This window comes from Marmota monax, unplaced genomic scaffold (genome assembly GCF_021218885.2).
Source record: "Marmota monax isolate L192 unplaced genomic scaffold, Marmota_monax_Labrador192_F-V1.1 WCK01_AAM20220418_F8-fsc00061, whole genome shotgun sequence".
NCBI lineage: Eukaryota > Metazoa > Chordata > Mammalia > Rodentia > Sciuridae > Marmota > Marmota monax.
In genome coordinates, this window is record NW_026695230.1 from 20,233,264 (window position 1) to 20,377,442 (window position 144,179).

Below are 144,179 nucleotides of genomic sequence, written 5' to 3' on the forward strand. Positions count from 1 at the left end.
GATATATATTAAATTGTATTCCTCATCCTATTTGAAGCCCTGTTGTGTCAATCTTCATATTTTTTCCTGGGGCCAGTGTAGTTTTCTATAGAATGCAGGCATTTGAATTAGTGGGTGGCTAAATGAGAACAAATGTTTTTAACTCTTTAGAGTTCTCATCCCAATCATGCTCTGAAAGTGATTGTGACTGATTGATTGGTGGTGATTGATTGATATTTCCTGGTAATCATTTACATTAATAACCAAGTCCCTTTTGGGATAGTAATTGAGGGCTTCATATACAGTATTTTATGAGTCGTTTGAGAATGCTTTCCAACTTAGCTGATCTGGGTTGACCCAAATTTTCTTGGAGGACTTATAAAGTAATTTATCATTCTAATGATGTTGCCTTTCATCAAAATAATATATTTAATCTCCATTTTCTGTTTTGAAACTCCCAAGACAGAGCCCAATCAAAACACAATACTTTTCAAGCATTCTTCCCTTCACTTGTTCATCTGCCAGCTCCTAACTCATGCTTTTCTAGATTATGCTCCATACTTGTTGGTATATATATATTTTAAAGTAGCCTTTTCCACATAGAAAACTTAACACTAATGTCTTTGTTTGACAAACTGAGCCCATTCTACCAGTCTCAGTTTAGATTCTACTTACTCCACAGTGCCTTATTTTATTCACCCCAATGGAATTGATCTGGCCATCTTGAGTCATGAGTACATGTTCATCTCTCAGATATTAGATTGTAAACTTCTCTGAAACTGGTCAAGGAAACACCCACAGAGAATTAAAATTCCATCTTTTCAATTTATCGAATTCCTAATACAGCGCTTTACATATTGTTATATTTGTTGAATAAAAGTTAATAAAACATCACAGTTTGTTCCTTGTTTTCTTTGAAAATGGCTCAGAGAACCAAGTCATTAATATATTCTCCAAAACACTTAACAAAAAGCTGCATATAACTCACAGTTCAATGCAAACTTGAATACCATAAAATCTAAGGGTTCTTATTTTGGCACTATACATATATATTTTTTTCTACTTGGGATAGAAGCCAGAAGTAATTTACCACTATCTACATGACCAGTTTTTTTTTTTTTAATTTTAAGTTAGAGTCTCACTAAGTTGCTGAGGTTGGCCTCCAACTTGGCCATGACTCAGTCTCCTGAGTCACTGGAATTACAGATGTGTGCCACTGCACCTGCTAAATCTGCTTGCCTTGGAATGAGACTGATTTATTTAAACCCCTGAGCACATCAGTTTGGCCATTTATAAGATGTGTGACTTTTGACTCACAGATCTCAATCTGAGTTAGAATTCTCATTTAAGAAGGATGATAACTCCTCTATTATTAAGCAGTTTTTCTTGATTTTTCAATGTGCTATATGAACTAATGTATGAAGAGTTTCTCAACTAGAGTCTAAAACATGCTTCTAAATTATAAGTAGGAACCCACTTTATTATTTTCCTCTGTACATTTGCTTCTCTAATGTTTTCAAAGAAATGTATGTTCATTATCATATACCCCTCTGTATTGAGATCAGAAAGATACATGTGTTTGAAGTCTGTAGGTCAAACCAGAAGCAAAGTACAGTTCAGGCATGTATCGAGAAAGGAGACTCAAGGGAGACCCTAAGTGTGAAGAGTTGTTCTTCAATTTTTACTCCAGATGATAAGGGTTCATAAATTATAAGTTTTTGTCATTTTACCTGATGAGATTTGCTATTAACAAGGGTGATATGGTTACACTAAGACCTTTGGTTCAAGAATGATGAGGTTCAGAGGAGAGTGGTAGAGCTCCAAACCTCTACTTGAGAACCAGATTGTCCAACCTGGGGGAATGGAGGCCCTAAGGGAGCAATGCTGCAGGGATGTCAATCTGATGTCTAAAACTAGCGGAGCTAGCCTAGAGCTGAGCTAGTGGAGGCAGGATCACGATTAGTCTGACATCAGTGCTCACATGTAGACATTTGAGAAAAGGGTGAATTTACTTCTTTAATGAGAGAATTTGTCATAATAAGAGTCTGCTTCTCCACCTGGAGTTGTGCAAATGGAACCATATGTAGATGTGCTCATCTGTAAGAAGTGACATTTGGCCTATGTTTAGGGAAAACATGGCAAAATTAGTGATGCAGGTTGCTGGAAGGTCAAGGAAACACCTCAGAAAATCAAAATTCCAATTGGTGTTTAGTTGGATCCTTCACCTCTTCACTAAGTGTTCTTTCACAGCCAATCCTACTCCTGCCTTGGAAAGTTCATTCCCTTGTCTTACATCTTTCTTCCCAGAGAGGGACGAACATTTGGGATAGCAACCACCAAAGGAGCAAAGTGAGAGGTGACAGATAAAGTGAACTCAGATTTTTGTCTCATCACTACTCAGTTTTTTTCCTATAGCTCTTTCTGATTCTCTGAGAAAATGTGCAAAATGTCGTGAGATTAGAGGTGGAGCAGAGGATTGAAATGCTGGTGACAGAAGGCTGATAGAAGAGCTAAGGGATTTAATAGTTGTGTTCAAAGGAGTAAAGAACAAGGAGAATGATCTCGTTGTGTCTAAGACTCTAATAACAGAGAACATGTAACACTCAGACAAAGTAAGACAAAAGGGTTAGAAAAAAATCAGGGAAATATTTTCTGATTGAGGTAAGAATATGTGTAATGTAACAGGAGTGTGATAAAATACATTATATACTAATGCAGCTGAAATACTGTAAGGAAACAATGAAACTTAAGTCTAATATAATTTTTTTTATCCATAGAACTTCCCTGAGACCACCGAAGGACAGAGTGGAATGATCTAAATTGATTTTACTCATATTGTTCTGGAAGAAGCTTTGGGGGGGCATTTGAGGGGTTAGAATAGCAGCAAATGATCACTCTAGGAGGATATGAAAGGACATGTACATCAACAGATGTAATTTTGTCTATTTTATGTCACTCACACATAGCCCTTCCCTCTTACCATCTCTGGTGTTATTTTTAAGTACACGCCTGTTTTTATTCTTTTTTTTGGGATGAACTATTTTTAACTCTGTCTTATTTCCTCTTTTGGTTTATTATAATTTGTTGTTTTTGAAGTTTTATTTGTTGCTTGAGGGTTTACAGAATATGTCATTATCACAGAATACCTTCAAGTGATAGGTTATTTCCTACATAGTGCAACAAACTTACCGAGCAACTGTTATACATTGCTATGCATTATTCACAAAGGAGGATTATGCAGTCATAAAGAAGAATGATTTTATGACATTGCCAGTAAATGGGTGGATCTGGAAGCTATCATGATAAGTGAAATAATCCAGTCCCCCAAATCCAAAGGTCTAATGTTTTCTCTGACAGTTGGAAGCTAACCCACAACAAAGGGTGGGGGTGGTAAGGCTAGGAATAGAAGTGTAGTAGATCAGACAATGGAGAATGGAAGGGAAGGAAGGGGAATAAGCAAAGGAAATACAGTGGAATGAATCTGACATAGTTTTCCCATGAACATATATGAAAACAACACACTGAATACCACCACTATGTATAGCCATATTTTCTAACTTTTGCTGTGATTTCTTATTTGATATATGGTTACTGAGATGTGCTTTTTTCCCCAAGTATTTAGGGCTTTTCATTGACATCATGTTGTTATTGGTTTTCAAATTCTATGTTGGCAAGATAATATATTCTGTACTCTTTTATTATTTTAAAATTTATTGGTATATTTGATGACTCAATACACAAAAAGTAACATCCAGTGGCTCTCCAACTCCCATGTAACATTATCAGCTGGCACTAAGTTCCCTTGCCCAAAGCTACCTGTATCAATTATGTTTCTTTTAAGTAAAATGACATCAGTGTTAGGATAAAGGGTGTTTTCTTAAAAAGTGGTCTTCTCAGCTGCTTTGAAGAGACCTTGCTGCTACCCAGGAGTCCAGTGATTTGGAGCTCACTGTCAAACTTAGAGGGTTTGAAGATGCTCTAAAACTGAGCAAAACTTGGGACTTTCCATTTCCATTCCAGACAGGGTTGCAGGAAAGATATCATAATCAGAGCTGTCATTTATCTTATTCTGAAATCACTCAGAAAAAAGGAGTAGACAACTGTGGGCACCAGGAGAAAAAAAAATATAACATGTGTGTGTGTCAAGGAGCAGGGCCTCTTCGTGATCCAGCTATCCAGATACATCCCAACAGAAAGTGCAGCCAAATGCTGTGGGCTGTTCTTGGCATGAGGGTAGTAGGACTAGAAGGACTCTTCATTGTAGAATGGCCTCTATCCATATAATCTATACAACCATGAGTTCTAGGCTGTGCCTGTGTCAGGAACCTCTGAAGAAAGTAACTAGAATAGATTCAGATCAATCCTTTAACATAGAACACCCTGAGCACTCGCTGGCGGATCTGCTGAGTCTTCACCCCATAGACGAGAGGATTGAGGGCAGGTGGCACAAGGAGGTACAGGGTGGCCAGAAGAACATGGACATGATGGGGTACATGGTGGCCAAAGCGGTGAGTGAGGAAGGAGAATATTCCAGGGACATAGAAGACCAAGATGACACAAACATGAGCCCCACATGTGCTAAAGGCCTTGAGTCGAGCCTCACTCCCTGGTACTTTCAGCACTGCCTGGAGGATGAGGGCATAGGAGACACCAATGGCCAGGACATCTAGCCCAACCACCAGAAGTGCCACTGCCAGCCCATAGGCTCTGTTCACTGTGGTTTCTGAACAGGCAAGTTTTACCACAGCCATATGTTCACAATAGGCATGGCCTATGACTGTGGTCTGGCAGAAGATAAGACTCTGAAGCAGGATGGGGAAGGGGATGAGGAGGATCAATCCACGCACCAGCACTGCCATCCCAATGCGCCCTATGGTCCCTGGATGCAGGATGGTGGAATGGTGCAAAGGATGGCAAATGGCCACATAGCGATCCAGAGCCATGGCCACCAGTACACCTGACTCCATGGAAGAGAAAGCATGAATGAAGAACATCTGGGTCAGGCAGACCACGTACCCAATCTCATGAGCATGGACCAGGAGCACAGCAAGGGCTTTGGGTGCAGTGGAGGAGGCCAGAACAAGGTCAATGGCAGCTAGCATGGCCAAGAAGAGGTACATGGGTTGGTGCAAGGATTGCTCAGCCCAGATGATGAAGATAATGGTAACATTGCCCACTAGAGCAAGGAAGTAAAGGACACCCAAGGGGAAAGCTATCCAGTGCTGACTCTCCTCTAGACCTGGAATACCTACCAGGAAAAAGGAAGGCTGGGGTAGCCTCCAGCTGGAATTGCTAAGGGCCATCATAAAGGGCTTAGAGAGGGAAAAGGAACCAACGTCATGATTTTTTCACTCCTGATATGTTACCACATAGTCCAGCTCTGGCTGCCCTCTGCACCAGAAGAACGAAGTACCTTGAGCTGCAACACAAGGGAATACAGTTAGAGACAAGGAAAAAAATCTCCTTTCCTGGAGATACTCTCCTTATGGGTGAGACTTGCACATGTCTGAATTAGGATAAATCTAGTTTTACTCAGAGATAAGAATAAACACATGCTGCCTTTGGGAGAGATGCTTACACTTTACCATTCAATTATTTGTATTTCAGAACTGTGCATTTGAAAGATCTCTCCTCATTCATTCTCTGGATGTTAATAAGTCCATCTTTTACTTTTGAAACTAGTCTCCTTCAGGTTCCACAACATGGCACTCTACAGTTGTTCCTCCTCTGACCCCAGGCCAACCATCTTCTCCACCTCATTAGAGATTGATTCCAGGGTTCCATCCCCTCTTTCTTTCACAATATTATACATTATCTCTGAATTGAGTTCACCCATTCACATGCTTTTAACATTTAAATACTTCCATTTCTGCCAAACTTATGTTTTTAAGTCAAATATCTTTCTGAAACAAATGATATTTTTGTGTTTGCTTTACTACAGACTATGCAGTAAACATATCCAAGACTGGACAAAGTTGCCTATCCTTCCCAAATTTTCTCTAAGTCTTGTTAATATTTTTGTGAGTTATGCCACTATCTACTTTCCCAAGTTCATCCAGAAAGTTGGAAAGTCTCCTTACTCATTTTTTCCTTCATCTCTTTTGCCCCTTCACCAATTACTATTGACTTATTTATTTATTTTTCATTTTGCATCTCTTATAGCCTCTCCTTTTCCCCGACCCTGAAATGCCAGCTTTAGCTCACACTCCCAACTTCTTTCATCTGGACTTCGTCATTAGGTGTTTCTGCCTTAGCTTTGGGTCGCTCCCCAATCTACTTTTAATCCTGCAGTTAAAGGGTTTTTCCTAAAATGCAGATGTCATCATGTTACTCCAATGATCAAAATTGTTCATGAATTCCCTGTATGAATAGTCATATTTTTAGGACAAGCACATGAAGTTTTGAAGATGGTCTTTGTGTATTTGTGTCTTACATTCAACATGTTCCCATATGTTAAATGTTTTGTTTTAGACATTCTAAAACTCCTGGGATTACCACTGGATCACTCTATTTTGTATATTCCCTTCGTGTATTCTTTTATTTTTCTCCTTTATCTGAATTGATACTTCTCATCCATCAAAGTTGAGTCCACTCTTTCCCACCCCTCAGGAAGATTCATTGACTGTATTAGGTAAATGCCTATTATATTAGTAACTCTTAATAGGATCATCCTCTGTTCATCCACAATTTCTGAATTATCACTACTATAAAATCCCTTTCAATATCTTAATAGTTTGTTTCAACAGGAAGGATCATAGTTCATTAAGCTTGGTAATTACATGTTAGCATGGTAGACAATTCACAATGTGGTAAGATAAACACAAGCATTAGGGACTAAAGGATTCAGGTGCAAGCTGTGTCCATTTCATATTCTAGGAATGAATTGTTGGCAGTCTACTTAAACTCTCAAAGGCTTTATCTTAGGATAAATAAGATCAAATCACAGATTTATAATAAATATTAATGAAATACTTCTTTAAAGTCGTGATACATAAGTAATTCTATAAATGATAGTTATTAACAGTAATAATAAGCGATGACTTAGTATGAGATCACAGATTTCTTTTTTCTTTATCTACATGAATCTCTTTCTGTGTTTCAGATTGTTGTTGTGTCTCTCATCATGATGCTATAATAACTCAGTCTCTGTCACCCTCCATGTAAACATCAAGTGCCAAATAACTAGGGTTCTACTTAACCACTTTTTAACCCCTCAAGCACCAACACAAAAATATGAATCTGTAAGTTTGTGTCTACATGTTGGTTTTAAAAGACAGATGGCACTCTGAAATAATTTTTTTCTGTGTTGAGGGTTTACACATGTAAATGTAAATATACTCAAGAAAGCCTCAGTTTTTGTGGAGTGAGCACCCATAGATCATTCCGTGTGCCTTTTCCTAAATCAATAATGCTTAAATACTGCCACAAAACTCTAAAATCATCAGCAATAAAATATGAACTGCCTGGCGGGTATGTATCTCCATGTCTTTGTTTTTCATCCAGAATCAGCTTAGAAAAGCAGTGATATTACTATTGAGATCTCCAAGGGAATCTCATAATTATACAAAAATTCACCTTTCAGGACTTAACATTTCACCCAGTGAGACAGTTGATTGCTTTCTTAGCTACCCTCTTCTGCCACGAGATTAAGGCCATTTCCCGTCATTTAGCTGAGAAGTGAAAGAGCAGCTACACATGTGCAGGGCACCCTGGCCTTAACACAGGCAGCATCCAAGGAGCACTGAGGCTGAAGCCCACCTGTGGGTACAGGAGAGATGAGAGAAGCTTGTGCTGAGTATAACCTGCCTCCTCTTTGTCCTGGGTGACTCCTGAGCCACAGTAAAAGCCTAGAACTGCTTGTTAAATATTAGCTGTTAAAGTAACAAGAATTGTCTCTGTGCTCCTTAGAGGAAAAGCAGAAGAGACTTTATTCCCAGGAACCTGAAGGGGAAGATGCAGTTAACTCTCGACCAGGAAGCAAAGCGATCGATGAGCAAAGCACTGATGTTGCTCAGCTCCTACTTGTTTTTGTAAATCTAGTGCAAGCAGCCTCTCTTCCATGAGGCTGTCCTCCAGTGCTGCGAGGCAGCAGGACGTGGCTCCTGCACTTTCCCATCAGTCTCCTCACTGCTTTGTCAGTGCACTGATTACTCCACACTGTAAAACCTGTCAGTGTCAGTCCTTGAGGAGTCGGGATCATGCCTTCCTTACTGGAGCAGCCCCAGCACAAACTTCAGAAGGGCCTAGAATCTAGTTGGTACTCAGGAATGTTGGTGAAATAAACACCCACATGACTAAAGTACAGAATAAATGAGTAAGAACATGAGTGTCTTAAAGGAACTGAGAATTGTGGGAACCTGGCAAGTCAGAGGCTCAACTTAAGGGATAAGGATGATGGAATAGACAGTGGAGCGTTGCTTGAGCAGGGAGGGGGCTAAGCCTCAATGTTCTTCACCCTGCTTTGTGACAGAACTGGCCTTGCTGAACCTCTCTGACCTGAGAGGAGAGAGTGGAATCCCAGATGTGTGTCAGATATGAGGGAATTCCTATGATCACGAGGGATTGCTACTGTCACTAAGCAGAAAGTCTCTTCTTTGATGTGACCTGACCTTTCTCCTTAATTCTCTTCTTAACACTGGCCTGGACTCTATGAGAGTGAGAAAGAGGGAGAGACAAGAGCACACATAGCTATTGGAGGAGGACACAGAAGCAGAGTGTCCATGATATTGGCCTAATAAGAAAGAGGTAGAGCTCCAGAGAATAGACCTGAGACACAGATAATTGATTCATTTTTCCTGACAGCACTGTTCCCTGGTCTCTTGAAAATGCACAGTTTAGTCTTAAGTCAGCCTTGAGAGAGACTCAGCAACACAGAGAGAACTGAGAAAAAGACAAAATGCCTGGACTCGGAAATCTTCCACTACATCCTTACCTGCTTAGCTCCAGGGATTCCTAGACTCCCAAGAAGTCCTTCTGCAGTAGCTAGGAACTAATAATGATGTTTGGGTATTTTGTTCAGAAGTCTTCCCTGTAGTGTCTGACACTCAAGGGAAACAAAAGACATCACTCAAGGTCTGTGCAGTTAAAGTTTCCCAAGGACTAGCACAGATTATGTCCTCCTGCACTATATGTGCTAGTGAGAATGCCGACCCAAGACCATGCTGAATGCCCTGTGACTGCCTCAGGTTAACCCCAAAGTTTTGATGACATCTATAGTTATCTGTTAACCCATAGGTTGGCTTGCAGCAATGTGTCCTGCTGTTATCTCTCTTTTTGTTCTTGACTCTCCCTGTCAGTGCCCAGGTCAGACCTGGGGAAAACAATTGTTCTGTCTCAGCAGGAAATAAAACTAAGAGATGCTAAACCAGAGGCACTGGGAGACTCAGCACCACACTAACCAGGCCAAGAAATCACCCCATCACAAGGGCTCTGAGAAATACAAAATTTCTCAATAGTCTGCCCCTGAAATAATAAGCCCCAAATCTGACCTCATTTTCCCCACCTGAAATCCCATGGACTGTCTCATGGCTGGTTCTCTCACTTTTACCTTGAGCGTCCATTCTTGATGTTTACCCAAGGCAGGGACAGTGACTGTGGACAGAGCACTGGGAAGGTAGGGTGTTATTACCAATCGCAGGTCCCAGAGGGCTCCAGACACGCCTGGACAAAACCAAAGCTGGTGTGAAGATTGGCAGGAGGTGCGTGGAGCTAAAGATACTGCCCTCAGGGATGGGTTGTGAGGCAGAGAGGCAGAGCAGGTAGTTGAACCCACGCCTAAACAGGGGTTCACCTCTGTCCACTGTGAATTATGACCGCTGCATCATCCTGCACATCCTGAGGGCTGGGCTAGGAAACCTCCTTTCGGTGACTTGGGAAATCCCAAAGTGCTCTGGAGTTCAGACTTCTCATTGTCACAGAACAATCCAGGACCCCAGTAAAATCTTTAATGGATACTGTGTTTCAATGCACCTGTTCTCCAGGACTTAGGAGTGTTGACTGCTGGAAACTCACAACTGAGTTACTATTTAAAAACTGTTTTTATTTTTTCTAATTAGTTATACATGACAGTAGAATGCTTTTTGACACATCATACATAAATTGAGTATAACTTCTCATCTTCTGGTTGTACATTATGTAGAATATCACTGGTCGTGTAATCATATACTCTCATAGGGTAATAATGTTCGATTAATTCTACTATCCTTTCCGCCCCCATACCCCCTCCCCTCCATTCTGTTTAATTCAGAGTACCTCTATTCTTCTCTAGCCCTCCCTCCCTTTATGGTGATTCAGCATTCACATATCACAGAAAACATTCAGCCTTTGGGTCTTTGGGATTGTCTTATTTCGCTTAATGTGATATTCTCCAGTTCCATCCATTTACCTGCAAATAACATAATTTTTCTTTTTTAAGGCTGAGTAATAGTCTATTGTGTATGTATACCACAGTTTCTTTATCCATTTACCTGTTAAAGGACACCTAAGTTGGTTCTATAGTTTGGCTATTGTGAATGGAACTGCTACAATGATTGATGTGGCTGTGTCACTATGGTATACTATTTTTAAGTTCTTTGGGTATAAACCTAGGAGTCAGACAACTGGGTCGAATGGTGGTTGCAATCCAAGTTTTCAAAGGAATCTCCATACAGCTTTCCATAGTAATTGCACTAATTTTCAGTCTCACCAGCATGGGATTAACCAGTTTTTCATTCAGTGTTTTATTATTCATTTGTTGGTAACCTTAGAAATAACAACTTATCTCATTGACATATTATAGTCTAATTCAATATATGTAAGTTAAAGGAATGTTCAAGATTGTGTAAAATTATTTTCCTAAAGTGATATAGTTATCCCTGTGTAAGACATTTATAGAAGGTAGTAAAAATTAATCATAAAGAAAATGATCACATATTAACCATTTAAAAATTTTTTAAAGAATGCAGCGTTTACATGTTAGATGAGGTATGTTTTGTAAGTCTACTGTAATTTATCTTCTTAAAGGTTCTCTTAGATATATCCTCCATGTTCCTGGGTGATATGCCTTCCCATTGTAAACAGTTTATGTAACTCTCAGTCACCTCCAGGGAGACTATAAGTTGATTACTTTTCTTACTCCACTTGAATATAAATGCAGAAATCTCCCTTTTCATCTTGGAAATGTCTGTGTATCTACAGGGACACAAGAGACCATGGGAGCCCAAAGACCAATGCTTTGTCTTTCTGGTCACAGGAGAATGGCTTTATCCAGATTACATTTTCATAAATGGATCCAGAGGCCAAAGCCACAAGCATAGGGTTTAGCAAGAAGTTGGGGAGCCACACCTTACCTGAAAAGCATTGGATGGTCAAAAGTGCTGTGTAGAGAAGACTTTCTCTGTTAAGTATTTTTTGGGAACAGTACATTGGAAAACAAAGCATGAGTGACACTTTGTGTTTGTTCTTTGACTTTCTTCATTATGTATTTCAGAGAATGTTATTGTACTCTGTACAGATCAGTGATATTAGAGAAACATGAGCGTGTGAGGATGTAGGTCAGCTTAGCTTATGCTCTATCACTAACAGGGAGGATAACACCACAGAAGGTTTTTTTCTTTGATTATTAGAGGCATAATGCAAGCATCTGAATTTGTGCCAACTGCCAGAAGGGAAAAGGAAGAAAGCCTTGTCCTTGACCTTAATGAGCTTTGATCCTCCTAGTAGAGATGGTTAAGTGACAAAACCAGTTAGAGAGACAAAACTATGAAAAAGAAATTTATAGTATTCTCAGAGAATCCATGGGAGGAAGACAGCTTTCAAATCAGAAAGCCAGAATCGTACTGTAAGAACAGAAGGTCATGGGGAGGCGGCCAATTTGATATCTGAAGCTGAACAGAGCTGTGGCTGAGGCTCTATGAACTGAGACAGACGGCTTGGATTAAGGTTAACCTAAATGAGAAGTTAGGTTATTCCTGAAGTCCTATTCCTGAAAAGCAGTATCAGCTTTACCTAGGAATTAGTTAGAATGCCATATCATCCTACATCTACAGAAATAGGCTGTGCCCAGAAATCTGTGTTTTTAACAAGTTCTTTGGTGATTCTGATGCATACTCTCCTTTGAGAACCAATGGTCTAGATGAAAAGAAAATTCTGAAGAGATGCCCACACTATATATTGAGAAAAAAATAAGAGCTTCAAACTTTGGGAAATATTTTGCATCTTACATCCTAGGTGCCCATAACAACATACCCTCCAGATCCAACTATAAGCAAAGATGTTCTCCCTGGTTCTGAGGAGAACACAGAAGAACTTGAAAACCACTTCACCAGTCAGTTCCTGGCTAGTTAAGGAGATTTATAGAGAAAAGGGCTCCAGTTTGTGGAGCATCATGTCTAGGGTATGGTTAGGTATTCCTTCAGTTTCTCTTTGTCTGATAAACTTCATTTCCTAATTTCCTCCTTTCTCTGAAAACAAAGCTTTTTTTTTGATACTTACAAAATTCACACTCAAAAAAGCTATGCCACAAGTATATTTAGTATTTATTTTTCTCATCTTTAACTTGCTTGGAGTTTTTGTGGGGGAAGGGTAGTTGGGATTGAATGTAAGGAAAATAATAAGAGATACAAAGACAAGATGCAGAGTCAGGAAAGATGGCAGAGTGGCAGAATGGCCAAGTTTCCAGCTTTATTTATGTTAATAAGTTACTTTTAGATCATTGGCATCAGTAGTACATTATTGTTCATTGTATTATAGGCAGGTTACAGACTGGTAACATTATGCAGCTTATTTCTCAGTTACATACTAAATTGCAATGTGCAATGTTAGGAGCTTTGTGTAGCTCTCAAGAAAGTCCATTGTATAAAGTTACTGTTATGTGGTCAGGTTTAGGCTCAGTGAAACATTGTAGTTATCTAAAAAGAGAGTTCCTTTATTCCAAAGAACAGTGTGCCTGAGATCAAAGTGGAGTCTGATAAGACTCTATCTACCACTGAGCCACATTCCAAGCCCAAGACAACTGTCATTTTTTGGGGGTGGGGGGGTGGGGGGTGGGTATCAGGGATTGAACTCATGGACACTTGACCACTGAGCCGCATTCCCAGCCTTATTTTGCATTTTATTTAGAGATAGGGTCTCACTGAGTTGCTTAGCTCCTCGATTTTGCTGAGGCTGGCATTGAACTTGCTCCTCCTGCCTCAGCCACCCCAGGCTCCTGGATTATAAGCATGTGCCATCATTCCCAGCTGTGTTTTGATTTTTTTATCACTGCTAAATTGTTTCTTTTCTGCATCATTCAAACTTTTTATGAGTGCTAAGCAATGGTTATAGGCAAGCAAGATACAGAGGTTCTAAATAATACAGAATAATTTTTAAGGGCATTATGGTGCTTTCAATAACCAGTATCATATGTCTGAAATATCCTTATTTAATGTCTATTATGTTACTAAATGCCTAGTATGTTTCTCTATTATGATTAAAAAAATAAAATTCCATTTATGGGCTTTTTGGAAAAGAGGAAACATCCATGAGTGTAGTCAAGGTTTTTTAGTGCTTTACTAGCTACATTCTTGGAGTATTTGAGGATCATACAAAGAGGAACATTGAAAAGGAAAGGCATTGAAGATGAGTAATAAGAAAAACATTCTAGGAAGTACAATCTTGGTGAAGATAAGAATAGGACAAGCAGATGTTACTTTTTTGAGGGCAAAATATTGGATTCCAGAGGGACATGATATGCACAAAACAACAGTGTTTACAAAATGTAAACCATGTCCTATGGGTGTGGCTAATCTAAATGTGTGTCAATGAATTGTGGAATCTGTCTGGGACATAGTCATGTGAAGGGATTTATTATTTACTCATAAAGTATTGAGTACTTGGGAAAACAATTTAAACAATATAGTCTATTTTAAACTTAATGGATACTATTATTCAGTAGAATTGTGGATAAAACTGAAAGCCTAGAAGAGAGGCACACAGATCAGTTAGGAGTTTATTAATAATTGCTGACTCTTTTCTTTCAGCCATTTCCAGCCCCACCTGATGGTCATGGTATTATCCTCCAACAACACAGGGACACAGGTGATTGAATTCCTGATGATCTGCTTTCCAGGCATGCAGCACTGGCTCTCTATCCTATTGGCTCCTCTCCTGGTTTTGGCCCTGGGGGCCAACTTTGTTTTATTAATGACCATCTGGCAGGAAGCATCTCTGCATGAGCCCATGTACTACCTGCTTGCCATCCTCTCTGTGCTGGATGTCATCCTCTGCCTCACAGTCATCCCTAAGGTCAGACCCTCCTTAAACTTTCTTCCAGGCAGTCAACTTCCTTCCTTCCTTCCTTCCTTCCTTCTTTCCCTCCTTCCTGTTCTAATTTGTTATACATGATAGCAGAATACATTTTGATTTATAGTATATAAATGGAGCACAATATTTTATTTCTTTTGTATACAAAGTAGATTCACACCATTAGTGTCTTTATACGTGTACCTACGGTAATGGTGTCCATCTCATTCCACCATCTTTCCTACCCCCATGAACTCTCCCTTTTCCTTCCTCCTCTTTTCTTTATCCAAAGTTCTTCTATTCCTCCCAGGTTCCCCTCTCATTATGGATCAGCATCCACTAATCACATTTGGCCTTGGTTTTTTGGGTTGGCTTACTTCACTTAGCATGATATTCTCCAACTCCATCCATTTACCTGATAATGCCATGATTTATTCTCTTTTTTGCTGAGTAATAATATTCCATTGTGTATATATACCACAGTTTCTTTATCCATTCACCTATTGAAGGGCATCTAGGTTGGTTCCACAGTTTAGCTCTTGTCAATTGAGCTGCTATAAACATTGATGTGGCTGCATCACTGTAGTATGCTGTTTTTAAGTCCTTTGGATATAAACCAAGGAGTGGATAGCTGGGTAAATCGTGGTTCCATCCCAAATTTTCTAAGGAATCTACATACTGTTTTCCAGAGTGCAACCTTCTTTCTTTACACAGTATGTTGTTTTACTTCTATAAATCCTCCCATCCCTGAAGGAAAACCACTACCCCAGATCCCACACAGATATGCCCTCTTATTCTTTATGTTCATGTCTTTTTAGGTTTTCATTATTTCCAGTGGACAGATCGTTTCTCAATATCTAAGTGATATTTAAACTTTAAATTTTCTTCTTACCTATCATAATATCTGCATTATTCTATTCCCACAGTCCAGGGCTCTAGAATTTCCTTTCTAAATGTAATTGGATATACATTTGTATCTTGTACTGTGATAGGAAACATTGTTGTAAAAGGTTTCTTATGTGTATGGAGGCACTTCTTGAAAATTCCTCTGATGGGCAGATAAGCCTACTGGAGTTTGGGTAAGAACCATAGAGATCAGGAGAGGACAGGGCTACAAATTAGCATTTTTTTTTAAGCCACAGGTTGGTCTCTAGAATTAGGAAAGGGTATAAGTTAGACTTTGGAGATTGAAATGGGTTTAGAAAGGATTTGAAATGAGGATACTGTCCAGGGGGTTTGTGGGGCTGTGGTTTGAGGGTGGGTTGGTTTTAACAAACCTTCTGAGTGTTTTCATAAGAGTTAGGTGCTCTAAGATGATAATGAATATACAGTGTTTTTGAGAACAATGATTCTGGAAGGTCCTGCTCATCTTCTGGTTCAACATGAAGACTGTCAGCTTTTCAGGTTGCTTCCTGCAGATGTTCATCATGAATACCTTCCTCCCCATGGAATCTTCCACCTTTCTGGTCATGGCCTATGATCGCTATGTGGCCATCTGCCACCCACTTCGGTACTCCTCCATCATCACAGAGCAGTTTGTAATCAACGTAGCCATCTTCATTGTCTTCCGCAGTCTGCTAGCCACACTGCCTACTCCAGTCCTGGCTGCTAGGCTCAACTACTGTGCCAGCAATGTGGTGGAGAACTGTATAAGTGCCTACATTTCTGTAGCCAAGCTCTCCTGTGGCGATATTCACCTCTATAAGCTCTATCAATTCGTGAGTGTTGGTGCCTTCTAGGTTCTGACCTGGTGCTCATCTTGCTGTCTTACTGCTTCATTCTGAGGGCTGTTACAAGCTTGCAGTCGGGGGGTACAACCACCAAGGCTTTGAGTACTTGTGGTTCACATCTTATTCTTATACTTTTCTTCTATACACTGCTGCTAGTCTTCATCTTCACAAACAAGGCAGCAAAGAAGATACCCTCAGAGGTACCTATTCTTCTCAATGTCCTGCATCACCTCATACCACCAGCCCTCAACCCCATTGTTTATGGAGTTCGTACCCAGGAAATTAAGCAGGAGATCATCAAATTATTCAAATTCTGGTCTTGAGAGATATGAATCCAAGATCAGGGACTGTAGAAATCTGGACATGTCTTGACTTCATCTGAATATCTCAAGGGATATCATATGGCATCCATGTGTCTATCTTCATCTTCATCCCAAACTTTCTAAACTACTTTCAAAATACTCATCCTCCTTCTCTCTTTAGAAATATGTGCTAAACCCACATTTAGGTATCCATTACATTCTTCATTTTACTTTATACCACCACAATCTCTCAATTAGTCATTAAATAAGTTTTTAATACTTTCTATGTTCTTTTCAGTATTTACATTCTGAGTAAGTCTCATTTAATTTATAGGCAACAATAAGGAAGCACTTTCAACGGAACATGGTTGGTTATGAACAGGATTGGGGAAAACAATAAAGCTTTTGTTTCAATAATTTGGGTTAAAAATGATAATGACTTAGGTTCAGGTGGTGAGTGAATATTGAAGTTATGGGTCCACCGTATTTACAGAGAGTCTATATGAAGAGCGTAAAAGCTGGAAAGGATTAAAGGAGGACACCCCGGCTTTTAGCAAGAGCAATTGAAATACTGAAATTGCCATTAACTGAGAAGCTACCTTGGTCCATAATATCAGAAGATCAGCTTTTGAGGAACTTCATTTCTGTACCAATTCTTTTCAAGTATAGTCTCATTCCGAAAGACAGTACTGCTTATCGATGACATTTCATATAGGTGTTTTAGCAAACATATTAAAACATATGTTATTTTATAATATCAAAAGTATTAATTAGTGTAATGTAGCAGAGAAATGGACTTTCTATATTTAAAATGGAAGATATGCTTCTAAAGCAAGCTTTAAAGAGACACAAACAACAATGTGATATTACATACTCATTCCACAGAAAGAAATTAAGAAGACTCCCTGAATATGTACCCCATCCCACCCCCTGCTTTCCATCCAAGAATTCCTCATAAAATATGTTGGATGGGTGATTGTTTTAGGTCCTTTTTAGTTATAGTCATCAGCCAGTTGTAATAATTTTCTACCATTTGTTTGAGATCTTTCTTTAGATGCATCCAGTCAAGGAGTAATAAGGATGGAATAATTGAGGTGTATGCTTTAGAGTTGAGCACCATAATAATTAAACTTATCCAAGATATAATGTGTCTGGGTTATAGTATTCCTTCTCTAGTACCAATATACCAATAGGAATACAGATTTTAAGGCCTAGTCTCTTCCTTTATATGGGCTCTGGTTCATAGGAAGAGCTCTCTGCTTCTGACCCATATTCTCATTCTAACATTCTGCATTGACTTTCAGTCATCTGCCAGGTCTGGGATTTGAAAGTCACCTTCTCATGATCAGGGCTACTTTGTTTAGAGAAAGAGGTCCTTCTACCTGTAGTCAGAATTCCTCAGGTTCCACTGACCTGTCTTCTGCCTTTCGCTTCCCATGACTGTAGCCTCTCATCCTGCTGGGATGTCCACTACTCCTTGGACTTCCACTTATTCTAGGCTTAGACTTTGTATTTACTGTCCTATATGACTGACACAGATTTACTCTTTATATGCAATTGAAAAACATTCAATATGCATAATTTTAGTTTAAAAATAATTTTCACAGAGATCACATTATTTTAAATATTTTTTGTTTTATTTATACATGACAGTAGAATGTATTTTGAAAAAAAAACCCTATATATATATGTATATATATCTATATATCTATCTATCTATCTATCTATCTATATATATATATATATATATATATGGCATACAACTTCCCATTCTTCTGGTTATATATGATGTAGAATTACATTGATTGTGTATTCATATATAAACATATATAAACCTAGGAGAGTAATTTCTGATTGATTCTACTAACTTTCTTACTCTCAATTTTGCTTTCTCTCCTTCATTTCCTTTGTCTAATCCAAAGTACTTCTATTCCCCCCCTCCCATTGTGTGTTAGCATCTGCACATTAGGGAGAACTTTTGGCTTTTGGTTTTTGGGAATTGGCTTACTCACTGAGTATGATAGTCTCAGTTCCATCCATTTACTGGCAAATGCCTTAATTTCATTTTTTCTTTGTGGCTGAGTAATATTCCATTGTGTATATACAACACATTTTCTTTATCCATTCATCTGTTGAAGTGCATCTAGGTTGGTTTCATAGTTTAGCTATTGTAAATTGAGCTGCTATAAGCATTCATCACATCAATAGATTTATAGACAACAATCTCATGACTATCTCAGTAGATGCAGAAAAAACACTTAAGAAAATATAGCACCCATTCATGTTCAAAACACTAGAAAAACTAGGAATAGTAGGAACAGACATCAACATTGTAAAAGCTGTTAATGGTACACCCAAGGACAGTATCATTCTAAATAGAGAAAAATCGAAAACATTGCCTCTAAAAACTGGAACAAGACAAGAATGCCCTCTTTCCTCTCTTCTATTCAACCGCATCCTTGAAACTAGTCAGAGCAATTAGTCACGAAAAAGAAATTAAAGGGATATGAATGTGAAAAGAAGAACTCAAACTATCACTATTTGCCAATGACATGATTCTATATTTAGAAGACCCAAAAAACTCCATCAGAAAACTTCTACAACTGATAAATTCAGAAAAGTAGCAGTGTATAAAATTAACATTCATAAATCAAATGCTTTCCTATACATCAGTGATCAATCAACTGAAAGAGAAATTAGGCAAAGACCTTAGAAGATGAAAAGATCTCCCATGCTCTTGGATAAGCAGAATTAATATTATCTAAGTGGCCACACTATCAAAAGCACTATACAGACTTAATGCAATTCCCATTAAAATTCCAATAATGTTCTTCAGAGAAATACAAAAAGCACTCATGAAATTCATTTGGAAAATTAAGAGACCCAGAATAGCCGAAGCAATCCTTAGCGAAAAAAATTGAAGTAGGAAGCATCACAATACCAGACATTAAATTATACTACAGAGCTATAGTAACACAAATGCCATGGTATTGGCACCAAATCAGAAATGCAGATGGGTGGTGCAGAATAGAAGACACAGAGACAAACCCATATAAATAATTATCTTGTAGTAGACAGAGATCACATTCTTAATAATCACATGAAAAGTGGCCTTTTTAAAATTAGCTGTACATAATTGTGGGGTTCATTTTGACATAATCACACATGCATAGATTATAATTTGTTCCATTTAACTCTCCAGTACCTCTTCACTCTCTTTCCTTCTCCCTCTGCATCTCCACTTCTTATTCCCATAGTCTCAGCCCAGCACAAATTTATTGTTTTTATAAGTTAATACTTATAGGTGTAAATAAAGGTGGAATTCACCATGGTACATTCACACATTCAAACAGCATTATTTGGTGAACTTAATTCCACAGCTCCTCCCTATTTCCACCCCTTTCCTTATCGACACCACTGAATTTCCCTTCCATTTTCTTGCATCTTCCTTGCCCACTTCCCCTCCTTATTTTCTCAGCCTTACACATATGAGAGAAAATATTCAAACGTTAACTTTCTGAGTTTGGCTTATTTCTCTTAGTGTGATGTTCTCCAGTACCTTCTATTTACTGGCAAGATGGAAGTCACCAGATGAATGAATAAAAAAATGTGGCATATCTACACAATGGAGTTTTACTCAGTTATGAAGAAGATTGAAATTCCCGCAAAGTGTCTTTCTTCTGACTTTTCTGATGGAAAGAGATATTACAACATCTTTTTTTTTGTTATAGCATGTACTACTTTCTGAAGTAATTTTAAAATTTGTTTCTTTACTTAATGTCTTAAATTTCCCTTCAGAATATACATATATCTTGTCTTGTTCATGAACCTGTACTCAGCACATAGAATGTGTGCCACTTATCAGGTATTGAATATGTATTGGACAAAGAAATAGCTGGTCCCCAAATTTGGCCTTCAGGTCTACTGCTGTGCTGTGGACACTTTGCAATTTTGATCAATATTTCATTGATCACTCTCTAGTGAAATATTTCCTTAGATATCTTTCAGATGCACATAGAAGAGTGGCTAATTCCTGGCAATGTTAAAGTTACTGACAAATCAGGGCTGGGGCTGGGGCTCAGCACTACAGTGCATGCTTTGCATGTGTGAGGAGGTACTGGGTTTGATTCTCAGCACCATATAAAAATAAATAAATAAAATAAAGTTACATAGAAAAGTTACTGACAAATTCTTCATTTTAACATTATCTATGTGTTCCATTGTTCAAAGGATGAGATTTTCTATATCTGTTCCTTACTGAATGCTAGGTTATGAAGTATTCCATATATCTTATGCCTTCTCTAAAATTTTTTATTACAATTAAAATTAGCCAGTTTCTGATATTGATATATAGAATTGTGAAAATCTGTTAAAGGCAAGATTTAACTTAAGACATAAAAATTAGGATGCAATTATTTCTTTAACTCCTAACTTATACAATTAATGCTTATTATAATGCTATTATTTTTTATTATTCATTGATAAAAGTAATTACAATGTACATTTTCCTGGATTTAAATGTAGTTCATTGTGAGCCTGTTTAACATACAGGAAGCTAGTAAGAAAGTCTTCTGCCATTTTAAAAATTAGTTTTCAGCATTTATGTGACAGATGAGGATCCTGAAGTTGAGTGATACTCCTGGGTTCCTCTTAGCCACAGAAGTCACCTATGGTTGTTCAAGCACCACAATGTAGAACATGGAACTCACCGTCTCACATCTCAGGTTTTCTCTTATTTGAGTCATTCCCTGAATGTGTATGAACATACTTTTTATTTCTCTTAATTTTGATGAACTGTTTTGCTCTTGAACTTGCCGTCCTCCTTCCTTGTCCTCCCACGTATCTGGGATAACAGGTGTGCACCGCTGTGTCTGGATTTGTACCCCGTTTTTTCGTGTCTTTTTATGTAGGAGAAAATATTTTTTAATAATCATAGGTCCCAGCTTGTTTTATATTTTTGTCTAAATACCAGATGAGTTTCTCAATGATTGTCAATTGTTCTATGTGTCTTTATACTTACCAAGTTCTCTAACCAAGTTCCAGGAAGAAAAAAGTTGCTTTAGGAAACTTGTGCCTCATTGGTAATAGACCCTAGTATATTTAAGTGTCCTTTCTAGGGTGCTTTCTGATATTGTAACATATGAGAATGCTGCAGCAGAGTCCTGTCCACAGATCACAAGTGGCTCACTGTGAATCCTGCATGTGAACTTTAAGCACAGACAGTGGCACAAAGACATTAAGGAGAAGGCTCTCTATGGTAATTCCTTCTAGCCCAGGAAAAACTCATTACTCCATGGGTCCTTAATTTTTATAGGAGCTTTATTCCTTTGAGGATTCTGCCAACAGAAAAGGGTCTTTGCTTGAAAAAGAGGAGGGGGAGAAAAAGGTATTGGTCTGGTTAGAGGAAAATGAAAGAGATTATGGATTCTAACCACTGTCAATGCTGACATTTAAACTATCATGGTCTTCCCAATTGCATTATGCAGATGGGATAACAATAGTAATCTTTATAATAACAATTTATTATCAAGGCCACTGATATCCACAGTTTTATTTTTTTAAACATTAAATGTTTAAAGATGTAAGTTTAGTGTTAACTGGGAGTTATTTCTCTAGTATTCATCTTCTTGAGTTCCTATATTTTAGACAAAATAGAATCATAAATATTAGGGAATCATTGAACTGTCACAAAGATGTTGGAAATTTTTTTTCTTTTTTTTGCGTGTGTGTTTTGGAAGAGTTATTGGGTTTAAAGAGTAAGGAGTCAGGAACTTATTTCAGAACTAGAACTTACCTTTATTTTAAAAATCTTGTCTCTAAGTTATGGGTCTCAGCCCAATTTTCCATCAACTTTTTATCAAGTCATCCTACATTAGGAAAGCAGAGAGTCAGTTGCCCTTGTTACCACCCTTTCTTCAGTAATCTCTGGATTCCTTGCTTGATCTCCTGGGTTCTCACCCCATAAACAATGGGGTTTAGGGCTGCAGGGATAACATGGTGAAGGACATTGAGCAAAATTGGCACATCAGGAGAGACCTTTCTCTTGGCCACATGTGTGAGGACAAAGACCAGAAGAATTGTGCTGAAGAAGAGGATGAGGATGAAGTGGGAACCACAAGTGCTGAGGGCTTTGGCCACAGCACCCTCAGCCTTGAGTTTTAGCACAGCTCGCAGTATGAGGATGTAAGAGAGGAAAATGAGGATAAGGTCAGATCCCAGTAGAGTCCAGCCTCCAGCAAACTGGTAAAGGCGATTGAGGGTGACATCATCACAAGAGAGCCTGGAGACAGACATATTGGCACAGATACAGTTCTCAATGACATTTCTCCCACAGTAATAGAGTCGTGCTGAGAGAATGGGGATGGGCATACATAAGAAGACATTCCTGGCCACAATGAAAATGACAGCCTTGACTACAAATTGGTCAGTGATGATGGATGGGTATCTCAGTGGGTGGCAGATGGCTATATAGCGATCAAAGGCCATTACCATGAATGTACAGGATTCCATGCCTAGAAAGCTATTCATGATATACATCTGAAGGAAGCAGGCAGAGAAGCTGATGAGCCTGAGGTCAAACCAGAAGATGGCCAGGACCTTGGGGATGACAGTGAGGCAGAGCACAATATCCAGCAGGGAGAGGAGGCTGAGCAGATAGTACATGGGCTCATGCAGGGAGGCCTCCAGCCGGATGGTGATCAGAAGGACAGCATTGGCCCCCATGGCCAGGAGGAAGAGGAGACTGAGGGGCAGGGACAGCCAGAGTTGCCAGCCAGGAGATGTGACAAAACAATTCAGAAGGAAGTCTGAAATTTCACTGGGGTCGGAGTCATTTTGTTGTGACGCCATATTTAGTCATGAATTTTTACAACTTTCTTTTAGTGATCTGTAAAATGAGGATAAAAATCATCTAATGACTCTAAGTACATGGAGATAAAAAAACATTCATTACATGATCACAACTTGTGGCAGTATATCCAGGCCATTGTTATTTGTCTGTTTATCCATAATGCCATGCAGTTTGGGTTACTCCTATTACATTAAACAGTGCAGAGGACTGAGATAATATGATTTATTATGGGCTTGATTTACTCAACTTATGTTTTCGATAGAATTCTTGGGTACTTTCAGAAACTTAAGAGGAAAAAATTACTTAGGAAACACTTTGGGGACAAATGAGATTCTCAATTTGTATCTATAAATTTTTCCTGTTTTCTTTTCCATAGTCACATAAACTATCGTATCTGCAATTTAACTCTCACAGTATGCCTAGTAGAGCCTGACATAAAAGGGGCACAGATAAATGTCCCTAGTTCCCATGCAATTTGCATTATGTGATTTTAGTTGAATTTATTTTTGATTTAATTATAGATTTTTATTCATCATATACTAAAAATAAAGTTAACTTACACTTTTCTAAGAGGTCACTTTTATTTGGTAAAATGGACCCTACAACATAATTGCCCCCCATCTACTTCTTAGATAGATCGTCATATTTGGACAATAGCTAAATTCTGGAAGAAACAAGTTTAAAGTGAATGAGCAATTTCAGGTAGTCACAAGGGAGTAATAAGTGTCATTGAACAAGTGGAAATCTTGTGATTGCAATGGTGCAGGGATGCTAGAGCACACCTTTCCAGCCTTCCATCCCTTTTTCATGCTCCTTTTCTATCTTGAATATAATGATCCATGTACATGTTTCTCACGCTCCAGACAGTAGTTCAATATTGCCACTATTTTCTTTTTATTTAGTCTTTCCCCTGGCATTCCATTAGGTGCCAGGGCCACAGATTAAATAAGAAACACTTTTACTGTGAAGGAGTGAAACTAAAATAACTCTTGAGGCTGATGGGTAATAATGAGAACAACCAATATGAACAATGATAATTATATGTGCAAGAGCGATGGCTAACTCTGACCTGAGGGATAGGCTTGAGAAAAAGAATTGTACATAAATTTGTTAAGGAGATCCCAAAGAGTGTTGTAGCTTAGCAAAAGTATTAGTCAGGCCTTACAAATCACATAGTCCTTTGTACTTAAATATGTTTACTGGGACAGAAATCTCTATTAAGTTGTTATTTTGTGGATTTAGAAGCTCTTTTTCATTGAGAATTTAAGAACTGTCCTGTTTCTTTTTCATTAGGCTCACCAATATAACATAAAATTATATAATTATTTTTGGAACCCTTACTATTTCCTGCGAAGTGTGTTCAAATATTCTAGAACTTTATAACATTTAATCATCAATATCTAGTAAAATATATCTTATTATCAAATATATCTTATAAATAAGGAACTGAGAGCTCAAGATCCAGATTGGTAGGCAACCATGCTGTACTGCTCTAATCCTAAGCCCACTTTACACAGAAGGTTAGATACAATTAATTTCTAGAACCCATTTAGGCCTCGCAAATAATTCCATGAAAATGTGCTTGCCCATCAATCTTATAAAAAATGAAATGTACTTTACTCGTGATGTAACTAACCATTTAGAAAATGGAATATTTTAAAGAAGGAATAGTTTGGGGTGGAGGTAGGGTGACAAAGAAGTTGTAATTATACCATAGACCCCAAACTGTGTGATATTGAAACATTGATAGAGGCATACCTTTTTCAAGAGATTCAAATAGTACATTTGTCCAGTTATGTATTTCTTTTTCCCCAAATGCCATTCCAATCCTGTCAGCTGGATCATCTCAGATTCTTCTTATTTGGGAGACTTTTAGTGATACTGGCTGCTCTACATGGAGGGAGGATGGGCATTCCTTCCCTGGTCTCCCCATTTCACCTCTGCTTCCCCAAGCAAGTCTGACAGATGTGGCTCTCCAGCCTGATTACATAGAAAATACTTAGAAAATCTCCCAAATCTTTTTCTCTTGCTAATAATAGAGTATATTAGCAATGACTTTGGCAAGTCCAAAATCAATTTTAAATAAATTGTTTCATTTGTGACTCACAATTCTCTGAAGTAGGTCAGGTAAGTTGACTACTTTAGCCCTCTGTCTTTCACTGTGCAAGTTCAGATTCAGTGATATTATGCCTTTTATATGGTTTAACTGATAGGATTCAAATGTGTAAGAAATAGAAGTCCAAGTCAAATGGAAGGATTGGCAATTCAACCATATTTGTGGAGAAGCCTATGGGAAGAAATATGTGGGTTTTTTTTGTCCGTTAATTATTTTTACCCTAGCATGGCATTTCTGAGGGTAATATAAGAACTATAATATTATTTTGTCTCCCATTCATTTTCTTCTCCTTTCTCTGAATATTTCTGCATGTTCTTCACTCATAAATCATCTAAAAAGCTCTGAATGACTTACTTAGCCCTAGAAGAAAAGCACTTGTCCTTTTGCCTCCCCTCCTCTTTTAATCTTGGTTTGCAATCTGTATTGGTAGGCAACCTTGCTGTACTATTCTAATCCTAATCCCACTTTACACAGAAGGTTGGATACAATTAATTTCCAGAACCCCTTTAGGCCTTGCAAATAATTCCATGAAAATATGCTTGCCCATGAATCTTATAAAAATGAAATATACTTTACCCGGGATGTCACTAATCATTTGCGAGAGGCCGAACTGATGATAAGGACTAAGAGCTTGTGTTTTCTGTTTCCAGCCAGAGACAGCATGAGGAATCCAAGGAAGCTGATAGTCTAAAATCAAATCAAAGTACTTGAAGCCCAAGCCCTTCCCCAGGCTGCATGACAGGCCCACAGCATGGCACAGGGAAGCCTTATTTTAAGAAGTGGAAAGGTTGTTGGAGGGATCACCTAGTTGGATAAAACTCAGGCATGAAAGACCTCTACACATGTAGTTCCAGATACGATTGCGTGCAGATAGTGATAGGTAGCTCCTTGCTTTTCTGGGTACAATTTTCTGAATTTGGGAGCAAAGCTTTTACCAATTGATTGGGTTGTGCTGAAATTTGCTCAACTACTACTTTCTTACTGCCACCCAGCTGTGGTCTTTGTCCCCTGCCTCTGAAGTTGCATAGACCAAATGTAATTTCTACCCAATGATCAAAGATTTTTAGAGGCAGATTCTTTGTCTTACAACCCCTAAATTTCTATATTTGTAGCTGAAATCTCCCAATTTTCTTAGCTGTGTTCCAGATGATGCACTTCCTGGTTCTTCTACCTGCTATTAATCTCCTTTGGATAAACTCCAGCTTTTATATTTCTGGTGCTACAAAGTGCCCAGAGGAGGACAAGGAGAGAAGTTCCAAAAGCATAGACCCCACTTGTGCCCCCTTACCTGATGAGGAGATGGTCTGTATTTCTCACTTTTCAGACTACTTTAGCAGTACTGACTCAGGAAAGAAAAACAGATTGAGATAGATAGGTGTCTTATCTTCTGGTTAAACTCAGTACAGCATCCTGTGCTAATATTCACTTACAGAAGAGATGAAGCATGGGGTCAGGTTCACAGGAATTGAGGCTCTGGTTGGTTCCAGAGGTATCTGCAGATAATTATACTCTAGATGCTCAGGGACACTACCTTTTTTGAACTTCTCAATTTGCCTTCCCCTGGGCCTAAAAGGTCCTCCTAGGTTAGGCAGGTGGATGAAAAAATAAAGTGATTTTCTTTCTTTTTAATGCTCTCATGGTAATTTAGCCCAATACTGTGCAACAGGTGGTCTCCTGGGTACAAAGTTTACTTACTCATCTATGGATGTTCATGCTCATTTACATATGCACATTCAACATCTTTTGCATATTCCAAAAACTCATTCAGAAGTTCTGTGGGCTTCTGGCACATGCTTATTAGATAGGTACAGCCTATTCAATTGAATGAATGAAAGTTAACTCTTCATGGCATTTATCATGAACTTTAAAAATGCCATAAAAATTATAATGTATGCTGCAATTCATTCAGCAGGAATCTTTCAATTTAATGAAGCAAATCCAACTTTTTTTCTTTATGCAGTAATAATCTACCCTTGATGACATCAATCTACTTTTTCATCTTTGGCAGTTTACCTTGTCTTCTTAATGTCTTCTATGACTCTACTTAATATTTTTGAATATATGGGATTCAGTTTTAATGATTGAATGTTTTTGTTTTCTAATTTGCTAATTTTGATCAATTAATTTCCTTCCTCAACCTATTTGTGGTTGTATTTTCTACTTATGTTCATTTCTAGACACTTTTTATTGTATATCACACATTTTGAATTTTGCTTAGATACTATATTTAATTTAGTTTTAATTCTGCAAATATTCTTAGTCTTTTCTCTGAATGCATGTTACTTGGAAACAATTTGACCTTTTTGGGCTCTGTTAGCATAACCAGAACAAATTTTGGTCTAGAACTAGTTTTGATTTACAAGTGAAGAAAGATTCCTTTGAGTATTCTGACTGAAGCCTCATGAATTATGTTTTTGTTTTCCTTTTCTGGCTGGTAGAATGGCTATTCTTTAGGCCCATGTGAGAGCTGGATACTCTCTTTCTTAATCCTTAGGGTACTGTAGTTTCTCCCCCTACCTCATATAGCTTCCTCATTTGTTACACTCATCACTGGATGATCCTTTGAAGATTGTTACCATTCTCTCTGTGTGCAGTTCTTTCTTCCCCAGAACTCTGCCCTGTTAACTGTAGCTTTATTCTTCTTTATATACTTCCAACTAGACCTCTTCAGTTCAGGGACTCCACTGAATTACACCTGGGGTCCATCCCTCCTCCCTCATGGTAGCCTGGGAACTGGGTCAAGGCAGCAAACTGGAGCAGCTGCCTCACTTGTTTCCCATGTTGCAGGGGTCCCTGTTCTCACTTGCATGATGTCTGGTGTATTAGAACCATTACTTAATATATCTCACTCAGTTTTGATTGCTCTTTTTTTTCCCAGTTATTAATGTGAATTCAGTTCCTTTTACTCCATCTTGGCCAGAAGCTGAAGTCTATGGGAATTTTAAACTTTATCTTTTATCACCACTTGTTCTGGCTTATCTAAAAAGATGATCTCACAAAGTAGCAAGCCTGTCAGGATGCCATATCTTGTGTGATTTCATTATCTTGAATCTGGAAACGGGTTCATTGAAACTGGTTCAGTGAGTGGAATCCCTGCTCTGACACCAGCCTTCTGCTCCGTACATATTCTTCCAAGGCAATCTGGTTCCATACCATTGAGCCTCCTTCAGAGAAACATGGACTATAGTTTGGGCATCCAAAGATCCTCCTTCCTTCTGCTTCTGCTGTTTCTGGTGTGAGGTGGGGATCAGGAGCTTAGAGTGAACATCTATTCCATTTCATCCTCATGTCCTTTCCTCTCCATCTTTTGCCTTTTTTGATCCTCTTTATCCTAGTTGCTTAATTTCTCCCAGTCACATTCTTTCACCTTCTTCTGTTTCTTCAGTTTTCCCACATTTTTTAAAAACAAGGTGTTAGGGAGAGTCTGAGTTGATCACCTTGCACCATGTAACCATGAGTTACATTCTAGGACCCCAGGGCATCTACTGTAGATGGAGTGCCCAATATGGCTTCATTACTTATAGCTCTGGCTCCTGGGTTGGAATGGCTCAAACACAGCAGAATGGCTAGGCATAGTCCTTTCTCTGAGCCTTCACCATATTGCTAACTTGGCCTCCCTCATAGCAGAGCTGCCTCAGGGTAGTTGGACAATTTTCTGGCCATGGGCTCTTCTCTACTTGCTTTCAAACCTGATCCTCAGCCTTCAACCACAAAGCTTTCCAAGTTGCAAGCCCAGCTCTCATCACACCACAGCCCCAGTTCTAGGCAGGTGTCTAACATCATAGTGGTGACTTGATGCCTTCATATCCCCATTTGCCAGACTCTGTCAGGCAAAAATGTTCCTGAATCTGACTCAATATTCTTAACTTATCATAATTTACTCCATTACTTCCTGCAGGTAAAATATATGGCTGAACTTGTGGTAATGATTTCTTTTTTCTGACTAGTCCCCTTCCTTGTAATCAAGGATTCAAGGCTAGTATTTGGGCAGGACAGAATTTTGCTTCCATGTCTGCCACTTGAGAAGTTATATAAATTATTAAAATATTATATTTCTAATTTGTTTATTTATGGAAGAAATAAATGTGAGCATGTTTGTAAAGCCCTTAGAGGTTCTCGTTGGTGGTTCAATGCTGTTGTGTTATTATTATTATTACTAAACCCTAAAAATAGGCTTCTCAGTATGTTTTTGGGGAAAATGCTAATGAGCAATAAGTAAATGTTTGCTGCTACTCAACTTGGAGCCCATTATTCAAAATTGTCCATGAATCTTAATCTCAAATCAGTGCCCAGTCTTTGGAGTACATGTATTATAATTGCTGGTTTTGTGTTAATTTTATAAAAAAAATAATTTCCTTGGCTCAGAGCATCTTAAAAAATTGTTGCCTATGGGCCTCTATAGCCTAGGCTCATTTTCTGTGGACTATTGTCTAGATCTTGAAATCATCCTCTAATTCCCCTCAAAGTCAACTCTGCACATATTGGGTAGCTAACTTTTAAAGTCAGACATTCCACAGTCTGTCCGGCTCTTTTCATTTGCTTTTGAAATAAGGATAAACTTAATTTTAAACAATTTGCATACAAATCAAAATCACAATGAAATATTATCCCACTCCAGTTAGAATGACTTATAAAAAATAAAAAGTAAAAAGTCAGTCAAGAATGCAGAGAAGGAAAATCTGATAACTCATTTGATGGGACCATACATTAGTAGAGCCATTATAGGAAACAGTATGGAAGTTCCTCAGAAAATTACCGCAGGATACAGCAATTTCAACACTGGGTACATATCCAAAGGTGAGGAAGTCTGTATGTTGAAGAGATATTTGCACTCATATGTTTATTGCAGTAGTATTCACAATATCCAAGGTATGAATAAACCGAAATGTTCATTGGTGAATGGATGGACAGAGCAAAGGTGGTATAAATACACAAAGGAATGTTATTCAGCCATTAAAATCATGACATCCTGTCATTGGCACCAATTTGAGGACATTCATTAAATGAAATAAACCAGGTGCAGAAGACAAATACCGTATACTCTTCCTTAAATGCAAAGATAAAATCATTGACCTAATAGAAACAGAGAGTAGAATAGTGGTTAGCAGAGTCTGGGAAGGGTGGAGGATAGGGGGAGATAGAGGATAGTTTACAATTGGACACCTGTACCTTTTAATTAAAAGGTAGAAAATATAATGTCTAATGATCTCTAGCACAGTAAGTAACTATGGCTAACAACATTTAATAGTATATTTCAAAATAGCTAGTAGAGAAAGTATTGAATGTTTCCAACACAAAGAAATGATAAATAAGATTTTGGATATATCAGTGTGATCTGATCATTAGAAAATCTACACATGTGTTGAAATATCACACTGCACTCCAAAAATATCTTTAATTGTAAGGTGATAGTGAATTAAAAAGCTAATTAAAATGTATGCAAGCAAATTGATGTCAAATTTATAATTTTATCTATTTTTATATGTGGGGTTAATCTATGTATCTGTTTCTCTTGAAAAACTTCTCTGTATTTACGTTCTTCTGTTTTTTTTTTCTTGTTTATTTTCTGATTTTGCCATAAGGATAATGTTAATTTTTGAAATGGAATTTGCAAGTTTTTGAATTTTTTAGTTCTGTTAATATAGTATAGGAAACTCAATAATGTATGAATATTCCATGATGAAACCCACTATTCACTTGTTGATTGATTGTATGTCCTCCTCTGAGAAGTGTCTGTTCAGTTCCTTGGCCCATTGGTTGATTGGGTTATTTGTTATGTTATTGTTTAGTTTTTTGAGTTCTTTGTCTATTCTGGCAAGGATGTGGGGAAAATCGTACACTTCTACATTGCTGGTGGGACTGCAAATTGGTGTGGCCAATTTGGAAAAAAAGTATGGAGATTCCTGGGAAAGCTGGGAATGGAACCACCATTTGACCCAGCTATTCCCCTTCTCGGATTATTCCCTGAGGACCTTAAAAGAGCGTACTATAGGGATACTGCCAAATCAATGATCATAGCAGCACAATTCACAATAGCTAGACTGTGGAACCAACCTAGATGCCCTTCAATAGATGAATGGATAAAAAAATGTGGCATTTATACACAATGGCGTATTACTCAGCACTAAAAAATGACAAAATCATGGAATTTCCAGGGAAATGGATGGCATTAGAGCAGATTATGCTAAGTGAAGCTAGCCAATCCTTAAAAAACAAATGCCAAATGTCTTCTTTGATATAAGGAGAGCAACTAAGAACAGAGCAGGGAGGAAGATCATGAGGAAAAGATTAACATTAAACAGAGATGAGTGGTGGGAGGGAAAGGGAGAGAGAAGGGAAAATGTATGGAAATGGAAGGAGACCCTCATTGTTATACAAAATTACATATAAGAGGTTGTGAGGGGAAAGGGGGGAAACAAGGGAGAGAACTGAACAACAGCAGATGAGGTAGAGAGGGAAGATGAAAGGGGAGGGGACGGGGGATAGTAGGGGATAGGAAAGGTAGAAGAATACAACAGTCACTAATATGGTATTATGTAAAAATGTGAGTGTGTAACCGATGTGATTCTGCAATTTGTTTTTTTTTTTAAATTTTTTATTGTTGGTTATTCAAAACATTACATAGTTCTTGATATATCATATTTCACCCTTTGATTCAAGTGGGTTATGAACTCCCATTTTTACCTCATATACAGATTGCAGAACCACATCAGTTACACATCCATTGATTTACATATTGCCATACTAGTGTCTGTTGTGTTCTGCTGCCTTTCCTATCCTCTACTATCCCCCCTCCCCTCCCCTCCCCTCCCCTCTTCTCTCTCTGCCCCCTCTACTGTCATTCATTTGTCCCCCTTGTATTATTTTTCCCTTTCCCCTCACTTCCTCTTGTATGTACTTTTGTATAACCCTGAGGGTCTCCTTCCATTTCCATGCAATTTCCCTTCTCTCTCCCTTTCCCCACCCCACCTCTCATCCCTGTTTAATGTTAATCTTCTTCTCATGCTCTTCGACCCTACTCTGTTCTTAGTTACTCTCCTTATATCAAAGAAGATATTTGGCATTTGGTTTTTAGGGATTGGCTAGCTTCACTTAGCATAATCTGCTCTAATGCCATCCATTTCCCTGCAAATTCTATGATTTTGTCATTTTTTAATGCAGAGTAATACTCCATTGTGTATACATGCCACATTTTTTTTATCCATTCGTCTATTGAAGGGCATCTAGGTTTGTTCCACAGTCTTGCTATTGTGAATTGTGCTGCTATGAACATCAATGTAGCAGTGTCCCTGTAGCATGCTCTTTTTAGGTCTTTAGGGAATAGACCGAGAAGGGGAATAGCTGGGTCAAACGGTGGCTCCATTCCCATCTTTCCAAGAAATCTCCATACTGCTTTCCAAATTGGCTGCACCAATTTGCAGTCCCACCAGCAATGTACAAGTGTACCCTTTTCCCCACATCCTCGCCAGCACTTGTTGTTGTTTGACTTCATAATGGCTGCCAATCTTACTGGAGTGAGATGGTATCTTAGGGTGGTTTTGATTTGCATTTCTCTGACTGCTAGAGATGGTGAGCATTTTTTCATGTACTTGTTGATTGATTGTATGTCCTCCTCTGAGAAGTGTCTGTTCAGGTCCTTGGCCCATTTGTTGATTGGGTTGTTTGTTCTCTTATTGTCTAATTTTTTGAGTTCTTTGTATACTCTGGATATTAGGGCTCTATCTGAAGTGTGAGGAATAAAGATTAGTTCCCAGGATGTAGGCTCCCTATTTACCTCTCTTATTGTTTCTTTTGCTGAGAAAAAACTTTTTAGTTTGAGTGAGTCCCATTTGTTGATTCTAGTTATTAACTTTTGTGCTATGGGTGTCCTATTGAGGAATTTGGAGCCCGACCCCACAGTATGTAGATCGTAGACAACTTTTTCTTCTATCAGACGGCGTGTCTCTGATTTGATATCAAGCTCCTTGATCCATTTTGAATTAACTTTTGTGCATGGTGAGAGAAAGGGATTCAGTTTCATTTTGTTGCATATGGATTTCCAGTTTTCCCAGCACCATTTGTTGAAGATGCTATCCTTCCTCCATTGCATGCTTTTAGCCCCTTTATCAAATATAAAGTAGTTGTAGTTTTGTGGATTGGTTTCTGTGTCCACTATTCTGTACCATTGGTCCACCTGCCTGTTTTGGTACCAGTACCATGCTGTTTTTGTTACTATTGCTCTGTAGTATAGTTTGAAGTCTGGTATCGCTATACCGCCTGATTCACACTTCCTGCTTAGCATTGTTTTTGCTATTCTGGGTCTTGTATTTTTCCATATGAATTTCATGATTGCTTTCTCTATTTCTACAAGAAATGCCGTTGGGATTTTGATTGGCATTGCATTAAACCTATAGAGAACTTTTGGTAATATCGCCATTTTGATGATGTTAGTTCTGCCTATCCATGAACAGGGTATATTTTTCCATCTTCTAAGATCTTTTTCTATTTCTCTCTTTAGGGTTCTGTAGTTTTCATTGTATAAATCTTTCACCTCTTTTGTTAGGTTGATTCCCAAGTATTTTATTTTTTTTAAGATATTGTGAATGGAGTGGTTGTCCTCATTTCCATTTCAGAGGATTTGTCGCTGATATACAGGAATGCCTTTGATTTATGCGTGTTGATTTTATATCCTGCCACTTTGCTGAATTCATTTATTAGCTCTAATAGTTTCTTTGTAGACCCTTTTGGGTCTGCTAGGTATAAAATCATGTCATCAGCAAATAGTGATAATTTAAGTTCTTCTTTTCCTATTTTTATGCCTTTAATTTCTTTCGTCTGTCTAATTGCTCTGGCCAGTGTTTCGAGAACTCTGTTGAACAGAAGTGGTGAGAGAGGGCATCCCTGTCTTGTTCCATATTTTAGAGGGAATGCCTTCAATTTTTCTCCATTCAGAATGATGCTAGCCTGAGGCTTAGCATAGATTGCTTTTACAATATTGAGGTATGTTCCTGTTATCCCTAGTTTTTCTAGAGTTTAGAACATAAAGGGATGCTGTACTTTGTCGAATGCTTTTTCCGCATCTATCGAGATGATCATATGGTTCTTATTTTTAAGTCTATTGATGTGGTGAATAACATTTATTGATTTCCGTATATTGAACCAGCCTTGCATCCCATGGATGAATCCTACTTGATCATGGTTCACAATTTTTTTGATATGTTTTTGTATCCGATTCGCCAGAATTTTATTGAAGATTTTTGCATCTAGGTTCATTAGAGATATTGGTCTGTAGTTTTCTTTCTTTGAAGTGTCTTTGTCTGGTTTAGGTATCAGGGTGATGTTGGCCTCGTAGAATGAATTTGGAAGTTCTCCCTCTTTTTCTATTTCCTGAAGTAGCTTGAAAAGTATTGGTATTAGTTCCTCTTTAAAGGTTTTGTAAAACTCTGCTGTATACCCATCCGGTCCTGGGCTTTTCTTAGTTGGTAGTCTTTTGATGGTTTCTTCTATTTCCTCAATTGATATTGGTCTGTTTAGGTTGTCTATATCTTCCTGACTCAATCTGGGCAGATCATATGACTTAAGAAATTTATCTATGCCTTCACTATCTTCTAATTTATTGGAGTATAAGGATTCAAAATAATTTTTGATTATCTTCTGTATTTCTGAAGTGTCTGTTGTGATATTGCCTTTTTCATCCTGCATGCTAGTAATTTGAGTTCTCTCTCTTCTTCTCTTTGCTAGCATGGCTACGGGTCTGTCGATTTTGTTTATTTTTTCAAAGAACCAACTTTTAGTTTTGTCAATTTTTTCAATTGTTTCTTTTGTTTCGATTTCATTAATTTCAGCTCTGACTTTAGTTATTTCTTGCCTTCTACTTCTTTTGCTGTTGTTTTGCTCTTCTTTTTATAGGATTTTGAGATGAAGTATGAGATCATTTATTTGTTGGTTTTTTTCTTTTTTTAAGGAATGAACTCCACGCAATGAATTTTCCTCTTAGAACTGCTTTCAATGTGTCCCATAGATTCCGATATGTTGTGTCTGTGTTTTCATTTATCTCTAAGAATTTTTTAATTTCCTCTTTGATGTCTTGTATAAACCATTGATCATTCAGTAACCTATTGTTCATTCTCCAAGTGATGTATGCTTTTTCCTTCCTTCTTTTATCATTTATTTTCAGTTTCATTCCATTATGATCAGATAAGATGCATGGTATTATCTCTACTCCTTTATATTGTCTAAGAGTTGCCCTGTGACATAATATGTGATCTATTTTTGAGAAGGATCCATGTGCTGCTGAGAAAAAAGTGTAACTGCTTGATGTTGGGTGGTATATTCTATATATGTCAATTAAGTCTAGGTTATTAATTGTGTTATTGAGTTCTATAGTTTCCTTATTCAACTTTTGTTTGGAAGATCTGTCCATTGGTGAGAGAGGTGTGTTGAAGTCTCCCATGATTATTGTATGGTGGTCTATTAGACTTTTGAACTTGAGAAGAGTTTGTTTGATGAACATAGCTGCACCATTGTTAGGGGCATATATATTTATGATTGTTATGTCTTGTTGGTGTATGGTTCCCTTGAGCAGTATGTAGTGTCCCTCTTTATCCCTTTTGATTAACTTTGGCTTGAAATCTATTTTATTTGATATGAGTATGGATACTCCTGCTTGTTTCCGAAGTCCATATGAGTGATATGATTTTTCCCAACCTTTCACCTTCAGCCTATGTATGTCTTTTCCTATCAAATGCGTCTCCTGTAGGCAGCATATTGTTGGGTCTTGTTTTGTGATCCATTCTACTAGCCTGTGTCTCTTAATTGGTGAGTTTAAGCCATTAACATTTAGGGTTATTATTGAGATATGGGTTGTTCTTCCAGCCATATTTGTTTATTTATGTTACTAAACATGATTTGTTTTCCTCTTTGATTATTTTCCCCCCTTTACTGTCCTACCTCCCACTGTTGGTTTTCATTGTTATTTTCCATTTCCTCCTCCTGTAATGTTTTGCCGAGGATGTTTTGAAGAGATGGTTTTCTAGCTGCAAATTCTTTTAACTTTTGTTTATCGTGGAAGGTTTTAATTTCATCTTCCATCCTGAAGCTTAATTTTGCTGGATACACAATTCTTGGTTGGAACCCATTTTCTTTCAGTGTTTGAAATATGTTATTCCAGGATCTTCTAGCTTTCAGAGTCTGTGTTGAAAGATCAGCTGTTATCCTGATTGGTTTACCCCTAAATGTAATCTGCTTCCTTTCTCTTATAGCTTATAAACTACAGAAGATAGAACATCAGACAGTGAAGATAAAGTATTTCAACTGGAAAAGAACATAGACAGCTCAGCAAGACTGTTAAGAAACCATGAGCAGAACATCCATGAAATATGGGATAACATCAAGAGACCAAATTTAAGAGTCATTGGGATACAGGAAGGGACAGAGTTTCAAACCAAAGGAATGAGCAATCTATTCAATGAAATAATACGAGAAAACTTCCCAGACTTGAAGAATGAGACAGAATCCCAAATCCTAGAAGCCTACAGGACGCCGAATGTGCAAAATCATAAGAGATCCACACATAGACACATTATAATGAAGATGCCCAACATACAGAATTTGAGTTCTCTCTCTTCTTCTCTTTGCCAGCATGGCTACGGGTCTGTCGAGCTGAAATTAATGAAATCGAAACAAAAGAAACAATTGAAAAAATTGACAAAACTAAAAGTTGGTTCTTTGAAAAAATAAACAAAATTGACAGACCCGTAGCCATGCTAGCAAAGAGAAGAAGAGAGAGAACTCAAATTCTGTATGTTGGGCATCTTCATTATAATGTGTCTATGTGTGGATCTCTTATGATTTTGCACATTCGGCGTCCTGTAGGCTTCTAGGATTTGGGATTCTGTCTCATTCTTCAAGTCTGGGAAGTTTTCTCGTATTATTTCATTGAATAGATTGCTCATTCCTTTGGTTTGAAACTCTGTCCCTTCCTGTATCCCAATGACTCTTAAATTTGGTCTCTTGATGTTATCCCATATTTCTTGGATGTTCTGCTCATGGTTTCTTAACAGTCTTGCTGAGCTGTCTATGTTCTTTTCCAGTTGAAATACTTTATCTTCACTGTCTGATGTTCTATCTTCTAAGTGTTCTACTCTGCTGGTAGTATTCTCCATTGAGTTTTTAAGTTGGTTTATTGCTTCCTGCATTTCTAGGATTTCTGTTTGTTTGTTTTTTATAACCTCTATCTCCCTGTATAGTTGATCTTTTGCTTCTTGGATTTGTTTATGTAATTCATTGTTGAAGTGATCTTTCATTGTCTGATTTTGCTGTCTGATGTCTTCCTTGAGACTCCAGATCTTCTGAAGCATGTATATCCTGAATTCTTTATCTGACATTCCCTCTGCTGTAGCTATTACCTCTTCTAACGTTGAGTTGACCTGCATTGCTTGTGGTCCTTTCTTTCCTTGTCTCTTCATACTGCTTGCGTTTCTTTCTGCTTGGTGAAACTTTTTGCTATTGAATTTTCCCCCTATATATTTATATTGGTCTTGTATAGTTGCAAAGTCTCCCTTGCAGGCGTGGGCGGTGGCTCTGCCCCTCCTCCAATTGGGGCAATGTGCCTACCACGCTGGCAGGCCGCTGGGCCTGTTCTGCCGGTCGGTAGCAGGTCCGCTTACCTTGCAGGCGCGGGCAGCGGCTCTGTCCCTCTGCGGGCCGCTAGGCTTGTTCTGTCGGTGGTCGCAGTTCTGCCTACTTTGCAGGCGCAGGCAGCGGCACTGCCCCTCTGCAGGCCTCTGGGGCTGTACTGCCGGTGGGTCGCAGGTCCGCCTACCTTGCAGGCACGGGGGGGGTTTCTACCCTTCCGCAGGCCACTGGGCCTGTTCTGTTTGTCGGTTGCAGGTCTGGCCTGTTATGTTGGTGGTCACAGTTCCGCCTACCTTGCAGGCATGGGGGGGGGGCGGCTCTGCCTCTCAGCAGGCCGCTGCTCCTGTTCTGCCAGTGGGTCGCAGGCCTGCCTACCTTGCAGGAGTGGTTGGCAGCTCTGCCCCTCCGCGGGCCACTGGGCCTTTTTTGTCGGTGGTCACAGTTCAGCCTACCTGGCAGGTGCGGGGGGTGGGGGGTGGCTCTGCCCCTCAGCAGGCCGCTGGGCCTGTTCTGTGGGTGGTCACAGTTCTCTCTACCTTGCAGGCACGGGGGGAGGGGGCGGCTCTGCCTCTCAGCAGGCCGCTGCTCTTGTTCTGCCGGTGGGTCGCAGGCCCGCCTACCTTGTAGGAGTGGTTGGCAGCTCTGCCCCTCCGCGTGCCACTGGGCCTTTTCTGCAATTTGAATTTGGGGTAAAAATGGGAGTTCATAACCCACTTGAATCTAATGTATGAAATATGATATGTCATGAGCTTTGTAATGTTTTGAACAACCAATAAAAAAAAGAAACCCACTATTCAGTGTAATTCATATGTAACAATAAAAGAATTTTTAAAAAAGCTATATTGGCTTGACATTTATTTGGAAGACAATCTGAAATGACTCTTTTGTCATCTTCATTTTTTGTTATGTTATCATTTTAGTCTTTTGAGCGCTTCTTTCTGGTATTTCAAACTTTCTATTTAGAAAATTAAGGGCTAAGGATCAGTGCTTGCCTGGTGTATGGGAAGTCCTGGGTTGGATCCCCAGCACTGGGGAAAAAAGACAGATTTCCTGACCATTTTTTTTCTTTGTGTCTTTGTTTCATTTCTTCAAATTTCACTTTCTCCTCTTTCAGTTTACATTACTATCACCTTAGCCCCATTCTCTGTGTATTTCTGCTCAATGCACCCTGAGTTTCAACCAGGGTCTTATTTCCAATTAGAAGTCAGTTTCATGTTTTTGCAGCTCCTAGAATACCCAACAAATCAATGCTCTTATTTAGCTTCCACACCCTAGTGAGAATAACTTTATGCTCTTCCAGTAGCTACCAGTGCAGTCTCTCCCAAAGCTCATCTCAAGGAGGACTGTGAAGCAAAGGTTTTCTCCAATCCCTCAAGCCCAGATAGAGCACTTTAAACTAGTCAGGTCTTTAGTCCTCCTGCCTGAGAGTGTCTCTGAAAGTAAGGGCTGAGAGGACCACAAAGAGAAACAATTTCAGGACTAGGGACTGTGCACTGAAACTACATTTAGTAAGCTAAATCTAGAAGCAATGCTAGAAGGCACAACAACATACCTTAGTATGTACTCTTTTTCCAAATCTTTTAATGTTTTACAAGCTGGAAGATTTTCACTACAGTATTTTCAAGTTCCTAGTACTGAATTAATATTATTTTATAACATTTTAAGGACAGGGATATTGATGTTCAAAGAGTTTTCACTGTAATTCTCTGGTCAAACTTCTAGATAAGTCCAGAACCTGAATGTGTATGTAAAATTTAAGACTGTCAGTTAATTTATCTGGCCACTGTATTCTGGTTGGTTTACAAGAAATCCCACATCATTTTTCTGCTCATAAATTTGACCTTGTGAATGTGAATGGAGAGAATCTCCAGGTGGGAGGAAGTTGTTCAAGGTACTTGTTGCTGCAACAAGTTTTTGCAAAACCTCTTACTCCCTTCAGGAATTTTGAGATACCAATAAGTTTAAACATGAACATTATTTTGTACTCTTCATGGATCATAGTAGAGAGATTGTTGGGGAGTCTCTATGATATGCCTTTCAATGGGTGTACTGGAGTTTTGGGCAATGGAGGGACACATAATGTGATTGGCTTGTGTGGGAATGTCAGAGGAGTTAAACAAAAATGTTCCTGCTTTTTATGATCTCATTATTGACTTACTGGGGAAGTTTAACACAAATATTTTCATTTTCTACTTCTGGTGTGATCTCATTATCTCCTTATTGGACTACTGTGGAAGATACTCCTGGGGATAAATGTCAATGGCTTTTAGGATAAAGCATCATTAGTACTCGATCTCGTATCTGTTTTGTCCTTACCCCATAGATAACAGGGTTAAGGGCAGGGGGAACAACCACATACAGATTTGCCAAAAGTATGTGGATATAGTGAGGGACATTGTGGCCAAAGCGATGTGTCATGAAGGAAAAGAGGGCTGGCAGGTAGAAGGCCAACATGACACAGACATGGGAGCCACAGGTGCTGAGTGCCTTCATCCGGGTATCCCAGGATGGGAGATGGAAGACTGCTTGGAGAATTTGAATATAGGAAAATCCAATCACTGAAAGGTCAATGAACCCCACTGAGAATGCAATGAAGCCATAAATAACATTGACCCTAATACTGGCACAAGCTAACTTTGCCAAACCCATGTGTTCACAGTAGGTATGGGGGATAATCCTGACACCACAGAAAGGCAATCTCAGGATAAGAAATATGAAAGGAGTCATAAACACCAAATTCCTAACTATGATGACTATGCCCAGAATGGCTATCACCTTGTTGGTGAGGATCATGGTGTATCTTAGGGGGTTGCAGATTGCAATATAGCGATCTATGGCCATGACTGTCAGCACCACAGATTCCAGGCCAGTGCATATGTGGATGGTGTACATCTGTGTGATGCAGGCACCAAACACAATCTCTCTGAGATTGAACCAGAAAATGCCTAGCATTTTGGGGATGGCTGCTGTGGACAAGCCCAGATCAGTGCAGGCCAACATGGCCAGAAAGTAAAACATTGGTTGATGGAGGCTGCGTTCAGTCTGAATCACAAACAGGATAATGATGTTCCCCAGCAGGGCTATCAGATATACTGCAAAGAAAGGAAAGCCGATCCACATGTGCACATCTTCCAACCCTGGGATACCTATCAGAAGAAAGGAGGAAGGGTGGAACTGTGTGCTGTTGATCTGAAGCATGTTGGTGGGAATTGGTTATAGGCACATTTCTGACAGGAGTTTTCTTGCTTCCAGTGACAGACCCTGACTTCTTTCATAGCATGTTGCCTATTTCTTGGAGAAATGTGACATCCATTCTTTAATTCCATAACACAGCAGAGGAGACCTAGAGAGGGAATATCAGGGACAGAAAGAATTGATACATTTGATACATTTGCTTTGAAATATTCACCTCATCTGTAGAAAATCCATGTGTAAAATTTGTAAATATAACAATAATCCTGAAGTTTCCATCTCTTTTGTCCTTCAGTCTCCAAGGAAGAAACTGCATATGGTATTAAATTAGCAAATACTCACTGTTGATTATAATTACTAATGAGGATGTAAAGAATAACTGAGATTTTTTTTTTGTGTGTGTGTGTAAAATATCAACAGATTGTGATACAGTGTTTGTGGGGGAGATGATGACCCAACCTGTCTGGTGGTTTGAGCAATGAGAAATACTTGTAACGTATTTCTGAGAAATTAAGAAGAGGCTTTCTGGGAAAAAATCCAGAAAAAGTGGAGGATTGGATAACTGATACTTAGATCTGAACTTGAGATGGAATTACAAAATTTAGATGCAACTGGAGGTTATTATATGATTTCAAGAATACAATATTCCTTCCTATAACTAAAAAATTTTGTCCTTCACCACATTACGTTCCTTAGCTGAACAGAAAACACTGGATTCACCCAGATAGTTTTCAGAGCGTTTTATAATTTATTCTTTTTCATGCCATGTTATGTAAATGGACAATCCTTTCATAATACCTGGGAAGTGGCAGTGGCAATGTCTCTGTCTTTTTAAAGTTAGATCAAGACCTCTACCTGAGAACAGTCTAGTTTATATTAATTTTGTAACTAGTTTCTGATATAGTGATGGGAAATAAAATGTCTAAGTTGGCTGCAGGCTAGTTTACTATAATAATTGAAGATGTATGGTGCCTTGTGTTCTACTTATGTTTTAATTTCCCCTATGACATGGAGGCAAGCTGTAAAATGATGTGGTGCTTAGGTGTGCATGAGTCCAGGTAGGACATTATTAGAAATTTGACAATGTATGTTTTGTGATTGGGTTATGGGTGGGATTCGGATAGAGACTGGGCTAGTTGTACCTAGAAAGTGACATATCTTTAGACATTCCACATATAGTTATTATGTCCCATTGGCTAAGTTTTGGAAAGTTCTATTTATATCCATGTTCAACTTTTTGTTTTTCTACCTATTTTCATTTTTATTGTTATGAAACATCTGACCATCTTTGTTCTTTTGAGCTATTTCCACATGGTCCTATGTGGTTTTTCAGTCTTCATACTTCCTTCAATCTAAGGCTTCTAGAAAGACCAACCACATGTTTAATTTCTCTATGCTAATTATAAAGATTAAATAAAAATAGAGGTTATGCATCCCAATAATATTAGTTATCTCAATGAAGAAGCTGCAGAAAGAACTTAGCAGAAAAAAACTTAAAGACTAAAGCTAAATAATTTTTCCTTATCTGAAAAATAAGAATGAATAAGGAATACCTAAAATTGGCTGCATCAGGAACACAATGGTAAAAACCAGCAAAAGCATCAACATTTAAATTTCATTTTATACTTTCACAGCTTTCTATGACTTTAAATTCATGTCCTCTTCTGTAATATGCTACATTCAATCAAATCGTTGTTCTTTTTAACCTTTAGGTTATACTTATTACAAGAACCATATTTTCTAAAGATATTAGCTTTGGAAAAAGGAAATTGAGATAGAGAATGCATAGTAGGGGTAAGGGAAAAAGAACGGAATGAATCTGACCTAACTTTCCAATATACCCATATGAATATATTACAGTGAATTTTACCATTATGCCACAAGATACTAATAAATAGAATGTAGATAAATGGAAAGATCAGTAGGGTAGAGGAAAGGGAACAGGGGAGGGTGGAGGCAGAGGGCAAGGGTAAGTACTGGCCACTGAATTGGAGCAAACTGTATTCCATGCATTTATAATTCTGTCAAAATAAATCCTAATGTTATGTATAAGTAGGAACCTATTAAATAACTAAAAAGAAAAAAATTAGCATTGGAAAATTATATTGTTTCCTTAATGTTTTAAACTAGCTTTGATGTTAGTATTTGCCCACTAACACTGTCACAGTGAATTAACTCCCAATAACCTCAGTAACATTTTCATAGTTAAACTCTGCAAATGAAAAATTTCTAGTAATTCTCTTATCAATGAAAAAAAATATTTCTAGGTTTAACATGTAAAGTAGCCTTTCTCCTCTGTTGGATGTTGAAATAGTTTTTTTTTTCTTTTTAAATCAAATTCATTACAGAAGCAAGTGAAATCTTCATCTTCTGGGGTTGCAAACTATGGCCCCGGGCTTCATCAGCTGCTTACAAAATAACTTCCACAGATGTAACATCTTATTTAATAAAGGTCATTTCAACTTGATCATCTCCTCTCTGAAACCATTCCTCTTCCTTTTTCCTCAACCTACACACACATTGTCCCATGAAAGAAACCCTGGAGACATCCTCAGTACTTTCCTCTTCTCTGCATTCCCTCACCCTTCAGTTCTAAACACTCATCAATTCTTCATTCAAGTGCACTTAAATACTAGATAGTCACTGGGTACACAGTATCAATGTTCAAGTAGACAGACTTGTCCTGCTCTTATGGGTCAAATAGGTTAGTGAGGAGGACCAACACTGATCAGATCATTTAAGTGGCAACTGGATTACAAAGAGGAGTTGCCGTACACTAGAGGCTTAACTAATCTGTTCATTACTTTTGGGTAATGATTTCTTGAGGAGCTTTGGCTAAATTGACAGCAGAAGGATGAGAATGAAGGGTGAGTTGGGGAGAAAAAAAAATTTAGTTTATGGAAAAGAATAGGAAAAGATTTGAGTGGTGAGGAATGACAAGGCAAAGATGAAGGAATGGAAGGTCAGCATGAACCTGGCTGAGAAAGAAGGCACAGAATTGATGAGATGAGAGTTGGTAGAAAACCAGAATGTAGGCTCTTGTGGTTAATCCAAGAAGTTTTATCTTGTCTTAGGAACAATGGAAAAGAATGTAAGCTTTAAGTTTCAGTGTAACATGATTCAACTGCAATTCAAAAACCATAATCTGCTTGCACTGAGAAAGTGTATTAAAGCAAGTATGAATACATGTAGCCAAATCAGTTACAAGTTTATCACTGACATTGGATTGGAGATGACATTATGTTGCACCCTGCTGCTAGTGATGGGGGTTGTCTGGAGCAGTTCAATTTAAAAATAATTTAGTAGGCTTAATCTTCAGAAACTACTATTCAATCAGTTTTTTTTTCTCTTACTGATACTGAGATAACAGGATATCTTTTACCACAACTCCCCCCTAATTCATTTCTTTTCACCAAAATTACTTCATATTTTTCATTTTTGAAAAGCATCTAATTGATCAACATATTAACCTTAATTATTAATGAGATTAATCATTGAGATTGGGAAGCAGTGATTCACATGCTATGAGAAGGGAGAAGGGAGCAGAACTCTGTGTGGGGCTAAGGGAAAGGGTTTGAGCATATGTATAGATACATCCTCAAAAATTTATATATGTATATATATCTTCTATATTTATATGTATATATATTTTATAAATCCCGTTGACTCCTTGTGACAGCACTTAGAATGAGTGGGTGGGGGTTGATGTTAATTTCACAGGTATTTATTTATTATGTTGTTTTTAATATGCAATACAGCTCATGTGTCAACCTCCTAAAACCTTATAAATTGTTACATGTTCTAGCTGCTTCTAGTCACTTAAGTCTCCCACCTTCTATATTCAGAATCATCTGCAAACTTAACCACTACTACCATTTTCTGACCCCATCAGGTATATTACAGAAGTTCCCATAAGAGAAACGTTTATAGCATGCTGTGGGAGGTGCTGCACCAAATGCAGATGTACACCAGCCATTTAATCAAAGTCTTCAAATTCATGGGGCTTAAATTCTAGCATTGCAATATTTTGCTTCCTGGTCTCAAACAAGATTTCTGTAGTCATTAGAATCCACTTATTTATTAATATTCTTTCTAAAATTTCTTTGATATTCTAAATATATGACAAATTCAGAATATTTAATAAGCTTAACAGCAGCAGAATAAAATAAAATAAAATAAAGTTCTACTATGTCACTACTTCTTTGCAAACTGCTGCCACCATTGTGCCCTCTACTAATGCAATAATTTTCACCTTTTATATACTTTGTACTTTTTTCTGTTTAATATGCACTTTCATGCATGTTGTCTAAGGTTTTCTCCACCATAACTTTCTGAGGCTCTCTCTTCCTTTCCCTTTCTGAACCTCTCTTCCCCTTTCAGATATTCAATTCCCCAGTTCAGCTATGTTGAACTCTTCCTAGTGACTGGCTTCCATCCTCAGAGGCAGAATATTTAATAACCTCTCTACCCAGGCTCAAAGGCTTCCCATCCCACAACCCATCTGTTCTCCATTTTTGAATATGCTATAAATCTTCTCCTCCTGGAATGACTGACTACTAAGAGCTTCTCTTCTGAGTGACAAAATGAAAGGATTTAGAGAAAGAAAAACATCAATCATGACAACTGGCAGATTACAATGAGTGTTCTCATATAACAGCATCTGTTCATATGTTTGTGTCTACACATATGCTCCTGCATTTGCTAAAACTGGATTGCTTGTTTGTCACTGTGCATATTTTGCTGTGTGCTTCTGTGTAGTGTCTGCCTTGTGGCAATTGATCCAGATTATTCTCAACATTACTCCTCTGTCTCTTCCTGCAAACCTTGGAAATGGCCCTCTACAGAAGCACTGGCTGATTCACTGGAGCTCTACCACCCCTGGGATCACTTTGGTTATTGTCACTGGAGCCCTCTTTCAACAAAACCAGGGGAGCTGACTCACCTACTTCTGCCCAGCATCTGAGAAGTCATTTCTCAAAGACTGGATGCCACAGACTGCAAACTAAATGTGACTGAGTTCTAACAAGCTAAGACCAAGAAATTTGACAGCCACTCTAGTCCCCTGGGAAAAGCCTTCTCAAGCAGGTGGTGTCTCTAGACCTGGGATAGAGGGTTTTCATATCCCCAAGGACAGAGCTCTGTTTTCTAGTCAGAGACTTCTGGTTCCCAGTCACTTGCTATCTGTGCAACCTCTAGTGAATATTCTCTCCTGAACAGGCCCCATATGTCTAGTCAGAAATGGTGTAATAGTGGCCTCACACCAACACTTTAAATCCCAATGTGTCACTCAATGAACAGTTACTTTTGGTAGAGAGGCAGCACAGGCAAAAAAAGAGCACTGTAGGAAAACCCAGAAGCTCCTCAAAGTCAACTCAGAAATATGGATAAGTAGCAGAGATATGATTCTAACTAGTTTCCAAACCTTGAATTATGTATATCTCAAGGTTTATAACTGAAGAATTATATTACGTGATTTCCGTGAGCATTTAGTGACTCTAACTCTCTATATGTTATTAATTTAGAGAAACATAAAAATAAATATATATTTATATAAAGGGAATAAGTTTAGAGAACAGATTAAAAACATAACTTCTGATCCACTAAATTTTTTCTACTATTTTGATCTACTTCATGTGACATTCTAAGTCCTAGTTTTGGTTTACTCACATGGAAAATGATAAAATATTGTGTCAACGTATAGGATTTCTGTAACGATATAATAATGTAATTCTTGCAAAGTTCTCAGAAACTATTAGGCATTTATTGATAAACAAACACTGGCAATTTTTACAATTTTTAACAACCTTATCTTTGAAGTTAACACTTGGAAGTCAGAGATAGTTTATGGTTACTTTAACTTTAGACCTATTTTCTGTAATTTGATAGTTGATAAAACATTTCTTAACCTCTCTGCAACTAATGCTTATCTGTAAAACACCTGGGAGTCATAAAATGACAATATACATAATTTTTCTAACAAGTGAAAGAATTTATGTGGCTAGAATAGCAGTGTGTTTGAAAACAGATACATACACTTATTGAAATGAACATCATTCTTATTACTTATTTTAAATAGAATTTATTGGTGTTCAAAACCAGATTAAATATCAGATGGACCAATAGCAGTTAATTTTTAGTTTACTAGATTGCTCATGTAAAGGACCCTCATTTATTTGTTCAAGAAATGCATTTAGTTTGACCACTAGATGTCAGTAATGCTCATATGCCAAACTGAAGCTCCTTGATTAATTGAGTCTACATTTGTTGAATTTCTGCTGAGACAGTATAATAATTAGATGTTAAATAAAATAAAATAAATAATAATAATAATAAATGGATAATAAATTAAAGCTAAATTAACATTTTTTTGTCTTTTGAGGAAAATGGATATATAATCATCAAATCAAGTACAGTTTTTAAACAAATAATGTGAATTTTTCTGTGAGCTATCATGCTAACTGCAAACTTTGAAGGTATTTTAGGCATATCTTTGCTTGCATATCTCCAAGGTTAAAACAATCTTATCCTGAAGAAGCACTTATTTCTTTTGCAATACAGTAATATGAAGCAGGAAAGAGGAAGTACTGGGGATTGCAATGGATTAAACTATATTATATGCTTTTATGAATCTGTCAAAACGCACACCACTACTTTGTATAACTATGATGAACAAACAAATATAAAGGACATAGGTAACTTTTCCTGATAATTTAGTTATTATTTATAAAGTTTGATAATCTCACCATACATTATTATGTTCATGTGTTTAAATTACACATTCATCAAAACTTTAGAAAGTGCAATGTTTTCTTCAATATCTGTGAATACTCTAATAGGAAAGGATACTCTTAACAGGTCAATAGTTTCTTCACACCACTTTGGACCTTGTATAATTAATTCTATAAAATTGTGTGAGAAACCTAGGAGTATAAGCAGGTAATATGTGTGGTGATTACAAGGTTTGTTCCATTTTTCCCATGTCAACTTCAGTGCAAACATACTAGATTTGAATTCAAAGTGTATTAGTGTAAATAATTTTTTAAATCAACATCATTTTAGTTACTCTTGGATTATCTAAAATAATGCAAAACTATTCTAACAACTCAGAACAAAAAGGGACACAGTATCTAGTATTAGAGATAAAAATCCTGAAATAAAGAGCAAAGAAGTAATTGAAAAGGGAATATGTAAAAACTCTGGTCTTCATGAAAGTCTGTTTTCCTTCAGCTCTTCATGTATTTGGGCCAGTGTGCTGTCTGTGACCTCCTTTGTCTCTCCAGGTAAACTCTGTACTCTGCTGAGGACTCAGGACTACGTACTTCAGTGATAGTTTCCTTTGATTGACGGCATCAGGTTGGGTTCAGAAAAGGGAACATGCCAACAGGAGGGCAGCGGGAGACTGTGGTTAAGAAATTTGTTCGGGTTCTGCCTGCTCCCTCACTGAAAATGTCCTTAGTGTTTCCACGGGCCTCACAATCAATCTCAATTCCTGATATTTAGGTTTTTCCAGAATGCTCTCTTGGGCTCTAGATTCCAGGAACCCCTGCCCCTCTTCCAGCGAGGAGCTGTAAATATCCTACAATTACTGTCCCTAATGTCTCTTGTGGTTTCCCTAAAATGCCCACATACTTGGGCAAGTTTAAAGGGCTCAACTTGAATTTGTCAACTTTTTTTCCTGGAGACTTGACTAATACTGACAAAGCAGTCTTAAACTTTTTCTGTAGATTCCTATATTTAAACTTAATCAATCAATTAATTAAATTTTAGTGCTAATTAAAGTGGTGCTTAACAATTGAGCCATATCTCTAGACCCTGTCTCATAATAAAAAATAACTTGGTTCGGGCATCAGTAAGTTGCTGAAGCTGGCTTTGAACTTGGGATCCTCCTGCCTCAGTTTCCCAAGCCACTAGGGTTACAGGCACATGCCACCATGCCTGGCTCAAAGTTTCTTTTAGTGCTTCATTGGTGTTGACTACAAATACCAGGCTTAACCATAGCAATCTTTTTTTTTTTTATTATTTATATATGACAGCGGAATGCATTATAATTCTTATTACACTTATACAGCACAATTTTTCATATCTCTGGTTGTATACATAGTATATTCACTACAATTCGTGTCTTCATACCTGTACTTTGAATAATAATGATCATCACGTTCCACCATCATTTCTAACCCCCTGCCCCCTCCCTTCCCCTCCCACCCCTCTGTCTTATCTAGAGTTTGTCTATTCCTCCCATGTTCCCTCTAAAATGTGAATGATCATTTTTACTGTTCATGTTAATTTTTTGTTAGGAACTTTATAGCATAACTGTAGAAAAATATCTTTCCACCACTTGGACTATTTAGATCCTGGTTTCTGCATTTCTAGGGGATCTGTTTTAATGTTGACCATAATGCTTTTGTTCACATAGTGCCACCAGCTGGAGTAGGGGGTGATGTGCTGTGCGGCAGGGTGGGATTAACAGTCTCATCCATACACAGAGGGTCAATCAGGACATAGATTGAAAGTACATGGTGGCATTGCAGCGTAATGATCTCAAAGACTTTGCAGTAGCATGGCATCCCTGGGTTCAATCCTTGGTACATAAAAAAAGGCTAATGCAGCCACTTCTGTGCAAATGACTGACAGGTTATGTGGAAACAGCTGTGGGGGTTGGAATGACCACTCTGCATCCTGGTGCCAGGGTTGTGGGTTGTGGGATGGTAATGTCTTCTGTTGTCTCTGACACCATGAGCATTAAAGATAGAAGGCAGTGATTGATTTTGGAAAAAGATGGGTTAGATACAACATACAGCCCTAATACATGGCTTGAGTCCAAGGTTCAACCATGAAACTTTGGTAAACCAGAGTCTTGAGTACATCTTGGGTCTGATCTAAGAATCACCCCATATTAGCACATCAACACCTTATGGTGGCCTCATCTTGTGTGATTCCATGAAAGAAAATTATACTATCAAGAGGGAATCTCATCTGGTCACCAAACCATTCTCTTGAAGCCAAGTCCCAGCCATGAGGCCCCAGGACAGCCCAATAGGCAGAAATCACAGAGCTTCTTGGGGAAAATGGGTAACTCCACAAGCTGGAGGTTATAGGAAGAAGATAGTAACAGAGTTCTCTGCAGAGGAGAATTGGACTTCTATGTTTGATTCAGGGTCAGGGCATACAACCCAGAGATCCTTGTTGTTATCATGCACCAGATGTGGACTTCTAAAATTTTGAGGAAGCTACTCCAAAGCACAAAAAGTTTTCCTGACAAGAAAACCCAGATCAGGGACTCTGCTTAGCCAGGTCTAAGCATTTTCTTTCTTTTTCCCCCTGGTGTACTAGGGATTGAATTCAATGCTTTGCTTATGCTAGACAGATTCTCTATCACTGTGCTATATCCCCAGGTGTAAATTTGGTATTGCAGTTTGATTATGAACCACTTCACAGCCAGCATTACTATGTGCTTCAATCCACACTGTATGCACTATTATGTTTAAGCTTTTCCCACTTCCATAAATACATTTAACTGGAAAATTGCCTTACACATGCTACATACTTCTTAATATCACTGAAAGAAGAAACACTTTTATTTAGCATGTTTGTGTGTGTTATAGATATTGATCAGGATGCTCACCACTCAGTACTGTGGACCACAGTGAGAAAGACAAGATCAAGTTCAGTCACTGTTTATTAGTGATCTATTGCTCCCACACAGAAATTCTTGAGTCTAGCTCTTCATTATCAACACCAACTCTAGGCTACTTTCTGTTTTCCATTTTTCTAGATATCTCTACCTGAGGGCCATGATGTGACCTCATATAGTTACATAGAATATTTTTACTTAAATCTTCTATAAGAGTTAAGAATTTCTGGATGAAATAATTTATCTGAATGATCTTCCCTGTCTTGTATGTGAAAACGATATTAAAGATGAGTGTGATATTATCTATTTTATGTACATTAGCGCCTGTGTTTCTTTCGACCTCAGCCTTTTTACTCATAAGATAATGGGATGGATAATGTTAAATGTATTTCCATCTTTAAAAATTGATGTTTCTATAAAATTTTAGAAATTTGAAGTGAAGGTAGTAAATCAGTAACAACACATCCAAAAGAAAACAACAACAACAGCAACCAAAACAAAACAAAACAAAACAAAAACAAAAACAAAAACAAAAAAAACACTCAAACCAAATTATAACCCATGCACAGAGACAGGAAATTTCACAAGGGCAGCAGGAATTGTATTTGCTGGGGTCAAATTTAATGCCAAGAGTTGCCCAGGTCCACAGGAACTGAATAGTGTTCCTCTTCTATCTTCTTGGTTATACCTGCCCTATTTCCTAATAATCTTTCCTGGTATGTTTTTGTGTATTTTACATATTGTCATGCAGTCATAGAAAATGTTTCCAAAGTACCGGACATGAAGGACACTTCTGAGTTTTAAACGAGAGTTCTATAGTCAGTCACAAATTTCAGTTCAGCACTCCTTTGAATATTTTAAAGCAAAGACACCATCCTCAGATCTAGAGTATGGAAATAGGACTGAATATTGGAAATCAGAGTAAGAATAAGACAGACAGAACATTAAAATATAAATAAATCAAAGATTTTAGAGATGAAGATAAAATTTGGTATCTCTGTAAAGGGTAGAAAATTGGAGCATTAGATGTTTTCATCCAGACATTGCCATTATCCCATGGTCTGAACCTTATTTCTTCATCTAAAATGTTATTAGATATGTTCTCCTCTAGGATCCAAGTTTACCGCATGAGAAGATATCTGGAGATGTCTTCTCCAGACTCCTACTTCAAGGCTACTGACACCTCCAGCATCTTCTCTATTAGTCTTTTTCTTTTGTCCAGATACGGGAAGGAGATAAGGAGAACAGGCAGCAAAAGAAGTTTTGTTGTCAATTCTAAACCACTTCCAATAAAAATGAAAGGTGTAAACCCTAAGCGGGTGGTATAAAATATTTAAATTGGAGCTAGATTATTATAACTTGAATTGCATATAGATATGTTTACCCAAACATTCAATAGAATTATTCTTTTTGTACAAATATCTTTACAACATGCTCTCGGATCTGCTTGGTCCTAACACCATAAATGACAGGGTTAAGGTCAGGTGGGATGACCACATATAGATTAGCCAAAAGAATATGGATGTACTGGGGAATGTTATGGCCAAAGTGATGAGTCATAAAAGAAAAAAAGGCTGGTGTGTAAAAGCACAGCATGACACACACATGGGAACCATAAGTATTGAGAGCCTTTAGTCGTGCGTCTTGAGAGGGAAGATGGAAGACAGCTCGAAGGATAAGCAGATAGGAAGAGGCAATTAGGATCACATCCACAATAATATTAGAAATCACCATAAGCCCATAGATTATGTTGACCTTGATGGGGGCACAGGCCAGTCGGGCATGTGCTCACAGTATGTATGAGGCATGATGTGATTCCCACAGAAGGGCAGTTGCAAAATGAGAAATACAAATGGGTTTACAAGAATTAAATTTCTTCCAATGACAACAGAGGCTAGAATGCTGATGGTTTTATTGGTGAGGATCACCGTGTAGTGGAGAGGATTGCAGATGACCACCAGCAAAACAGTCTCCATGCCAGTGAACATGTGGATGAAGAACATCTAAGCAAGGCAACCCCCAAAACTGATCTCTTGGAGACTGAACCAGAAAATGCCCAGCATTTTGGGGATAGTGGATGTAGACATACCCAGATCAATCATGGACAATATGGCCAGGAAGTAGAACATAGGCTGATGAAGACTGTGCTCAGTCTTGATCAAAAAGAGATTGGTGTTGTTCCCCACAAGGGAGGTCAGGTACACAATGCAGAAGGGGAAAGCAATCCAGATGTGTATAGTTTCCAGTCCTGGTATTCCTAGCAAGATAAATAAGGGAGGATGGAACTGGGTGTTATTGATGGTTGGCTTTATCATAGCAAGTGTCAATGAATTCCTATCAAGTACAAGCATCCTTGCTTTCATTAGAATCTTCTCTTTTCTAGGTCCCGGAGAGACAGGAAAACATCAATCATTGTGCTGGATGGAATGATATGTGTTAATTTACACACATTTGGAATTTGTTTGTTGCAAAATTAATAGAAAGTCACTCAACATAGGTTATTGTTCTGAGACCTATCCCAGGTAATATTGTCCATGGTTTTATTTTTTCCTAATTCATTAGTTTTTTGAGGAAATATTTTACAATGTAGTGTATGTTCACGTTTTATGGCATTCCCTTCTATCCATTACCTTGAGGAAATCACCATATCCAATGTTTCTTGAATTGTCTAGAAATAAAAAGTATAATCAGTAGAGTAGAGAAAATGACCAGGGGGAAGAATGAGCCAGAAAGAGACAGGGGTGGTACTGGGGAATAAAATGGACTAAATTATACAGTTATATTGGGTACACATACAAATAAGTAACAAAGAATCCCACTGTTACTAAAATTATAATGTACCAGTATAAGGAAAACAAAGAAAAATTTAAAAAAGTCTACAAGAGGTGAAAAATAAAAGAAAAATTTCTAAATTACAATAAGAATTGCTGCTGTATACTATTATCAGTGTTTTGATTTGATATAAATTTAAGGATTTGCCTCAAGTGTCTAATGTAATCACATGACAAAAGGAAGATCAATCAGATGTCTTAGAATTTTCTTCATTTAAAATGTGCTTCCCTGACTAGTCTGTTATTCTATGAGAGCATTGCTTCTTTTTTTAATTTTTAAATTTTTCCTCATCTTGTTGGATTGCTTAGTTTCCAATCCCATATCCATGGTCTCTTATTTTTTTCTACAGTAACCTATCAGACAAATTATGTTTTTCTTCTTTATAACATATAACATCAATGTATAATATCTAACATTATGATATGTCCTAAAATCATGCCTTCTTTCAGATATAAACAGACCAAATATCCTACAAGTTTTATTGATACTAAAATTAAATCATTGTTAAGGAATCTTCCCTGGTCCCTTAAATATAACAAAGAAAAGTATCTTCTTTTAATCCTTTGTAGCCCCAGGATACTGTGTAACTCTGAAGCAACTAACACAAGCTGATTCCATCATTCCTTGCCTACCGAATAGCTGCTACTCAGGTTAAAGAACAAGGAAATATTAATTTTAATATACCTAACATTGAAATAAAAGAATTTAGCTCCTAGTTTATATGTGTGTGTGTGTGTGTGTGTGTGTGTGTGTGTATGAGAGAGAGATACAGAGAGAGAGACAGAGAGACACAGAGAGAGAGATTGAGGAAGGTGAGTGGAGGAAGATATTATATCATGCATGTTGCATATAACAGTTGTCCTGTAACTTTGCCAGGTAGTTACCCCATAGTAGAAATGTCTAGGCAAGGGAGTTACTAATCCCCTGTTCTATATGAGAAGGAAAGGAGTGTTTTTTAACTCCAGAGAAACTGGAGAGTATTGTACATGTTTGAGGGGGGGCATAATATTTTCCAGTGTTGTGGGAAAGAAGCCAGGCTGAGAAATCAGAGAGAAACTGCTTGTACAACTTGGAATAGTCTGAGGAAATAGCTAGGGTGATAGGTCATGGAATTTCAGTCCAGAGTCAGTTCTATCTTCAGGGTGGAGATTTTCAGTATGACCCTTCAGTAGCAGAGGAAGAAGTTTCCAGGGGAGTGGCATAGGAGACCAGTCTTTCATGGTATATCCGGACACTTACCCTGTGGCAGTTTAGACCAGGGTGCTTGCCTCCTTCCTGATGCAGCTGTGAGCCACAAACAATGGCAGACAGTGTGATCCAGAAGATTATTTCTGGAAGGCAAAGTGACACATTCATCCTGTACAAAGATCCCAGCCCTACAGTCCATTTCAAAATCTAGATTTATAATAGTTGAAGATCTTACCCTTCTACTGTCCACCAATGCTAAGATCACTGAGTCCATGGTGTCTTTTTCTCTGCTGACTAGTGCATTTCTCTGACTCTAGTATGCTATTAAGAGTATTGGTACTTTGAACCCATTCAAACTTAAAATGGCTTAAATCTTGCTGTATCATTTGCTTTCTGGAAACTTTTAGGCAAATTTCTTTCACTTTCCAGATTCGTTTCTGTTCCCATAACATTGGAAACAATAAATAAATCTAAGTAACATTGTTCATTTTTTTAATGGCTGATAAGATCAATGTAAATCAAGGAACTAGCTCACAGAGTATTCCAAAATAGTATTTATATTATCAATGCCTCCCAATATTATATTTTCCTTTAGCCCCAATATTAACACAGTAAATCACGTGGTAGCAAAAATAACAGGCTTCTTTTTAAAAGGCCTTCATTCATAATTAAGTCATCTTTGACTCTCAGATGGTATGTATGAATGAGGTGGGAATGATGATTGTCACATATGAGACCAAAGAGAGAGTGTTGTTGGGCAAGGCATTTATACTCATTTTAAATCTTTATTAATATTAACATAACCCAACTTTGCTCACTTTGAGGGGAACTGTGTTCTTTCTTTCATCTCCTAAACTCTGTGGAACCAAGGCAGTTGATGAGTGTGGGTAATAATCTCTATTTAAGCATTTTTTCTTTTTTTGGTACTGGAGATTGAATCCAGGGGTGCTGAAACACTGAGCCAAATCCCCAGATCATTTTATATTTTATTTTGAGAAAGGATCTTGATAAGTTGCTTAGAGGTTCACTAAGTTGCTGTGGATGGCTTTTAACTTATGATCCTCCTGCCTCAGCCTCCTGAGCTGTTGAGATTACAGGTGTATAGTGCATGGTTTAATTCTGCATTTTCAAGACTGAGTCATGAAATAGGTTAGGGAGGCAGGCTCAGTTTGGCTGCTGTAGCAGTGGTATTTATTTATACAGATAAAGGCTTGGAATTGGTTTCATAAAGTTGATAAAACTTGAAGAACATAGTGCAGACCAAATATTTGTCATTCCATTTGGAAATTGACATTAATCACCATTCAACCCCCAACTCAAATATATGACAGTGTCTTATAGGGGTGTCTTTCTGTCTTATATAAACCAGAGTGAGTTTAGTTGCTGGCCTTTCCCTCTGTAATATGTAAATTTGCTAGTCTGAGCAATTTTCATTATTTTTGACAGTTGGTGTCAATATGATTATCTTTGTGGTATTTGTCTAGAGCAAGTGTACTGGGTATCTGAGTATTTGTGTGTGTGTTGGCCAGTGGGTGTTGTATAATAGAAAGAAAGAGAGGGAAAATAATATAAATGGATATAAAGGGCAAAAAGACAAAAATAAAAAAGAAATTCTGTATATGCGTATTACTCGTTGGTATGCTACAGTCCTCAGCTGTGGACGCTGTACAATCCTACATGCTCTAATGCATTTGTCTGTGATGTTAATGGCACTTGGGATAACTGTTTGGCAAAAGGGAGGCTCCTGTCCTTTTCTTTCATTTGTCCTTTCCTTTTCCTCTCTGTAGCATCTCACCTGCCCTGTTCAAGCATTCTTACCTCTCACATTTCTTTTCCCAGCTCTAACTTGGAGCATATTTGCAACATGACCCAGGTTCTTAAAGATGATGCTTGGAAGCCTCTTCAAATCTCTGGGCCGCAAGCCTACCTGGTCACAGAGAAAAAATCTTTATAGTGAATCTAAGGAATGTCCCAGAATCCCTGAGCTTAGTCTTCAGACTTCTCTGGGTATAAACATGGACAAGGGTTATTAAGTCTCTCTAACTCTTTCTCCCCACACTACTGCATCTGCAGAGAAACACTGTACCAGATATAACCCCTAAGTGCAGGGCAGGAGATGTGGCATGGAATGTGAGGAATGGAAATATTCTGATTTGGGGAGTCTGGGAGATGATGTTGAGTTAGCCTCTCTCAGGAACCCTGAAAATATTAAATTCATACTATAAAGTCTTCAAAGTGTGACATCTTAGGAAACTGCCCTTGGCAACTGTTCTGTTTTGTTTAATGGAAATTTATATATTCAGATTTAGTTTGTCTACTGTCACAATTGAGGATTCAAAGGATGAAGAAGGAGTAGAACTCTCAAACAGACCCTGTAGACTCTGTGGCAGCACATGAGACCCAATGGGGGCAGCTCTGTTTATTGGCAGAGGGCATGCCTTCAGATTATGGCTTCAGCTTCTTTCAAGCCAGCGAGTCTCCGGCCCAGTTTATAACTATGGTGAACATAAAGTCTCCGGAAAAACATATGTTTAGCTCTTTTTGTTGATGGTGAGAAAAAAATCTACATTTTCCTAAGAAAACCATGATATTGTCTTTTCAAGCCAGAGCACAGAAGTGTGTCCTGAGGGTGTCCCTCCTAGATGTGGTGAAGTGGACCTGATGGTGACACCAGGGCAGGCCATGGATTCTGATTTTCCCAACTAGAACATGAAAGAGACTGATGGACAATGGAATTATTCAGCTGTTTTTTTTTTCTTTTAAGTTTAGTCTTTTTTGAGTTGTTACCATAGAGATGGCAATATCTGTGGTCCAGAAGAGATTCCGGTTTAATCCACTACATTCTCTTGTTCATTTCATTCATTTTAATTAATGAGAAGATTATGTTCTATTTTCCTGCCCTCCCCTCATTGAGTCCATCTTCCCTAATGTGTCCCCATTTGTTTTCCCCTATTGAGCCTAACTCTATTCCGTCTATGCTTAAAATATCTTCCTATGACCTCTATTTTGTCCATGATATACAAGGGAAATTTTAGGATACAATAAGCACTGTTGTTGCCAAAGTCCTTTTCTCAGTACTCAATCAACGTTTTAAACTTTAGTTGTACTTCTTAACTTCATAATGCATATCCTTTTATTTGGTGACTGAAAGTCCTACATACAACATAACTACTACTTATTTCCACTTCCTCTCAACTGTTCCTCAATAACCAATGTTATTCTTCCATATCAGCCAAATGGATATGATCTCTGGATCTCTTGTATTTTCATATCAGTGTAAAACATTATCATAACATGGACATGTGTAATTGAATTTAATGTTTTCTATCTTTCCCATTATTTTAGTGGACTGTTATTACAGTGGTGTTTAACTCACCTTATCTAGCATAATACCTTAAATGTTAGAAGTGCTCAGGTATTATTGAATAACATTATTCTTGGAATATGAAAATTCCAGACCTGAGGGTAATAACACCATATGATTGTGTAAATCGTAATATAGTCCTATGCCAAAAATTATTTCACTATGACTTATGGAATCAAATTTTCATAAACAGCAGTATTATTTTTGCCTTAAACCATTTTGATGCTCTATTGATTTTACTTGTGAGACAGAAAGCTGGCTATTCCCTGAGGGCACTGCTTCTCTGAAAACTTTTTAGGGATTGGATGTTTTTCCACTATAACTCCTCACACTGAAAAGCCTTGGGGAAGACTTCTCCTCATTTATTCTCATTGATAGCACTGGAATAATATCCACTCCTTATCTCTAAAAATCAAATCTACTTTGATACTCATGACATAATACAGTCAATACTCCTACTTCCTTGAAGACTTTGAAGTCCAATGCACTGATGCTTTGTTGAATATTTTACCAATATAACTCTTGTTAGTTTCACTTTAAACTATGATGAAAATTTTGTGTTTCTTATGACTTCTTATATACATGAGTAAAATTAATATTATATTCCTAGAATTACATTATAAGTCAGCATGGTACCACATTTTTACTAAATATTGACAAATTACATCCTGGTTAATTTAACTCTTGCTGTACCCCATCTTGTAGGCAGCTATGTAGGCTTACTATGGTTTACACAAGGATGATAACTGTTTTCATCACTATCTCCATCTTACTTGTGTCCTGTATAGGAAACCTTCATATCTCCTTGGTTGGGTACCATCAGGGAGGATTATGTAATGTGATCAATGAACCAAATTTTTGCCTCATAGTGTTTGCATTTTGCATTCTGTTACATCATTTAACTTTAGTGACATAAAAAAAACAAATACAAAAACAAAAAACCAAACCAAACCAAACAAAAAACTTCTGTAAAGTTAGTTGCTTAAAAAGAGTAATTCTTTTTTAACACATTTTCTTTTCTTTTTTTTTTAATTTTTTATTGTTGGCTGTTCAAAACATTACATAGTTCTTGATATATCATATTTCACAATTTGATTGAAGTGGGTTATGTGCTCCCATTTTTACCCCATATACAGATTGCAGAATCACATCAGTTACACATCCATTGATTTACATATTGCCATACTAGTGTCTGTTGTATTCTGCTGCCTTTCCTATCACATTTTCTTTTTTTAAAAAAAACTATTTTTAATTTTTATTGGTGTATCATAATTTTATACATAATAGTGGGATACATTGTGACATATTCATAGTACACATAATATAATTTGTTCAATTTTATTTTCTAGTACATTCCTTCCCCTTTATCTTCTTTCCTCCTGATCCCCTTCTTCCATTTTCATGAGACTTCTTTTCTTCAGTCTTCCACATATGAGAAAAAAAGTACAACCCTTTTGGTTCAAAATTCTTAGGGTTGGATGAGAGATTATTTCCGAATAGGCTCTCTCACTCTATCTCTTCCAGCATTTGCTATAAGTCAAGTCATAGTTTGTCTGGATGGTGGAAGACAGTTTCATCTAACTTCCCCAGAAATTTGAGAGCTGAATGCTGGGCTCTTCCTCATTGCCCTTTGCAGTTCAGCAGGTAAACTAGGACTCACTCATGACAATTTTGGGGTTTCAAGTGGTACAGCAAGAAACTCCAATTCACAAGCTCTTTTAAGCCTTTGTTTGCATCACATTTACTGATTTCAAAAGAAGTTATATTCCTGCCCAAACTCAAGGGGTAGGGAAATAAGCTCATCTCTTGATGGGAAAATGTTAAACATCATGTTGAAAGGGAAGTGATTCAAGGGCAAGTCACTATCCTATGGATCTAAATTGGCTTCTCATTTGGCTCTGCCCTATCTATAAAAACACTATGCATTCTTGGGTATTCTGCAGTGCTGTCTGTCCTAAATCATGTCTGTATGTGGATGTGTTTGTTCTGTACTAAACTGTTACACCAGTTTGCCTGTTCTTGTACACATATCCCACAACTCTGGTTAGTGAAGCTATAGAATGGATTTGGGACTGTAATAGTATAAACCCTAAAAAGTTCTTTAGATGGTCTGGCTCTTATCTTTTGAATCTATGTTATAATTTGTAAATGAAAACAAATGGGCAAATAAACTCTCAGAAATATTTATTATATTCAATATATAACTCAAGAGGATTTAAAAATTATTGATTGTTCCACATTGTTTACCTGGTTTACCTTAAATTTATACTTTGAGTTGAAAAGTCCAAAACATCAGTTGTTGGACTTATCATGTTTCATAGTGCTATTGAAAAATATAGTAGAAAAATAAACTTCCAACTTGGATTTCTATACCCTGAAGAAGATATTTTCTTGGGCATAGAAATTTAGGTTGGCAGTTCATTTTTCCACTATAGTTTTGGAAATATTTTACCATTTTCTTTATTTCATAGTTTTTAAAAAAGATATTTGCTGTTAGTTTTCTTATTGCTTCGTTGAAGATATTCCCCTCAACCCCTTTGACTTTTTTGAAATTTTCTCTTTATCTATTTCCCAGTGGTTTTACTTTGACCCTCTTAGGTGAATTTTTTTTTTAATAAATCATGTTTTAAATTTTTGGCTTGATTTCTTTCATAAATTTTATAATCTTCATTTAAAAATATTGCTTCTAACCTATATTTTAACTCTTTTATGACCCACGTATATGTGTATATATATATAACTTGATTATTTTCTAAATCTATATTGTTTTTCATATTTTCTACCAAGTTATTTCTCTAGGAATTATTATAGATGTTATTTTGATAACTCTCAGTTCATTATCTCTTCATCTAGGTATGATATGCTGTTAGCTCACCTATTGAATATGTTTTTAAATTAATGCAATTTCAAAAAATAAAATTCTTAACTGGTTATTATTGCTTTCCAGTTTATGGCTGAAAAATTTCATCTTACCATCCAATTTATTGTGTATAATGATCATATTTCTTTTATAATCCCACTGATTTTCTTTTGAAAATTTTAATGTTGTCTTTTTATTTGATTTTTGGTTGGTAATTATTGTCCTTGATGGTTATAAAATCTTTTGGACACAGTATTTTTTACAATTACCTCAATATTAACTCTTCTCACTGAAATTGGATGATCCTCATTAATAACATTTTAAAAATATTTGTTTTATGTTAAGTTAATAGAAATCACTAGGATTGTCATAGAAGTGAGTGAAATGCTGTTAATAGTGACTTCCAAAGTCCAATTTGATCTTTTCTTTTCTTGAGCAATATTTTACTTACATTATTCATTCCTTTAAAATGCTCTTTATTGTAATTATCTTTTCTGTTGCCATTTTTGAAAGCCATGAACTTATTATTTATGTACTTTGTCCATTTTATATACCTTATTATATTAAACTTTCCATACTCCAAATTTTTTAGGATTATTTACAATTTGTTTTCTGTTACCATCCATTTTCCCAATTTTTTTGAAGTTCATGAATAGTGTTCTTTTTTTCTTAAACATTTTGATGTTAAAATTCATCCAGTTAAAAACCAGTACACAAATAAATATTCATTCTTGCTCTCTCTGTAATGTGTGATTAAACTCCCTCATATCTTCCTCTGTGTGAATTATCACTACCCAAATTCCAGTTCTCCTGTTAGTGAGTAAAATTTATATTATATTCCTAGAATTGCATTATAAGTCAGCACGGTATCATAATTTTAGTAAATATTGACAAATTACATCCTGGTTAATTTAACTCTTAACTTGACCTCTAATTAAATATCTCTATGAAGGAAATTTTGTTATTACCTTAAAGAAATCTATAGTCAGATAGTTCTAATAGTAAGTACTTCCCTCAATGAATTCAAGTTCTCCTCCTTGAAACTTACACTTAAATGGCATATTCTGTGTTAGGATTCAATAGAGAATATGTACTCACACACAAACACACATCTCCAATAAATGTGTTCAATATTTCATATATATGTATTTATGTATATCTAATATGTATATTCAATTGAAGGTCAAATTGACAAAATACATTTCTTTATTAATTTTTATCATAAATTTCAGTCTTTTACGTCTCAGGCTTCCATAACCTAAATAAGTTACTCTCATTCAATCTTTTGTAGTAAAGAGACTCTTCACCCGCTCCTGGATCTGCTTGGTTCTGATCCCACAAATGACTGGGTTGAGGGCAGGGGGGATGACTACATAGAGATTAGCCAGGAGGATATGGATATACTGGGGGATGTGATGACCAAAACGATGAGTGAGGAAGGAGAAAAGAGCTGGGCCAAAGAAGGCTAAGATGACACAGATATGGGAACTGCAGGTGTTGAGAGCCTTCAGGCGTGCATCTTGGGAAGGGAGGCGGAAGACAGTGCATACAATTTTAGCATAGGAGATGATGATTAGAAGCACAACCAGGAACAAGAAAGACATATTCCCTAGACCATAATAGACATTGGCACGGATGCTGGCACAAGCCAGACGTGCCACGCCCATGTGCTCACAGTAGGTATGAGGGATGATGCTATGCCCACAGTAAGGCAGCCTCAGGAGGAGAAAAACGATAGGTGCAATCGTGCACAAGCTTTGCAGAACCACGGCCACAGCAATCACCCCAATGATTCTGTTGGTGAGGACTGTGGTGTACCTGAGAGGGTTACCAATAGCCACATAACGATCGAAGCCCATAGCCAGAAGTACAATGCTCTCCATGACTGTGAAAAAACTTGAGCAACACAGCACCCAAAACACAGCTCCTGAAGGTTGAACCAGAAGATGCCCAGCATCTTGGGGATGGTAGTGGTAGAGAGACTCAGGTCGATCAGGGACAGCATGGCCAGAAAGTAGAACATGGGTTGGTGGAGTCTAGGATCAGTCCAGATCACAAACAGAATGACAAAGTTTCCCACAAGAGCAGTCAGGTACACGACACAAAAAGGAAAACCAAGCCAGACCTGTGCAGCCTCCAATCCTGGAATTCCCAAGAACATGAATGAGGAAGGGTGAGTCTCAGAGGCATTGGGAGAAGACATGCTCCTGCAGGCTGAGGGCAGTCATGGCTTTAAAGATTGCTGCCAGTTCCCATTGGGCAGTGCCTCCAGACTTCATTGAACTCTACAAAATTCAAAACAATAAAAGGCTATGAACAGAGGATTGATAATGGGAATATGTTTCTCTAAAGGCCTTTGATTATTTTTCTTTCCTTTGACTCTCCATAAATTATCCTAGTGACACTCCTTATTTGTACTGGAAGTGGGAGAGGATGAGCAGCTGATTAGAAGCTAACACCATACCTCTTGTGAAATTATGGGTTCAGATTAGAAAATGTACTTAGTTTCCTCTTATTCAAGAAAAGAATATTATAAAGGGTAAGAAAACTGATGATAATGATCACTACCACAATATATCAGCTATGATTAATTTGACATATGCTATTTTTCTTTGCATCTGATGTCATTTACAGGTATCATCTTGTTTAGTTCTCCCCATGATTCCCTGACACAAAATACTACCAAGATCTGCTTTTATGGAAGAGAAAGCTTTCAATAAATTTATTAAATTCCCGTTTGTTTGGAAGTTAATAAGCAGAAGAGTCCAAGATTTGGAAACAGTTTGAAACTAGGCTATGTGACATTGATTTGGATCTGACTGTGCAATACTTGCTAATGGAAGTAGTGTTAGAAAGATAAGGCCTGAGGAGAGTAAAAGGATCTAGAATAGACAAAACTTCCTCACAGGAGAGTAAGTCTGTAAGATTTGCACTACTGGGATTTGATACTTTCTATGAAACTGTGTTAGTGTACCTACTTCCAAAAAAAAAGTAGAAAAAGAAAGAGTGGAACAAAACAAAACATGCATTAGCACCCAAGTATTAGTAAATATTGCTGAGTGTGGTGGCTCATTCTGGTAATCCACAAAATTTAGGAGGCTGAGGCAGGAGGATCACATGTTGAAGGCCAACCTGAGCAACTTAGTGAAACCCTGTTTCAGAATCAAAATAAGAAAGGCTGGATTGTAGCTCAGTGGTAGAGCAATCCTGAGTTCAATCCCCAATGCTGTTGAGGAAGAGAGAGACATGGTAGGGGAGGAGGGTTAGTGGAGGAGGGCATTATATTATGCATGTTGTTGCATATATTGAAGTTAACTGATGCCACATGATCAAAAGCCTCCACCTCAAATCCTACTCTTGGTCTTCCTGGCATGGCCAGTCCCTATCCTAAGACTTGGTATTTCCAATCCCCACTTAAAAAATGACACTCCTACCAGGTGTGGTGTAGATTACAGCCCAGGAGCCAAGAGCAAAAGTCAGAACTCTCTTGGGGCAAAGCCAAATTCTTTAGTATACATTTGTTCATTTAGTTACAAAGCTATCATTTTTCACTGCTATATCTAATCATTTTACCTCATTCCTTATGTGGGGCCCCTGAACTCAGTCATAAATTCATATCTCCCAATAATCAATTTTGGTTTCAGTCTAATCTCTTTGAAGCATGAAGTGTGAAGTGATACCAGCAGCTGATCACCAGGTTGCACCCTTTTCTTTAGCAGGGTGTGTGTGCAGCCATCTAACTGCAAAGACTTCAAGTTCATCAATTTAGCCTTTGCTTACTATGGTTTTAAAAAAATCAATTTGTGTATTATACACTCTATGTCCATAAAGGCAATATGTGCAGAAAGAATGAGCAAAACAGGCTATTTATGTGTGGCACCAAGGAATGGGATAGAGTCTTGATTCCGTTCTTAGCCTTCTGACTTTAGATAAGTTACATCATCTTCTGAATTTTGGTTTCATATATAAGTTAGCATAGTACTATCCACCATAGTATTGGGTGGGGTAAATGAGGTCATGTATGTCTGAAATATTGTAGGTGCCCAGCAAGGATGTTTTCCCCTTACTGCTTCCCAACTTATTCTTCCTTCTCTCTTCCTAGATCACAAATATGTGACATTTCACTCCCTAACCCAGTATGCTCCACTCAACTTGTGTGAGTCCAAATTCCAAGTCTAAACATACACTGCAAACACTTACCAAGATTTCCTCCTCTGTCTCAGAGAGTCATGTAACAACTGTGCCTTCAGTTCGTGTATATATATGGTTGGAAAAAAATCATCAGTTACCTTCAAAGTGTTAGTAAAGTTGAGGTAGGGGGTTAGTAATGAAGTCTCTAGGTGCCAGAGAATCTCCTGTTCAAGTGAATAGTAATTCCCCCTTGTCATTACATCAGCTAAAGAGAACCTTTAGGGAAATCTCTGAAGATTCTGACTCTGACTCAGTCAGTTGTCAGTTCTTGTTATTGCACATAATATTTATGACAAGACCCATTTTATCTTTTGCTCTCCTTTCTGAACTTTCTGTCAGTTTATGAACTACTTGGAATAATCCTTTGGGAACTATTGGATATTTATATAATCAGTAACTGTTTTCTGTTTATTTTCACAAAAGGCATATGATATACAATTTACTATTTAAAAATTTACAAATCAGTGAATTTTTTTTGTTTTGCAATTATCACTGCTATTTAGTTTCAAATAGCTTTCATTACTCTAAGACTAAATGCTATATCCATTAAGCAGTCACTAACTTTCTTTCTTCCTTTCATCTCCTGAGAACCACTACTCTGAATTCTGTTTCTATAAATTTTCTGGTTTAGCTTATTGTGTATGGTTTATAAATGGAGTCATGCAATATGTAGTCTTTTGTGTGTGGCTTCTTTCACTTCGCCTAATAGTTTCAGAGTATATACATATTATAGCATGAAGCAATATCTCATCCCTTTTAATGACTAGGTAGTATTCCATTGTATGGATATATCATATTCTATTTATACATTTATCAGTGGATGTATATTTGTATCGTTTCCAAATTTTGGCTATAATAAATAGTGTTTCTGTAAACATTTTTTTGCACAAGTTTTTATATGAACAGCTGTTTCTAAATCTTTTGCATATATACACAAAAGTGGAATTTGGGGTCTTATAATTCTGCTTGGCTTTCTGAGGAAACACCACATTGTTTTCCATAATGACTGCAAAATTTACATTCTCACAATGTGTGAGTTTCCACTTCTCACAGCCTCTCTAAGATGTGTTATTTTTGAACTTTTAAAATCGCAGCAATCCTAATAGTTTCCTAGTGGTATCTCACCGTGTTTCAGATGTGCATTTCCCTAATGACTAATGATACTGGGTATCTTTTAAAGGGCACTTGGACATTTTTACATGTTCTTTAAATAAATGTGTATTGAAGACATTTGATCGTATTTGATTGTTTATTTTAGCATTGCTAAAGTTGTTTATTTTACATTCCTGAATTGTAAGAATTCTTTATATATTCTAGCTGTTAGATTTTATAATATATATATGACTTCTCAATAATTTAACTTATCCTATTGATTTTATTTTCACTCTTTTGATAGCATTTTCTGAATCACAAAAATGTTTGATCCTGATGAAATACAACTTATTTATTTAACTGCTTCATTTCTATAGTCCCACTTAAGAAGCCAAAGATGAGGTCATGAAGATTTATTCCTATAATTTGTCCTAAGAGTTTTATTATTATAGTTGTGTTTAGGTTTTGATCTAATTTAAATTAATTTTTGTATATAGTAGGGATATCCACTTGTGTTTCTATCATTTGTTGAAGAGATTATTATTTCTTCCAGGGAATGATTATGGAAGGTTGTCATAAATATGAGTTCATTTCTCAGTTTACAATTTTATTCCATTGATTTATGGAACTGTTTCTATACTGACACCACTCTTTTTAACTTAATTTTATTTTTTTATTTTTTTGTTATACAAAACGTTAGGATTCATTTTGACATTGTCATCAAAAAAATCATCATAAAAGCCTGGAATATAATTTGTGCTAATTCAGTCCCCAGTACTTTTCCTTTTTCCTCCCTTCCTCTTTCCCCTGTTCTCTTCCCTCTACTGATCTTACTGCTATTTACTTATATATATTTTTATTGGTTGTTCAAAACATTACAATGCTCTTGACATATCATATTTCATACATTTGATTCAAGTTGGTTATGAACTCCCATTTTTCCCTCGTGTACAGGTTGCAGGATCACATTGGTTACACATCCACGTTTATACCTACTGCCATACTAGTGTCTGTTGTATTCTGGTGCCTTTCCTATCCCCTACTATACCCCCTCCCCTCCCCTTTCCTCCCATCTTCTCTCTCTACCCCATCTACTGTAATTCATTTCTCTCCCTTGTTTTTTTTCCCTTTTCCCCTCACATCCTCTTATATGTAATTTTGCATAACAATGAGGGTCTCCTTCCATTTCCATGCAATTCCCCTTCTCTCTCCCTTTCCCTCCCACCTCTCTTCCCTGTTTAATGGTAATCTTCTTCTCATGCTCTTCGTCCCTACTCTGTTCTTAATTACTCTCCTTATATCAAAGAAGACATTCAGCATTTGTTTTTTAGGGATTGGCTAGCTTCACTTGCATAATCTGCTCTAATGCCATTCATTTCTCTGCAAATGCCATGATTTTGTTATTTTTTAGTGCTGAGTAATATTCCATTGTGTATAAATGCCACATTTTTTTATCCATTCATCTATTGAAGGGCATCTAGGTTGGTTCCACAGTCTAGCTATTGTGAATTGTGCTGCTATAAACATTGATGTAGCTGTATCCTTATAGTACACTCATTTTAGGTCTTTGGGGAATAGTCCAAGAAGGGGAATAGCTGGGTCAAGTGGTGGTTCCATTCCCAGCTTTCCAAGGAATCTCCAAACTGCTTTCCAGATTGGCTGCACCACTTTACAGTCCTACCAGCAATGTAGAAGCGCACCCTTTTCCCCACATCCTCGCCAGCACTTGTTGTTGTTTGACTTCATAATGGCTGCCAATTTTACTGGAGTGAGATGGTATCTTAGCGTGGTTTTAATTTGCATTTCTCTGATTGCTAGAGATGATGAGCATTTTTTTGTGTGTATTTGTTGATTAACTGTATATCCTTCTCTGAGAAGTGTCTGTTCAGGTCCTTGGCCCATTTGTTGATTGGGTTATTTGTTTTCCTATTGTTTAATTTTTTGAGTTCTTTGTATACTCTGGATATTAGGGCTCTATCTGAAGTGTGAGGAGTAAAACTTTGTTCCCATGATATAGGCTCCCTATTTACCTCTCTTATTGTTTCTGTTGCTGAGAAAACCTTTTTAGTTTGACTATGTCCCATTTGTTGATTTTTGATTTTAACTCTTGTGCTATAGGTGTCCTATTAAGGAATTTGGAGCTCGACCCCACGAAATGGAGATTAGAGCCAACTTTTTCTTCTATCAGTTGCAGAGTTTCTGGTTTGATATCAAGCTCCTTGATCCATTTTTAGTTAACTTTTGTGCATGGTGAGACAAAGGGATTCAGATTCATTTTGTTGCATATGGATTTCCAGTTTTCCCAGCACCATTTGTTGAAAATGCTATCCTTTATCCATTGCATGCTTTTTTTCCCTTTGTCAAATATAAGGTAGTTGTAATTTTGTGGATTGGTCTCTGTGTCCTCTATTCTGTACCATTGGTCCACATGCCTGTTTTGGTACCAGTATCTTGCTGTTTTTGTTACTATTGCTCTGTAGTATAGTTTAAAATCTGGTATCGATCTACTGCCTGTTTCACTCTTCCTGCTTATAATTGCTTTTGCTATTCTGGGTCTTTTATTTTTCCAGGTGAATTTCATGATTGATTTATCTATTTGTACAAGAAATGCCTTTGGGATTTTGATTGGCATTGCGTTAAACCTATAGAGAACTTTTGGTAATATCGCCATTTTGATGATGTTAGTTCTACCTATCCATGAATAGGGTATATTTTTCCATCTTCTAAGATCTTCTATATCTCTCTTTAGGGTTCTGTGGTTTTCATTGTATAAATCTTTCACCTCTTTTGTTAGGTTGATTCCCAAGTATTTTATTTTATTTTTTGAGGATATTGTGAATGGGGTGGCTGTCCTCATTTCCATTTCAGAAGATTTGTCGCTGATATACAGGAATGCCTTTGATTTATGTGTGTTGATTTTATATCCTGCCACTTTGCTGAATTCATTTACTAGTCTAGAAGTTTCTTTGTAGAACCTTTTGGGTCTGCTAGGTATAGGATGATGTCATCCGCAAATAGTGCCAATTTAAGTTCTTCTTTTCCTATCTTTCTGCCTTTAATTTCTTTTGTCTGACTAATTGCTCTGGCCAGTGTTTCGAGAACTGTGTTGAATAGAAGTGGTGAGACAGGGCATCCCTGTCTTGTTTCATATTTAGAGGTAATGCCTTCAATTTTTCTCCATTAGAATGATGCTTGCCTGAGGCTTGGCATAGATAGCTTTTACAAAGTTGAGGTAAGTTCCTGTTATCCCTAGTTTTTCTAGTGTTTTAAACATAAAGGGATGCTCTAGTTTGTCGAATGCTTTTTCTGCATCTATTGAGATGATCATATGGTTCTTATCTTTAAGTCTATTGATGTGGTCAATAACATTTATTGATTTCCTGTATATTGAACCAGCCTTGCATCCCAGGGATGAATCCTACTTGATCATATTGCACAATTTTTGTGATATGTTTCTGTATCCTATTTGCCAGAATTTTATTGAGGATGTTTGCATCTATGTTCATTGGTTTATAGTTTTCTTTCTTTGAAGTTTCTTTGTCTTGTTTCAGAATCAGGGTGATGTTGGCCTCATAGAATAAATTTGGAAAAGCTCGCTCTTTTGCTATTTCCTGAAATAACTTGAAAAGTGTTGGTATTATTTCTTCTTTAAAGGTTTTGTAAAACTCTGCTGTATACCCTTCTGGTCCTGGGCTTTTCTTTGTTGGTAGTCTTTTGATGGCTTCTTCTATTTCCCCCATTGATATTGGTGTGTTTAAGTTGTGTGTATCCTCCTGACTCAAATTGGGCAAATCATATGACTTAAGAAATTTGTTGATGTCTTCACTATCTGCTATTTCATTGGAATATAGTGTCTCAAAATAATTTCTAATTATCTTCTGTATTTCTGTAGTGTCTGTTGTGATATTGCCTTTTTAATCCCGTATGTTAGTAATTTGAGTTCTCTCTCTTCTTCTCTTCCTTAGCATGGCTAAGGGTCTGTCTATCTTATTTATTTTTTTGAAGAACCAACTTTTAGTTTTGTCAATTTTTTTCAATAGTTTCTTTTGTTTCAATTTCATTGATTTCATCTCTGATTTTAATTATTTCTTGCCTTCTGCTACACTTGCTGTTGTTTTGCTCTTCCTTTTCTCGGGTTTTGAGGTGAAGTGTAAGATCATTTATTTGTTGGTTTTTTCTTTTTTGGAGAAATGAACTCCAGGCAATGAATTTCCCTCTTAAAACTGCTTTCATTGTGTCCCTTAGATTCCGATATGTTGTGTCTGTATTTTCATTTATCTCTAAGAATTTTTTGATTTCCTCCTTTATGTCTTTTGTAACCCATTGATCGTTCAGTAACATATTGTTCATTTTCCAAGTGATGTAGGATTTTTCCTTCCTTCTTTTATCGTTGATTTCCAGTTTCATTTCATTATTATCACATAAGATGCATGGTATTATATCCACACCTTTACAATTTTTAAGGGTTGCCCTATGGCTTAATATATGGTTTATTTTTGAGAAGGATCCATGTGCTGCTGAGAAAAAAGTATATCTGCTTGATGATGGTTGATATATTTTATATATGTCGGTTAAGTCTAGGTTATTAATTGTGTTATTGAGTTCTATAGTCTCTTTATTAAACTTTTGTTTGGAAGATCTGTCCACTGGTGAGAGAAGTGTGTTGAAGTCACCCATAATTACTGTGTTGTGGTCTATTTGATTCTTGAACTTTAGGAGAGTTTGTTTTATGAATGTAGCAGCACCATTATTTGGTGCATAAATAATGATAATTGTTATGTCTTGTTGGTGAATGGTTCCCTTTAACAGTATATAGTGTCCTTCCTTATCCCTTTTGATTAACTTAGGCTTGATGTTGATTTTATTCGATATGAGGATGGCCACCCCTGCTTGCTTCCGAGGACCATGTGAGTGGTATGATTTTTCCCAACCTTTCACCTTCAGCCTGTGTATGTCTTTTCCAATCAGATGTGTCTCCTGAAGGTAGCATATTGTTGGATCTGTTTTTTTAATCCAGGTTATCAGCCTATGTCACTTTATTGGTGAGTTTAAGCCATTAACATTTAGGGTTACTATTGATATATGGTTTGTACGTCCAGTCATGTTTGATTATTTATCTATTTATTTATTTTTAATTTGGTTTGTTTTTCCCTCTGTGATTTAGTTTTTTTTTTCCACCCTCGCTTTACTGAGGTACTTCCCACTGTTGGTTTTGGTTGTTGTTTTTCATTTCCTCTTCATGTAGTGTTTTGCCCAAGATGCTTTGCAGTGCTGGTTTTCTGGCTGCAAATTCTTTTAACTTTTGTTTATCATGAAAGATTTTTATTTTGTTGTCGAACTTGAAGCTTAATTTTGCTGGATACAAAATTCTTGGTTGGCACCCATTGTCTTTCAGTGTTTGAAATCCGTTGTTCCAGGATCTTCTTGCTTTCAGCATCTGTGATGAAAAATCAGCCATTAACCTAATTGGTTTACCCATGAATGTAATCAGCCTCCTTTCTCTTGTAGGTTTAATATTCTCTCTTTGTTCTGTATATTGGATATCTTCATAACAATGTGTCTTGGAGTTGGTCTACTGTGGTTTTGTATGTTCGGTGTCCTGTATGCATCTAGAATTTGGATATCTGTTTCCTTTTTCATATCTGGAAAATTTTCTAAAATTATTTCATTCAACAGATTGCTCATTCCATTGTTTTGTACCTCTATACCTTCCTCTATTCCGATAACCCTGAAGGTTTTTTTTTTTATGTTATCCCATGTCTCTTGGATGTTTTGCTCATGGTTTCTTACCAACCTTTCTGAGTTGGCTAGACTCTTTTCAAGATGATATATTTTGTCTTCACTGTCTGACGTTCTGACGTTCATTTAGAGTATCTACTAGTGATACTCTCATTTGAGTTTTTAATTTGGTTTATAGTTTCCTTCATTTCTAGGATTATTGTTTGATTTTTTTTTCTAATCTCTATCTCCAGGTAGAATTGCTTATTTGCTTCTTGAATCTGCTTATGTAATTCATTTTCAATGTGTTCTTTCATTGTTTGCATTTGCTTTCTTTTTTTTTTTTTCAGGAGAAATAATTTTATTTGGACCCAGAGTTGAAGAATGAGAGTAGGACCTGAGATAGCATATTTTGTTAAGGAGTAAAGATTAGCTTACAAAAGGGCAGTCAGAGATCATCAGCCAAGTGGACTCTACTTCCCAGCAGCCTTGCTGTTAGCAAATCAATAAAAGGACTGCTGGGAAATATATTCACCACTAATTCACCCCAGTGTGCCATCATTACAAAAGTGTACAGGGTTTTCATCATAGTGAAATTTCCACAAACCCCCCTTTTAAAAGGAAATTTTAAAAGATCACATTTTACAGAACTTAAACTTGTCTTCAGCATTTAGCTCAGAGGTCTCACCATCTTCAAAAAGCAGCTTCCCTGCTAAACTTTTCAGCTATAAAATCTATCAAGCAGTGAGAAGGCTGCCTTTGCTAGCCCATTGCAATCCTCTTCCCATTTTCCCTAGCCAGTCAGGACTGAACAGCAGGGTAAGGCTCAGGTGGGGACAGGATGGAGGGGCACAAGGGCTAAATTCCCCCAGTACAACACGGCAGCTGAAGCTTGATGGGACAGCAGAACTGGTGAGACTTCAGGGGAGGGTCCAGGCCCTGTATTCAGTCAGAGTCACTGCTGGAAGAGGAGGAAGAGGAGGAATGCTTGCCATGCTTGTGGTGTTTGTGCATCTTTTTATGAGCTTTCTTCATTTTCTTCCGCATCTTCTTGTCCATTATCATTCCTGGGCCTACCATGCCAGGAGCCATGGGGTTCACAGGAGGCATACCAGGGGCAGGTGTTGGGTATGGAGGAGGGTAGGGACCTGAGGGTTGATGTCCTGGATATCCTGGTTGTGGAACAGGATAAGGGGACACACCTGGAGGAAAACCTGGCATCCCCTGGGGAGGTCCTGGGGGAGTGGGACAGGGACCAGGAGGAAAAGCCGGATTGAAAGGTGGTGGATGTGGTGGATACCCAGGATTGGAACCTCCAGGGTACCCCAAGTTGGGGGGATGTGGATTTGGCCCTGGGTGCCCGGCACTGGGATTCCACATGTTCAGGTGTTTCCTCAAGCCTTCTCACAGTCGCCTGGGCTTGATCCATCCTCCTCCAGTCTCTGCATTTGCTTTCTAATGACCTCTTTAAGATTCCATTCCATCTGAGTAAGGTATTCCTTGAGTTCTTTATCTGACCATTTTTCTGATGCCTCTAGGTTCTCCTGTAGATTTAGGCTGTCCTGCATTGTTTGTACTCCTTTTCTTCCTTGTTTTTTCATGATGCTCATTTAACTTCTGGCTCTGTTTGACTCTGAGTTAGTGTTTACTCCTATAAATTTATTTTGGTTTTGTATATCTCTGGGGTCTCTCCTATGTGATGGGAGACTATGTCTAGAGATGTTGAGCTTTATTGTACTTTAAAGCAGATCCATTCGTTTCATAAAATGCATATGGATTCTGATGACATATAGCGATGTGCCTTTTGGTCTTGGCACTTTATGTTTAGGTCGGGTGATGTGAAGTTATAGGGGTTGGTATATCTTGGCAACCTTGGAAGATTGCTCTACTGAAGGGGGATATTAACAGGAGAATGGTCCGAGGTATTTGGGGGTATCTAGGGACTTGGGAGCACTATAGATCGCCTCGGAACATTTAACTATATACATTTAGTAAATTACACATAAACGGAATCATAATGCTTGGGAGGAAAGGTTTAAGAAGGGGAAGGGAGAAGTCACTAAACAGAATGAGAGAAAGGAGAAAATAGGTAGAATACAAGAAAAGTGAAAAAAGGAAATGGAAAAGAAATGAAAAAAAAAGATAAATGCATTCTTAAAGTTCGATTAACTTCTCTTCCAGTAGATGGAGCTGTGCCCACTGGGCCAAGCTTCTCCTCTCAATATGAAGGAAACAATCCCTGTGAGGCGGCTCTTCCTCCCCCACTTTGTGGATCTCCAATCCTGGTCACCCAGGGCCTTTCCTGGTCTCCAGCCTCCTCCCCGCTTCTCTTGCTAGCCAGGCCCTGCTCACCGGTGACTTTCACCACAGAACTAGCTACACACCAGGCCTGCTTCTCCCTGGGTCCCTATTTTCTTGAACGACTGGGCACTCTCTCTGTTTGCCATTCACCAAGACCCCAAGGTTGTGGTGTGTGGGGATGGGGGCCATCAGCTTATTTTGCCTGATTCCTCCGGCAGCCACACCCCTGGGAGGTGGTGAAAGAGGCCTCAGTTTTCAGTGCTGGTAGGAGTGGTAGCCGGGGGTCAAGTGCCCCTCCTGACAGACTTGGGGCTGACAATCATGCTCACGGAGATCTGGGAGGGGCCCTTGAAATTTCCTGGCTGTGTGGAGAGGGGGGGGCGAGGGTCACACACCTGCAGTCAATGCTCTCACTGCAGAGCTATCCCATCTGCCGAATTCTGGTGACATCAGTTCTCTGCCATGGTGGACACTTTTATCTCTGCCTGGGTGTCCGATGGGAAGGGTGGGTCCAGTCTGTCTCTCCCTGGTCCCACCTCAGCTCTGGGTCTGCTGGCCTATGGAAACTGAAGAGTTGTTTCTCTATTCCGCTCAAGCATCTCTGTAGCACTGAGTTGTAGTGGTTTGGTGGTGGAACACAATCAGCCAGAAACTGCACATGGGGCCGCCTGAATTCACCCACGCCAAGCTCAGTGTGGCCTCTGAGAGGCTTAAACTGCTCACTCAAGATCCACTTCAGCCCACCATTGCCAAATGTTCCTGAGCAAACAGCGTTCAGTCCGTCTGGCATCTGTCTTTGCCAGTGCAGCTGAGGAGGTCACAAGATTGATCTCTCAGCACCCGCCACCATGTTGAAATTTCCCCCTTTTCCAAATATTCACTCCCTATAGTGCACATGACGATGCCTACTCTCAGAAAAACGCCTAAGGATCTTCACAAAGCTGCCCCTGCTTACCTTAAACATTGTACCCTGGTACTCTACTCTCTACCTCCTTCTTCTAAAGAACCAGCTCCTAATGCCTCATCAATATCATCACCATACACAGGTCTTTCTGTTATTATCATTGCCTAAAAGGAAAGATTTCATTCTCCTGTTTTCTGCACCTTTCTTTTTTGCTATTAGATTTCTATGTTCCCTGACCTAACAGGACTTTAGGAAATTATAGCATTTTTCCCTTCTCACAGTAACACCTATGCTTAAGTATCATTTGTTCAATTTCATAAATGGGAAAACTGGATGCTAGCGAGTTTATTTTATTTATGTTATTTTTTAAATATATGACGGTGGAATGCATTACAATTCATATTACACATATAGAGCACAATTTTCATAACTGTGGTTGTATATAAAGTATATTCACACCAATTTGTGTCTTCATACATGCACTTTAGATAATGATGTCCATCACATTCCACCATCCTTGCTAATCCCCTCCCACCCCTCTGCCCTATCTATAGTTGTCTATTACTCCCATACCATATCCCACTTGTTCATTCACTTATATTTTGTCCCTTTCCCTTTGTTCTATAATTACTATTATGACATTCACAGAGCCGCTGCCCGCGCCTGCAAGGTAGGCAGACCTGCGACCGACCAGCGGATCAGGCCCAGTGGCCTGCCGGCGTGGTACACACGTCACCCCAATTGGAGTAGGGGCAGAGCAGAGCCGCCGCCTGTGCCCGCAAGGTAGGCAGACCTGCAACCGACCAGCAATACAGGCCCAGAGGCCTGCCGGCGTGGTACACACGTCACCCCAATTGGAGTAGGGGCAGAGCAGAGCCTTCGCCCGCGCCCGGAACAGGCCCAGCGACCTTCCAGCGTGGTAGTCACGACACCCCAATTGGAGTAGGGGCAGAGCAGAGCCGCCGCCTGTGCCCGCAAGGTAGGCAGACCTGCAACCGACCAGCAATACAGGCCCAGAGGCCTGCCGGCGTGGCAGACACATCACCCCATTTGGAAAAGGGGCAGAGCAGAGCCGCTGCCTGTGCCCGCAAGGTAGGCAGACCTGGAACCGACCAGCAGAAAAGGCCCAGGGGTCCGTGGGCATGGTAGTCACAACCCTCCAATTGGAGTAAGGGCAGAGCAGAGCCGCCACCTGGGCCCGGAACAGGCCCAGAGACCTGTCGGTGTGGTAGTCACGTCACCCTAATTGGAGTAAGAGCAGAGCAGAGCCGCCGCTTGCGCCTGCAAGGTAGGCAGACCTGCGACCGACTGGCAGAACAGGCCCAGCGGCCCGTCAGCATGGTAGACAGATCACACCTATTGGAGGAGGAGCAGAGCCACCTGCCCCTGCAAGGGAGAATTTTCAACTACACAAGAGCAATATAAATATATAGGGGGAAAATTTCAAAAACACAACAGTTTCACCAAGCAGAAAGAAACGCAAGCAGTATGAAAAGACAAGGAAAGAAAGGACCACAAGCAATGCAGGTCAACTCAACTTTAGAAGAGGTAATAGCTGCAGCAGATGGAATGTCAGATAAAGAATTAAGGATATACATGCTTCAGATGATCTGGAGTCTCAAGGAAGACATTAGACAGCAAAATCAGACAATGAAAGATCACCTCAACAATGAATTACATAAACAAATCCAGGAAGCAAAAGATCAACTATACAGGGAGATAGAGGTTATAAAAAACAAACAAACAGAAACCCTAGAAATGCAGGAAGCAATAAACCAACTTAAAAACTCAATGGAGAATACTACCAGCAGAGTAGAACACTTAGAAGATAGAACATCAGACAATGAAGATAAAGGATTTCAACTTGAAAAGAACATAGACAGCTCAGCAAGACTGTTAAGAAACCATGAGCAGAACATCCAAGAAATATGGGATAACATCAAGAGACCAAACTTAAGAGTCATTGGGATACAGGAAGGAATAGAGGTCCAAACCAAAGGAATGAGCAATCTATTCAATGAAATAATATGAGAAAACTTCCCAGACTTGAAGAATGAGACAGAATCCCAAATCCTAGAAGCCTACAGGATGCCGAATGTGCAAAATCATAAGAGATCCACACCTAGAGACATTATAATGAAGATGCCCAACATACAGAATAAGGAGAGAATTTTATAAGCTACAAGAGAAAGGAAGCAGATTACATTTAGGGGTAAACCAATCAGGATAACAGCTGATCTTTCAACACAGACTCTGAAAGCTAGAAGATCCTGGAATAACATATTTCAAACACTGAAAGAAAATGGGTTCCAACCAAGAATTGTGTTTCCAGCAAAATTAAGCTTCAGGATGGAAGATGAAATTAAAACCTTCCACGATAAACAAAAGTTAAAAGAATTTGCAGCTAGAAAACCATCTCTTCAAAACATCCTCGGCAAAACATTACAGGAGGAGGAAATGGAAAATAACAATGAAAACCAACAGTGGGAGGTAGGACAGTAAAGGGGGGAAAATAATCAAAGAGGAAAACAAACCATGTTTAGTAACATAAATAAACAAATATGGCTGGAAGAACAACCCATATCTCAATAATAACCCTAAATGTTAATGGCTTAAACTCACCAATTAAGAGACACAGGCTAGTAGAATGGATCACAAAACAAGACCCAACAATATTCTGCCTACAGGAGACACATTTGATAGGAAAAGACATACATAGGCTGAAGGTGTGAGGTTGGGAAAAATCATATCACTCATATGGGCTTCGGAAACAAGCAGGAGTGTCCATACTCATATCAAATAAAATAGATTTCAAGCCAAAGTTAATCAAAAGGGATAAACAAGAACACTACATACTGCTCAAGGGAACCATACACCAACAAGACATAACAATCATAAAAATATATGCCCCAAACAATGGTGCAGCTATGTTCATCAAACAAACTCTTCTCAAGTTCAAGAGTCTAATAGACCACCATTCAATAATCATGGGAGACTTCAACACACCTCTCTCACCACTGGACAGATCTTCCAAACAGAAGTTGAATAAGGAAACTATAGAACTCAATAACACAATTAATATCCTAGAGTTAATTGACATATATAGAATATACCACCCAACATCAAGCAGTTACACTTTTTTCTCAACAGCACATGGATCCTTCTCAAAAATAGACCATATATTATGTCACAGGGCAACTCTTAGACAATATAAAGGAGTAGAGATAATACCATGCATCTTATCTGATCATAATGGAAAGAAACTGAAAATCAATGATAAAAGAAGGAAGGAAAAATCATGCATCACTTGGAGAATGAACAATAGGTTACTGAATGATCAATGGGTTATAGAAGACATCAAGGAGGAAATTAAAAAATTCTTAGAGATAAATGAAAACACAGACACAACATATTGGAATCTATGGGACACATTGAAAGCAGTTCTAAGAGGAAAATTCATTGCTTGGAGTTCATTCCTTAAAAAAAGGAAAAACCAAAAAATAAATGATCTCATACTTCATCTCAAAATCCTAGAAAAAGAAGAGCAAAACAACAGCAAAAGAAGTAGAAGGCAAGAAATAACTAAAGTCAGAGCTGAAATTAATGAAATCGAAACAAAAGAAACAATTGAAAAAATTGACAAAACTAAAAGTTGGTTCTTTGAAAAAATAAATAAAATCGAGAGACCCTTAGGCATGCTAACGAAGAGAAGAAGAGAGAGAACTCAAATTACTAGCATACAGGATGAAAAAGGCAATATCACAACAGACACTTCAGATATACAGAAGATAATCAGAAATTATTTTGAATCCTTATACTCCAATAAAATAGAAGATAGTGAAGGCATCGATAAATTTCTTAAGTCATATGATCTGCCCAGATTGAGTCAGGAGGATATAGACAACCTAAACAGACCAATATCAATTGAGGAAATAGAAGAAACCATCAAAAGACTACCAACTAAGAAAAGCCCAGTACCAGATGGGTATACAGCAGAGTTTTACAAAACCTTTAAAGAGGAACTAATACCAAAACTTTTCAAGCTACTTCAGGAAATAGAAAAAGAAGGAGAACTTCCAAATTTATTCTACGAGGCCAACATCACCCTGATTCCTAAACCAGACAAAGACACTTCAAAGAAAGAAAACTACAGACCAATATCTCTAATGAACCTAGATGCAAAAATCCTCAATAAAATTCTGGCGAATCGGATACAAAAACATATCAAAAAAATTGTGCACCATTATCAAGTAGGATTCATCCATGGGATGCAAGGCTGGTTCAATATACGGAAATCAATAAATGTTATACACCACATCAATAGACTTAAAAATAAGAACCATATGATCATCTCAATAGATGCGGAAAAAGCATTCGACAAAGTACAGCATCCCTTTATGTTCAAAACTCTAGAAAAACTAGGGATAACAGGAACATACCTCAATATTGTAAAAGCAATCTATGCTAAGCCTTAGGTTAGCATCATTCTGAATGGAGAAAAATTGAAGGCATTCCCCCTAAAATCTGGAACAAGACAGGGATGCCCTCTCTCACCACTTCTGTTCAACATAGTTCTCAAAACACTGGCCAGAGCAATTAGACAGATGAAAGAAATTAAAGGCATAAAAATAGGAAAAGAAGAACTTAAATTATCACTATTTGCAGGTGACATGATTCTATACCTAGTAGACCCAAAAGGGTCTACAAAGAAACTATTAGAGCTAATAAATGAATTCAGCAAAGTGGCAGGATATAAAATCAACACGCATAAATCAAAGGCATTCCTGTATATCAGTGACAAATCCTTTGACATGGAAATGAGGACAACCACTCCATTCACAATATCCTCAAAAAAAATAAAATACTTGGGAATCAACCTAACAAAAGAGGTGAAAGGCTTATACAATGAAAACTACAGAACCCTAAAGAGAGAAATAGAAGAAGATCTTAGAAGATGAAAAAATATACCCTGTTCATGGATAGGCAGAACTAATATCATCAAAATGGCGATATTACCAAAAGTTCTCTATAGGTTTAATGCAATGCCAATCAAAATCCCAACGGCATTTCTTGTAGAAATAGAGAAAGCAATCATGAAATTCATATGGAAAAACAAAAGACCCAGAATAGCAAAAACAATGCTAAGCAGGAAGTGTGAATCAGGCGGTATAGCGATACCAGACTTCAAACTATACTACAGAGCAATAGTAACAAAAACAGCATGGTACTGGTACCAAAACAGGCGGGTGGACCAATGGTACAGAATAGAGGACACAGAAACCAATCCACAAAACTACAACTATCTTATATTTGATAAAGGGGCTAAAAGCATGCAATGGAGGAAGGATAGCATCTTCAACAAATTGTTCTGGGAAAACTGGAAATCCATATGCAACAAAATGAAACTGAATCCCTTTCTCTCGCCATGCACAAAAGTTAACTCAAAATGAATCAAGGAGCTTGATATCAAATCAGAGACACGCCGTCTGATAGAAGAAAAAGTTGGCTACGATCTACATACTGTGGGGTCGGGCTCCAAATTCCTCAATAGGACACCCATAGCACAAGAGTTAATAACTAGAATCAACAAGTGGGACTTACTCAAACTAAAAAGTTTTTTCTCAGCAAAAGAAACAACAAGAGAGGTAAATAGGGAGCCTACACCCTGGGAACTAATCTTTACTCCTCACACTTCAGATAGAGCCCTAATATCCAGAGTATACAAAGAACTCAAAAAATTAGACAATAAGAGAACAAATAACCTAATCAACAAATGGGCCAAGGACCTGAACAGACTCTTCTCAAAGGAGGACATACAATCAATCAACAAGTACATGAAAAAATGCTCACCATCTCTAGCAGTCAGAGAAATGCAAATCAAAACCACCCTAAGATACCATCTCACTCCAGTAAGATTGGCAGCCATTATGAAGACAAACAACAAGTGCTGGTGAGGATGTGGGGAAAAGGGTACACTTGGACATTGCTGGTGGGACTGCGAATTGGTGCAGCCAATTTGGAAAGCAGTATGGAGATTTCTTGGAAAGCTGGGAATGGAACCACCATTTGACCCAGGTATTCCCCTTCTCGGTCTATTCCCTAAAGACTTAAAAAAGAGCATGCTACAGGGACACTGCTACATCGATGTTCATAGCAGCACAATTCACAATAGCAAGACTGTGGAACCAACCTAGATGCCCTTCAATAGACGAATGGATAAAAAAAAAATGTGGCATTTATACACAATGGAGTATTACTCTGCATTAAAAAATGACAAAATCATAGAATTTGCAGGGAAATGGATGGCATTAGAGCAAATTATGCTAAGTGAAGCTAGCCAATCCCTAAAAAACAAATGCCAAATGTCTTCTTTGATATAAGGAGAGTAACTAAGAACAGAGTAGGGACGAAGAGCATGAGAAGAAGATTAACATTAAACAGGGATGAGAGGTGGGAGGGAAAGGGAGAGAGAAGGGAAATTGCATGGAAATGGAAGGAGACCCTCAGGGTTATACAAAATTACATACAAGAGGAAGTGAGGGGAAAGGGAAAATAATACAAGGGGGAGAAATGAATTACAGTAGAGGTGGTAGAGAGAGAATAGGGGAGGGGAAGGGAGGGGAGGGGGATAGTAGAGGATAGGAAAGGCAGCAGAATACAACAGACACTAATATGGCAATATGTAAATCAATGGATGTGTAACTGATGTGATTCTGCAATCTGTATACGGGGTAAAAATGGGAGTTCATAACCCACTTGAATCAAAGTGTGAAATATGATATATCAAGAACTATGTAATGTTTTGAACAACCAACAATAAAAATTAAAAAAAAATGACATTCACAACTGTACTCTAAATGTGTATTCTAAAGCCACTTTTCTCTATTAATTAAGTAAGCTCTCAGAAGATAGCAATTTTTGCTTAATGCATGTTCTATACTTGGATGCTCCTGATATCATCAAAGCAGAATGTGAAGGTAGATTTCTGGAACATTTTGGGTGGGTCTAGCCTAGGGACTGAGTTTGGAAAAGTGCTCTGATTTTCTCACTTGTTCAAATTGACCAAGACACTCTTTGGAGTCATATCTGAGATTATTGGAAAGAAAAAGCCTTTCCAGTGGTGGTATGTTTCCTATGCATATTACCTCTCAGATTCATGCTGAGAGTCATTTTCCTAATCATATATGTAAGTGGAGTGGAAAACCGATACAGAACTGTCCTTATTCCAGTTTTAAGCTCTGAATTCTAGTTTGTCATAAAGCCCTATGATGGGTAGAAGGCTCCTCCCGCCCGCCCCAGTCTTTTATAGTACAATCTGTGTTTGGAAGCTTGAGATTTTCAAAGTGGAAGTCCTTGGATCAGATTTATTATCTTTATTTTCTATTTAGGAAGTCAGATACTTTCTTAAACAAACCTAATCTCTCCTAGAGGAGACTTATCCAACGGGACAGGTGTGCAGGATCAGTAATTCCAGCCACACGGATTATAGACTGTGGCCCCTCTCTCTCATCCTGCTGGGACTTCTTGGCCCTCTCTTGCTTTCTTGTCTGTGGTAGCCATTATCCTTCTAGGTACCTGACCACGTGCTCTTTATTTAGTCAGAGGAAAAACAGATGGTATCCCTCAAAGAGACAACTGGAATCCTAGCAGATAAATGTTCAGAATGTGGATCCCATATACTAGGACAATTACAGCCAGGGAAAAAGGGAAGCATTGACAATTTTACTTACAAGGTAAATGAATTGCCTAGGTCTTTTTTGTCTAAAACTCACCCTTTCTATTCAACCTTTGGTGAACCTCAACTATTTCTATACTTTTCTTGAAGGTATCTAGTTCTGGTCCTCAAAGAGGTGTCTTGTGCGAGAGTTTTGATCTCCTTAGAATCTTTGAGATACTCTATCTTTAATAGGAATTCTTCACTAAGATGTGAAATTAATTCCAAAGAAAATAGTTATTGAAAAGAAAGGAGAGAGTTTGCCCTGGGGCTAGGGGATGGCCTGATGGTAATCTAATCTCCTGGCAGAGCCTTCTATTGGATACCTATGTTGGGAATTCTTGCTGTGTCAGATATCTATGATTTAAAATATGTACAGAGTATGGAAAGTTAATCTTTGGAATATTTCTAAGATAAAATGCATTTTGGGGCAGAGAGGTGGCTAAGATATCAGAAAGTAACTGTATTTTATGAAAAAAAAGAAAGAACTTTCCCTCTTATCTTCAAAATATCTATGAACACAGTCAATTTCCTCCTATCTCAGAGGAAAAGTCATTTTGATGCCAGGTAACAGGACATTTGCTTTCATTTGAAACTTAAAATACTACTATAGCTGGGGATACAACATGGATTTATTTTTTCTGTGGGAGATCCAGTCTCATGGTTTTCATTCTGTTTTTGTTTGTTTGTTTGTTTCCCCTTCACCAAACTACCCAACACAAAGCCACAGGTTTTACCATTTGGATAAGTACTCACTCTTGGCTTCCAGGCTTGACAATTTCTTTTGTGAAAAGAGGAGTGGTGGGAAGCCCGAAATGCTGTCCCTGTCATTGTTTTATTCAAGAGCTCTCACTGATGGTATTGAAACAACCCTCTGCTATCTTTTCTGAAACTTTATTCCATCAAATGATTCCTTTTTCTTCTGAATTAACAACTACCAATACCACTTGGAAATGCTTAGTCTAAACTTTAAAGACATGCTTAGATCTTTCTCACTTTTGAAAACATACCAATAGCTTCTTTACCTTATTTTTTCCCCCTCAAAAAAGCAAAAAGCACATTTTCACTTGCAGTCTGAATTTCCTAGACATATCATTTTGAATGATATCTGGAAAACTTTACTTGGATATTTTGCCAATATCTCAGGGTTAAAACTTTAAATATAAATCTATTTTGAAATCCTCTTCTCTCTCCCATTCTCATTTCTAATTTCTCAGTAAAGTTTATTTTTTCTGTCACACAAGCTCAAAAATAGAAACTAATCCCTAACACTGTGATATAAGATTGAAGGCCCTGTCTTATTCATCTTTCTTCAGTGTGTTTCACATTACCTTGATTGATAACAAGTGGCAAGTACATGTTTGTGTATGGTTAAATAATGAATCCTGAGTGCTTCTTTTCTGTCATCACCCACATGTAATTCTTCTGACTTTGATTATGGAATGTCATTTCAAATCATTTTTGTACCAGGGATTGAAGCCATGGGTGCTTAATCACTGAACTATATTTACATCCCCAGGCTTTTTAAAATTTTTTATATGGAGACAGGGTCATGCTAAGTTGCGTATAGCCTCACACTAAGTTGCTGAGACTCGCTTTGAATTTGCAATCTTCCTGTCTCAGCCTCCCAAGCCATTGGGATTACAGCCATATGTCACCATCAATTCCTGTCTTAATGTCCATAATAAATAAAGAAATGGCCCTTGACATAAGGAAAGGGATCACAATCTAAGGAGCAGGCAAAATCTTGATGAAATTTGGAGACAGGACAATTCAGAGGGTCCTTCTGAAGAGTCATCCAGATGGTGGAGTAGGGAGCAGCCTCCACAGAGACCAGGAGTACTTGTGTCTCACCTTCCTTTTTCATAGTGAACTGTCTGAGGCTGTGCTTCTCAGAGAAGGAGAAGAAAGGATTAAAAGTATAGCACTCAAGGCACCTTAAGAGCAGCTCATCCTTGCACAATATTCCTGTGACAGATTAGATCATATCCTGATAAGAGCAGTATAAATCAAGAGACCCATATGGGCCAGCTGAAGGTAGCCAGCCCACTCAGACCTCCAGATGAGGAAGGGTACTGTTAGACCCAAACCCTTATCACTCCCAAAGCCTCTGGACCTCTTTCAATTTTCTTCCCAGGATAACAAAATATTTCTCCTGTCTTCTAAGATTCAAGGTATGTTCTGCTTTTGAAAAGCTCTTCAAAGATCCTGCCTTTCATTTGAAGAAGCACCCACAAGTATTCATCTTCTTCCTGGTGTCCCCAGTCTCTGTCACTAGGGTGAGATAATCATAGTCCTCTCCAGAGGAACCAAAACAAAGAAAGTCCTTTTGAGCCTTTACAAGGAAAAACAACAGCAAATAATTCAGTAAGGGAATGGCAGACACCATGGCTTTAAAATGAAATCCTCTTTGGGGAGGGAAGAAATTATTGCTCTTGGCAGCTGTCAAGGGCTTCTCTGCCTCTATATCTAGTGCTTCCTGAAGAATGAAACTAAAGAATCCTCAAGTCAGGTCCTGTCCAGGTCTGAGGAGTAGAGGGCTGGGCATTCCTTGGGTCTACATGGAATTGGCCAAACCAAACCCTTATTATTCCTGAAGCTCTCCATATAGCCTTGTCTTCTAAACACAGAAGAAAGGAAGCAAGAGAGGAATTAAAGAAGGAAGGGACAAAGTGTTCCATTAGGTAAATACGCTTTTGGAGGTGGAGTAGATTAGTGTCTGTAAACAGGGATCCTACTGTTGGACTCTGTGGCTCATAGTCCTGACATTTCTACTTACTGGCTCTGTATAATCTAACCACTCTGTTCTCTCTAATCTCCATTTGTTATTGGTGAAATATCTAGGAGAATACTAATTACTCTTCAGTATTTTTTAAAAGAATGAAATGAAATGATGAATGTAAAAGCATTCAACATAGTGCCCAGCACAGGACACATGCTCAGATAATTGTTGTTGTTAATGACAATGATGATGTTGATGATGTTAATAATTTTAACGATGTGATGTTGTTGTTGTTGATGATGTTGATGATGATGATAATGATGATGATGTTGGTGATTATTTTTAAATTTCATTGAGACAGGTTTGGGCTCCAGTGTAAACCCGAAGTCCACCACATCCAGGATACATACTTTCTGTGACCATATACTCCAGTACTTCATTGTAAGATAGTTTATATTTCCAGTTTGATTGGGATATTTTTTATGGCATCGTCCAGCAACGACTCCACTGCAGTGATCTCTGAATTCCTCCTCATCTGCTTCCCTAACTACCAGAGTTGGCAGCACTGGCTGTCCCTGCCCCTCAGCCTCCTCTTCTTCCTGGCCATGGGGGCCAACACCACCCTCCTCATCATCATCTGGCTGGAAGCCTCGCTGCATGAGCCCATGTACTACCTGCTCAGCCTCCTCTCCCTGCTGGACATTGTGCTCTGCCTCACTGTCATCCCCAAGGTCTTGGCCATCTTCTGGTTTGACCTGAGACCCATCAGCTTCTCTGCCTGCTTCCTCCAGATGCTCATCATGGACAGTTTCCTGATGATGGAGTCCTTCACTTTCATGTTGATGGCCTATGACTGCTATGTGGCCATCTGCCATCCACTGCAGTACCCTTCCATCATCACTGGCCAATTTGTGGTCAGGGCTGCTGTCTTGTTATAGCTAGAAATGCCCTCTTTTCTCTTCCAGTTCCCATCCTTTCTGCTAGACTAAGATACTGTGCAGGAAACATCATCAAGAACTGCATCTGTATCCTGCCATATCTATGCCCTCCCCTGCTCTGTGTAACTCAGCCTCCATCCTGAGCTGTGGCTGGTAAAGCTTCTCACAGTTTTCCAGGCATCTGGGAAAAGACAGCTATAGAGTTTTTTTTTTTTCATAGAAAAGTGTGTTCCAAAATTTTGTGATCTCCTTCTTAATCATGCCACATCTTAGTGCAGTATCTCCAATGCATATTTTACAGTGGTAGCCTGTTTCTTGGGAGATAAAAAATAAGATTTCAGGCCCATGATTTTTCCAAGCATCATTTGTCAACTTTTCCAATTGAGTTATCCTACTTCTTTTGTATACTTATCTTTGCTGAATAAATTATATTAATATTTATTAATATTAGTTATTTTATATTTGAAATCTTTCAACAATTTTCATACATTACAGAAGTTTCAATTTCAGATTTTTCATGTTCATACTTTTCGACTTACCCTGAACTTTCTTTGCTTTCTCTGCCACTATAGCCAAAATGAACTGCTCATTATTTCCTGAGTGCTCTTTATGCCCATGTTGCTGTCTCTCTTTCACCATCTGACACTTTGGATATCACCATTCTTTTACTCATATATTCATTTGCCAAACCCCATCTTTCCTACGAGGCTTAATTCACAGGCCACCTTCTACAGAAGGAGTTTCTTCCAGGTCCTCTCAGCTGTCATTACTTTGTCTCTCAAGTAGCTGTATTTCTCAGACAATGTCCTAATCTTCTTTTAAGCTGAGATAGTATTTTATTCATCTTTCTAATTCTACACGATTACTTTTATTTTTCTGTATGTAGGGAAATCAAGATTAAAATATGTGCAACAAAGTGGATATTTTAATGTTACATATCTTTTCTTCCTCCCTTTGTAATTACATGTAAACAACAATCATGTCTTATGCCCTTAATGTTTTTCCCCCATGTCTTTATTTTTTCCTCTACTGAGGATTGAAACAGGGGTACTTTATTACTGACCTACATCCCCATTCCTTTCTATTAATTAATTAATTAATTAGTTTATTTTTGGTACTAGGGATAGAACCCAGTAGCACTTTACTACTGAGTTCCATCTCTCCTCAAACCCTTTTTAGTCTTTATTGTGAGGCAGGGTCTTGCTAAGTTACTTAGGTTGGACTAGAACTTGAAATTCTCCTTTCTAAGCCTCCCAAGTTGCTGAGATTATAGGCATGTGCCCCTGAGCCTGGTGCTATTATTGTTCTTACAGTACCTAACACAGAGTCTTATTTCTATAGCCAGCTCTAAATTAACTTTTATACAGTGAAGACTAGCACTAGGATAGTCTGGATCGTTAGAATTTGATTCTCATATCAGACAATTTGGCTAAATTTGTGTACTCAGGTTTCATGAATTTGGGCTAAGCTCATGGACCATGGGTTTCTTTACCTTGAAAATGGTGGTACTGATCTTATTATTGTTGTTTTGAAGAACAAATAAACTAATTGTGAAAGTTTTTTTTGGAATAGTTCCTTAAATTTATGCATTTCAGATTATACACACTTTGAGTTGTTATTGCTTTTCTTAACATTTCCTTAGACATATGGCTTCCCCTACTGTCCTGTGATTAAGAGTCAGCTCACTGCCAAATGCCCCATTTAACTTGGATAGATGGTATCCATGTCACTTGATTCCTCCTCTGTCCCTATACTTGTTTTAATTATACTTTATTTTCTTTTTAAAAAATATTATTTAGTTGTATATGGACATGATACCTTTATTTTACTTATTGATTTCTATGTGTTGCTGGGGATTGCACCCAGAGCCTCACAGATGCTAGGCAAGTGCTCTACACTGAGCTACAACCCCAGCCTCCACAGTTTATTTGCTTGGGAAATTCTTTTGTTTATGTGAGAATTATAAAGTTGGAATCCAAAACTATTGGGTTTCCCATAAAATTGTCAATTGGACAAACTCTATCTATATCCAATTCAGTCTGGATATTCCATAGAGTTTCTCACAAGCATCCCTTCTGAAATGCCACAGGATGGCTATCAGTGATAGGAGACTACAATACCACCCCATGCTCATATCCTTTTGAGGCTACCTGGCTTCCAATGCCAGTTCCTCCCAACCCATCCCCAGTTCTTTCCACATTACCTTTTGACATAGTTCAGGGACCAAGACAGGCTCTGACACAGTAATCATAAAACAGAAATCTGCTTTCACCACACCCCCAAGCAGTTTTCTTGGTAAATTATCTTTTTGATTCCTGTCCACATAGTTTGCTGATGCTTGATTACTTTGTAACCTCTTCCCTAAGTGTAAAGAGAATTGACACTCTCAGTTTAGCTGTGAAATAACACAATAAGAATCCACAAATTCTGCAATACATATTTTCTCTAGACAATCTTGTTTAAGCCTCATTTTAGTTCAGTTTCCTTCTTGGGGTAGAATTGCTCCTGTAGTCTCTCTCAGAATCAGCCGTGACCTGATACTTTGTCTAAAAAATGTTGCTAAGCTTTTATTATCCGTTTCTACTGAAGCATTCTCAGTAGAAAGGAGTGATATTGTCCCCTGGTGTCATCAATCTTGTCTGTTTTTACTTTTTGTTGTAATTTCCCTTTCCTTTGATTTATTATCATTCTTGAGTGAGGAATTCTGTACAGGAACACTGATAATGCATAAACCAGGCAGTCATGGGACCCTCCCTGGGTCCATTCCTTTTGTCCAGGAGGAGGTGGTAGTGTTCGAAGGGTAGAGTATAATAGAACCATCTCTTCTCCTTGGCATTATTTATGGGCAGTTCTAGCTTGGATCAGTGAGGTGAAGTTGTTATCTTCCTCAAGGTGTTCTTCAGAAGACAGAGAAGCACAAAAGGACAGGTCTTTTTTTGTCCAGTTGTGCCCCATCATCTGAAATCTGACTGCTATCTCAGTCCTGAAAATTAGGCCTTGGGAAGTAGGAAAGAGAAAGGGCTGTGCCTCAGCATCCTCTCCAGCTCCTGTGCTCCTTTTTCAAAACTCTGCAGCTTTTTAAGGCATTTTTCCCATTACTACTGCACATATGCAAAGAAATCCTGGACTCATCTCAGCAAGTGAGTCAGATTTTCATACTCTAGTCATGCTCTATAATTAATAATGAATAATTCATCTGCTCATTTCAATTTTCAATCAAGACACTACACTGTGGGTACTAATAAGGGAAGTAATATGTCTCCAACATGTCTAGTTTTGGCACACTGGCTATAGGGTAGTGGTTACCAGAGGCTGGGGAGAGAAGTGGCCAGGGAACTGGGGAGAACAGGTACAATCCATGTTACAGTTAGATAGGAGGAATAAGTTCTAGTGCTCTGTGGCACAGCAGAATGATGCATTTTATATATATAGTTAGAAGAGATTTGGGATGTACTTACTATAGAGAGATGATAAAAGTTTAAGGTGCTGTATTTGCTAATCTTCCTTAGCTGATTATTACCCAATATATACATATATTGATATGAATTGAAAAATCACCTGGTATCTTAAAAATGAATATAAATGTAGTGTGTCAATCAAAAATAAAATTAATTGGGCTGGGGATGTGGCTCAAGCGGTATGCACTCGCCTGGCATGCGTGCAGCCCGGGTTCGATCCTCAGCACCACATACAAACAAAGACATTGTGTCCACTGAAAGCTAAAAAAAACCCAAAATATTAAAATTCTCTCTCTCCTCTCGCTCTCTCTCTCCTCTCTCTTTAAAATAAAATAAAATAAAATAAAAAAGTATTGACAGTAAAAAAAGAAGAAGGGGTTGGGGATGCGGCTCAAGCAGTAACATGCTCTCCTGGCATGCGCAGGGCGCTGGGTTCGATCCTCAGCACCACATAAAAATAAAATAAAGATGTGTCCACCAAAAAATGAAAAATAAATATTAAAAAATTCTCTCTCTCTCTTAAAAAAAAGAAGAAAAAGAATAAAGATAGTTCCTGACTTAGGATGGCTTGACTTTTTATTTTTTGACATTATAGTAGTGTTACAGTAGAAACCACATTTCGAATTTTGAATTTTGATCTTTTCTGGGATAGTGATGCTGGTATGATTCTCTTTTTTGATGCTGGGTAACAGCAGTGAGCCACAACTCCCAGTCAGGGGCCTGATTATAAGGTAAACATCTGATACTCTACAGTGTACTGTTGCTAAGTTATGATGTTTGGTAGGTTAGGTGTCTTAAGCATATTTCCAATTTTATAATATTTTCAACTTAAAATTAGCTTATTGTCATGCAATTGTAGGTTAAATGCTAAATTCTTATTTAAATGTATTTTTTTCTAGGAGTATACCTAATATCTAAAACAGAGGTCTCTCTGTCCTATGTCTAGAAATGCTTGTTTCCAGATGCATATATTCTTTACCTTGAATGCTCCAAGTTGTCTGGATTTTCCTCAACTTTCTGTCTCTCTTCACTGTTATCCCATATTAAATTTGTCTTCTGTGTTTTCTTTTCCCATCCCTGAGGAATGGCCTTATGGTCCAATGTTCAGATGGCTAAAAAGGCTTTGCTGCTGTGGGCATCTGGGACAGGGAGGGTCAGAGGGAAGTGAAAATATCCTCTGGAGCCCCCAAGGGGTTGAGCCAAATGGTGCACCAAATGGCCATAAATGGTGGTTATAGTACAGTGTTGAGCTGTTTGGTCTACTTCAGAACCAGGGAAACTATGAATAGGCCAATAATGAGGCATGTAGGGACTCAGGAGTCCGATATAAGTATGAAGAAGAAATTCTTCTGGTAGGTCTATAGTGGGTCTGGAGTTTCAGATTAAGTTTCTGCCAATTTCTCCAAATCAGCTTCTTCCCTATTTTTCTATGGGGGCAAAGTTTTTGAACATGAACAGTACACTACTGTCTTGTCCAGAGACTAGTTGTGCCAGGTCAGTAAGACAGGTCCCAGACAGGCCTAAAAAAAAAAAAAAAAAAAAAAAACGTGGCCAGAGACAGCATGGAGGACATATGATTTGTTTGGGAAAACTTACAAGAGACCAGAGCCTGCTCTAAGGAGAGTTCAGTGGTGACAGGCTGACAGCACCTCAGTCCTTATGGTGCTTTTCCAGGCAGTGCCTCCCCTCCCTCATGGTGTTTTGTCCAGTGGTGGCCAGCTGTATGAGTGATGTGTATCTTTCCTTCAGTGCCCTGAGTTCCGTGCCCATCCCCATTCAGAGAGGGATTTTATATGTTAGGCTGCAGAAGCAGTGACATCATCAGTGTTAACTTGTTTAGTTTGCTGGTCTGACCAACATCCTGAGAAGTACCTGGTGTGCATGCAAAAAAGTGTCTTCCTACAGATAATGCTGACTTGTCTTAGTTCCTAATGTGCATAAGAGAAGTCCATTTCCTTAAAGATAATATGTATCTGGACTTTCTGGTCCAGGATTGTCCTTATTGATCCCTTAACTGACTAGATATTGGGAACAAAAAGGGGGCACTCAGGTACATGGTAGTTTACTGTCCCTCTTTGGCCTAGGAATGATACAATTACCCATTTAGAAAAACTGAGATTTGCAGGGTGAGGGGTTTTGAATTACACCTACACCTTCATTGTTGCCTATGGCAGTTGGAGACCAGGAAATCCTCAATGAGTTCATATTCCCAAATACAATTTAAACTCCCTACAGAAATTTGCCCTGGAGGCACCAGATGAGATAGGACCAGTAATCCTAGCTGCCTTCATATCACCCTCCTGTCTCATTCTGCCTCATCTCTTGGTGCTGTCTCCTGCTTTCCTGGTTGGGACACATTATCTTTCCCATTGCTAGTTATGGAGTCAAGTCTATCTTTGGCTCATTGACCAAGGAGAAAACACTTAATGGGGAATTGGAAACAATTCAGATGACGTTAGAGATGTATATATATATATATATATATATATATATATATATATATATATAAATGAAGATTATCAAAATCTGGACAGAGGTAAGTTTGTATGGTCTGACTTACAGGATAAATAGATTTTTATTTGGGTTTATAGCTGAAGCTATATTTGTTTTCTAATTTCACTTCTAAATTTTGAACTTCAACTTTTTTCTTCTGGTTTGTTAACAGTATCTACCTGTAGTTCTTATGTGAAATAACCAAATATTTTTTTCTAAGAGAATGATGCCACATTTATCCTATTCTATTCTATTCTATTGCTACATTTGGAGATATCTGAAAATTTGGCATTATTGTCTAAATAGTGACTTTAATCATGACAAATAAGTTACTTCACTGATTTAAGGAAGGGACGATGATGAAGTAATAATTAGTTTAAGTTAAGGGGTAAGAGTGCTAGTTGCTGGAGACTTCTAGTCTCTGGTAGAGGCCTCTGTGAATACAGAAGCTGAGACAATGGATAGGTTCCCATTTTTAGGACTGGAAGGTCAATTCACTAAGAAATTCCTGAAGGAAGCTTGATGAGTAGTACTGAAAAAGAAAATGAAAATTGTAATTTTGAGCTGGCCCAGAAATGGAACCTGATGAAATCAGGTTCCATATAAAACTCACGAATCATAGATGCCAAGTGGCCAACACTAAGATTAAACTCATACGTCAAGCAAAACAAAAAGAGAAACTTTTAAGTTTCCCATGTCTTTAGACCTGCAATGTCCGATGCAGGAGTCAATAGCTACTTGAAATGCGGCTAGTTCCAATTGCAAAATTCTGATTTTAAAGAATTAGTACAACAAGAAAAACTTAAAATAACTATTTCAGGAAAAACTGTAAAATAAATCTTTAGCATTTTAAAATTTAAAATTATATATATTCTCTACATTGTCTTTTTGCTACAGACATTTTGCTGGTGCTAAAGATTATATGGAGGATGAATACACATTATTAGGCAAACAATGGAACATTTGTTTATTTCAACCTTCATCTATGCCTTCAAATATTCACATTTTTCACCTTTGAGAAGCTGGCTTCCATTTTCTCAGAGGAAAAGAGAGAGAAATTGATGGAAAGACTCCAACACTCATTAGGACTACTGTTACCATTGATTAAAAGTGGCTGAGTGTGAACTTTCTAACAGCATTAAAGAAACAGTGTCACTGGGCATATCAACCAATGTTCAGAGGTAGGCTTTAGCATGGAAATCATGTAAAAGGTTAACCCATTATTTTTTTCCACAACTGCTTATGATATATTTGGTCAGGAAGCCATAGAGTGTGGGTTTGTGACTGATGGTGAATTCACATGGAGTCAGTTGCTGCTGTCCCTCCCCTTTCCTTTTTTTAATTTTTTTTTAATCAGGGATCAAACCCAGGGGTGTTTAACCATTGAGACACATCACCAACCCCCTTTTTAAAAATTACTTTTTATTTTGAGAAAGGATCTTGCTAAGTTGCTTAGGACCTTGCTAAGTTGTTGAGGTTGGCTTCGAACTTGGGCTCTTCAGCCTTCTGAGGTACTGGGATTACAGGCATGTGCCACCACATCCAGTTGTTCCTTAGTCTAGGAATAGTACTGTTGGACCAAAAATTGCTGTCTCCTGAAATTTACTGTTCTCATCTCAACACCTTGCCTAAGACAATAGGATATATATAAAATTTTTACATTTTCTTAAAACCAAGTGTTATTTTTTTAGATGTCTATAGATTTATTTTCCATACATATGATAGTCACAACTCTAATGAAGTCTTCAAGTATTATCTGGTAATGTAGTTATGTCTGATTCCTCCTTTGCCTGTGATATCGTCTCTTGGATGAAGGACAGAGATCAACATTGGTTTGGAATCTATGGCTGATCTACTTTACTAGCTGGGCCTGCATAAGTAGTTTCATATATGTTTTTATAGTAGCAGAAAAAGTAGTGGCTGTAAGATCCAGATTTCATGGTTTCAAGTCATGGTTTCACCATGAATTTAATAGAGTGACTTTGCTTACCTTTGCCTTTATTTCTTCATCTGTAAAACTGCTTTGGTATTGTCTTATAAGGAGGTTGATTACATAATTTACCAACCAAGTTAGGCATAAAAACCTTAAAAGTAGCATAAAAAGGGATTATCTCAGGCAAAAAAAGAAATATAATTTTTTTTTCTGTCCATTCTAATTACAGGGTTTTTAACAGCTAAGTATCTAGCTTAGGATACTAGATACTTACCTGTTACTCTTTTTAAATGATTCTTTGGAAAATGAGTTACTTCTCCCTGTGGGTATTCATATTGTGTAGATGGATTTATTCCTGATTTTTTCCATCAAGGTTTTCTGAAGTGTCAGTCCTGATGAGAGCACAGCATATGGCAGTACAAAGCAACTACTCCACTGTACTGATCTCTGAATTCCTCCTCATCTGCTTCCCTAACTACCAGAGTTGGCAGCACTGGCTGTCCCTGCCCCTCAGCCTCCTCTTCCTCCTGGCCATGGGGGCCAACACCACCCTCCTCATCATCATCTGGCTGGAGGCCTCCCTGCATGAGCCCATGTACTACCTGCTCAGCCTCCTCTCCCTGCTGGACATTGTGCTCTGCCTCACTGTCATCCCCAAGGTCCTGGCCATCTTCTGGTTTGACCTCAGATCTATCAGCTTCTATGCCTGTTCCCTCCAGATGTTCATCATGAACAGTTTTTTCACCATGGAATCCTGCAATTTCATGTAAATGGCCTATGACTGCTTTGTGGCCATCTGCCATCCACTGCAGTACCCCTCCATCATCATTGGCCAGTTTGTGATCAGGGCTGCCATCTTTATCACTGCCCGGATTTCCTTCTTACTATGCCTATCCCGATACTTTCTTCCCAATTGAGATACCGTGTACGAATTATTAAGAACTGTATCTGCAGTAACATGTCTGTGTCCAAACTGTCATGTGATGACATCACCTTAAACCAGCTCTACCAGTTTGTGATAGGCTGGACACTGCTGGGTTCTGACCTCATCCTTATTGTTCTCTCCTACTCCTTTATCTTGAAAGTTGTGCTAAGGAACAAGGCTGAGGGTGCCGTGGCCAAGGCCCTGAGCACATGTGGGTCCCACTTCACCCTCATCCTCTTCTCAGCACAGTGCTGCTGGTTCTGGTCATCACTAACCTGGCCAGGGAGAGAATTCCCCCTGATGTCCCCATCATTCTCAACATCCTGCACCACCTCATTCCCCCAGCATTGTTTATGGTGTAAGGACCAAGGAAATCAAGCAGGGAATCCAGAAACTGCTGAGAAGATTGTAAGAAGTCAAATGAGTGAGACCTGACCTTGGAAACAGAAATTGACAATGGGAATTAATTTTCACAATGCATAGGAAATTTAAATATTTCATATAAGAGTAAGTTTGTATGTTGCTTTGCTCAATGGCTGTCTATGAGATATTTATATGTTGATGCCTGTTTTCTGTTACACTGACTAGAAGCTTAACTTTTGCCTTTTGGAATAACTTGTAAGTTTTTTCTGGCCTTATCAATTGAAAGGGACTTATCAAGCCATTACTTCAGGAACTTGGAGTGATATGGTTTGTCAAATGAAGAACAAATGTAATTCCAATAGTTGTAAATGCTCTTCAGTTTCCTAAATTGTTTAACTTATAAGTGTTAGATCTCTTTATTCTCCTTGATATGGCTGAACCTGGTTTTGTGCCATCACTGAGTCTCTTGTGGAGCTACAGAGGTTGATTCCAGAACTTTGGTCTTATGTAGAGTAAGTGGCATGTGTCATACACTACTTCTTTCTCTCTGATAGAAATTATTATCATTTATACTTAAGGCCACTTCTCTGCTGTATGAATTTTCTGTGGTTTTTTCCTTATTTGTAATAAATTTTGTTAAATTCTAGGATAATTTATATTTGCATGGGTACATGTTTTTTATATATTTTTAATTGATTCATTTTAGTTATAGATAACATTAGGGTACATTTTGATATAATCACAAAAGCATGAAATATAATTTGCTCTAATTCATTACCTAGTACCTCCAGCTCCACCCTTCCATGCTTCTCTCCCTCTAGTTCTAATGATCTTTCTGGAGTTATTTATAGTATTTTTAAAAATTAGTGTTTTGTGGGTATACTTAATGTTGGGATTCACTGTGGTGTACTCATGAATGTACACATGAAAGTTCAGACAAATTCATTCCATTCTTCTTCCCTTTTCCTGTATTTCTTTCCTCCTCCTCTTCAATCCCCTTTGTCTACTCTACTGATATTTCTTCTATTTTGATGAAAGATTTCTTTCCTTTTGTTTTATTTCTCTCTCCATATCACCTTATTTTGTATTAGCTTCTGCATAGTAGAGAACACATTTGACCTTTGACTTTCGGGACTGGCTTATTTCACTTCGCATTATATCTTCCAGTTCTATCCATTTGCTGGCAAATGCCATAATTTCATTCTTCTTTATGTCTGAGTAATACTCCCTTGTGAATATATGCCACATTTTTTTTAATCCATTCATCTGTTGAAGGAAACCTAGGTTGCATCCATTGTTTGGCTATTGTGGTACTTTTCAGAGTGGTTGTACTAATTTGCAGTCCCACCAACAATGTATGAGTGTAAATTTTTCCCCACATCCTCTCCAACATTTATTATTATTTGCATTCTTGATAATTGCTATTTTGACTGGAGTGTGTCTTATTTTAAGTAAAATATTATGTTCTCCCCCAACCCAGTTGTCAGTGTCTAATTTCATACTGTCTTACCTGGTTTCTCCATCAGATTTCAGGTACCATCTACATTCCCATCCTTTCCTTCATTTCTTAGATATACCTTAAATTGTATTACTCATCCTATTTGAAGCCCTGTTGTGTCAATCTTCATATCTTGTCCTGGGGCCAGTGTAGTTTTCTATAAAATGCAGGCATTTGAATTAGTGGGTGGCTAAACGAGAATGAATGTTTTTAACTCTTTACAGTTCTCATCCCAATCATGCTCTGAAAGTGATTGTGACTGATTTATTGGTGGTGATTGATTGATATTTCCTGGTATTCATTAATATTAGTAATCAGGTCCCTTTTGGGATAGTAATTGAGGGCTTCATATACAGTATTTTATGAGTCGTTTGAGAGTGCTTTCCAACTTAGCTGATCTGGGTTGACCCAACTTTTCTTGGAGGACTTATAAAGTAATTTATCATTCCTATGATGTTGTCTTTCATCAAAATATTATCTTTAATATCCATTTTCTGTTTTGCAAATCCCAAGACAGAGCCCAATCAAAACACAATTCTTTTCAAGCACTCTTCCCTTCACTTGTTCTTCTGCCAGCTCCTAACTCTTGTGATTTCTTATTTGATATATGTTTACTGAGATGTGCTTCCCCCCCCCCCAAGTATTTAGGGCTTTTCATTGCCATCATGTTGTTATTGGTTTTCAAATTCTATGTTGACAAGAGAATATATTCTTTACTCTTTTATTATTTTAAAATTTATTGGTATATTTGATGACTCAATACACAAAAAGGAACATCCAGTGGCTTTCCAACTCCCATGTAACATTATCAGCTGGCACTAAGTTCCCTTGCCCAAAGCTATCTGTATCAATTATGTTTATTTTCAGTGAAATGACATCAGTTTTAGGATAAAGGGTGTTTTCTTAAAAAGTGGCTTTCTCAGCTGCTTTGAAGAGACCTTGCTGCTACCCAGGAGTCCAGTGATTTGGAGCTCACTGTCAAACATAGAAGGTTTGAAGATACTCTAAAACTGAGCAAAACTTGGAGCTTTCCATTCCCATTCCAGACAGAGTTGCAGGAAAGATGTCATCATCAGAGCTGTCATTTATCTTACTCTGAAATAACTCTGAAAAAAGGAGTAGATAACTGTGGGCACCAGGAGAAAAGAAATATAACATGTGTGTGTGTCAAGGAGCAGGGACAATTCATGATCCAGCTGTCCAGATACATCCCAACAGAACGTGGAGCTGAATGTCTGTGGGGTATTCTTGGCATGGGGCTAGTAGGACTAGAAGGACTCTTCATTGTAGAATGGCCTCTATCCATATAATCCATACAACCATGAGTTCTTGGCTGTGCCTGTGTCAGGAACCTCTGAAGAAAGTAACTAGAATGGATTCAGACCAATCCTTTAACATAGAACACCCTGAGTACTCGCTGGCGGATCTGTCGAGTCTTCACCCCATAGACGAGAGGATTGAGGGCAGGTGGCACAAGGAGGTACAGGGTGGCCATTAGAACATGGACATGATGGGACACATTGTGGCCAAAGCGGTGAGTGAGGAAGGAGAACATCCCAGGGACACTGAAGACCAAGATGACACAAACATGAGCCCCACATGTGCTAAAGGCCTTGAGTCGAGCCTCACTCCCTGGTACTTTCAGCACTGCCTGGAGGATGAGGGCATAGGAGACACCAACGGCCAGGACATCTAGCCCAACCACCAGAAGTGCCACTGCCAGCCCATAGGCTCTGTTCACTGTGGTTTCTGTACAGGCAAGTTTTACCACAGCCATATGTTCACAATAGGCATGGCCTATGACTGTGGTCTGGCAGAAGATAAGGCTCTGAAGGAGGATGGGGAAGGGGCTGAGGAGGATCAATCCATGCAGCAGCACTGCTATCCCAATGCACCCTATGGTCCCTGGATGCAGGATGGTGGAATGGTGCAGAGGACGGCAAATGGCCACATAGTGATTCAGAGCCATGGCCACCAGTACACTTGACTCCATGGAAGAGAAAGCATGAATGAAGAACATCTGGGTCAGGCAGACAATGTACCCAATCTCATGAGCATGGACCAGGAGCAGAGCAAGGGCTTTGGGTGCAGTGGAGGAGGCCAGAACAAGGTCAATGGCAGCTAGATGGCCAAGAAGAGGTACATGGGTTGGTGAAAGGACGATTCAATCAGATGATGAAGATAATGGTAATGTTGCCCACTAGAACAAGGAAGTAAAGGACACCCAAGGGAAAAGCTATCCAGTGCTGACTCTCCTCTAGACCTGGAATACCTATCAGGAAGAAAGAAGGCTGGGGTAGCCTCCAGCTAAATTGCTAAGGGCCATCATAAAGGGCTTAGAGAGGGAAAAGGGAAAAGAAACCAACATCATGATTTTTTTCACTCCTGATATGTTACCACATAGTCCAGCTCTGGCTACCCTCTGCACCAGAAGAATGAAGTACCTTGAGCTTCAACATAAGGGGATATGGTTAGAGATAATGAAAAAAAATCCCCTTTCCTGGTGATACTCTTCTTACAGGTGAGACTTGCACATGTCTGAATTAGGATAAATCTAGTTTTACTCAGAGATAAGAAGAAACACATGCTGCCTTTAGGAGAGATTCTTACACTTTACTATTCAATTATTTGTATTTCAGAATTGTGCATTTGAAAGAACTCTCCTCTTTCTTTCTCTGGATGTTAATAAGTCCATCTGTTTCTTTTGAAACTAGTCTCCTTCAGTTTCCACAACATGGCACTCTACAGTTGTTCCTCCTCTGACCCCAGGCCAACCATCTTCTCCACCTCATTAGAGATTGATTCCAGGGTTCCATCCTCTCTTCCTTTCACAAAATTTGAACATTATGTCTGAATTGAGTTCACCCATTCACATGCTTTTAACATTTAAATACTTCCATTTCTTCCAAACTTATGTTTTTAAGTCAAATATCTTTCTGAAACAAATGACTTCTCATGACTATACAGTCAACATATCCAAGACTGGACAAACTTGCCTATTCTTCCCAAACTTTTTGTATGTCTTGTCTATATTTTTGTGAGTTATACCACTATCTACCTTCCTAACTTCATCCAGAAAGTTATAAACTCTCCTTACTCATTTTTTCCTTCATCCCTTTTGCCCATTCAATAATTCCTAATGAATTATTTACTTTTATTTTTTTTTGCTTCTCTTATAGCCTCTCCTTTTCCTGACCCCTGAATTCTCAGCTTTAGCTCACACTCCCAACTTCTTTCACCTGGACTTTGTCATTAGGTGTTTCTGTTGTAGCTTTGGGTCTCTCCCCAGTCTACTCTCAATCCTGAAGTTAAAGGGATTTTCCTAAAATGCAGATGTCATCATGTTACTCCAATGGTCAAAGTTCTTCATGAATTCCCTGTATGAATAGTCATATTTTTAGGACAAGCACATGAAGTTTTGAAGACGGTCTTTGTGTATTACTTGTGTAGTACTTTCAACATGTTCCCATACGTTAAATGTTTTGTTTTAGACATTCTAAAACTTCTGGGATTACCACTGGACCACTCTATTTTATATATTCCCTTCGTGTATTCTTTCATTTTCCTCCTTTATCTGAATTAATACTTCTTATCCATCAAACTCAAGTCCACTCTCTCCCACCCCTCAGGAAGATTCATTGACTGTGTTAGGTCAATACCCATTATATTAGGAAATCTTAATTCTATGATCATCCTTTGTTCATCCACAATTTCTGATTGATCCCTATTATAAAATCCCTTTCAATATCTTAATGGTTTGTTTCAACAGAAAGGATCATAGTTCATTAAACTTGGTAATTACAAGTTAGCATGGTGGACCCTTCACAATGTAGTAAGATAAACACAAGCATTGGGCACTAAAGGATTCAGGTGCAAGCTGTGTCCAATTAATATTCTAGGAATGAATTGTTGGCAGTCTACTTAAACTCTCAAAGGCTTTATCTTAGGATAAATAAGACCAAATCACAGGTTTATAATAAATATTAATGAAATACATGTAAAGTCTTGATACATAAATAATTCTATAAAGATAGTTATTAACAGTAATAATAAGGGATGACTTAGTATGAGATCACAGATTTCTTTTTTCTTTATCTACATGAATCTCTTTCTGTGTTTCAGATTGTTGTGTCTGTCTCTCATCATGGTGCTACAGTAATTCAGTCTCTGTCACCGTCCATGTAAACATCAAGTGCAGAAAAATTAGGTGTTCTACTTAACCAATTGATTAACCTCTCAAGCACCAACACAAAAATCTGAATCTGTACGTTTGTGTCTACATGTTGGTTTTAAAAGCCAGATGGCACTCTGAAATAAGGTTTTTTCTGTGTTGAGGGAATACACATGTATATGTAAACATAATCAAGAAGGCCTCAGTTTTTGTGGACTGAGCACCCATAAATCATTCCATGTGCCTTTTCCTAAATCAATAATGTTTATATACTGCCATAAAACTCTAAAAATATCAGCAATAAAATATGAACTGCCTGGTGGGTATGTATCTCCCTGTCTTTGTTTTTCATCCAAAATCAGCTTACAAAAGCAGTGACATTACTATTGAGACCTCCAGGGGAATCTCCTAATTATACAAAAATTCACCTTTCACTACTTAACATTTCATCCAGCGAGACAGCTGATTGCTTTCTTAGCTACTCTCTTCTGCCACAAGATTAAGGCCATTTCCCATCTCTTAGCTGAGAAGTGAAAGAGCAGCTACACATGTGCAGGGCACCCTGGTCTTAACACTGGCAGCATCCAAGGAGCACTGAGGCTGAAGCCCACCTGTGGGTACAGGAGAGATGCAGAGAAGCTTGTGCTGAGTATAACCTGCCTCCTCTTTGTCCTGGGTGACTCCTGAGCCACAGGAAAAGCCTAGAACTGCTTGTAAAATATTAGCTGTTAAAGTAACAAGAATTATCTCTGTGCTCCTTAGAGGAAAAGCAGAAGAGACTTTTTTCCCAGGATCCTGAAGGGGAAGATGCAGTTAACTCTCGACCAGGAAGCAAAGCGATAAATGAGTAACACACTGATGTTGCTCAGCTCCTACTTGTTTTTGTAAATCTAGTGCAAGCAGCCTCTCTTCCATGAGGCTGTCCTCCAGTGCTGCGAGGCAGCAGGACATGGCTCCTGCACTTTCCCATCAGTCTCCTCACTGCTTTGTCAGTGCACTGATTACTCCACACTGTAAAACCTGTCAGTGTCAGTCCTTGAGGAGTCGGGATCATGCCTTCCTTAGTGGAGCAGCCCCAGCACAAACTTCAGAAGGGCCTAGAATCTAGTTGGTACTCAGGAATGTTGGTGAAATAAACACCCACATGACTAAAGTACAGAATAAATGAGTAAGAACATGAGTGTCTTAAAGGAACTGAGAATTGTGGGAATCTGACAAGTCAGAGGCTCAACTTAAGGCATAAGGATGATGTAACAGACAGTGGAGCATCTCTTAAGCAGGGAGGGGGCTAAGCCTCAGTGTTCTTCACCCTGCTTTGTGACAGAACCAGCCTTGCTGAACCTCTCTGACCTGAGAGGAGAGAGTGGAATCCCAGATGTGTGTCAGATATGAGGGAATTCCTATGATCACGAGGGATTGCTGCTGTCACTAAGCAGAAAGTCTCTTCTTTGATGTGACCTGAACCTTATCCTTAATTCTCCTCTCAATACTAGCCTGGACTCTATGAGAGTGAGAAAAAGAGCACACATAGCTATTGGAGGAGGACATAGTAGTACAGTGTCCATGATACTGGCCTAATAAGAAAGAGGTAGAGCTCCAGAGAATAGACCTGAGACACACAGATAATTCATTCATTATTCCTGACAGCACTGTTCCATGGTCTCTTGAAAATGCACAGTTTAGTCTTAAGTCAGCCTTGAGAGAGACTCAGCAACACAGAGAGAACCGAAAAAAGACAAAATGCCTGGACTCAGAAACCTTCCACTACAGCCTTGCCTGCTCAGTTCCAGGGATTCCTAGACTCCCATGAAGTCCTTCTGTACTAGCTAGGAACTAATAATGATGATTTGGTATTTTGTTCAGAAGGCTTCACTGCAGTCTATGACACTCAAGGGAAACCCAAAGACATCACTCAAGGTCTGTGCAGTTAAAGTTTCCAAAAGTTAGAAAACATGAGTTCTAGACCTGGCAAGACTAGCATGGATTGTATCCTCCCACACTATATGTGCTAGTGAGAATGCCGACCCAAGACCATGCTGAATGCCCCATGACTGCCTCAGGCTGACCCCAAAGTTTTGATGACATCTATAGGCATATGTTAACCTACAGGTTGGCTTGCAGCAATGTGTCCTCCTCTGATCTCTCTTTTTGAAGTTGATTCTCCCTGTCAGTGCCCAGGTCAGACCTGGGAAAACAACTATTCTGTCTCAGGAGGAAATAAAACTAAGAGACGCTAAACCAGAGGCACTGGGAGACTCAGCACCACACAAACCAGGTCAAAAAATGACCCCATCACAAGGGCTCTGATAAAAACAAAAGTTCTCAACAGTCTGCCTCTCAAATAATAAGCCCCAAATCTGACCTCATTTTCCCCACCTGAAATCCCATGGACTGTCTCATGGCTGGTTCTCTCACTTTTACCTTGAGCGTCCATTCTTGATGTTTACCCAAGGCAGGGACAGTGACTGTGGACAGAGCACTGGGAAGGTAGGGTGTTATTACCAATTGCAGGTCCCAGAGGGCTCCAGACACGCCTGGACAAAACCAAAGCTGGCGTGAAGATTGGCAGGAGGCGCCTGAAGCCAAGGATACTGCCCTCAGGGATGGGTGGTTAGGCAGAGAGGCAGAGCAGGTAGTTGAACCCACACCTAAACAGGGGCTCACCTCTGTCCACTTTTAATTATGACCCCTGCATCATCCTGCATATCCTGAGGGCTGGGCTAGAAAACCGCCTTTTTTGACCTGGGAAATCTGAAAATGCTCTGGAGTTCAGACTGCTCATTGTCACAGATCAACCCAGGACCCCAGTGAATTCTTTAATGGATTCTGTGTTTCAATGCACCTGTTCTCTAGGATTTAGGAGTCCTGAGTGCTAGAAACTCAAACTGAGTTAGTTTTTTAAAACTTTTTTATTTTCTAATTAGTTATACATGACAGTAGAATGAATGCTTTTTGACACATCATACATAAATGGAGTATAATTTCTCATTCTTCTGGTTGTACATGATGTAGAATCTCACTGGTCGTGTAATCATATACTCACATAGGGTAATAATGTTCTATTAATTCTACTATTTTTTCTGCCCCCATACCCCCACCCCTCCCTTCTGTTTAAACCAAAGTACCTCTATTCTTATCTAGCCCTCCCTCCCTTTATGGTGATTCAGCATTCACATATCATAGAAAACATTCAGCCTTTCGTTATTTAGGATTGGCTTATTTTGCTTAATGAGATGTTCTCCAGTTCCATCCATTTACCTGAAAATATCATAATTTTTCTTTTTTAAGGCTGAGTAATAGTTCATTGTGTATGTATATCACAGTTTCTTTATCCATTCATCTGTTAAAGGACACCTAAGTTGGTTCCATAGTTTGGTTATTGTGAACTGCTACAATGATTGATGTAGCTGTGTCACTATAGTATACTATTTTTAAGTCCTTTGGGTTTGAACCTAGGGGTCGGATAACTGGGTCAAATGGTTGTTGCAATCCAAGATTTCAAAGGAATCTCCATACAGCTTTCCATAGTAATTGCACTAATTTTCAGTCTTACCAGCATGGGATTAACCAGTTTTTCATTCAGTGTTTTACTATTCATTTGTTGATAACCTTAGAAATGACAACTTATCTCATTGACATATTATAGTCTAATTAGATATATGCAAGTTAAAGGAATGTTCAAGATTGTGTAAAATTATTTTCCTAAAGTGGTTTATTTTTCCCTGTGTAAGATATTTATAGAACTTAGTAAATTTAATGATAAAGTAAATGATCACAAATTAACCATTTAAAAGTTTTTTAAAGAATGCAGCTTTTACATGTTAGATGAGGTAAGTTTTGTAAGTCAACTGAAATTTTTCTTCTTAAAGGTTCTCTTAGATATATCCTCCATGTTCCTGGGTGATATGCCTTCCCATTGTAAACAGTTTATGTAACTCTCAGCCACCTCCAGGGAGACTATAAGTTGATTACTTTGCTTACTCCACTTGAATATAAATGCAGAAATCTCCCTTTTCATCTTGGAAATGTCTGTGTATCTACAGGGACACAAGAGCCTATGGGAGCCCAAAGACCAATGATTTGTCTTTCTGGTCTCAGGAGAATGGCTTTATCCAGAAAACATTTTCATAAATCGATCCAGAGGCCAAAGCCACAAGCATAAGGGTAGCAAGAAGCCGAGGAGCCACACCTTGCCTGAAAAGCGTTGGATGGTCAAAAGTGCTGTGTAGAGAAGACTTTCTCTGTTAAGTATTTTTTGGGAACAGTACATTGGAAAACAAAGCATGAGTGACACTTTGTGTTTGTTTTTTGACTTTCTTCATTATGTATTTCAGAGAATGTTATTGTACTCTGTACAGATCAGTGATATTAGAGAAACATGAGCGTGTGAGGATGTAGGTCAGCTTAGCTTATGCTCTATCACTAACAGGGAGGATAACACCACAGAAGGTTTTTTTCTTTGATTATTAGAGGCATAATGCAAGCATCTGAATTTGTGCCAACTGCCAGAAGGGAAAAGGAAGAAAGCCTTGTCCTTGACCTTAATGAGCTTTGATCCTCCTAGTAGAGATGGTTAAGTGACAAAACCAGTTAGAGAGACAAAACTATGAAAAAGAAATTTATAGTATTCTCAGAGAATCCATGGGAGGAAGACAGCTTTCAAATCAGAAAGCCAGAATCGTACTGTAAGAACAGAAGGTCATGGGGAGGCGGCCAATTTGATATCTGAAGCTGAACAGAGCTGTGGCTGAGGCTCTATGAACTGAGACAGACGGCTTGGATTAAGGTTAACCTAAATGAGAAGTTAGGTTATTCCTGAAGTCCTATTCCTGAAAAGCAGTATCAGCTTTACCTAGGAATTTGTTAGAAAGCCATATCATCCTATATATACAGAAATGGGCTGTGCCCAGAAATCTGTGTTTTTAACAAGTTCTTTGGTGATTCTGATGCATACTCTCTTTGAGAACCAATGGTCTAGATGAAAAGAAAATTCTGAAGAGATGCCCACACTATATATTGAGAAAAAAATAAGAGCTTCAAACTTTGGGAAATATTTTGCATCTTACATCTTAGTTGCCCATAACAACATACCCTCCAGATTTAACTATAAGCAAAGATGTTCCCTCTGCTTCTGAGGAAAACACAGAAGAACTTGACAACTACTTCACCAGTCAGTTCCTAGCTAGTTAAAGAGATTTATACAGAAAGGCGCTCCAGTTTGTGGAGCATTATGTTTAGAGTATGGTTAGGTATTCCTTCAGTTTCTCTTTGTCTGATAAACTTCATTTCCTAATTTCCTCCTTTCCCTGAAAACAAAGATTTTTTATTGATACTTACCAAATTCACACTCAAAAAAGCTACGCCACAAGTATATTTAGTATTTATTTTTCTCACCTTTAACTAGCTTAAAGTTTTTGTGGAGGGAGGGTACCTGGGATTGAATGTAAGGAAAATAATAAGAGACACAAAGACAAGATGCAGAGTCAGGAAAGATGGCAGAGTGGCAGAATGGCCAAGTTGCCAGCTTTATTTATGTTAATAAGTTACTTTTAGATCATTGGCATCAGTAGTACATTATTGTTCATTGTATTACTAGGCAGGTTACAGACTGGTAACATTATGCAGCTTATTTCTCAGTTACATACTAAATTGCAATGTGCAATGTTAGGAGCTTTGGGTAGCTCTCAAGAAAGTCCATTATATAAAGTTACTGTTATGTGGTCAGGTTTAGGCTCAGTGAAACATTGTGGTTATTTAACAAGAGTTCCTTTATTCCCAGGAACTGTATGCCTGAGATCAAAGTGGAGTCTGATAAGACTCTATCTACCACTGAGCCACATTCCAAGCCCAAGACAACTGTCTTTTTTTGGGGGGTGGGGGTGGGTATCAGGGATTGAACTCATGGACACTTGACCATTGAGCCACATTCCCAGCCTTATTTTGTATTTTATTTAGAGACAGGGTCTCACTGTGTTGCTTAGCTCCTCGATTTTGCTGAGGCTGGCATTGAACTTGCTCCTCCTGCCTCAGCCACCCCAGGCATCTGGATTATAGCATGTGCCATCATTCCCAGCTCTGTTTTGATTTTTTATCACTTCTAAATTGTTTCTTTCCTGCATCATTCAAACTTTTTATGAGTAATAAGCAATGGTTATAGGCAAGCAAGATACAGAGGTTCTAAATAATAGAGGATAATTTTTAAGGGCCTTATGGTGCTTTCAATAACCAGTCTCATATGTCTGAAATATCCTTATTGAATGTCTATTATGTTACTAAATGCCTAGTATTTTTCACTGTTATGATAAAAAGATAAAATTCCATTTATGGGCTTTTTGGAAAAGAGGAAACATCCATGAGTGTAGTCAAGGTTTTTTAGTGCTTTACTAGCTACATTCTTGGAGTATTTGAGGATCACACAAAGAGGAACATTGAAAAGGAAAGGCATTAAAGATGAGTAATAAGAAAAACATTCTAGGAAGTACAATCTTGGTGAAGATAAGAATAGGACAAGCAGATGTTACTTTTTTGAGGGCAAAATATTGGATTCCAGAGGGACATGATATGCACAAAACAACAGTGTTTACAAAATGTAAACCATGTCCTATTGGTGTGGCTAATCTAAATGTGTGTCAATGAATTGTGGAATCTGTCTGGGACATAGTCATGTGAAGGGAGTTATTATTTACCCATAAAGTATTGAGTACTATGGGAAAACAATATAGTCTAATTTAAACTTCATGGAGACTATTATTCAGTAGAATTGTGGATAAAACTGAAAGCCTAGAAGTGAGGCACACAGATCAGTTAGGAGTTTATTAATAATTGCTGACTCTTTTCTTTCAGCCATTTCCAGCCCCACCTGATGGTCATGGTATTATCCTCCAACAACACAGGGACACAGGTGATTGAATTCCTGATGATCTGCTTTCCAGGCATGCAGCACTGGCTCTCTATCCTATTGGCTCCTCTCCTGGTTTTGGCCCTGGGGGCCAACTTTGTTTTATTAATGACCATCTGGCAGGAAGCATCTCTGCCTGAGCCCATGTACTACCTGCTTGCCATCCTCTCTGTGCTGGATGTCATCCTCTGCTTCACAGTCATCCCTAAGGTCAGACCCTCCTTAAACTTTCTTCCAGGCAGTCAACTTCCTTCCTTCCTTCCTTCCTTCCTTCCTTCCTTCCTTCCTTCCTTCCTTTCTCCCTCTCTCCCTTCCTTCCTTCCTTCCTTCCTTCCTTTTCTAATTTGTTACACATGATAGCAGAATGCATTCTGATTCATAGTATATAAATGGAGCACAATATTTTATTTCTTTGGTTGTATACAAAGTAGATTCACACCATTCATGTCTTTATACGTGTACCTAGGGTAATGATGTCCATCTCATTGCATCATCTTTCCTACCCCCATGCCCTCTCCCTTTTCCTTCCTCCTGTTTGCCCTATCCAAAGTTCTTCCATTCCTCCCATGTTCTCCTCTCATTATGGATCAGCATTCATTAATCACATTTGGCCTTTGGTTTGGGGGGAATGGCTTAATTCACTTAGCATGATATTCTCCAACTCCATCCATTTACCTGCAAATTCCATGATTTTATTCTCTTTTATTGCTGAGTAACAATATTCCATTGTGTGTGTATATATCACAGTTTCTTTATCCATTCACCTACTGAAGGGAATTTAGGTTGGTTCCACAGTTTAGCTATTGTGAATTGAAATGCTATATACATTGATGTGGCTGCATCACTGTAGTATATGCTGTGTTAAAGTCCTTTGGATATAAACCAAGGAGTGGATAGCTGGGTCAATGGTGGTTCCATCCCATCTTTTCTAAGGAATCTACATACTGTTTTCCAGAGTGCAACATTCTTTCTTTACACAGTATGTTGTTTTGCTTCTATAAATCATCCCATCCCAAAAGGAAAACCACTACCCCAGATCCCACACAGATATGCCCTCTTATTCTTTATGTTCATGTATTTTTAGGTTTTCATTATTTCCAGTGGACAGATCATCTCTCAATATCTAAGTGATATTTAAAATTCAAATTTTCTTCTTATCTATCATAACATCTGAATTATTCTACTCCTACACTCCAGGGCTCTAGAATTTCCTTTCTAAATGTAATTGGATGTACATTTGTATCATGTACTGCGATAGGAAACATTGTTGTAAAAGGTATCTTATGTGTATGGAGGGACTTCTTGAAAATTCCTGTGATGGGAAGATAAGTCTACTGGACTTTGGGTAAGAACCATAGAGACCAGGAGAGGATAAGGCTACAAATAAGCATTTTTTTTAAACCAAAGTTGGTCTCTAGAATTAGGAAAGGGTATAAGTTAGACTTTGGAGATTGAGATGGGCTTAGAAAAGATTTGAAATGAGGACACTATCCCGGGGGGTTGTGGGGCTGTGGTTTGAGGGTGGGTTGGTTTTAACAAACCTTCTGAGCATTTTCATAAGAGTTAGGTGCTCTAAGATGATAATGAATATACAGTGTTTTTGAGAACAATGATTCTGGAAGGTCCTGCTCATCTTCTGGTTCAACATGAAGACCGTCAGCTTTTCAGGTTGCTTCCTGCAGATGTTCATTAAGAATACCTTCCTCCCCATGGAATCTTCCACCTTTCTGGTCATGGCCTATGATCGCTATGTGGCCATCTGCCACCCACTGCGCTACTCCTCCATCATCACAGAGCAGTTTGTCATCAATGCAGCCATCTTCATTGTCTTCTGCAATCTGCTAGGCACAGTGCCTACTCCAGTCCTGGCTGCTAAGCTCAACTACTGTGCCAGCAACGTGGTGGAGAACTGTATATGTGCCAACATTTCTGTAATCAAGCTCTCCTGTGGGGATATTCACCTCAATAAGCTCTATCAATTTGTGAGTGTTTGGTGCCTTCTAGGTTCTGACCTGGTGCTCATCTTGCTGTCTTACTGCTTCATTTTGAGGGCTCTTATAAGCTTGCAGTCAGGAGGTGCAACCACCAAGGCTTTGAGTACTTTTGGTTCACATCTCATTCTTATACTTTTCTTCTATACACTGCTGCTAGTCTTCATCTTCACAAACAAGGCAGGAAAGAAGATACCCTCAGAGGTACCTATTCTTCTCAATGTCCTGCATCACCTCATACCACCAGCCCTCAACCCCATTGTTTATGGAGTTCCTACCCAGGAAATTAAGCAGGGGATCATCAAATTATTCAAATTCTAGTCTTGAGAGATATGAATCCAAGATCAGGGACTGTAGAAATCTGGACATGTATTGATTTCATCTGAATATCTCAAGGGATATCATATGGCATCCATGTGTCTATCTTCATCTTCATCCCAAACTTTCTAACCTACTTTCAAAATACTCATCCTCATTCTCTTTTTACAAACATGTGCTAAACCCACATTTAGGTATCCACTACATTCTTCATTTTACTTTGTACCACCACAATCTCTCAATTAGTCATTAGATAAGTTTTTAATACTCTCTATCTTCTTTTCAGTATTTACATTCTGAGTAAGTATCATTTAATTTATAGGCAACAATAAGGAAGCACTTTCAATGGAACATGGTGGGTATGAACAGGATTGGGGAAAACAATATAGCCTTTCTTTCAATAATTTGGGTTAAAAATGATAATGACTTAGGTTAAGGTGATGAGTGAATATTGATATTGTGGGTCCACCGTATTTACAGAGAGTCTATATGAAGAGTGTAAAAGCTGGCAAGGATTTAAGGAGAACATCCTGGCTTTTAGCAAGAGCATTTGAAATACTGAAATCACCATTTACTCAGAAGCTACCTTGGTCCATAATATCAGAAGATCAGCTTTTGATGAACTTCATTTCTGTACCAATTCTTTTCATGACTGTATATTAGAAATGACTAAAGTATCTGAGTGAAGAAGTAAAAGTAAGAAACTGATGTTTATCAGGGTAAGCTAAAAGCTTAGAATAGAAGTTTGAGTCATCAGAATGGTATTTTTAAAAGTTTTAAATTTTGTTTATTCTAATTTGTTATATACAACAGCAGAATGCAATTCAATTCATATTATACAAGTCAAACCAAATTTTCATGTTTCTGGTTGAACAAAAAGTAGATTCACACCATTTGTGTTTTTGTACATGTATTTGGGATAATGATGTACATCTCATTCCACCATCTTTCCTACCCCCATCCTCCCTCCCTTGCCCTCCCTCCCCTATCTGAAGTTCATTTATTCCTCCCATGTTTCCCTCCTTGTGGTGAGCCGCTTCTGCCGTTTCTGAAGACTATGGTCGCCATTACAAGATGACGCTGGCTCCGCTGTGGTCTGTGACAAACAACTCCTTATCTAGGAAAGTTGGCACAAGATTTTTCACCACCCTGTGAGAAAGCTCCACGCGGCAGCTTTGCATTGGGGCTTGGGATGCTTTATTAAGGCTGGGAGGGGCATCCGAGAGAGAGAAGAAGAAATATCAAGGGCCTGAATAAACTGTTGAAAGAAGATTCCCGAGTTGCGTCTTCCTTGCGGGCAAGGGGTCGCGACAAGTGGTGCCGAGAACCGGGAACCAGAACTTTCAGCAGTCAGGGGTGGTGCACCGGTTAGTCCCAGGTAAGTGGGATCCGCGATCAAAGCGGGGTTAGTCCCAGGTAAGTGGAATCCGCGACCAAAGCGGGGCAGCTCCTCTGTAAAGAAAGAGAGAGCATTACATTTTATTGCAGCTGCACTGTGTACTTTCGCTTTTGTTTTCTGTGTTTCTTTTGTTGTGTCATTTCGCTTTTGTTTTTTGTGCTTCTTTTGTTGTTGTGACGACAGGGACGCTCCCCTGTAAAAGGAAGAGAGCGGGGAATTCATAGAACGGAACGCTCCCCTGTAAAAGGAAGAGAGCGGGGACTTTTGTACTTTCACTTTCTTTATAGCTCTAAAAACATTATGGGCGTTGCTTCTTCAAGCCCAATTTTGTTGGCCCTAGATGGGTTGTTACATTCAAAAGGACTTAAGATAAAGCAGAGTACTTTGCAGATGTTTTTAAGAGAAGCTGATATAGCGGCTCCTTGGTTTGCTTTTTCAGGGAGTCTTACGGTTCCCAGCTGGGACAAATTAGGGAAAGATCTAGATTTCGCTTGTGAGCAAGGCACCTTAGAGGGTGGCGTTATACCACTTTGGAAGTTAGTTAGAGGATGTATAACAGATGGTAAATGCCAGGAAGCTGTGAGTGAGGGTCAAGCTATTCTCGAGCAACTGCATGAGGAAAAATCTGAAGGATCATGTAGTGAAGTGGCAGAGAGAATTAAAAGTAACAGTAGTGAGAAGGCAAAAGAACCTGAAGATAAAAATAGGAGAAGGCTCTACCCAGACTTGACCGAATTAAAAACGCCTGAGAACACAAGCGACTCAGAGAGTTCTGAGGACCTTGATATATTGTTACAACAACTACATAAGATAAAAATGAAAAAGAAGAAAAAGGAGACACAGGGCACGCAGGCCTACTGTAAGAAGGGGAAGGGAGTTAACATTGGTCAACAAAACTCTGAGGAGGAGGAGGTAGAATATCTAGAAGAAGATATGGTGCCGATTGCCCCACCTCCGTATGTGGGGGGAGCCAAGGTTCCGGGAGATCTTCTCATGCACAAGTTTGGAGGACAGTTAATACAGATATGGGACTTGCATACCCTGTATTTCAGGACAATAACAGGGGAAGATATCATGAGCCTTTAGACTTTAAGATAATTAAAACCTTGGCAGAATCTGTCCGCACTTATGGCATAGATGCCGCTTTCACTCTCACTCAGGTGGAGGGACTTACTAGATTTTGCATGACTCCCTCAGATTGGGCTAGTCTAGTCCGCGCTTGTGTTTCCCCAGGGAAATATTAGGAGTCCAAAGTTGGCTGTTTAATGTTTCTGGCAGTACCCAAGACTTGGAGCGAGGTAGGAGACTTAAAATTACTTCACACAATTCACAATTGTTTAATGCTACATTACCCTCCGCAGCAGTCGGTCTCCAATCTCCGTTCCTGTTTCTTTTGGCTAATGTTACATTACAGGGGATGCTTAATTGTTCTAATATTACCTGTTATTTGTCTGAGTGTTGGAATGGCTCCTGGACTACGGCAATGGTTATGAAATTTCCAACCTTTGTCCCGATCCCGGTTACTGCAGATCCAGAGTCATTTCCTATTGTTGAACTACTTAGAGCCCGTAGAGATTTTGGAATTATGGCAGCTATAGTGACAGCTGTGGCAGTGTCTGCTGCTGCAGCAGTTACAGCTGGAGTAGCCATGGCCAGCCAGGTTCAAACTGCTGCCACTATTAATCAGGTTATTCAACAAACATCCACCATACTTGAGTCTCAAAGTAGAATTAATCAACACATTTTATCTGGGATTCTGGCTGCTAATCAAAGGATAGATCTGCTTCAAGCTCAAGTTGAGGAATTGTCTGACCTAGTACATTTGGGTTGTGTTGATCAACGTGCACATTTATGTATAACCTCTGTCAGATTTTATGATTCCAGAAATGCCTCCCACATCATCGGGGAGTATCCATCCGGAACCTGGTCCATGGAAGCAGAAAACATGATCCAGTCTCAACTAACCCAGATAGCTGTTTTGAACAGTACCCGTGTCAAACCAGTGACTTTGGGTCAATTCACCAATTGGATATCTTCTGCTTTTTCCTTCTTCAAAGAATGGGTGGTAGTAGGCATTTTTGGGGCAATGTGTTGCTTCGGTGTTGTACTTTGTTTGTGGCTTCTCTGTCACCTTAAAACTCGCCATGCACAAGAAAAGGCTATGATCATACAAGCTCTTGCAGCTTTAGAAAATGGCAACTCGCCTCAAGTCTGGCTTGCGCATCTTAAGCAGTAAACCTTTGTCATGGTCGTTACACCCCAAGTTATTATAACATTGCACTGGGATCGACATGACTTTCCTTGTTATTCTCTTAGTGTTGGAAAGCCATTGCACTCTGCCGGTCTTACTGCCATTGCACGCAGATGGGTTTCCACACTAGTACTTTTCTATCGTCTTAAAGTCCGTGCCTTTCTTTCAGGGTGCTGTCAACTTGTTTGTCATTATAAACAGCCACAGTTCAGCCTCAGCTATCCCCCTTTGTCCACCATCATCACGATACAGGATGCGAGGCAAGGCACTGCACTTGAGTGATCCTTGACGTGGACCTCAAGGAGAGCATGTCCTATTGCATGCGGGTTAGACGCGTTCACGCCCCACCCCACGGAAAAAGGCGTCGGCTGATATGGCTTCAGATCTGGGGAAGGCGCCTCCTTAGGACTGAGTCATACTATGCAGCCACTTCTGCACAGTGGGATAGGACCTCTACTCTCGCCTGTATTGTTTTAAGAAAACAGAAAAGGGGGAACTGTGGTGAGCCGCTTCTGCCGTTTCTGCAGACTATGGTCACCATTACAAGATGACGCTGGCTCTGCTGTGGTCTGTGACAAACAACTCCTTATCTAGGAAAGTTGGCACATGATTTTTCACCACCCTGTGAGAAAGCTCCATGCGGCAGCTTTGCATTGGGGCTTGGGATGCTTTATTAAGGCTGGGAGGGGCATCCGAGAGAGAGAAGAAGAAATATCAAGGGCCTGAATAAACTGTTGAAAGAAGATTCCCGAGTTGCGTCTTCCTTGCGGGCAAGGGGTCGCGACACCTCCTCCCATCCCCATTATGAATCAGCATCCTTATATCAGAGAAGACATTGGCATTTGTTTTCTTTCTATCCATTTACCCGCAAATGCCATGATTTTATTCTCTTTTAATGCTGCATAATATTCCATTTTGTACATATACCAGATTTTCTTCATCCATTCATCTACTGTAGGGCATCTGAGTTGGATCCACAATTTAGCTATTGTGAATTGTGCTGCTATAAACATTGATGTGGCTGTGTTCCTATAGTATGCTGTTATTAATTCTTTGAGTATAAACTGGGGAGTGGGACAGCTGGGTCAAATGTGGTTCCATTCCCTGTTTTCCAAGGACTCCCCATACTACTTTCCAGGTTGGTTTCACCAATTTTTAGTCCCACCAGCAATGTATGAGTGTGCCCTTATGCGTACATCCTCACCAACACTTATTGTTGTTTGTGTTCTTAATAGCTGCCATTCTGACTGCAGTAAGATGAAATCTTAGAGTAGTTTTGATTGGAATTTCTCTATTGCTAGAGATGTTGAACATTTTTTCATGAATTTTTGATTGATTGTATATCATCTTTTGAGAAATGTCTGTTCAGTTCCTTGACCCAATTATTTATTGGGTTATTCATTTTTATGGTGTTAAAATTTTTGAATTCTTTATATATCCTAGAGATTAGTGCTCCATCTGATGTGTGTGTGCTAAAATTTGCTCCCAAAATGTAGTATATTTAAGGTCTGATGTATTGATGCCACCTGCTTCACTCTTCTTGCTAAAGATGCTTTAGCTATTCTGGGTCTCTTATTTTTCCAGATGAATTTCTTGATTGCTTTTTCTATTTCCATGAGTAATGTCATTGGGATTTTGATTAGAGTTGCATTAAATCTGTATAGTGCTTTTGGTAGTATGGTCATTTTGACAATATTAATTCTGCCTATCCAAGAACAAGGTAGATCTTTTCATCAGGATGGTATTTTAATCTCACTTAGAAGTTTGATTTTAGGATCACTAATTTCTTTCCCTTCTCTCAAGAAACTTTTTCAACTGTTGAATAACCTGAATTCACAATTTCTTGCTACTACCAATATATTGTGAACTCATTCTTATTTGCATCTGTAACATCTAGCATTAGATATAATGCTATATAATAAGTGATTTTTGCCTCTGTCAAGACATTTGTTCCCACCAAGGGATTTCTCAATTATAGTGTCATTTCTAAAGACAGTACTGCTTATCAATGACATTTCATATAGTTGTTTTAGCAAACATATTAAAACATATTATTTTATAATATTAAAACTATAAACTATTAATTAGTGCAATGTAGCAGAGAAATGGACTTTCTATATTTAAAATGGAAGATATACTTTTAAAGCAAGCTTTAAAGAGACACTAACAACAATGTGATATTACATACTTATTCCACAGAAAGAAATTAAGAAGACTCCCTGAATGTGTACCCCTCCCACCCCCTGCTTTCCATCCAAGAATTCCTTGTAAAATATGTTTGGATGGGTGATTGTTTTAGGTCCCCTTTAGTTATAGCCATCAGCCAGTTGTAATAATTTTCTACCATTTGCTTGAGATCTGCCTTTAGATGCATCCAGTCAAGGAGTAATAAGGATGGAATAATTGAGGTGTATGCTTTAGAGTTGAGCACCACAATAATTAAACTTATCCAAGATATAATGGATTATAGTATTCCTTCTCTAGTACCAAGATAACAATAAGAATATGGATTTTAAGGCCTAGTCTCTTCCTTTATATGGGCTCTGGTTCATAGGAAGGGCTCTCTGCTTCTGACTCATGTTCCCATTCTAACATTCTGCATTGACTTTCAGTCATCTGCCAGGTCTGGGCTTTGAAAGTCACCTTCTCATGATCAGGGCTACTTTGTTTAGAGAAAGAGGTCCTTCTACCTGTAGTCAGAATTCCTCAGGTTCCACTGACCTGTCTTCTGCCTTTCGCTTCCCATGACTGTATCCTATCATCCTGCTGGGATGTCCACTACTCCTTGGACTTCCACTTATTCTAGGCTTAGACTTTGTGTTTACTGTCCTATATGACTGACACAGATTTTCTCCAATATGAGTAATTTTAGTTCAAAAGTAATTTTCACAGAAATCACATTCTTTTAATTTTTTTTATTTATATATGACAGTATAATGTATTTTGAATATATATATATATATATATATATATATATATATATATAGAGAGAGAGAGAGAGAGAGAGAGAGAGAGAGAAAGAGAGAGATAGTACAACTTCCCATTCTACTGGTTGTACATGATGTAGAATTACATTGATTGTGTATTCATATATAAACATATATGAGCATAGGAAATTAACGTCTGATTGATTCTACTAACTTTCCTACTCTCAATCCTTTTTTCTTTCCTTCATTTCCTTTTGTCTAATCTAAAGTACTTCTATTTTCCACCCCCCATTTTGTGTTAGCATCTGCACATTAGAGAGAACTTTTGGCATTGTTTTTTGGGAATTGGCTTACTCACTTAGTATGATAGTCTCATTTCCATCCATTTACTGGCAAATGCCTTAATTTCATTTTTCTTTGTGGCTGAGTAATATTCCATTGTGTATATACAACACATTTTCTTTATCCATTCATCTGTTGAAGTGCATGTTGGTTGGTTTTATAGTTTAGCTATTGTAAATTGAGCTGCTCTAAGCATTCGTCACGTCAATAGATTTATAGACAACAATCTCATGATTATCTCAAAAGATGCAGAAAAAGTGTTTAAGTAAATATAGCAACCATTCATGTTCAAAACACTAGAAAAACTAGGGATAGTAGGAACAGACCTCAACATTGTAAAAGCTGTTAATGCTAGACCCAAGGACAGCATCATTCTAAATGGAGAAAAACTGAAAGCATTGCCTCTAAAAACTGGAACAAGACAAGAATGCCCTCTTTCACCACTTCTATTCAACCTCATCCTTGAAACTAGTCAGAGCAATTAGACATGAAAAAGAAATTAAAGGGATATGAATGTGAAAAGGAGAAATCAAACTATCACTATTTGCCAATGACATGATTCTATATTTAGACGACCCAAAAAACTTCACCAGAATTCAGAAAAATAGCAGTGTATAAAATTAACATTCATAAATCAAATGCTTTCCTATACATCAGTGATCAATCAACTGAAAGAGAAATTAGGCAAAGACTTAGAAGATGAAAAGATCTCCCGTGCTCTTGGATAGGCAGAATTAATATTGTCTAAATGGCCACACTACCAAAAGAACTATACAGATTTAATGCAATTCCTATTAAAATTCCAATAATGTCTTCATAGAAATAGAAAAAACACTCATGAAATTCATTTGGAGAATTAAGAGACCCAGAATAGCCGAAGCAGTCCTTAGCAAGAAAAGTGAAGTAGAAAGCATCAGAACCAGACATTAAATTATACTACAGAGCTATAGTAACATAAGTGCCATGGTATTGGCACCAAATCAGAAATGTAGATGGGTGGTGCAGAATAGAAGACACAGAGACAAACCCATATAAATAATTATCTTGTAGTAGACAGAGATCACGTTCTTAATAATCACATGAAAAGTGGCCTTTTTAATATTACCTGTACATAATTGTGGGGCTCATTTTGATATAATCACACATGCATAGATTATAATCTGTTCCATTTAGGTCTCCAGTACCTCTTCACTCTCTTTCCTTCTCCCTCCCCATCTCCAATTCTTATTCCCATAGCCTCCACCCAGTACAAATTTATTGTTTTTATAAGTTAATACTTATAGGTGTAAATAAAGGTGGAATTAACCATGGTACATTCACACATGCAAACAGCATAATTTGGTCAACTTAATTCCACAGTTCCTCCCATTTTCCACCCCTTTCCTTATCTACACCACTGAATTTCCCTTCCATTTTCTTGTGTCTTCTTTGCCCACATCCCCTCCTTATTTTCTTGGCCTTACACATATGAGAGAAAATATTCCACGCTTGTCTTTCTGAGTTTAGCTTATTTCTCTAAGTGTGATGTTCTCCAGTTCCTTCTATTTACTGGCAAGATGCAAGTCACCAGATGAATGAATAAAGAAAATTTGGCATATCTATACATGGAGTTTTACTCAATTATGAAGAAGAATGAAATTACCGCAAAGTGTCTTTCTTCTGGCTTTTATGGTGGAAACAGAGATTATAACATTTTTTTTTTTTTTACTTATAGCATGTACTACTTTCTGAAGTAATTTTAAAATTTGTTTTCTTACTTAATGTCTTAAACTTCCCTTCAGAATATACATATATCTTGTCTTGTTCATGACCCTATACTCGGCACAAAGAATGTGTGACGCTTATTAGGTATTGAATATGTATTGGACAAAGAAATAGCTGGTCCCCAAATTTGGCCTGCAGGGCTACTGCTGTGCTGTGGACACTTTGCAATTTTGATCAATATTTCCTTGATCACTCTCTAGTGAAATATTTCCTTAGATATCTTTCAGATGCACATAGAAGAGTGGCTAATTCCTGGCAATGTTAAAGTTGCTGACAAATCAGGCCTGAGGCTGGGGCTCAGCAGTAGAGCACTTGCCTTGCATGTGTGAGGAGGCACTGGGTTTGATCCTCAACACCATATAAAAATAAATAAATAAAATAAATGTACATTAAAAAGTTACTGACAAATCCTTCATTTTAACATTCTCTTTATGTTCCATTGTTCAAAGGATGAGATTTTCTATATCTGTTCCTTACTGAATGCTAGGTTATGAAGTATTCCATATATCTTATGTCTTCAGATATTGTTGTTTAGAATTGTGAAAATCTGTTGAAGGCAAGATTTAACTTAAGACATAAAAATTAGGATGCAATTATTTCCTTAACTCCTAACTTAACCAATTAATGCTTATTATAATGCTATTATATTTTATTATTCATTGATAAAAGTAATTAAAATGCACATTTTCCTGGATTTAAATGTAGTTCCTTGTGAGCCTGTTTAACATACAGGAAGCTAGTAAGAAAGTCTTCTGCCATTTTGAACAATTAGTTTTTGGCATTCATGTGAAAGACAAGGATCCTGAATGTGAGTGATACTCCTGGGTTCCTCTTAGCCACAGAATTCACCTATGGTTGTTCAAGCACCACAATGCATAACATGGAACTCACCATCTCACATCTCGAGTTTTCTCTTATTTGAGTCATTCCCTGAATGTGGATGTACCTATTTTTTATTTCTCTTTATTTTGATGAACTGTTTTGCTCTTGAACTTGTCATACTCCTTCCTCATCCTCCCACACATCTGGGATAACAGGTGTGCACCACTGTGTCTGGATTTATACCCCGTTTTTTTTCCTGTCTTTTTACGTAGGATGAAATATTCTTTTTTTTTTTGATATTAATTAGTTTTATTTGCCTACAAAGCAACCAATTAATTTTGATATGTCACCTTTACAAGAAATGCATACTAACATGTTCATCTATAGTTCTAATATAAAATGCACATGTGTATATATTATGAAGTATGTTGAGGAGTAGCTTACCTAAATAAAAACAGTCATTACTTAAAATATACAACTCAATGATTTTTTTTAACAATTTTCATAAAATTTAACAACAAATTCAAGTTATAAATCATTTTAATTATTCTAAAAATTATTTTTGACAGTGACATTTCATTTCTCTTTCCTTTCTGATTCCAGACAAAATATGTCTACTTTTTGGCAGTAGAGTGAAACTTGCATCTGTTAAAAATATAAAAAAAAATATAAAATGTACTATTTAGTATCTGGTATATTTTTAATTTTTTGTAGTTTTGTATGCATAGCATGCCTTTATTTTATTTGTTTATTTTTATGCTTTGCTAAGGGTGGAACACAGTGTCTCACTGTGCTACAGCCCCTGCCCTTGATATTTCTCTTTTAGCATAAGTTTTTGAGTTGCATCTACTTTGTTGCATGGATCACATTTTTTGTTGTTGTTGTTTTATTGCTGAGATTTCCATTTTATAAATATATACCAACATGTTGATCCATTTATGTGTGGTTTAGATAGAAGTTATGTCTAGTTTTGACTGCTGTGAATAAAGCTGCCATGGATATTTGTGGATAAACCTTTTGTGAACATAAGTTTTTATATTCCTTGGATGCATAAAATATCACTTATAAGACATACATTTTTCAGCCATGAAATATTCTTTAATAATCATAGGTCCCAGCTTGTTTTATATTTTTGTCTAAATACCATATGAGATTCTCAATGATTGCCAATTGTTCTATGTGTCTTTATACTTACCAAGTTCTCTAACCAAGTTTTAGGAAGGAAGAAGTTGCTTTAGGAAACCTCTGCCCCATTGGTAATAGACACTAGTATATTTAAGTGTCCTTTCTAGGGTGCTTTCTGATATTGTAACATATGAGAATGCTGCAGCAGAGTCCTGTCCACAGAACACAAGTGGAGTCACTGTGAATCCTGCATGTGAAATTCAAGCACAGACAGTGTCGCAAAGACATTAAGGAGAAGTCTCTCTCTGGTAATTCCTTCTAACCCAGAAAAACTCATTACTCCATGGGTACTTAATTTTTACAGGAGCTTTATTCCTTAGAGGATTTTGCCAACAGAAAAGGGGCTTTGCTTGAAAAAGAGGAAGGGGAGAAAAAGGTATTTGTCTGGTTAGAGGAAAATGAAAGAGATTATGCATTCTAACCACTGTCAATGCTGACATTTAAACTATCATGCTCTTCACAATTGCATTATGCAGATGGGATAACAATAGTGATATTTATAATAGCAAGTTATTATCAAGGCCACTAAATCCACAGTTATATTTTTTTAAACATTAAATGTTTCAAGATGTAAGTTTAGTATTTACTGGGAGTTATTTCTCTACTAAAGTATTCATCTTCTTGAGTTCTTATATTTTAGACAAAATAGAATCATAAATATTAGGGAATCATTGAAAGGTCACAAAGATGTTGGAATTTTTTTTTTCTTTTTTTCCATGTGTGTTTTGGAAGAAGTTATTGGGTTTAAAGTGTAAGGAGTCAGGAACTTATTTCAGAACTAGTACTTACCTTTATTTTAAGATCTTCTCTCCAAGTTATGGGTCTCAGCCCAATTTTCCATCAAGTGATTATCAAGTCATCCTACATTAGGAAAGCAGAGAGTCAGTTGCCCTTGTTACCACCCTTTCTTCAGTAATCTCTGGATTCCTTGCTTGATCTCCTGGGTTCTCACCCCATAAACAATGGGGTTTAGGGCTGCAGGGATGACATGGTGAAGGACATTGAGCAAGACTGGGACATGAGGAGAGACCTTTCTCTTGGCCACATGTGTGAGGACAAAGACCAGAAGAATTGTGCTGAAGAAGAGGATGAGGATGAAGTGGGAACCACAAGTGCTGAGGGCTTTGGCCACAGCACCCTCAGCCTTGAGTTTTAGCACAGCTCGCAGTATGAGGATGTAAGAGAGGAAAATGAGGATAAGGTCAGATCCCAGTAGAGTCCAGCCTCCAGCAAACTGGTAAAGGCGATTGAGGGTGACATCATCACAAGAGAGCCTGGAGACAGACATATTGGCACAGATACAGTTCTCAATGACATTTCTCCCACAGTAATAGAGTCGTGCTGAGAGAATGGGGATGGGCATACATAAGAAGACATTCCTGGCCACAATGAAAATGACAGCCTTGACTACAAATTGGTCAGTGATGATGGATGGGTATCTCAGTGGTTGGCAGATGACTATATAGCGATCAAAGGCCATTACCATGAATGTACAGGATTCCATGCCTAGAAAGCTATTCATGATATACATCTGAAGGAAGCAGGCAGAGAAGCTGATGAGCCTGAGGTCAAACCAGAAGATGGCCAGGACCTTGGGGATGACAGTGAGGCAGAGCACAATATCCAGCAGGGAGAGGAGGCTGAGCAGATAGTACATGGGCTCATGCAGGGAGGCCTCCAGCCGGATGGTGATCAGAAGGACAGCATTGGCCCCCATGGCCAGGAGGAAGAGGAGACTGAGGGGCAGGGACAGCCAGAGTTGCCAGCCAGGAGATGTGACAAAACAATTCAGAAGGACGTCTGAAATTCCAGTGCGGTCGGTGTCATTTTGGTGTGCCACCATATTTAGTCAAGAATTTTTACAACTTTCTTTTTTTGATCTTTAAAATGAGGATAAAATCATCTAATGACTCTAAGTACACAAAGATAAAACAACTTTCTTTACACGGACACAACTTGTGGCAGTATATCCAGGCCATTGTTATTTGTCTGTTTATCCATAATGCCATGCTAGTTGGGCTACTCCTATTACATTAAACAGTGCAGATGACTGAGATAATGTGATTTATTACAGGTTTGATTTATTCAATTTATGCTTTTAATAGAATTGTTGGGTACTTTCAGAAACTTAAGAGAAAAAAAATTACTTAGGAAACACTTTGGGGACAGATGAGATTCTCAATATGTATCTATAAATTTTTCCTGTTTTCTTTTTAATAGCCACATAAACTATCATATTTGCAATTTAACTCTCACAGTATGCCTAGTAGAGCCTGACATAAAAGGGGCACAGATAAATGTCCCTAGTTCCCATGCAATTTACATTATGAGATTTTAGTTGAATTTATTTTGATTTAATTAGAGATTTTATATTTATTATATACTAAAAATAAAGTTAACTTCCAATTTTCTATGAGATCACTTTTATTTGGTAAAATGGACCCTACCACATAATTGTCCCCCCCATCTACTTCTTAGATCGATCTTCATATTTGGAGAATAGCTAATTTCTGGAAGAAACAAGTTTAAAGTGAATGAGCAATTTCATACAGTTATAGGGAGCATTAAGTGTCATTGAACAAGTGGAAATCTGATGATTGCAATGGTGCAGGGGTGCTAGAGCCCACCTTTCCAGCCTTCCATCCCTTATTCATGCTCCTTTTTTATCTTGAATATAATGATCCATGTACATGTTTCTCACCCTCCTGAAGTAGTTCAATATTGCCACTACTTTCTTGTCGCGACACCTTGCCCGCAAGGAAGACGCAACTCAGGAATCTTCTTTCAGCAGTTTATTCAGGCCCTTGATATTTCTTCTTCTCTCCCCCGGATGCCCCTCCCAGCCTTAATAAAGCATCCCAAGCCCCAATGCAAAGCTGCTGCGTGGAGCTTTCTCACAGGGTGATGTACAGGGTGGTGAAAAATCATGTGCCAACTCTCCCAGATAAGGAGTTGTTTGTCACAGACCACAGCGGAGCCAGCGTCATCTTGTAATGGCGACCATAATCTGCAGAAATGGCAGAAGTGGCTCACCACAGTTCCCCCTTTTCTGTTTTCTTAAAACAATACAGGCGAGAGTAGAGGTCCTATCCCACTGTGCAGAAGTGGCTGCATAGTATGACTCAGTCCTAAGGAGGCACCTTCCCCAGATCTGAAGCCATATCAGCTGATGCCTTTTTTCGTGGGGCGGGGCGTGAACGCGTCTAACCCGCATGCAATAGGACATGCTCTCCTTGAGGTCCACGTCAAGGATCACTCAAGTGCAGTGCCTTGCCTCGCATCCTGTATCGTGACGATGGTGGACGAAGGGGAATAGCTGAGGCTGAACTGTGGCTGTTTATAATGACAAACAAGTTGACAGCACCCTGAAAGAAAGGCACGGACTTTAAGACGATAGAAAAGCACTAGTGTGGAAACCCATCTGCGTGCAATGGCAGTAAGACCGGCAGAGTGCAAGGGCTTTCCAACACTAAGAGAATAACAAGGAAAGTCATGTCGATCCCAGTGCAATGTTATAATAACTTGGGGTGTAACAACCATGACAAAGGTTTACTGCTTAAGATGCGCAAGCCAGACTTGAGGTGAGTTGCCATTTTCTAAAGCTGCAAGAGCTTGTATGATCATAGCCTTTTCTTGTGCATGGCGAGTTTTAAGGCGACAGAGAAGCCACAAACAGAGTACAACACTGAAGCAACACATTGCCCCAAAAATGCCTACTCCCACCCACTCTTTGAAGAAGGAAAAAGCAGAAGATATCCAATCGGTGAATTGACCCAAAGTCACTGGTTCAACACGGGTACTATTCAAAACAGCAATCTGAGTTAGTTGAGACTGGATCAAGTTTTCTGCTGCCATGGACCAATTTCCGGCCAAATATTCACCAATGATGCAGGAGGCATTCCTGGAATCATTAAATCTGACAGAGGTTATGCATAAATGTGCACGTTGGTCAACACAACCCAAAAGCACTAAGTCTGCCAATTCTTCTACCTGAGCTTGGAGTAAATCTATTCTTTGGTTGGCAGCTAAAATCCCTGACAAAATATGTTGATTAATTGAATTTTGGGATTCAAGTATGGTGGAAGTTTGTTGAACAACTTGATTAATGGTGGCAGCAGTTTGTACTTGACTGGCCATGGCCACTCCGGCCGTAACCGCTGCAGCAGCAGACACTGCCACAGCTGTCACTATAGGTGCCGTAATTCCAAAATCTCTATGGGCTCTAATCAGTTCAACAATAGGAAATGACTCTGGATCTGCAGTAACCGGGATCGAGACAAAAGTTGGAATTTTCATAACCACTGCTACAGTCCAAGAACCATTCCAACACTCAGATAAGAGACAGGTAACACTAGAACAATCCAGCATCCCCGACGAGGTGTCATTAGCCAAAAGGAGCAAGAATGGGGATTGGACGCAGACCATTGCAGGGGGCAATGTGGCATTATATAGCAAAGAGTTGAACGAAACAGATGTAAGTCTATTACCTCGTTCACTCTCCCTAACAGTGCCAGAAACATTAGCCAGCCAGCTTTTGACTCCCAGTAATTGAGCCAATGCAGAAATATCAGCTGAAGCCCCCTTCTCATTGGAAATCAGCCATTGAAACCAGGACCAACCTACTCCTGTAGAGGAGTTGGCACTATGTTTAAAGTTATAAACATACCTCTTAAGAGAGGGAGAAAAGGAGAAACCCTTAGCAACTTGAAGTTTCTCCCAAGAATGATCCTGATAAGGCATAAATGTTGGGGGGAAACCAAGATTAGGGGTACAGTAATGAGAGGCCTTGAAATGAGTGGCATTGTAAGTACTATTAGAAGAAGGAGGCACTGGGATTAGTACCTTGGAGATCATAGCCAAGGTAGTTATGTTTAAAGCAGAGCTATTTACAGGGGTCCCTGAACCTGATTGCTTCCCTGAAACTACTTGGCTCAGTACGGCATTAATAATACTCCCTGAGACCTGATTGGACAGCAATGGGTCCTCCCAGTTAGTCAAATTTTTGGTCTTAAGGCTAATGCAATTAGCGTTTCCAAGGCTGAAACAAAAAACTCCTGTGAGATTAACCTGAGATTGATTAAAAATGCTCTCCACGTCCCCTCTAGCAGAGGCACAGGGAGCAGACATCTCACATGAGGTAGAGAAAAGAGTGGGGAGGACACTAGAACTACCATGAACCGGCATCGGCATTGGCCAAGCCCGTGCCACTGCCCACCACTGCATTGGTGTCGTCTGTGCCATCGGCACCAGCACCAGAACCAGAGCACGTAGCAGAGTGAAGATCCTCATCACAGGGTTGCTGTGGTATCTCTTGTTGTTGGTCGGTTGATGTCAAGACTCTTCTTGTCAGGCGTTCAGGGACCCACAACGGCTCCGTGTGATCCTGGGGAAAAACACATACAGATCCTCGTGCCCATGTCAGCACGGGGTCGGGGCCGTTCCATTGGCCCGTAAGAACATCCTTCCATTTAACATAGCCAATCACAGAGGGCTGAGGGGACACATGTCTATCGGCCACAGAGTGACCATGAATATCCAAATTCAAAAAATTAATGGTAAAGAGAGCTAAGGACAGGTGTTCTTTAGGAGTGTGTTCAGCTCCTATTCCCCCTTTTTGTTTTTGTAAAGTTTCCTTTAAGGTGCGATGAGCACGCTCAACAATGCCTTGTCCTTGAGGATTGTAAGGCAGACCATGAGTAAGTTGCACTCCCATGGTAGAACAAAAGGATGTAAATTGTCTGCCAGTATAAGCAGGTCCATTATCAGTCTTAAGGGATGCAGGAGCACCCCATGCTGCCCATGCTTCTAGGCAATGAGTAATAACATTATGTGCCTTCTCTCCCGACAAAGCAGAGGCATGGATAACTCCAGAGCACGTATCAACAGAAACATGCACATACTTGAGGTTACCAAAGTCAGGTATGTGCGTCACATCCATTTGCCAGACAACCAATGGCTTCAATCCCCGTGGGTTCACTCCATAAGTAGGGGGATGAAGAAATGTGACACAATGGGGACATTGTAATACTATCTGACGAGCATCCGCTCTTGAAATGGAAAAACGCCTGCGCAGCGTTAAAGCATTAACATGGAAATTCTGGTGAAATAATTTAGCCCCCTCTAAGGAGGAAGCCAAGTATATCAACTGGCCTCTAGTGGCTGAGTCCCCACAGGCATTACCCTGTGATAACGGACCAGGAAGAGAGGTGTGAGCCCGTATGTGCATTGGATAAAAAGGAGCAGTGCGGCTACAGATAAGTTGTTGAAGCTGATTAAAGTAAGCAGATACATTATGGGCATTACTAATAGCTCCCACAGCCTCCAGGACTTTGAGTGCTTGTACCACATAAATGGAGTCCGAGATAAGATTAAAAGGAAAAGAACACTGTTTAAAAACCTCAATAACAATTTGCAGTTCAACCCATTGTGGATTACCAGGAGCAAATTGATGCTGAAGAGGGGGAGAATCATTAATTACATAAGCTCCCATTCCAGACTTGGAACCATCAGTAAAAATATTAACAGCCCCCGGAATTGGATTGGGTGAAGTTACCTTAGGGAAAATCATGGGATGTTCTTTAACAAAATGGAGTAATGGATGGGAAGGGTAATGATTATCAATATCCCCTTGAAACGAGCAACATAGAATAGCCCAGTTGTCTAGAGTAGCACACAAAACATTAAGTTGAGCCTTAGTATAGGGTATAATAAGAGAAGAAGGTGATTGTCCGAAAAATTGAATGCTTTGGTGGATCCCTTTAAGTGCTAACGCTGCAACAGCATCAGGATAGTATTCTAAAGATTTTCCTGGGGATATATGTGGGTGGATCCATAGTAAAGGCCCATCTTGCCACAGTACTCCAGTAGGCTGCCGCATAGTGGCAAGCACACATAACTGGAAAGGTTTATCACTTTGGAGCCTGCATAGAGTAGCATGTTGTATAGCTTCTTCTACTGTTATAAGGGCCGCCCTAGCCTCTTTGGTGAGGCTACGAGGAGAAGCAAGATCTGGATCACCCTTAAGGGTAGCATACAAAGGCTGGAGCACACCATTAGGAATATGTAAATATCCCCTTATCCAATTAATATCTCCCAGCAGTTTTTGAAAATCATTCAGAGTTTGGAGATCCTGAGTTCTTATGGTGATTTTTTGTGGTTTCAACTTGTCATACCCAATTATTGCTCCCAAATACTCAATAGAATTCCCCATTTGAACCTTTTCAGGTGTGATATGTAGCCCATATTGAGCTAACAGCTTTACTAAGTCTTTATAGGCCTCATGGACTATCTGCTCTAACTTAGCGGCCAATAACACATCATCCATATAATGAATGATCTTGATGGAGGAACACTTATGTCTAAGAGGTGCGAGTGCCTTCCCCACATACATCTGGCACATCGTGGGACTATTAGCCATTCCCTGCGGCAACATTACCCACTCAAACCTAAGATCTGGCTCCTCGTGGTTACACGAGGGAAGGGTGAAAGCAAAACGTTGTGAGTCTTTAGGATGCAAAGGAATAGAAAAGAAACAGTCTTTAATGTCAATAGCAATAATATGCCAGCCCTGAGGAATAGAGGAGAGCAGAGGCAGCCCTCTTTGAATGGGCCCCATAAGTTGCATTTGAGCATTAACTGCTCGTAAATCATGCAGTAGGCGCCACTTTCCTGATTTTTTCCTAATAACAAATATGGGAGTATTCCATGGAGAAGTAGAAGGTTGGATGTGACCCAAGTCCAGTTGTTCTTTGATTAAATTATGGGCTGCTGCCAATTTAACCGAGGGAAGAGGCCACTGAGGCACCCAAACAGGCTCCTTGGTGAGCCATGTTATGGGTATTTGAGCCCCAGTGGCCCCTAGGAAAACACCCAGACCAAATCTGTTAAGCTTTTGATGACCTTGCACAGGATGCCTATGCCCCTGTAGGTGTTTTCCTAGTCCTAGACCTGGCCTATACCCCATATTTTGCATAATCTGTTGAGACACCGGGGAATAGTCATTACTAAGAGTGAACCCCATGTCTTTCATCAGATCACGACCCCATAAAGAGATAGGTAAATCAAGTACATAAGGCTGAAAAGTGCCATTGTGTCCTTCTGGGTCCTTCCAAGATAGATGTCTACAGCTGATTTGAGGGGCTTGGGCATATCCCAAACCTCTTAGTGATTGATCTGAGAGCTGCACCGGCCACCCCTTTGACGAGTCCTTTTGTGCAATTATACTACGATCTGCTCCAGTATCTAGCAATCCCAAAATTGATTTGCCTTCTTTGGTTAAGTTTAAAGTAGGACGGTCATTCATATCTAAGGACAAATAAACAGAATTCCCTCCAGTAACTCCCATCTCATCACTTGTCCTTGAAAAGGAATCAGCAGGAAAGCGGGTATGCAGACTTGGTAGAAGTAGCAATTGGGCAATCCGGTCTCCTGGGGAAATAGACACAATGCCCCTTGGAGCTTCCACCATAACTTTTATTGCCCCTACAGTATCAGGGCTAATGACTCCAGGAAAGACATGAAGACCTTGTAAAGTAGAGGATGCACGTCCAATTAGCAAACCTACAGTGCCAGGCGGTAAAGGCCCTTTGAATTCAGTTTCCACCAATTGGACTCCCATCTTAGGTGTTAATATGAGTCTGGAGGTGGAACAGAGGTCCAATCCCGCGGCACCTGTAGTGGCTCTCCGCGTCTCATGGGATGGGTAGAGATGGCCATGTCTCGGGTTTGGGTGTGACATTCTCCATTGCCCCATATATTTGTGGGCCCTGGGGTCGGGGGCCCCTTCGGCCGTTTTTTGGCCCAGCTGAAATAGGCTGTCCATGGATGTCCCTCACTGATCTACACTCTTTTGCCCAATGCTTCCCTTTTTTACATTTTGGACACAGCCCTGGTTGACGAAGGCCATTGGAAGGGCCACCGTGAGGGGGTCCAGTAAAATTATCTTTTTTAGGACATTCACGTCTGAAATGACCGGGCTGACCACAATGGAAGCATGTTCTGGCACCAGGATTGCCCCCTTTTGCCACTCGAAGGACAGCAGCTGCAAGACCTGCATTAGTTAAAGGTCCTCCAATCTCTCTACACACTTTCATCCATGCTTCTATGCCCTTATTTTTATAAGGAGTGATTGCCGCTTTACATTCCTTGGTACATTGCTCAAAGACCAATTGCTTGATAAGGGGCATGGCTCTATCAGGATCCCCAAAAATCTTTCCAGCAGCATCCACCATCCTTGCTACAAAATCTGAAAAGGGTTCTGTAGGGCCTTGTAGAATCTTGGTCAAATTACCAGACACCTCTCCTCTATTTGGAAGCGACTTCCATGCCCGAATGCAAATGTTGTTAATTTGATCATATGCCTCAAGAGGAAATCCTGTCTGTTGATTTGCAAATCTACCCTGTCCCAAGAGCATATCCTTGTCCCAATGGGGGTGTCCCGCCGCATGGTTTTGGGTGGCCTGCTCTATTGCGCCCTCTAGCACGAATGCTCTCCAGTCCAAATATTTACCTGGGGAAACGCAAGCCCGAAAAAGGCTAGCCCAATCAGAGGGAGTCATACAGTATCTAGACAGACTCCCCACCTGAGTCAGCGTGAAGGCGGCATCCACCCCATAAGTGCGTACAGACTCCGCCAGGGTCTTCACAATTTTAAAATCTAAGGGTTCATGGACTCTTCCCCTGTTGTCATCCTGAAAAACTGGATAAGCAAGACCCATCTCAGCGTGAACAGCCCTCCATGTTGGGGCATGGAAAGCTCTCCCCGAAACGCCCCCGCCATATGGCAGTGGATCCGGGGGATCGCTTTTCTTGAGCCCTTGTTTATCTTTGTTCCCTTCTCCTATAGCTAAACTCCCTAGCTGACGAGACAGCCTCCCGAGCTCTTCCTCCTCATCCTCCTCCTCCTCTGATCCACTTTCGCATGGGGGTGTACGCAGCGTACTGAGATTTGGATACAACCGTTTCCTCCCCCGTCTCATGCTCCGCACACTCCCATCCTCCCGAGTCACTTCACTTTCTGCCGTCTCCGATTTTTCCTCATGCAATCGCTCTAAAACCTCCTGTCCTTTAGTAAGTGCTTCCTGACATCTGCCATCTGTAAGGCAACCACGGACCATTTTCCAAAGGGGTATCACCCCACCCTCTAATATGCCCTGCTCAGAAGCAAAGTCAAGATCTTTGCCTAATTTATCCCAACTAGGCACAGTAAGGCTGCCCGAAAATGCAAACCACGGTGCAGCGATATCTATCTTCTGTAAAAATCTCTGTAAAGTACTATGTTTCACTTCCAGTCCCTTGGAACGTAACAGGCCATCTAGGGCCAGGAGAAGCGGACTTGAAGATGCGGCACCCATGACACAACAACAAAGGAAGCACAAAAAAAAGAAAGCGAAAGTAGGAGCGAAAGTACACAGTGCAGCTGCAATAAAATGTAAGGCTCTCTCTTTCATTACAGAGGAGCTGTCCCGCTTTGGTCGCGGATCCCACTTACTAGGGACTAACCCCGCTTTGATCGCGGATCCCACTTACCTGGGACTAACCGGTGCACCACCCCTGACTGTTGAAAGTTCTGGTTCCCGGGTTTTGGCACCACTTGTCGCGACCCCTTGCCCGCAAGGAAGACGCAACTCAGGAATCTTCTTTCAGCAGTTTATTCAGGCCCTTGATATTTCTTCTTCTCTCCCCCGGATGCCCCTCCCAGCCTTAATAAAGCATCCCAAGCCCCAATGCAAAGCTGCCGCGTGGAGCTTTCTCACAGGGTGATGTACAGGGTGGTGAAAAATCATGTGCCAACTCTCCCAGATAAGGAGTTGTTTGTCACAGACCACAGCGGAGCCAGCGTCATCTTGTAATGGCGACCATAATCTGCAGAAACGGCAGAAGCGGCTCACCACACTTTCTTCTTATTTAGCCTTTCCCCTGGCCTTCCATTAGTTGCCAGGGTCACAAATTAAATAAGAAACACTCTTAGAGTGAAGGAGTAAAACTAAAATGAATCTGGAGGCTGATGGGTAATAATGAGAACAAACAACATGAACAATGATAATTATATGTGCAAGAGCAATGGCTAACTCTGACCTGAGGGATAGGCTGGAGAAAAAGAATTGTACATAAAAATTTTGTTAAGGAGATCCCAAAGAATGCTGCAGCTTGGCAAAAGTATTAGTCAGGCCTTTCAAACCATATAGTCCTTTGTACTTAATTCTGTTTACTGGGACAGAAATCTCTATTAAGGTGTTATTTTGTGGATTTAGAACTTTTTTCCATTGAGTATTTAAGAACTGCCCTGTTTCTTTTCATTAGGCTCACCAATATAACATAAAATTATATAATTATTTTTGGAACCCTTACTATTTCCTGGGAAGTGTGTTCAAATATTGTAGAAGTTTATAACGTTTAATCATCAATATCTAGTAAAATATATATTATTATCAAGGATTATCAAATATATCTTATAAATAAGGAAATGAGAGCTCAAGATCTGGATTGGTAGGCAACCATGCTGTACTGTTCTAATCTTAATCCCACTTTACACAGAAGGTTGGATACAATTAATTTTCAGGACCCATTTAGGCCTTGCAAATAATTCCATGAAAATATGCTTGCCCATTAATCTTATAAAGAATGAAATATACTTCACCCGTGATGTAACTAATCATTTAAAAAATGGAATCTTTTAAAGAAGGAATAGTTTGTGCTGGAGTCAGGGTGACAATGAAGTTGTAATTATATTGTAGACCCCAAATTGTGTGATATTGTCACATTGGTAGAGGCATACCCTTTTCAAGAGATTCAAATAGTACATTTGTCCAGTTATGTATTTTTTTTTCCCCAAATGCCATTCCAATCCTGTCAGCTGGCTCATCTCAGATTCTTCTCATTTGCGAGACTTTTAGTGATACTGGCTGCTCTACGTGGAGGGAAGATGGACATTCCTTCCCTGGTCTCCCCATTTCACCTCTGCTTCCCCAAGCAAGTCTGACAGATGTGGCTCTCCTGCCTGATACTTAGAAAATCTCCCAAGTCTTTTTCTTTTGCTAATAATAGAGTATATTAGCAATGACTTTGGCAAGTCCAAAATCAATTTTAAACAAATTGTTTCATTTGTGACTCACAATGACCTAAAGTAGGTGGGTTAAGTTGACTACTTTAGCCCTCTGTCTTTCACTGTGCAAGTTCAGATTCAGTGATATTATGCCTTTTATATGGTTTAACTGATAGGATTCAAATGTGTAAGAAATAGAATTTTAAGTCAAATGGAAGGACTTGGAATTCAGCCATATTTGTGGAGAAGCCTAGGGGAAGAAATATGTGTTTTTTATTTTTGTCCCTTAATTATTTTTAGGCTAGCATGGCATTTCTGAGGGAAATATAAGAACAATAAGTTTATTTTGTCTCCCATTCAGTTACTTCTCCTTTCTCTGAACATTTCTGCATGGTCTTCACTCATAAATCATCTTAAAAGCTTTGAATGACTTACTCAGCCCTAGAAGCAAAGCACTTGTCCTTTTGCTTCCCATCCTCTTTTAATCTTGGTTTGCAATCTGTATTGGTAGGCAACCATGCTGTACTATTTTAATCCTAATCCCACTTTACACAGAAGGTTGGATATAATTAATTTCCAGAACCCCTTTAGGCCTTGCAAATAATTCCATGAAAATATGCTTGCCCATCAATCTTATAAAAAAATGAAATATACTTTACCCGGGATGTCACTAATCATTTGCAAGAGGCCGAACTGGTGACGAGGACTAAGATCTTGTGTTTTCTGTTTCCAGCCAGAGACAGCATGAGGAAGCCAGGGCAGCTGAAAGTCTAAAATTAAAACAAAGTCCTTGAAACCCAAGTGTTTCCCCAGGCTGCATGGCAGGCCCACAGCATGGCACCAGGGAAGCCTTGTTTTAAGAAGTGGAAAGGTTGTTGGAGGGATCACCTAGCTCGATAAAACTCAGGCATGCAAGACATCTCTACACATGTAGTTCCAGATACGATTGTGTGCAGATAGTGATAGGTAGCTCCTTGCTTTTCTGGGTACAATTTTCTGAATTTGGGAGCAAGAGCTTTTACCATTTGATTGGGTTGTGCTGAAATTTGCTCAACTACTAATTTCTTACTGCCACCCAACTGTGGTCTTTGTCCCCTGCCTCTGAAGTTACATAGACCAAATGTAATTTCTAGCCAATGATCAAAGAATTTTAGAGGCAGATTCTTTGTCTTACAACCCGTAAATTTCTATATTTGTAGCTGAAATCTCCAAATTTTCTTAACTGGGTTCCAGAGGATGCACTTCCTAGTACTTCTACCTGTTATTAATCTCCTTTGGACAAACTCCAGCTTTTATATTCTGGTGCTACAAAGTGCTCAGAGGTGGACAAATAGAGAAGGTCCCAGAGCACAGACCCTCACTTGTGCCTCCTAACCTGATGAGGAGATGGTCTGTATTTCTCCCTTTTCAGACTACTTTAGCAGTACTGACTCAGGAAAGAAAAACAGATTGAGATAGGTGTCTTATCTTCTGGTTAAACTCAGTACAGCATCCTGTGCCAAGGTTCACTTACAGAAGAGATGAAGCATGGGGTCAGGTTCACAGGAATTGAGGCTCTGGTTGGTTCCAGAGGTATCTGCAGATAATTATACTCTAGATGCTCAGGGACACTACCTTTTTTGAACTTCTCAATTCCCCTTCCCCTGCGTCTAAAAGGTCCTCCTAGGTTAGGCAGGTGGATGAAAAAATAAAGTGATTTTCTTTCTTTCTGAATGCTCTCCTGATAATTTAGCCGTATATTGACTATGTGCAAAAGGTGACTTCCTGTGTACAGAGTTTACTTACTCATCTATGTATGTTCATGCTCATTTACATGTGCATATTCATCACCTTTTGAATATTCCAAAATCTCCTTCAGAAGTTCTGTGGGCACATGCTTATTAGATAGGTATAGCCTATTCAATTGAATGAATCAAAATTAACTCCTCATGGCATTTATCATGGAACTTTAAAAATGCCATAAAAATTATAGTGTATGCTGCAATTTATTCAGCAGGAATCTTTCAATTAAATGAAGCAAATCCAACTTTTTTTTTCTTTATGCAGTAATATTCTACCCATAATGCCATCAATCTACCTTTTCACCTTTGGCAGTTTTCCTTGTCTTCTGAATGTCTTCTATGACTCTACTTAATGTTTTTGAATATATGGGATTCAGTTTTAATGATTGAATGTTTTTGTTTTCTAATTTGCTAATTTTGATTGATTAATTTCCTTCCTCATCCTATTTGTGGTTGTATTTTCTACTTATGTTCATTTCTGGAAATTTTTTATTGTATATCACACATTTTGGATATTGCTTAGATACTATATTTAATTTAGTTTTAATTCTGCAAATATTCTTAATCTTTTCTCTGAATGCATGTAAGTTACTTGGAAACAATTTGACCTTTGGGGGCTCTGTTAGCAAAAACCAGAACAAATTTTGGTCTAGAACTAGTTTTGATTCACAACTGAAGAAAGATTCCTTTGAGTATTCTGATTGAAGCCTCATGAATTATGTTTCTGTTTTCCTTTTCTGGCTGGTAGAATGGCTATTCTTTAGGCCCATGTGAGAGCTGGATACTCTCTTTTTTAATCCTTAGGGTACTGTAGTTTCTCCCCCTACCTCATGTAGCTTCCTCATTTGTTAAACTCATCACTTGAGGATCCTTTGCAGATTGTGACCATTCTCTCTGTGTGCAGCTCTTTCTTCCCCAGAACTCTCCCCTTTGAACTGTAGCTTTATTCTTTTTTATATACTTCCAACTAGACCTCTTTAATTCAGGGACTCCACTGAATTACACCTGGGTTCCATCCCTCTTCCCTCACGGTAGCCTGGGAACTGGTTCAAGGAAGCAAACTGGAGCAGCTGCCTCACTTGTTTCCTATATTGCAGGGGTCCCTGTTCTCACTTGCATGATGTCTGGTGTATTAGAACCATTACTTAATATATCTCACTCAGTTTTGATTGCTCTTTTTTTCCAGTTATTAATGTGAATTCAGTTCCTTTTACTCCATCTTGGCCAGAAGCTGAAGTCTATGGGAATTTTAAACTTTACCTTTTATCACCACTTGTTGTGGCTGATCTAAAAAGATGATCTCCAAAAGTAGCAAGCCAGTCAGGATACCATATCTTGTGTGATTTCATTATCTTGAATCTGGAAATGGGTTTATTGAAACTGGTTCAGTGAGTGGAATTCCTGCTCTGACACCAGCCTTCTGCTCTGTACGTATTCTCCTAAGACAATCTGGTTCTATACCATTGAGCCTCCTTCAGAGAAACATGGACTATAGTTTGGGCATCCAAAGCTCCTCCTTCCTTCAGCTTCTGCTGTTTCTGGGGTGAGGTGGGGATCAGGAGCTTACAGTGAACTTCTACCCCATTTCATCCTCACGTCCTTTCCTCTCCGTCTTTTGCCTTTTTAATCCTCTTTATCCTATTTGCTTAATTTCTCCCAGTCACATTCTTTCACGTTCTTCTGTTTCTTCAGGTTTCCCACATTTTTTAAAACAAGGTGTTAGGGAGAGTCTGAGTTGATCACCTTACACCATGTAACACTGAGTTACATTCTAGGACCCCAGGACATCTATTGTAGATGGAGTGCCCAATATGGCTTCTTTACTTATAGGTCTGCCTCCTGGGTTGGAATGGCTCAAACACAGCAGAATGGCTAGGCATAGGCCTTTCTCTAAGCCTTCTCCATATGACTAACTTGGGCTCCCTCATAGCAGAGCTGCCTCAGGGTAGTCGGACATTTTTTTCTGGTCAAGGGCTCTTCTCTACTTGCTTTCAAACCCGATCCTCAGCCTTCAACCACCAAGCTTTCCCAGTTGCAAGCCCGGCCCTCATTACACCACAACCCCTGTTCTAGGCAGGTGTCTAACATCAGAGTGGTGACTTGGTGCCTTTGTATCCCCATGTTGCCAGACTCTGTCAGGCAAAAATGTTTCTGAATCTGGGGAGGGGAAGGGGGGAATGGAATGATAGCAGAATAAAATAGACATTATTATTGCTGTGAATTATTAAAATATTATATTTCTAATTTGTTTATTTACTGTAAAAAATAAATGTGAGCATGTTTGTAAAGCCCTTAGAGGTTCTTCTTGGTGGTTCAATGTTGTTGTTATTATCATTATTATTACTAAACCGTAAAAATAGGCTTCTCAGTATGTTTTGGGGAAAATGCTAATGAGCAATAGCTAAATGTTTGCTGCTACTCAAATTGGAGCCCATTATACAAAACTGTCCATGGATCTTAATCTCAAATCAGTGCCCAGTCTTTGGAGCACATGTTCATATAATTGCTGGTTTTGTGTTAATTTTATAAAAAAAAATAATTTCCTTGGCTCAGAGCATCTTAAAAAATTGTTACCTATGGGCCTCTACAGCCTAGGCTCATTTCCTGGGGACTATAGTCTAGCTTCTTGAAATTATCTCTAATTCCCCTCTGCACATATTGGGTAGCTAACTTTTAAAGTCAGACATTCCACAGTCTTTCTGGGTGTTTTCATTTGGTTTTGTAATAGGGATAAACTTAATTTTAAACAATTTGTATACAAATCAAAACCACCATGAAATATTATCTCACTCCAATTAGAATGACAAATAAACAGCAGAGAAGGAAAATCTGATAACACATTTGATGGGACCATACATTAGTAGAGCCATTATAGAAAACAGTATGGAAGTTCCTCAGAAAATTACCACAGAACACAGTAATTCCACCACTGGGTACTTATCCAAAGGTGAGGAAATCTGTATGTTGAAGAGATATTTGCACTCATATGTTTATTGCAGTAGTATTCACAATATCCAAGGTATGAATAAACCAAAATGTTCATTGGTGAATGGATGGACAGAGCAAAGGTGTTATAAATACACAAAGGAATGTTATTCAGCCATTAAAATCATGACATCCTGTCATTGGCACCAATTTGAGAACACTCATTAAATGAAATAAACCAGGTTCAGAAAGACAAATACCATAGACTCTTCCTTAAATGTGAAGATAAAAACGTTGACCTAATAGAGAGTAGAATAGTGGTTAGCAGAATCTGGGAAGGGTGGAGGATAGCAGGAGATAGAGGATAATTTACAATTGGACACCTGTACCTTTTAATTAAAAGGTAGAAGATATAATGTCTAATGATCTCTAGCACAGTAAGTAACAATGGCTGAGGGCATTTCATTGTATATTTCAAAATAGCTAGTAGAGAGGGTATTGAGTGTTTCCAACACAAAGAAATGATAAATAGGATTATGGATATATCAGTCTGATCTGATCATTAGAAAATCTACACATGTGAAATATCACACTGTACTCCAAAAATATCTATAATTGTTAGATGGTAATTAATTAAAAAGCTAATTAAAATATATGCAAGCAAATTGATGTCAAATTTATAATTTTATCTATTTTTATATGTGGGGTTAATCTATGTATCTTTTTCCCTTGAAAAACTTCTCTGTATTTACATTCTTCTGTTTTTTTTTCTTGTTAATTTTCTGATTTTGCCATAAAGATAATGTTAATTTTTAAAACTGAATTTGCAAGTTTTTGAATTTTTTAGTTCTATGGAACAAATAATATAGGAAACCCAAACAGATAATATAGGAAACCCAAATAATAATATGAATATGCCACGATGAAGCCCACAGTTCAGTGTAATTCATATGTAACAATAAAAGAATTTTTAAAAAAGCTATATTGGCTTGACATTTATTTGGAAGACAATATGAAATGATCTTGTCATCTTCATTTTTTGTTATATTATCATTTTAGTCTTTTGAGCTCTTCTTTCTGGTATTTCAAACTTTCCATTTAGAAAATTAAGGGCTAAGGATCAGTGCTTGCCTGGTGTATGGGAAGTCCTGGGTTTGATCCTCAGCACTGAGGGAAAAAAAAAGATTTCTGACCATTTTTTTTTCTTTGTGTCTTTGTTTCATTTCTTCAAATTTCACTTTCTCCTATTTCAGTTTACATTACTGTCACCTTATCCCATTCTCTGTGTATTTCTGCTCAATGCACCCTGAGTTTCAACCAGGGTCTTATTTCCAATTAGAAGTCAGTTTCATGTTTTTGCAGCTCCTAGAATACCCAACAAATCAATGCTCTTATTTAGCTTCCACACCCTAGTGAGAATAACTTTATGCTCTTGCAGGAGCCACTATTGCAGACTCTCTCAATGCTCATCTCAAGGAGGACTGAGAGGCAAAGTTTTTCTCTGATCCCTCAAGCCCAGATAGAGGCCGTTAAACTAGTCAGGGCTTCAGTCCTCCTGACTGAGAGTGTCTCTGAATGTAAGGGCTGAGAGGACCACAAAGAGAACCAATTTCGGGACTAGGGACTGTGCACAGCAACTGGATTTGGTAAGCTAAATCTAGAAGCAATGCTAGAAGGCACAACAACACTACCTTAGTATGTACTCTTTTTCCAAATCTTTTAATGTTTTACAAGCTGGAAGATTTTCACTACAGTATTTTCAAGTTCCTAGTACTGAATTAATATTATTTTATAACATTTTATGGACAGGGATATTGATGTTCAAAGAGTTCTCACTGTAATTCTCTGGTCAAACTTCTAGATAAGTCCAGAACCCATATGTGTATGTAAAATTTAAGACTGTCAGTGAATTTCTCTGGCCACTGTATTCTGGTTGGTTTACAAGAAATCCCACATCATTTTTCTACTCATAAACTTTACCTTGTGAATGTGAATGGAGAGAATCTCCAGGTGGGAGGAAGTTGTTCAAGGTACTTGTTGCTGCAACAAGTTTTTGCAAAACCTCTTACTCCCTTCAGGAATTTTGAGATACCAGTAGGTTTAAACATGAACATTTTTTTGTACTCTTCATGGATCATAGTTGAGATACCAGAGATCATATTTGAGATACCAGTAGGTTTAAACATTAACATTTTTTTGTACTCTTCATGGATCATAGCAGAGAGATTGTTGTGGAGCCTCTATGCTATGCCTTTCAATGGGTGTACTGGAGTTATAAGTAATGGAGGGACACATAATGTGATTGGCTTGTATGGGAATATCAGAGAAGTTAAACAAAAATCTTCCTGCTATTTATGATCTCATTATTGACTTACTGGGAAAGTTTAACACAAATATTTCCAGTGTTTATTTCTGGTGTAATCTCATTATTTCCTTATTGGACTACTATGGAAGATACTCCTGGGGCTAAATGTCAATGGCTTTTAGGATGCAGCATCATTAGTACTCGTTCTCGTATCTGTTTTTTCCTGACCCCATAGATAACAGGGTTAAGGGCAGGGGGAACAACCACATACAGATTTACCAAAAGTATGTGGATATAGTGAGGGACATTGTGGCCAAAGCAATGTGTCATGAAGGAAAACATGACACAGACATGGGAGCCGCAGGTGCTAAGTGCCTTCATCTGGGTATCCCAGGATGGGAGATGGAAGACTGTTTGGAGAATTTGAATATAGGAAAATCCAATCACTGAAAGGTCAATGAATCCCACTGAGAAAGCAATGAAGCCATAAATAACATTGGCCCTAATACTGGCACAAGCTAACTTTGCCAAACCCATGTGCTCACAGTAGGTATGGGGGATAATCCTGACATCACAGAAAGGCAATCTCAGGATAAGATATATGAAAGGAATGACAAACATCAAAGTCCTCACTATGATGACTATGCTCAGAATGGCTATCACCTTGTTGGTGAGGATCATAGTGTATCTTAGGGGGTTGCAGATGGCAATATAGCGATCTATGGCCATGACTGTCAGCACCACAGATTCCAGGCCAGTGCATATGTGGATGGTGTACATCTGTGTGATGCAGGCACCAAACACAATCTCTCTGAGATTGAACCAGAAAATGGCCATCTTGGGGATGGCTGCTGTGGACAAGCCCAGATCAGTGCAGGCCAACATGGCCAGAAAGTAAAACATTGGTTGATGGAGGCTGCGTTCAGTCTGAATCACAAACAAGATAATGATGTTCCCCAGCAGGGCTATCAGATATACTGCAAAGAAAGGAAAGCCAATCCACATGTGCACATCTTCCAACCCTGGGATACCTATCAGAAGAAAGGAGGAAGGGTGGAACTGTGTGCTGTTGATCTGAAGCATGTTGGTGGGAATTGGTTATAGACACATTTCTGACAGGAGTTTTCTTGCTTCCTGTGACAGACCCTGACTTCTGTCATAGCATGTTGCCTATTTCTTGGAGAAATGGAATGTCCGTTTTTTAATTCCATAACACAGCAGAGGGGACCTAGAGAGGGAATATCAGGGACAGTTAATAGATACATTTGCTTTGAAATATTCGCCTCATCTGTAGAAAATCCATGTGTAAATTTTGTAAATACAACAACAATCCTGAACTTTCCATCTCTTTTGTCCCTTCAGTCCCTAAGGAAGACACTGCATATGATATTAAATTAGCAAATACTCACTGTTGATTATAATTACCAATGAGGATGTAAAGAATAACTGAGGCTGTGTGTGTGTGTGTGTGTGTGTGTGTGTGTGTAAAATATCATCAGATTGTGATACTGTGATTGAGGGGGAGATGATAATCCAACCTGTCTGGTGGTTTGAGCAATGATATTTTCTTGCAAAGTATTCCTGAGAAAGTAAGAAGATGCTATCTGGGAGAAAATCCAGAAAAAGTGGAGGATTGGATAACTGATACTTAGATTCGAACTTGGGATGGAATTACAACATTTAGATACAACTGGGGGTTATTATATAATTTCAAGACAACAATGCTTTTTCCTAGAACTAAAAAATTGTGTCCTTCACCACATTGCATTCCTTAGCTGAACAAAAAACACTGGATTCACCCAGATAATTTTCAGAGCCTTTTATACTTTATTCTTTTTCATGCCATGTTATGTAAATGGACAATCCCTTCATACTACCTGGGAAGTGGCAGTGGCAATGTCTGTGTCTTTTTTAAAGTTAGAGCAAGATGAAGGCTAAAAACTTGCCTCAACCTGAGAACAGTCTAGTTTATATTAATTCTGTAGCAAGTTTCTGATATAGTGATGGGAAATAATATGTCTAAGTTGGCTGCAGGCTAATTTAGTATAATAATTGAAGATGTCTGGTGCCTTGTGTTCTACTTATGTTGTAATTTCCCCTATGGCATGGAGGCAAGCTATAAAATGATGTGGTGCTTAGGTGCACATGAGTCTAGGTAGGACATTATTAGAAACCTGAAGATGTATGTTCTGTGATAGGGTTATAGGTGGGATTCAGATAGAGACTGGGCTAGTTGTATCGAGGCAATGACATATCTTGAGAAGTTCCATTTGTAGTTACTATGTCCCATTGGCTCAATTTTGGAAAGTTCTATTTATATTCATGTTCAACTTTTTATTTTTCTACCTATTTTTATTTTTACTGATATGAAACAGCTGACCAAGTGTGTTTTTCTGACCTATTTCCACATGGTCCTATGTGGTTTTTCAGTCTTCATACTTCCTCCAATCTAACCTTCTAGAAAGATCTACCACATGTTTAATTTCTCTCTGCTAATTATAAAGATTAAATAAAATAGAGATTATACATCCCAATAATACTAGTTTTATCAATGAAGAAGCTGCAGAAAGAACTTAGCAGAAAAAAACTTAAAGTCTAGAGCTAAATAACTTTTACTTATCAGCAAACTAAGAATATACAAGGAATACCTAAATTTGGCTGGAATAGAACACAATGGAAAAAGCCAGCAAAAGAAGCAAGGTTTAAGTTTCATTTTATAATTTCACAGCTCTTTTTGACTTTAAATTTATGTCCTCTTCTGAAATATGCTACATTAAATCAAATGGTTGTTTTTTTTTTAACTTTTAGGTTACACTTATTACAAGAACTATATTTTCTAAAAATATTAGCTTTGGAAAAAGGAAATTGAGATGGAGAATGGATAGTAGGGGTAAGGCAAAAATAATGGAATGAATCTGACCTAACTTTCCAATATACCCATATGAATATATTACAGTGAATTTTTGTCATTATGCCACAAGATACTAATAAAAAGAATGTAGATAAATGGAAAGATCAGTAGGGAACAGGGGAGGAAGGAGGCAGAGGGCAAGGGTAAGTACTGCCCACTGAATTGGAGTAAACTGTACTCCATGCATTTATAATTCTGTCAAAATAAATCCTAATGTTATGTATAAGTAGGAACCTATTAAAAACCTTAAAAGAAAAAAATTAGCATTGGAAAATTGTATTGTTTCCGTAAGTTGTTAAACTAGTTTTGGTGTTAGAATTTGAATTTGCTCACTAACACCGTCACAGTGAATTAACTCCCAATAACCTCAGTAACCTTTTCATAATTAAACTCGGCAAATGAAAAATTTCTAGTAATTCTCTTATCAGTGAAAAAAAGTATTTCTAGCTTTAATGTCTAAGGTAGCCTTTCTCCTCTGTTGGACGTTGAAATAGTTTTTTTTTTCTTTTTAAATCAAATTCATTACAGAAGCAAGTGAAATCTTCATCTTCTGGGGTTGCAAACTATGGCCCTGGGCTTCATCAGTTGCTTACAAAATAACTTCCACATATGTAACATCTTATTTAATAAACATCATTTCAAGTTGATCATCTCCACTTTGAAACCATTCCTCTTCCTTTTTCCTCAACCCTATTTAATGGTGTGATACACACATTGTCCCATGAAAGAAACCCTGGAGACATCCTCAGTACTTTCCTCTTCTCTACATTCCCTCACTCTTCAGTTCTAAACACTCATCTCTTCATTCAAGTGCACTTAAATACTAGATAATCACTGGGTACACAGTATCAGTGCTCAAGGTGATAGACAGACTGGTTCTGCTCTTGTGCGTCAAATAGGTTAGTGAGCAGGACCAACACTGATCAGATCATTTAAGTAAAGTGGCAACTGGATTACAAAGAGGAGTTGCTGTAC

The 144,179-nt window shown here is 38.6% G+C and overlaps 7 protein-coding genes and 6 pseudogenes across 7 annotated transcripts; 4 read left to right on the plus strand and 9 right to left on the minus strand.

Annotated features, from left to right (window-relative positions):
- Positions 1–4,331: 4,331 nt before the first annotated feature.
- Positions 4,332–5,300, minus strand: LOC124088646 (olfactory receptor 52L1). Its single transcript, XM_046438383.1, has one exon. It carries the CDS (start codon positions 5,283–5,285, stop codon positions 4,332–4,334), a length of 954 nt encoding a protein of 317 aa, XP_046294339.1. The 5' UTR covers positions 5,286–5,300.
- An 8,701-nt stretch (positions 5,301–14,001) lies between these two features.
- On the plus strand, positions 14,002–16,291 carry LOC124088418 (olfactory receptor 56A4-like; annotated as a pseudogene).
- A 5,880-nt stretch (positions 16,292–22,171) lies between these two features.
- On the minus strand, positions 22,172–23,119 carry LOC124088611 (olfactory receptor 56A3). The gene has a single exon (XM_046438339.1). It carries the CDS (start codon positions 23,117–23,119, stop codon positions 22,172–22,174), a length of 948 nt encoding a protein of 315 aa, XP_046294295.1.
- Positions 23,120–40,107: 16,988 nt separating this feature from the next.
- LOC124088570 (olfactory receptor 52E5-like) lies at positions 40,108–41,049 on the minus strand. Its single transcript, XM_046438266.1, has one exon. It carries the CDS (start codon positions 41,047–41,049, stop codon positions 40,108–40,110), a length of 942 nt encoding a protein of 313 aa, XP_046294222.1.
- An 11,029-nt stretch (positions 41,050–52,078) lies between these two features.
- On the minus strand, positions 52,079–52,992 carry LOC124088571 (olfactory receptor 52E4-like; annotated as a pseudogene).
- Positions 52,993–62,198: 9,206 nt separating this feature from the next.
- LOC124088576 (olfactory receptor 52E8-like) lies at positions 62,199–63,124 on the minus strand (annotated as a pseudogene).
- A 9,138-nt stretch (positions 63,125–72,262) lies between these two features.
- Positions 72,263–73,362, minus strand: LOC124088541 (proline-rich protein 13-like). The gene has a single exon (XM_046438231.2). It carries the CDS (start codon positions 73,300–73,302, stop codon positions 72,868–72,870), a length of 435 nt encoding a protein of 144 aa, XP_046294187.1. The 5' UTR covers positions 73,303–73,362; the 3' UTR covers positions 72,263–72,867.
- A 12,585-nt stretch (positions 73,363–85,947) lies between these two features.
- On the plus strand, positions 85,948–86,644 carry LOC124088419 (olfactory receptor 56A4-like; annotated as a pseudogene).
- Positions 86,645–94,783: 8,139 nt separating this feature from the next.
- Positions 94,784–95,722, plus strand: LOC124088555 (olfactory receptor 56A4-like; annotated as a pseudogene).
- A 2,827-nt stretch (positions 95,723–98,549) lies between these two features.
- Positions 98,550–99,542, minus strand: LOC124088428 (olfactory receptor 52L1-like; annotated as a pseudogene).
- An 8,668-nt stretch (positions 99,543–108,210) lies between these two features.
- On the plus strand, positions 108,211–110,552 carry LOC124088420 (olfactory receptor 56A4-like). The gene is made up of 2 exons (XM_046437960.1): positions 108,211–108,450; positions 109,863–110,552. The coding sequence occupies exons 1-2, from the start codon at positions 108,211–108,213 to the stop codon at positions 110,550–110,552; spliced, it is 930 nt and encodes a 309-aa protein (XP_046293916.1).
- An 11,582-nt stretch (positions 110,553–122,134) lies between these two features.
- Positions 122,135–123,082, minus strand: LOC124088612 (olfactory receptor 56A3-like). Its single transcript, XM_046438341.1, has one exon. It carries the CDS (start codon positions 123,080–123,082, stop codon positions 122,135–122,137), a length of 948 nt encoding a protein of 315 aa, XP_046294297.1.
- A 17,379-nt stretch (positions 123,083–140,461) lies between these two features.
- Positions 140,462–141,376, minus strand: LOC124088569 (olfactory receptor 52E5-like). Its single transcript, XM_046438265.1, has one exon. It carries the CDS (start codon positions 141,374–141,376, stop codon positions 140,462–140,464), a length of 915 nt encoding a protein of 304 aa, XP_046294221.1.
- Positions 141,377–144,179: the final 2,803 nt, after the last annotated feature.

Bases quoted from the DNA above. Each gene is read 5' to 3' on its own strand.
- LOC124088611 (XM_046438339.1), bottom strand. From the start codon at position 23,119: ATGGCGTCACAACAAAATGACTCCGACCCCAGTGAAATTTCAGACTTC.
- LOC124088646 (XM_046438383.1), bottom strand. From the start codon at position 5,285: ATGATGGCCCTTAGCAATTCCAGCTGGAGGCTACCCCAGCCTTCCTTT.
- LOC124088612 (XM_046438341.1), bottom strand. From the start codon at position 123,082: ATGGTGGCACACCAAAATGACACCGACCGCACTGGAATTTCAGACGTC.
- LOC124088569 (XM_046438265.1), bottom strand. From the start codon at position 141,376: ATGCTTCAGATCAACAGCACACAGTTCCACCCTTCCTCCTTTCTTCTG.
- LOC124088541 (XM_046438231.2), bottom strand. From the start codon at position 73,302: ATGTGGAATCCCAGTGCCGGGCACCCAGGGCCAAATCCACATCCCCCC.
- LOC124088570 (XM_046438266.1), bottom strand. From the start codon at position 41,049: ATGCTTCAGATCAACAGCACACAGTTCCACCCTTCCTCCTTTCTTCTG.
- LOC124088420 (XM_046437960.1), top strand. From the start codon at position 108,211: ATGGTATTATCCTCCAACAACACAGGGACACAGGTGATTGAATTCCTG. The intron at 108,451-109,862 runs GTCAGACCCTCC...TGATTCTGGAAG, and splicing joins GCTTCACAGTCATCCCTAAG to GTCCTGCTCATCTTCTGGTT.